At 35.7% G+C, this 144,179-nt stretch overlaps 2 long non-coding RNA genes across 2 annotated transcripts in view; both read left to right on the forward strand.

Moving 5' to 3' along the window:
* The first annotated feature begins 32,402 nt into the window (after positions 1-32,402).
* Positions 32,403-89,137, forward strand: LOC144307007 (uncharacterized). Its single transcript, XR_013373966.1, has 3 exons — positions 32,403-32,525; positions 34,350-34,420; positions 88,983-89,137. It is a non-coding gene; the product is annotated as an uncharacterized LOC144307007 (long non-coding RNA).
* Positions 89,138-143,338: 54,201 nt separating this feature from the next.
* The window catches only part of LOC144307065 (uncharacterized), a 2,358-nt gene continuing 1,517 nt past the window's right edge, over positions 143,339-144,179 (forward strand). The window contains exon 1 of the long non-coding RNA XR_013374028.1: positions 143,339-143,456. This is a non-coding gene — a long non-coding RNA (uncharacterized LOC144307065). The remainder of the gene's footprint in view (positions 143,457-144,179) is intronic.

The following is a 144,179-nucleotide window of genomic DNA, read 5'->3' on the forward strand; positions in this document are numbered from 1 at the left end:
ATTTTTTTACTTCAAAAATTCATATAATTTTTATATAAGTAATTTGAGTTAGCTTAGATTTGTTAACCACTAAAACCTAGAGGATGAATGTGTATGAATTTTACGTGTGTGTGTGTGTGTGTGTGTGTGTGTGTATAATCTCTCTTCTTTTTAAGTAGTTAGATAAGAGAGAACATAGCTTGGTTTAACATTTGTCTTGATAAGGCTTATGATATTTCCCCTGGCAACCCTGTAACATGAAGATCTAGACTTTATTTCAGGATATTGCTTTTTTATTGGCTTAAGTCACAAAACATGGCGATTCCTCTGCATCAACCAGTTCTCTAAGCTATCATCTGTGTATTCTATGGGAAGTGTGAAGCTGTAAGACCAAAAAAAGTTTTCATATTTAAAAAATAAATAACAAAATGATAAAAGATTTGGAGAGAATATTAAAAGTTAGGGAGTCTCAAACTTAAAGTTTAATTCACATGTTCATTAAGTATTGATTAATTTCCAACCAAGCATTAGGTTGTCTCCTTGGGTGGAGATGCAAGAATAAATCAGCAAGGTACCTGTCCCTGAGGAACTCACAGTTTGGGGATGGAGGGGTGAAGGAAAAACTGGGGAACATAAAAGCACTGTGAAATATTTTTGAGTGATTCGCATTATTTCTCAGCATAGTCCTTGTGGGTAGCCAGGTTTATCTAAGAGTTGGCCATATGATCCCTAGACAAATAAATATTATTGGCATCTTGTTTGCCATAGTTGTTGTCAGCAATATCTGCAGCTCTATATTTTGCTTTAAAATTTTATGTCTGTTGTTTTTATTTGGGACTTTTTTCCCCCCTCTATCATCTTGAGTTATTACTGGGCTTGTGCTTGCAGAATACATGCCCATATTCTCGTCCAAGATGCTCCAAGCTGTCTGGAGGTGACCTATGATCAGAAGCTGAATTGGGAGCTATTCCTGCTCTCCAGCCAGAATTTGGTTGTTTCAGTTAAGCCTCTAATAGATTTTCCTTTAGATCAGTTACAAACCACAAATGTCTTTTCTGAAGTTGATACATCTAGTGGGAACTCTATTGATGTAACAAAACTTTTAAGTAATTTTTTTCCCCAAATTATTTGACTTGTTACATTCACCAAGTACAGATTACTTCATTCTATTTGTCCATTTTTGTTTATTCTCTTCAATTAAGTGTTTTTTAATGTCCCTGTTATAGAGCCTTATTATTATTGACTCCACAAGTTTAACTGTTAGAGAATTATAACATGTTTTAATATGTAGGACAGCAGTTAACTTTTTTTTCAAAAATTTTAAATCCTTCCTCTTTTTAAAAAAAAGATTTATTCACTTGAGAGACAGAAAATGAAAGTGAGAGTGAGAGCATGAGTGCGCAAGAGCAAGCAAGCACAGGGCAAGAGAGAGAGAAGCAGACTCCCTACTGAGCAGGGAGCCTGACATGGGGCTCCATCCCAGGACCCAGAGATCATGACCTGAGCCCAAGGCAGATGCTTAACCATCTGAGCCACTCAGGCCCCAATTCTTGCCCTTTTACTTTTTCAGATAAATTTTAGAACATTTCGTCTATTTATTTATTTATTTATTATTTATTATTTATTTATTTTTTTATTTTTTACATTTTGTCAATTAAAAAAATACCTATTGGAATTGCATTAATTTTATAAGTTAATATGAAAATTACTGCAACTAGCAGTATTTAAGTTCTGGGAAGCAATTTATATCTCTTAACTAAAGTTTGTTTTCTTCAAATAGGGCTTCACCTAACTAAGCAGGGCTCTGAGGTACTGGGAATGTACTAGAATTATCAACACTTTGAACTCAGGGAGTCCACTTTATCATTTCAGCTGACTGTTAATCACAACAATAAAATTTAATTTTGGGAAATAATTTCATAGAAAGCATCTTATTTGATCTTCTCATTTATTGTAAATTAGTCTTATAATTGCCACTTTTCCATATTGCCTCTGCCCACAATACTCCTTTGTCCTCATTGATGTATTTTAAAATCCTATATATCCATCAAAGTCACCTAAAAGGTGACCTCTTCCCCAGGGCATTTTTTTCCTTCAGTTTTATGATATCTAATTGACATACACCATTGTATTTAAGATGTATACCATTGCAATTTGATGTATATATGTATATTGCAACATGATCACCCTGATAAACTCTGAGTTAGATCATTTCTTGACCTCCCCAACTCAAAGAAGTACTCTTTTCTCCCAAATGCTTTTATCTGTGTCTCTTATAGGGCATGTATAATTTGCATTTTATTGTGTCTGTCTGAGTTCTGAATCACTATAGCACCCAGCATAGGGCTTGGTGCACAGAGGGCACTCAAGTGGCCATTTCATTACTCATTGTCTATGTGCCTGGCCGTCCAGCTGCATGGCTTTGAGGCTGGAGAAGCTGTAGTGCAGGCTTGGCTCTCTGCATGGCTGACACCCCAGTATATCCACTTACTCATGAAAGCCACATTTTAGGCTTAGGATACCTTCCTCATAATCAATTTTATTCCATGCGGTGTGTTCCACCCTTATGTTGAAATAAACATGTGATGGTGGGGAGTCCCTCCCTGAGAGAATATTAGAATTGTTATAGAAGCAAAATAATCATTACTTCTCATTTCCCATCCCTCTTCTCTTTTCCTTTTTTTCTTGCTGCTGTGCTAGGTTTTCTATATTTTTATAGACGTGCTTTGTGAAGTCCAGATCTGTTTATTTATAGCTACATTTTTATCACTTTAAGAGGATTAAAAGAGATCTGGGACTCCAATATGTTTCCTTAAAAAGACAGTAATGGAAAGTTTTGTATTAAGTACAACCAACATCTTAAACACTCAACAGAGGATGCATATGCATCTGCTCATGGACATATCTATAAACTTAGAAGTCCTGTGACTTTCCAATGAAGACTTAGACTTTGATGGGGGTAAACAGATAGGTGTGATACAAAGCGCCATTGGTTATAGTCAACAGTACCAATTTCTTAGGGTTTTTATTAATCAGAATAAAACATTTTTGCATCCTTAAACAGAACCATAATCAAGTATTGAAATATTTATTGTATTAACGTCCCCACCTTCCATGAAACTTGAAAAAAAAGGAACATTTCTCATTTGTAAGAAAATATAGAGGGAAAATCACTGCAGTTCTGAATTTCTAAGCATAATGAAATAACAAAAATAAATAGAGTCCTTACCCTGGGGAGGTGTGTGTGGTGGTGGTGGTGGTGGTGGGGGGGGCTTCATGTTGCTGTTTTATGTTCCAATTTATTTTGTATTCTACTATAACCTTCGATCAACACCAGTTCCTTTCCTCTCCAAACAAAAAGAGGTCAACATAAACATGCCTGTCAAGGATCCAACAGAACAGATTTATTGTGCAAGTTAGATTTTGTTGGAGTGTTCTCTCCTTACATTTTGCCTCAGGTGCTGGATATATTTTTTTCTTTCTCGATATATATTTTCCTTTCCTGAAAGAATGCAAACATAAAACACACAGGTTATTCCAGGAACTTTGAAATATGAAATACTAGCTAAAAAAAAGATGGGATTATTCTTTTCTGCTAGGAGATCTATAGTGATAATGGAAACAACATGTTAAAAGTAAGACATTGAGAGCTTAATGGAGATCTTTAAAAAATAGGACTTTTTTTGCATGTTCCTTTTGTGAAAACTTTTATTTTTTTTCAAATGGGACTGGGCCTGTGCATTAGAAGTCACATGAAAGTTGAAGCATTTTTATAAACAGGTCAAGAGAAAATACCACTACTCTTTCCTTTTTATCTTTGGAAAAATTTATCACCTAGATGATTCAGGTTAATTATTTTTTCTGACCTTCATCTTCCAGGAAATGACTTTAATTATCTAGTTAACCTTGCATGTATAACAACATTTAAGTAAGGCACATGACAAGAAGAATATATATGTTTTTGAAGTATAAATTCAGTTGTTTATTGACATGTCATGAAAAACGCAAGGATGAATGATTTCTCAATTAGGTTTCTATGAACTGAGGCCTATTGCTGAATTTACACCATAGATATCAAATGACCAAAAGATTATGTGAGGACTGGTCAAGTGTATCCTGGTTCAGAACTGTCCCCCTTACCTCAGGATTGAGCTTTGAGCTGTATCAGCTTTCTAGGGCTGTAACAATGTACCACAGATATGGTGGCTTAAAACAACAAATGAATTTTCTCATGGTTCTGTGAAGCTAGATGTTTGAAATCAATCCTCACAGAGCCATTCTCCCTTTGAGACTGCGGGTAGAAACCTTCCTTGGCTCTCCTTCCTAACTTCTGCTGGTGGTTGTCAGTTCTTGGGTTAAGTTGGATCACTCTGGTCTCTGTCATTCTCATTGTCTTCTCTTCAGGCATGTCTTCAGGTGGCCATTTCCTGCTAAGGGCACTGGCCATAAGAGCTAATCCTAATCTGGTGATCTTAATTATATCTGCAATAATCCTGTTTCCAAATAAGATCTCATTCTGAGATACTGGAAGTCAGAGCTTCAACATATCTTTTTGGGAGATACCGTTCAATCCAAAAGAAGTATCCCCTTTTGTATTATCAGGATGTTTGCTCTGCCCACCACTGAATTCAACAAAGGCCTCCATAGTGCCTAGTGAACATTTTCATGTGTCAGTAATACCTTCCTCCTGATTGGCATTGCCACTGCTGATTACCTACCAACTTGAAATTCTCCCCACCCTTGGCTGCTTGGGGCTGTTCCTGCTATGCAGAACTGGTAATTGTCTAAATTATCAGAAATGCTGGGCTGTCAAAATGACTCATTACCTCCTACCACTATAGCTGTGTCAAAGCTTATCTGATAAAACAAACCTGTATCACTTTTTACTTCCCCATTTTGGTATTCTTGTGGTCTTATCTGTATTCTCCAGGATCTGGTTATTTTTCTTTTTTGAGTACACTTTCCTGGGGTGGCTTTATCCATCTGTATGCCTTCAACTACTTGTGTATGCTTGTAATTGGCTCATTCATATGTCCAAGATTTTATATCTCAGCTGCCTATTGGAAACTTGCATGTGGAAGTACCCCAGGTATTTTAAGTGTCTCGTCTCTCAGACCAAACATGTATTTCCCTCAGAAGCAGGAATTGAAGTATCATTCTAGAATCCTTCTTTACCTTGTCCATATTCAGTTGGTCATTAAGTTTCATTATTCAGCTTTAGAAAAGATTTTATTTATTTATTCATTAGAGAGAGAGAGAGAGAGATGGAGACATAGGCAGAGGGAGAAGAAAGTTCCCTGAGCAGAGCCTGATGTGGGACTCAATCACAGGACCTAGGATCACAACCTGAGCCAAAGGCAGACGCTCAACCACTGAGCCACCCAGGTGCCCCTCATTATTCAGCTTTTTAAACAACTCTTGTCTGAACTTCCTGACCATCCCAGTTATTGCCCAGCTTTAGGGCTTGTCTCTTTACCGGACTGCTGCTTTTTCTGCAAGTCCTTCTATTTGCCAACATGTTCTGCTTTAATCAGTCCTCTCTGCATGATACCTAGGGTGATTTTAAAAGTGTTTCTGAGCACCTTTCTTTCTTGCTTAAAATTCATCACCAGCATAGCTTAATGATGCATTTTTAGCTTTTTAATTCAGTTTTGGAACCTGTGTGTAGCTCTCTGGCTGTGTCTCCTGCATTGCTCCAACCGTGCTGACCTATGTGCTGTTCCCTGGATACAGTATGCTCTTTCATGCCCTTATACCTATGCTCTTGAAATTAGCTCTGCTAGGAATAAACTCCCACTGTGTTTTATTCTGCTAACATGAATCTGTTAAAATTCTTTTTAAGTGGCATCTTCTTAAGGGAATTGACGTAACTTAGAGACCTCTAGACTATGTTACAATCGAACATTTTTTTGAAGGTCTGGATTACTTGAATTTAACTTAATTTTGATTTTTATCAGTCAACATAGAGATTTGATTCCCCTTCTGACCATTGCACAATTAATTGGAAAAATTAGTTGCACACTTAGAGCTCTCCTGTCCCACTATTATTATTTAATTATTTTGAAACCAAAGCACGTGTGGAGGTAGATTAAAGCAGTCCTAGGGTTAAGTCAGACTGATGACACTTTAGCCAGCATCTCTACTCAGTAGCTATTAAAGCTCTTTGACCTCAGAAATTATTACTCTGAGACAGTTTCATCTCAAATGGAAAAGTAATGTACTGAATGGTAAACAATGGAGTTGATATAGGCTGTCTCAGAACTGAACTGAAAATCACCTGATCAATCACAAATTTTGGCTGTCATAACGACTGAATTACCTGGGTGAACTACAGTGTGATGAAAAAGAACCTAGTTATATGGACTGTCTGACCTCTGTGTCATCAATTGTACAACAATCTGATTGATTACTCTGTGACTGGCCTAAACTATCTGGAAAATGATCAATATGCTGTCATGTTTAATCCTGTCCATATTATAATGCAGGCTATTGCTAAGACTGCATTATATTCAATTCTCCGTCACTGGTGAGCAAGGTCACCGTAATTGGTGATACATGAAGCCTTTTCTCATCATGTGGATAGGGGAATTCAGATTTGAACCGTGCCTTAAAAGATGAATCATTTAATTTAATCAGAGTATTTGCAGTTAAGTGGTAGTACTTCTCTCAAGTAGCACTTGAAAAACCTGGTCTTATCCTTTCAGCATCTCCCTTGCTGACTTTTATCATGATTTTGAAAATATCAGATGTTTTGTCACCTGCGTAAGTGTGACTTTTTCTTCTATTTTCTCCTTGTATTACATTCTAGGGAATGTGTTAATTTTTTTAAAAAAATTCCTACAACTAGACAGTAGGTGACATAATGAGAACCATGTAGTACATGAATTGCAAGCTGAGCTACAGAATCTCTAAATAATCATTAGTTTACTGATAATGAATAATGACTATAAATACTTGTAATAAAGTCTTAGTCTTTTGATTTCTCTAAGTATAGCTTGCATATTTACTTTATCAGTGGGAGTCCACATCGGACACAAGCTAAGAAAAAGGCTAATATGTAAGTGCCAGATTACTAGAACTAATTTACTCTTATGGATTGTGAATGCAATATTGGGATTCACTGAAAATTCGTATAATCTTGAAGAGAGGATTTCTTGCAAAGTTTGTTAAAAGTAGCAATTCCTTTCAAAAACTGTGGTTGGTATTTATAATGATTAAGGCATACTGGTGTTTTATCTGCCAGAATCTTCAATTTGCTATTCTAACTATCAATTGTACTATCAGAATACTTGAAAAGTGATCTTATAGAGATAGAATTAAGAATAATTCTGGTCATCCTAGATTGAAAAAAAAAAAAAAAAAGCCTACAGAATAAAGTGCAATTTTTCTTTTTAAAACTTAGTATATATAGAAACCAAAAGTTGAAGTGTATATGAAGTAATGGGGTATGGTCAAAATAAAGTTAACTTGAATTATAACAATTAAGGAGGCAGTTCTGAAAAAATTATGAAACAACTTGAAATCACTTAAATTTTAGGGTTTAAGAAACTTACAGGTTATTCTTTTTTAAAAATCTGACCCTTAATGACTACCTTTTAAGATAATGTCAGTGACCCCTTAGAACCCAATTCAAATTCAGTTATATTTTTGTGTTTTCCCTTTTTAAAATTTTTTTTTTAATTTTTGTGTTTTTCCATCTCAACATCAATTATTGCTTAAGGATTCCGATTCCTTGGGCTAACTATCATGTCTTTAAATTATTACATAATTTTGTAGGTTTTAGTTTATTAGAAACACATGAATTAAGGAATCTATTTAGTATGTAAATAGAAGGAACAAAAGCCCTCACAGATAGTATACTTTCTTGTTTTATATTACTTTAAAGTCTGGCATGTTGTCTTTGATGTATATCCAAGAAAAATTCATCTACATATACATCCAAAAAATTGGTGTAAGAGTAAACATAAGTTCATTTTTCATGTCAGCCTTAAACTGAACATGACCCGAGTGTCCTTCAAAAATAGATCAGTAAATTGTCATGAGTTGATATAATGGGATTCACCACACAGTGAAAATGAACAAAGTAAAGCTACAAGCAACTATATGGATGAATATCACACATAAACTTTTGAATGAAAGAAGCCTGGCAAAATAAGATATGCCACATACTTCAATTTATATAAAACTCCAACTGTAGTTAAGTGTTAGAAGTCACCATATAGGTCCCTTTGGGGAGGAGGGAAAGGGGTAATGATTGGGAGAGTACACAAAGAAGGCTTATGAGGGCATTCTTTCTTGATCTGCATGGTTATTACATAGATTTATTTATAATTCCTGAGCGACTTATAAACTTTTCTGTAACCATATTCAACAAAATATTTCTTAATATAGGAATTATTTTCTAAAAAAGATGCTTGAAAACCATCACTCTAATCTGCAAAAAAAAAAAAAAGCAGGATTTTTTTTTTACTTTAAAAAAGTTTAATTCTAGTAAAGTTAAGATACAGTATTGTGTTAATTTCAGATGTACAATATAATGATTGACCAATTCTATACATTATTCAGTGCTCATCATGATAAGTGTACTCTTAGTCCCCTTTACCTATTTCACCCATCCTCACCTCTGGCAAGCAATTAGTTTGTTCCTTAGGGCTAAGGGTCTGTTTCTTGGCCTTTTTTCCCCCTTAGTTCATTTGTTTTGTTTCTTAAATTCCACATATCTGTGAAATCATATAATATTTGTTTTTCTCTGAGTTATTTTGCTTAGCATTATACTTTTCAGCTTTATCCATGTAGTTGCAAATGGAAAGATTTCATTCTTTTTCATGACTAATAACCAATTGTGTGTACGTGTGCACATATATATATTTTTAATACACACGCCACTTTTTTATCCATTCATCTATTGATGAACACTTGGGTGGTTTCCACAGTTTGGTGGTAGCAAATAATGTTGCAATAAACATAGGAGTGCATATATCTCTTCCAATTAGTGTTTTTGTATTTGTTAGGTATATCTCAGTAGTGCAATTCCTAGATTACTTGGTAATTTTATTTTTAATTTTGGGGGAAACCTCCAAACTGTCTTCCATGGTGCCTACACCAGTGTGCATTCCCATCAGCAGTGCAAGAGGGTTCCTTTTTTCTTCACATCTTCACCAACACTTGTTTCTTATGTTTTGGATTTTAGCTATTTGACAGGTGTGAGGTGATATCTCATTGTGGTTTTGATTTGTATTTCCCTGATGATGAGTGATGTTGAACTTCGTTTCATGTGTCTTTTGGCCACCTAGATGTCTTTGAAATAATGTCTGTTCATGTCTTCTGCCCATTTTTAATTAGATTATTATTATTACTTTTTTTGGTTTGAGTTATAGACAGTTTTTATATATTTAGATTTTTAAGGATTTTATGTATTTATATAAGAGCATGGGCAGGGGAAGGAGAAGAAGGAGAAGCAGACTCCCTACTGAATGGAGAGCCAGATGTGGAGCTTGATCCCAGGACCCTGATATCATGATCTGAGCTGAAGTCAGATGTTTAACTGACTGATCCATCTTGGTGACCTCTTTATGTATTTTGGATACTAACTCTCTGTTACCTCATTTGTGAATATCTTCTCTCATTCAATAGGTTGTCTTTTTGTTTCATCGGTTGTTTTCCTTCATTGTGCAGAACCATTTTATTTTGGTATAGTCCCAATAGTTTATTCTCGTTTTTGTTTTCCTTACGTCTAGAGACATATCTAGAAATATACTGCTATGACTAGTGTCAGAGGAATTACTGCTTATGCTCTTATCTAGGATTTTTATGGTTTCACATCTCACAAATATGTCTTTAATCCATTTTGAGTTAATTTTTTGTATGTTGTAAAAGGAAGTTGCCCAGTTTCATTCTTTTGCATGTAGCTGTCTAGGTTTCCCAACACCACTTGTTGAAGAGATTGTCTTTTTTTCATTGTATATTCTCGCCTTCTTTATCAAAGATTAATTGATCGTATAATGGTGGGTTTATTTCTGGACCCTATTTTGTTCCATTGATCCATGTCTATTTTTGTGTCGGTATCATACTGTTCTGGTTACTACAGCTTTGTAGTATATCTTGATATCTGGTATTGTGATCCCTCCATATTTGTTCTTTTTCAAGATTGCTTTGGCTATTGAGGTTTTCTCTGGTTTCATGCAAATTTTAAGATTATTCTAGTTCTGTCAAAAATGTTTGTATTTTGATAGGGATTGCATTCAACCTGTAGATTTCTTTGAGTGGTATGGACATTTTAACAACATTAATTATTACTCAAGAGTATGGATATCATTTGTTGGTGTTGTCTTTCATTAATATTTTATAGTTTTCAGAGTACAGGAACTTGACTTCCTTGTTTATTTCTAGGCATTTTATTTTTGGTGCAATGTAAATGAGATTGTTGGTTTCTTTCTCCTACTTTATTATTAGTATGTAGAAATGCAGTGGATTTCTGTATATCAATTTTGTGTCCTTCAACTTTACTGAGTTGATTTATCAGTTCCAGTAGTTCTTTTGCTGGAGTCCTTAGGGTTTTCTATATGGAATATCATGTTATCTGCAAATAGTGAAAGTTTTTCTTCTTCCTTTTTTTAAAAAAAGATTTTAAAAATTTATTCATGAGAGACACAGAGAGAGAAGAGGCAGAGACACAGGCAGAGGGAGAAGCAGGGTCCATACAGGGACCCCCATGTGGGACTTGATCCTGGGACCTGGGACTCCAGGATCACACCCTGAGTTGAAGGCAGACACTTAACTGCTGAGCCACCCAGGCATCCCAGTTTTTCTTCTTCCTTGCTGATTTGGATACTTGATCTTTTTGTTGTCTGCTTACTGTGTTTAGGACTTCCAGTATCATGTTGAAAAAAGAGGTGAGAGTGAATGTCCTTGTCTTGTTACTGGTATTAGGGAAAAGCTCTCAGTTCTTCCCCATTGAATATGTTAGCTGTGGGCTTTTCATATATGGCCTTCATTATGTTGAGGTATGTTCTCTCTAAACCTACTTTGTTGAGGATTTATATCAAAATGGTTGTATTTTTTTTTTGTCAAGTTCTTTTTCTACATCTACTGAAATGATTATTTGGTTTTATTTTTTCCTTGTTGATATGATATATCACATTGATTTGTGAATATTTAACCATCCTTGCATCCCCAGGAATAAATTGCCCTTGATTGTGGTGAATGATTTTTTTTAAATGTATTGTTGGGTTGGTTTGCTAATACTTTTGCTGGGGATTTTTACATCTGTGTACATCAGAGATATGGGCCTGTAGTTATCTTTGTGGTGTCTTTATCTGGTTTTGTTTTGTTGTCAAGGTAATGCTGGCCTCATACAATGAATTTTGGAAGCTTTTTTTTTTTTTTCATCTTTTATTTCTTGGAATAGTTTGAGAAAATCAGTATTAACTCTTCTTTAAATCTTTGGTAGAATTCACCTGTGAAGCTGTGTAGTCCTGGACTTCGTTTCTAAAGAGTTTTTTTTTTTTTTTTCTTTCCACCTAAATTTATTTTTTTTTAAATTTTTTATTGGTGTTCAATTTACTAACATACAGAATAACCCCCAGTGCCCATCACCCATTCACTCCCACCCCCCGCCCTCCTCCCCTTCTACCACCCCTAGTTCGTTTCCCAGAGTTAGCAGTCTTTACGTTCTGTCTCCCTTTCTGATATTTCCCACACATTTCTTCTCCCTTCCCTTATATTCCCTTTCACTATTATTTATATTCCCCAAATGAATGAGAACATATAATGTTTGTCCTTCTCCGACTGACTTACTTCACTCAGCATAATACCCTCCAGTTCCATCCACGTTGAAGCAAATGGTGGGTATTTGTCATTTCTAATAGCTGAGTAATATTCCATTGTATACATAAACCACAGCTTCTTTATCCATTCATCTTTCGTTGGACACCGAGGCTCCTTCCACAGTTTGGCTATCGTGGCCATTGCTGCTATAAACATCGGGGTGCAGGTGTCCCGGCGTTTCACTGCATCTGTATCTTTGGGGTAAATCCCCAATAGTGCAATTGCTGGGTCGTAGGGCAGGTCTATTTTTAACTCTTTGAGGAACCTCCACACAGTTTTCCAGAGTGGCTGCACCAGTTCACATTCCCACCAACAGTGTAAGAGGGTTCCCTTTTCTCCGCATCCCCTCCAACATTTGTTGTTTCCTGCCTTGTTAATTTGCCCCATTCTCACCGGTGTGAGGTGGTATCTCATTGTGGTTTTGATTTGTATTTCCCTGATGGCAAGTGATGCAGAGCATTTTCTCATATGCATGTTGGCCATGTCTATGTCTTCCTCTGTGAGATTTCTGTTCATGTCTTTTGCCCATTTCATGATTGGATTGTTTGTTTCTTTGGTGTTGAGTTTAAGAAGTTATTTATAGATCTTGGAATCTAGCCCTTTATCTGATATGTCATTTGCAAATATCTTCTCCCATTCTGTAGGTTGTCTTTGAGTTTTGTTGACTGTATCCTTTGCTGTGCAAAAGCTTCTTATCTTGATGAAGTCCCAATAGTTCATTTTCGCTTTTGTTTCTTTTGCCTTCGTGGATGTATCTTGCAAGAAGTTACTCTGGCCGAGTTCAAAAAGGGTGTTGCCTGTGTTCTTCTCTAGGATTTTGATGGAATCTTGTCTCACATTTAGATCTTTCATCCATTTTGAGTTTATCTTTGTGTATGGTGAAAGAGAGTGGTCTAGTTTCATTCTTCTGCATGTGGATGTCCAATTTTCCCAGCACCATTTATTGAAGAGACTGTCTTTCTTCCAATGGATAGTCTTTCCTCCTTTATCGAATATTAGTTGACCATAAAGTTCAGGGTACACTTCTGGGTTCTCTATTCTGTTCCACTGATCTATGCGTCTGTTTTTGTGCCAGTACCACACTGTCTTGATGACCACAGCTTTGTAGTACAACCTGAAATCTGGCATTGTGATGCCCCCAGCTATGGTTTTCTTTTTTAAAATTCCCCTGGCTATTCGGGGTCTTTTCTGATTCTACACAAATCTTAAAATAATTTGTTCTAACTCTCTGAAGAAAGTCCATGGTATTTTGATAGCATTTGACAAAATACAGCATCCATTCCTGATCAAAACTCTTCAGAGTGTAGGAATAGAGGGAACATTCCTCAACATCTTAAAAGCCATCTATGAAAAGCCCACAGCAAATATCATTCTCAATGGGGAAGCACTAGGAGCCTTTCCCCTAAAATCAGGAACAAGACAGGGATGTCCACTCTCACCACTGCTATTCAACATAGTACTGGAAGTCCTAGCCTCAGCAATCAGACAACAAAAAGACATTAAAGGCATTCAAATTGGCAAAGAAGAAGTCAAACTCTCCCTCTTCGCCGATGACATGATACTCTACATAGAAAACCCAAAAGTCTCCACCCCAAGATTGCTAGAACTCATACAGCAATTCGGTAGCGTGGCAGGATACAAAATCAATGCCCAGAAATCAATGGCATTTCTATACACTAACAATGAGACTGAAGAAAGAGAAATTAAGGAGTCAATCCCATTTACAATTGCACCCAAAAGCATAAGATACCTAGGAATAAACCTAACCAAAGATGTAAAGGATCTATACCCTCAAAACTATAGAACACTTCTGAAAGAAATTGAGGAAGACACAAAGAGATGGAAAAATATTCCATGCTCATGGATTGGCAGAATTAATATTGTGAAAATGTCAATGTTACCCAGGGCAATATACACGTTTAATGCAATTCCTATCAGAGTTTTTAGATTACTGATTCAATTTTATTGCTGGCAATTGGTCTATTCTAATTTTCTATTTCTTCCTGATTCAGTTTTGGAAGGTTATATTTTTCTAGGAATTGATTGACTTTTTCTAGGTTGTCCATCTTGTTGGCATGTATTTTTTGATAACATTCTTTGATAATCCTTTGTATTTTTGTGGGGTCATTTATTTATCTTCTTTCATTTGTGAGTTTGAATTCTCTCTCTCTCTCTTTTATGAGTCTGGCTAAAGATTAATCAGTTTTGTTGATATTTTCAAAGAACCAGCTCTTGGTTTCATTGGTATGTTCTATTTTTAGTTTTGTTTTGTTACTATTTTGTTGATTTCTGCTCTAATTTTTATTTCCTTCTTTCTGCTAGTTTGGGGTTCTGTTCTTTTTTGTAGCTCCTTTACTTTTAAGATTGAGTTACTTATTTGAGATTTTTAATCTTCAAGTAGGCCTGTACTGCTGTAAACTTCCCTCTTAGAACAGCTTTTATTGCATCCCAGATTTTGGACCTTTGTGTTTTCATTTTCATTTTTCTTCATGTATTTTTTGATTTTCTCTTTGATTTCATGGTTGACCCATGTTTAGTAGCATCTTATTTAAATTCCATGTATTTGTGTTATTTCCAGAGAACATGTATTTGTGTCTTTTTTTTTTTTCTTCTTAATTTCTAGTTTCATAGTGTTTTGGTTGGAAGAGATGCATAGTATAACTTCAGTTTTGTTTGTTTGTTAAGACTTGTGGCCTAATAGGTGATCTCTTCTGGAGAATGCTTTATGTGTACTTGAAAAGAATATGTATCCTGCTGCTTTAGAATGTTCTGAATATATCTGATAGATATAAATGGTCCCAACGTGTCATTCAAAGCCACTGTTCCCTATTAAAATATTCTATCCATTGATACAAGTAGGGTGTTAAAGTCCCCTGCTATTATTGTAGCGCTATTGATTACTTCCTTTATGTTTGTTATTAGCTGTTTTATGTATTTGGGTACTCCCATGTTGCATGCATAAATATTTGCAATTGTTGAGTGAGGTAAGATGGCAAAGGAGTAGGGTAACCCTAAGCCTGCTTTCTCTCTTGAACACAGCTAGATAAATATTATTTTGAGCACCCAATAAATCAATTGGTGGAAGTCTTAGAGAACAAAGCTACATGTCTACAAACCAGAAAAATGACCCTGGGAAGGTAGGAACTGCAGAGAAGTGATTGGTGGGAGAGAAAAGCCATGGGTGCTGTTCAGGAGAGGGAGCCCTGATTCAGAGAGGGAGTAGCAAGAGAGAAGAGAGAGAGTAGTGCAGGAAAAAAAGAGTGAAAACAAAAATGGGAGACTGCACAAGAAAGCTATTCTCCAAAACCATTCACAGAGAAAAAGGAGAAGGTTACAATGCTGCCAGGTTGGTTTTTTGTGTGTGTGTGAATGTTTTTTGTTGTTGTTGTTGTTGTTGTTGTTGTTGTTGTTTTTAAAAGAAAAAAAAAAAAACAGTGGAGCATAGAGCATGATTTGGAAGTCTGTGAAATTGCCAGGGTTGCACCTGGGGAGATGAGTGCTGTTCTGTTGGGAAAGCATAGTGGAATCCTGGGAGCATGCAGCCTAGGGATCCCTGGTGTCCACGGGAAGAAGAACTTCCTCTGCTTGGTGTGTATTTGGGGGAGATGATACAGCCTCTCCCTGGGCAAAGGATCCTACAGGTGCCATTGAGCTTCCTGCTCACCAGGATAAGAACAAAGACCTTGGCTGAGAGCAGCAAGCCCTATTGTGGTTGTGTGTAGCAATTTATCATAAACTCTGAACTGCTATGTGATGGCATGCCTATCTTCCTGGACAGCCAGCACCACCCACAGTGCAGCAAGACACTCCCCCAGAGGATCAGCATGAAGGCCTCTCAAGTGTGAGGCTTTGAAACACAGCTGCCCCTGAGATAATGCACAGGAGTTCTGTGCCATTTGGCAGGCAGACACCTCAGACACATCTAGGGTGAAGGTGGGGATCTGATGGAAACCAGGACACAGGAGATGTTATTGTCTGCACTACTGTGAGGGTTCCTGACAAGGGCTGGCACACATTTCCAGCTAGGAGACAAGAGAGTGGGAAAAAGCCATTTTGTCTCTGCTTCCACCAGCTTCATCAAACTCAATGACCTAAACAGTGCCATGAAGTGGAAATCGTGCCTCTCTACACCAAACCATGTCCCCACTGTGCCCTGCAGATGCATCTCCACTAGGACAATTCCATCTGAGAATCATAGCAGGAGGCTCCTTATCCATACAGTCTACTGATCATAGAGTGCTGTAAAGCTTCAGTTGTAGAGAAAATAAGACCAGATTCCTTTGGATTGTTTTATTTTTATGTCTTTTTTTTTTTTTTTTGGATACAGAAAGAGTTTTTTATTTCTTATATTTTATTATATATATATGTGTATATATTATGTACATGTGTATACATATATGAGCATTACATATATGTGTGTATACATTATATTTAATTTTTCCTTTTTTTTTCTTTATTCCATTTTTTACCAAGTTTCTTGTAACAAGCAGACCAAAACACACCTAGGTTCCAGCTTGTTTTTACTTGATTTTTAAAAAATATTTAATTCAAATTTTATTTTGCTTTCTGCCCCCCCATGACAAGACAGAAGAATTTACCCCAAAAGAAAGAATAGAAAGAAATGATGGCCAGAGACTTAATCAGTACAGATATAAGTAAGATGTCCAAACTAGAGTTTAGAACAACAATTAGAAGGCTGCTAGCTGGGCTTAAAAAAAAAAAAAGCATAGGAGACACTAGAGGATCCCTTACTGGAGAGATTAAAGAACTAAAATCTAGTCAGGACAAAATTAAAAATGCTATAATGGAGATGGAAACCTGAATGGATGCCATTAAGAGAGAGAAATGAATCAGTGATATAGAAGATAAAATTATGGAAAATAATGAAGCCAAAAGGGGAGAAACAAAGGTAATGGGTCATGAAGGCAGACTTTAGGAACTCAGAGACTTATTAAAATTGAATAACATTCATATCATAGGAGTCCCAGAGGATGAAAGAAAAAGAGGAAGAACATTTATTTGAGCAAATTATGGCTGAAAACTTACCCAATTTAGTGAAGGAAGGACATAAATATCAAAATCCAAGAATCACTTGGAGAACTTCCTTTAAATTCAACAAAAGCTGGCCATGGCCATCATCAGCATATCAGACAAATTCACAAAATACACAGACAAGGAAAGAATCCTGAAAGCAGCAAGGGAAAAAAAAATTCCTTAAATCACAAAGGAAGATAGATCAGGTCTATAGCAGATTGGTCCACAGAAGCCTGGGAGGCTAGAAGAAAGTGGCAAGATATATTCAGTGTGCTGAATGGGAAAAATATGCATCCATTAATACTTTATCCAGTTAAGCTGTCATTCAGAATAGAAGGGGAGAGAAAGACTTTCCCAGATGAACAAAAAGTATAGGAATTCATGACTACTAAACCAGCCCTGCAAGAAATATTAAGAGGGACTCTTTAGGGGAAAAAAGGACCAAAAGCAACAAAGACTAGAAAGGACTAGAGAACATCTCCAGAAACACCATTCTATGGGTAGCAGAAGGAACTAAATTCATATCTATCAATAATCACTCTGAATATAAGTGAACTAAATGTTCCAATCAAAAGATGTAGGGTATCAGAATGGATAAAAAAAGATCCATCTAGGGGCAGCCCAGGTGGCTCAGCAGTTTAGTGCCCAGGGCCTGATCCTGGAGACCTGGGATCAAGTCTCATGTCAGGCTCCCTGCATGGAGCCTGCTTCTCCCTCTGCCTGTGTCTCTGCCCCTCTCTCTCTCTCTCTCTCTCTCTCTCTGTCTTTCTGTGTCTCTCATGAATAAATAAATAAAATCTTTAAAGAAAGATCCATCTATATGCTGCCTATAAGAGACTCATTTCAGACCTAAAGACACCTGCAGATTGAAAGTGAGGGGATGTAGAACCATCTCTTAAGCTATTGGACATCAAAAGGAAGCTGGAGTAGCCATACTTACATATCAGACAAATTAGTTTTTAAAACAAAGACTATAATAGATGAAGAAGGGCATTATATAATAATAAAGGGTCTATCCATCTGGAAGATCTAACAATATTAAATATGCTTCCACCTTGGGAGCACTCATATATATAAATCAATTAATAACAAACTTAAACTCATGGATAATAATACAATAATAGTAGGGGACTTTAACACCCCACTTACAGCAATGGACAGATCATCTAGGCAGATAATCAACAAGGAAACACTGGCTTTGAATGACACACTGAACCTGGTAGACTTAATAGATCAGTTCAGAACATTTTATCTTTTTTTTTTTTTTTTTAATTTATGATAGTCACACACACAGAGAGAGAGAGAGAGAGAGAGGCAGAGACACAGGCAGAGGGAGAAGCAGGCTTCATGCACTGGGAGCCCGACGTGGGATTCGATCCCGGGTCTCCAGGATTGCGCCCTGGGCCAAAGGCAGGCGCTAAACCGCTGCGCCACCCAGGGATCCCAGAACATTTTATCTTAAAGCAGAATATATATTCTTTTCAAGTACACACTGAGCATTCTCCAGAATAAATCATATACTGGGTCACAAATCAGCCCTCAACAAGTACAAAAGGATTGAGATCATACCATGCATATTTTCAGACTACAACATTATGAGACTTGAAGTCAATCACTAGAAAAAAATTGGAAAGACTACAAATACATGAACGTTAAAGAACAACCTCCTAAAGAATGAATGGGTTAGCTAGGAAATTAAAGAAGAAATAATTTTAAAAAGTACAAGGAAGCAAATAAAAGTAAAAATATGATAGTCCAAAACCTTTGGGATGCAGCAAAGGTAGTTCTAAGAGGGAAGTATATTATAAAGCAGGCCTACCTTAAGAAGCAGAAGTCTCAAATATATAATCTAACCTTACACTTAAAAGGGTTAGAAAAGAAATAGCAAATAAAGCCTAAAGCCAGCATAAGGGAAATAATAGATTAGAATAGAAATAAATGATACAGAAACAAGAACAACAAAAAACCAGTATAACAGATCAATAAAACTAAGAGTTGGTTCTTAGAATTAATAAAATTGATAAACCCATAGACAGACTTCCCAAAAGAAAAGAGAATGAACCCAAGTAAATAAAATCATGAATGAAAGCAGATAGATCACAACCAACACCACAGGCATACAAACAATTATAAGAGAATATTATGACAAATTATATGCCAACAAACTCAGCAATTTGGAAAAATGGACAAATTCCTAAAAACTTAAAAACTACCAAAACTGAAACGGGAAGAAATAGAAAATTTGAACAGACCCATAAACAGCAAAGAAATTGAATCAGTACTTGAAAATCTCCCAACAAACAAAAGTCTGGGCCAGATGGATTCCTAGGAGAATTATACCAGACATTTAAAGAGGAGTTAATACCTAGTCTTCTTAAGCTGTTCCATAAAATAGAAATGGAAGGAAAACTTCCAAATTCATTTCACAAAACCAGCATTACCTTGATACCAACATTAGATAAAGACCCCACCAAAAAAGGAGAATTATTGGCCAGTATCCCTGATGAACATGGATGCAAAAAATTTCAAAATACTAGCAAATCAAATTCAACAGTAAATTAAAAGAATTATTCACCATGATCAAATGGGATTTATCCTGGGCTGGAAGGGTGGTTTACTATTCACAAATCAATCAACAATATACCACATTAATAAAAGAAAGGGTAAGAACCATATGATCCTATCAATAGATACAGAAAAAGCATTTGACAATAGATAGCATCCATCTTCGATAAAAGCCCTCAACAAAGGTAGGGATAGATGGAACATACCTCAACATTAAAAAGGCCATATAGGAAAGGACCCACAGTTAATACCATCCTCAATGGGGAAAAAACTGAGAGCCTTTCCCATACGGCTAGGAATATGAAAAAGATGTCCACTCTCGCCATTACTGTTCAACATAGTATATAGCCTCAGCAATTAGATAATAAAAAGAAAAGGCATCCAAATTGGTAAGGAAGAAGTCAAGGTTACTATTTGCAGAGGACATGCTATTCTATGTAGAAAATCCTAAAAATCCGCAAAAGAAATTGCTAGAACTAACACATGAATTCAGCAAAGTTACAGGATATAAAATCAATGTGCAGAAATCTATTGCATTTCTATACACCACCAATAAAGCAGCAGAAAAATCAAGGAACTGATCCCATTTGTAATTGTACCAAAAACCATAAGATGCCTAGAAATAATAAACCTAACTAAAGAGGTAAAAGATCAGTACTCTGAAAACTATAGAATACTTATGAAAGAAATTGAAAAGGACACAAAGAAATGGAAGAACAGTCCATGCTCATGGATTGGAAGAACAAACATTGTTAAAATGTCTATACTACTGGAAGTAATAAGATTTAATGCAGTCCCTAAAGACCCCGAATAGCCAAATCAATCCTGAAAAAGAAAGAAAGAAAAAAAAAAAAAAAACTAGAGGCACACAATTCCGGATTTCAAGCTATATTACAAAGCTGTCATCAGAACAGTATGGTACTGGCATAAAACACACATAGATCAGTGGAACAGAACAGAGAACCTAGAAGTGGACCCACAACTCTCTGGTCAACTAATCTTCAACAAAGCAAGAAAGACTATTCATTGGAAAAAAGAACAACCAGTATCTTCAACAAATGGTGCTGGGAGAATTGGACAGCCACGTGCAGATGAAGCAGCCACTTTATTAACCATGCACAAAAATAAATTCAAAATGTATGAAAGACCTGAATGTGAGGCAGGAAGCCATCAAAATCATAGAGAAAGCAGGCATCCTCTTTGACCACAGCCGCAGCAACTTATTACTAAACATGTCAGAATCAAGGAAAATGGGCAGCCCCGGTGGCGCAGCGGTTTAGCGCTGCCTTCAGCCCAGGCCCTGATCCTGGAGACCTGGAATCGAGTCCCACGTTGGGCTCCCTGCATGGAGCCTGCTTCTCCCTCTGCCTGTGTCTCTGCCTCTCTCTCTGTGTGTGTCTCATGAATAAATAAAATCTTAAAAAAAAAAAAAAAGGAAGGTTGTATGTGGCATAACCTCCACCACCATCCTTACAAAAAAAAAAAAAAAAGAATCAAGGAAAACAAAAGCAAAAATGAAATATTGCAACTTCATCAAGATAAAAAAGCTTCTGTATAGCAAGGAAACTATCAGCAAAACTATCAGCAAAACTTAAGGCGACTGATGGAATGGAATTTGCAAATAACATAGCTGATGGGGTTAGTGTCTGAAATCTGTAAATAACTTATCAAACTCAACACCCAAAAAATAAATAATCCAGTTAAGAAATGAGCAGAACCTATGAAATTGACACTTTCCCAGAGAAGACATCCAGATGTCTAGCAGACACATGAAAAGATGCTCAACACTGCTCATCAGGGAAATATAAATCAAAACCATGAGATACCACCTCACACCTGTCAGAATGGCTAAAATCAACAAAAGAAACAACATATATTGGTGAGGATGCAGAGAAAAAGGAACACTCATGTACTCAGTGGGAATGCAAACTGGTGCACTCACTCCGGAAAACAGTATCAAATTTGTACCCAACTGTGTACCCAGCTGTGATTCCAGTAGTTGTACTACCAGGTATTTACCCAAAGGATAAAAAAACATATATAGATGGGAAGGGTACGTGCACAATGTTTATAGGAAGATTATCAATGATAGCCAAACTATGGATAGGGCCCAAATATTCGTTGACTGATGAATGGATAAAGAAGATGTGGGAGATATATATGTATATGTAAGTGCATACACACAATGGAATATTACTCAGCCATCAAAAAGAATGAAATCTAGCAATTTGCAATGACATGGATGGAAGTAGAGTGTACTGTGTTAAACCAGATAAGTCAGAGAAAGACAAACACCATATGATCTCACTCATATATATGGAATTTAAGAAAGAAAATAGATGAACATATGGGAAGGAGGAAAATGGAGAGAGGGAAACAAACTATAAGAGACTCAATGATAGAGAACAAACTGAAGGTTAATGGAGGAAGGTGGGTGGGGGATGGACTAGATGAGTGATGGATATGAAAGATGAGCAATGGGCGTTGTATGTAAGTGAGGAATCACTGAATTCTACTCCTGAAACCAATTTAGATTGTATATTAACTACAATTTACATTAAAAATATAACAGTCGTCAATATTTTTTATCTTTTTGGATTGTTCTTTTTATGATTATATAATGCTCTTCTTTGTCTCCTGTTTCAGTCTGTTTTAAAGTCTATTTTGCCCAATGTAAGTATTGCTATCCTGGATTTCTTTTTTTTTTTTTTTTTTTTAATTTTTCTGGCTGTCATTTGACATCTGTTTGTATGATGAATGGTCTTCCATCCCTTCACTTTCAATCTGCACATGTCTTCAGGTCTGAAATGAGTCTCTTTCCGGCAGCCTATAGCTTAATCTTGCTTTTTTATTTCTTCTGTCACTCTGTGTCTTTTGATTGGAGCATTTAGTCCATTTACATTTAGAGTATTAACTATTTTGTTGCTGATTTATCGTTGTTTTTGTAGTTCTCTGTTCCTTTTTTTTACCTTTGCTTTCTCTCATGGTTTGCTGGTTTTCTTTGGTGACATATTTGGATTCCTTTCCCTTTATTTTTTTGCCTATCTTTTGCTAGGTTTTGATTTATGGTTACCGTTAGGTTTAAATATAAAACATCTTATGGATAGCAGTCTATATTAAGTTGATGATTACTTAGGTGTGAACCTTTCTGTATTCCTTTCCCCACACATTTTAGGTATATGGTATACTTTATATCCTTTTATTTTGGTCATCTCTTGACTGATTTTATACATTTATTTAATTTTACTGATTTTTATGTTTTCTACTTTTCTTATTTCTACTTACAGTTTTTCCTTTCCATTCAAAGAGTCTCTTTTAATATTTTTTTGTAGGGCTGGGTTTCTGGTGATGAATTTATTTAACTTTTGCTTGGGGAATTCTTTCTCTCTCCTTCTATTATCAATGATAGCCTTCCTGGATAGAATATTCTTGTTTGGTGGATTTTTCTTTTCAGCCTTTTGAATATATTATGCCACTCTTTTCTGGCCTGAGAAATTTCTGCTGAAAAATCTGCAGATAGCTTTATGGGGTTTCCCTTGTATGTAATGGTTTTCTCTTGCAGCATTTAAAAATTTTTATCACATGGGATGCATGGGTGACTCAGCATTTGAGTGTCTGCCTTTGGCTCAGGGAGTGATCCTGGATCTGGGGATCAAGGCCCACATTGAGCCCTGCAAGGGGCCTGCTTCTCCCTCTGCCTGTGTCTCTGCCTCTCCCTCTCTGTTTGTATCTTTCATGAATAAATAAATAAAATCTTTAAAAAATAAAAATAAAATGTTTTTCACAACCTTTTACCATTTTAATTACTCGGTGTCTTGGTATTCAACCTCCCTGGGGATTCTCTATGCTTACTGGATCTGGATATCTGTGTCCTCCAGATTTGGAAAGTTTTCAGTTTTTATTTTTATTTTTTTTAAATAATTTTATGTCCCTTTTTCTCGCTCTCTCATTTTTCTGAGATTTTTTATAATGCATATGTCATTACATTTGATGGTGTTGCTGAATTCTTAGTCTATTTTCACTTTTTATTATTTCCTTTTCTCTGTCATTTGGCTTGATTGCTTTCCCTTGCTCTGTCCTCCAGGTCACTGGTCTGTTCTTCTGCTTCCTTTGGCTACTCCTTCCACATACTCCAGTTTTAATTTGTCATTGAGTTTTTTTCCTTGATTGCTTTTTTGTTTTCAGTCTCTTTGTTGAGAGTCTCACTGAGGTCCTCCACTCTTGTTTCAAGTCCACTGTCTTTATGACCAAATTTTCTATCAGGCATATTACTTATCTCTGTTTGATTTAGCTCTTGCTGTGATTTTCTTTTTATTGATTTGGGACATAATCTTCATTTCCTGGTTTTTGTCTGTCTGTTTCTCTCTGTTAGGAAAGTCAGCCATGTTGCCTACTTTTGGAAGCAGTGAACTTATGAAAGGATCCTCTAGTGCAATGTTCTGTGCTTACCAGGACCTGGTACTTTATGGTGTCTCTGGTGTGTGTTGCATGTGCCCTACTGTTGTTGCAGAGCCATGTTTCCATCCAATTCAGTCTTGTGCAATGGTCCTCTTTGGGGTAGGGTTTATTTAGCACCTGTGTTATTAGTGGGCTAGTCTGGGGCTGCCTTGAGCTTGAGTTGAGTCAGACCAGGCATTTTCCACAGATACAGTAGCACTAAACCATGGGGGGAGTTTTCAAGTGTTTTTCCCTGAGAAGCTTTTGTTGGTAGACAGGGCCTGCAGTTAGATCACATGTCTCACCCAACCCCACCCACTACTGGGGCCATAGTTGGATTGGTGTCTGTTGTTATCCTCCACTCTCTCTGAGGCATGAGTTATTTTGGAATGGTGCTGGTAAGTCTCCCTGTATACCGCATGTTTTTCAAACTGCTGCTCCTATCCTGTTTCTCAATGGGGCTCTGTTGTGTTTCTTTAAGAATGGGGACTCTACTCTCTCAGCTCTCTCAGAGCTAATTTTTAAATTTACAGGTGTTAAGCCCCACTGATTGTTTGGCCCCTCTAGTCTTCAAAGCCAAGTGTTATGGGGACTTGCCTTCCTGAGGGGGCCCCCAAATTTAGGGTGTTTGGTGTAAGGGTCTGGTCCTCCCTTCTTTCCATGCCTACCTCATCTTTCCTTCCACTGGACAGTACTGCAGGTCAATTTGGCTTCTAACTTTGTCTCTACCCTTCCTATGTTCTTCAAAGTGCCCTTTTCTCTACATTTAGCTGTAGAGCATCTGTTCTGCTAGATATTTATACCCATGTGTGTGTTACCTCATTGTGTCTGTGGGACGAGGTGAGCTTAGGATCCTCCTACTCTGCTATCTTCCCCAACTTGTCAAAAACCACAATATTTTTAACAAGCTATTTAGTGTATTAGTCTTTTTTAAAAAGATTTTATTTATTTATTCATGAGAGACATATATAGAGAGAGGCAGAGACATAGGCAGAGGGAGAAGCAGGCTCCATGCAGGGAGCCCGGTATGGGACTCAATCCTGGAACTCCGGGATCAGCCCTGAGCCAAAGGCAGGCGCTCATCTGCTGAGCCACCCAGTGTCCCTTCAGTGTATTAGTTTCAAGTTGTTTTCTGTTTTATTAACTTCAGTCACTATGCTGTATATTATTTCCCTATGACTTACTTATTTTGTAACTGACAGCATTATACCTTTTGACTTCCTTCATTCACTTCTTATATATAATAAAGATGCTGAAGGGTAGACATATTAATGTGGAATGGTGTGGTGGAAACAACTAGTGATTTTTAGTGAAATGATTTGAATTTTGTCACTTACTTGCTATGATAGTGATCTGCAATTTTCATGGCCATCAGCTAGTACATAACTGAAATTATATGCATGAAATGCAATGTATGTAGAAGCACTTTGAAATGCTAGCCAAGAATATCACTTCTTCTTCTTCTTTTTTAATCAACCCTACTAGTATTTCTTTGAAATAGAAATTTTCATTTGTGTTTCCACAAAGACTTGACAATTGACTGGAAAGAATAATTTAGCACGTCCTGGAAGATACCTTATCAAACAATGTATTAAAATCCAAATAATCAGGGACACCTGCATGGCTAAGTGAGCCTGCCTTCGACTCAGGGTGTGATCCTGGGGTCCTGGGATTGGGTCCTGCATCGGGCTCCCCACAGGGAGCCTGCTTCTCTCTCTGCCTATGTCCCTGCCTTTCTCTTGTGTCTCTCATGAATAAATAAATACAATGTTAAAAAAAAAAGATAAATAAAATCCAAATAATCAATGTCATTATCTATTCTTTAATGTGTTAGCCCTGTGAAAGGAGTTCACCTGATATGATTTGTTTCTACTTCATAGACTGTAATATTTTGGAAATGGAAGCAATCTTAGCTGTTATTGCAAGCTCCTTTATTTACACCTGCAAAAACTGAAGGTATGGCATCATGAAGAGAATTGTTCTAGTTTTGTTCGCTATAATTTTGTGGCCTACCATGATCTCTACCACAAAATTGATTCTCAATTTTAAGAATCTCAATATTTGTTGAATGAATTAATGTAAATAAGCTTTTTATTGACAAAAGTACAGTAGTGAAAGATATGATTCTGTTTCTCATGTTTCTCATACCCACACTCTTCTTTGCTTGGCTTTGCTTGTAAGTCTCAAAAGTTATTTCTTAATAGGTTTGTGAAAAGAGTAATAAAAAAATTCTATCATATCATAGAAAGGTAATAAAGCACATTTTAAATAACTCTGCCCCAACATTATTAATTAGTAAACTTCACATTTATGGAAACATTTTTAAATTTTTATGAATGTGATTAAGTACACTTACAGAAAAACTTGATGGAATAGCATTGTGAAAGGACTTCAATAGGAATAGATTTTTGTGATAAAAATCTTCCTTTAGTCTGATTTGCAATTATTTTGACAACAGATGGTCCTTCTTTTTGAATGTAGGAAAGCTTTCCAATTCTACCAGTTCAATTAATTTCAGGCTTATGGTAGTGTACCCATGCTAAGTTCCTGTAGAACTGTATGTCACACAGGCAACTTTTTGTTAAAGCATTTAGAGCCTTTAATCAATCAAACTTTTGAGACCCTATTTAGAGAATTGCCAGAGATTAAGCTGGCATGGGGAAAGAAAATTATTAATGGCCAATATTGTGTGTGGATGAAATCAGGTAAAGCTCAAAGCAGGGAGAGAGTCAAAAATCAGAGGAAAAAAATGTGGTTTTCTTTTCTTTTCTTTCCTATCTTCCTTCCTTCCTTCCTTCCTTCCTTCCTTCCTTCCTTCCTTCCGTCCTCTCTTCTTCCCTTCCTCCCTCCCTCTCTCATTCTTTCTCTTCTTTCTTTCTTTCTTTCTTTCTTTCTTTCTTTCTTTCTTTCTTTCTTTCTTTCTTTCTTTCTTTCTTCTTTCTTTCTTCTTTCTTTCCTCTTTTTTTCTCCCTTCCTTCCTCCCTCCCTCCCTCCCTCCCTCCCTCCCTCCCTCCCTTCCTTCCTTCCTTCCTTCCTTCCTTCCTTCCTTCCTTCCTTCCTTCCTTCCTTCCTTCCTTCCGATTTTATTTATTTACTTGAGAGAGAGGGACAGAGGGACAGCATAAGCAGGGGGAGGGGCAGAGGAAGAGGGACAGGCAGGCTCCCTGAGCTGAAAGCAAGCTCTTAACCAACTGAGCTACCCAGGTGAAGATGGTTTTCTGAATGTTTCCTGGAGGGGGTAGAAATCAAGTCCTCCATAAACAACAACAACAACAACAACAACAACAACAATACAATATTGCTGTGATATTTGGAAGGTCTCCATTGGGTATTTGACCTTAGAATACAGGATTCTATCCTGGAATCATAGTGGGGTGAGTGTCTTCAGTAAGTCACATTAAATGACTAGGAAAGACTGATGATGTTTTTACTTTTCCTTTGAAGCACTTATCCCTGGGTGACAAGACCTGGTGTTCAATTTTTACTAAATAAAAATATTCCTTTGGCTGCCTATCCTTACCTCACACACAAGGACTAATTTATGTTTCCTAAAAATTCCAAAATGTTTTGAAAACCACTGTTTTTCAGAAAGGAAAACAAAATTATTTAAGATTCTAAAACTTTAAGTTACAGCCTAATCAAGCCCATTGAGCATTATCTTTAGAAAAGAACTTAGCCAGGTTATCTCTTTGTTTCTTACAAATGTTTTAAAACTTTAGAGCTCTTACTTAATAAGGCAATGATACTACTGTAATCCTTTATTAGCCAAATTAGGGGTTTTTCTTTTAATACAAGTTGAAATTTATATATGCTAGGTACTTTTTAGGTGCTTTATAAACATAAAATCTGTAGTGTTATGCCATGGTAGGCTTTGTTGATTTGTCTAGGTAATTCAATTTTGAAACTTAAAAAAACTTTAAAAATCTTTAAATTGAAGTATATAGAATTCTTAAAAATCCTTAAAAATTCATTTGTATCTGTAATTGTTTGAATCTGTTTGCAGGATAAAATATTTCCATTGAAAATTTCTCAAAGAGTTAGAGTTAGTTTGTTATTTAATATTTTGTTTGTGGAAATTTGGGTGGAAACAATATGGAATCTTTTTTTTTTCAGAGCAATATTAATTGATTTAACTTTTATTTCACAAGTACTTGAGTACTCATATCTGGTATATTACGTTATGCATTGCACTTGCAAAGGTTATTGAGACATTCTTATGTTGATTCACAAGAAGTTTACATCCCCATTTGCAGTTTGATATACAAGACTTTTCAACCAAAACTACAAACTGATGATGTCTTGCATTCAGTCCATAAAAAAATTGAAAAATTGTCAGTGGTCATGTGTATATATTCCTTGTTCAAGAGATGTTAAATTCCATAAGACTGTGTGTGTGTGTGTGTGTGTGTGTGTGTGTATGGTGTCTGTGTGAATGACAGGGAGTAGGTGAAGGTGAGGGAGTTTTTTAAAGCTTTATTAATAATGAAAAAGGTTCTTCTTCATAAAAAAATAAGAGCAGTTATACTTCATGCAAAATACAGATTCACAGCAGTGGTGTACTGGAGCTGGCTTGTACCAGCTCATGAAAGGTGACTTGTACCAGCTGGTAGGAGATGATTGATGTAAATTTTCAGGAATTTTGTGAGGTGATTATTAAACATAACCATTATTAAAAACTAATAAGTGTACAATTAAATAAATTGTATTAAAATCCAAATTAATGTTAACTCTTCATCATCTCCTAGTTTTACTACATTTCATTCTCAATGTTCTTGAGTTCAGGTACATGTATTATACCTGTATGGAGCAGAAACTATAATAAAGTGTTCTACTGTGTAGCTCTTCCTAACTCTGCATTTGGTGACATCAGGGTGATAGCTTAAAATCAGCTGTGGGAGTATTTACACTTCAAAAATAGGCCAACACTACAAATCAGGTCCCCTTCAAACTTCAAAAGGCAGTTGTTAAACATTTGCCAGCACACCACTGACTCACATTCCAGGCTCACCACTCTCTTCTTTTTGTTTCAAAGGGTGGAAACACAACCTCAGTAACATTCATTTTCTCTTAGTCCAAATTTGTCATTTCTCACCTTGTAGGACTTGAATGAAGCAGATGGCAAATCTTTGAACTAATTAATCACTGTTCTCAGAGTTGTATTTTGTATTTAAAGGAGCTAATGTAGGACACAGATGAAACTAATGCTTCCCAAGTCAAGCTACAAACAGAATTTACCTTGTCTAAAGTCATGGCAGTGGAGAAAGCAAATAAACCCAGAATTAAAATGGGCACGAATAAACTTATTTATTGTCCTGTCAGTTGTATAGCTCCTTGTGAAGAAATGGATTAAATGAATATTTATCACAGATAAATATTCAGTGATTGTCCCGGGTGCTTTGCCATTATAAGAAAAATTTAGGAGTACTTCATCAATAACTGAGTGTTTGGAGGGCAAATATATACCTCTAACAATTCAATGAATATACAGCATAATGAGTCCAAAGTACAGCATATGAAGGAAAACTGGGAGATACACACACACACACACACACACACACACACTATTTTATTTTATTTTATTTTATTTTATTTTATTTTATTTTATTTTATTTTATTTTATTATTTTATTTTTGCACCCCCCCCACCCCCCACCCCCCACCCCCAGCCTGGGCCACACACACGTTTTTTTTTTTTTTTTTTTTTTTTTCACACACACGTTTTTAAACAAACTAGAGCCAAGTATCATTTATTTTACATCTACTAAATTCTTTGTAATCATTACCTCACACATAGGGTTGTGGTGGTTTTCTTATTGAGTAAATTGAGAAGGCCAAGTGAGCTTTAAATTTTGACAACAAATCACATATAAAATTTGAAAAGGGAATTAAATGAGAAATAAAAAAAGCAGTTTTGTGATATAATTAGCCAAGACAGGTTTTTAATAGAATTAATATTTAGTTTTGTTCTGCAGAGAAAGTCCATTTATAAAACTTATGTGTTAAAAATATTAAATAAAACATGTGTTTGTCTATGTAGATCAGAGATTAACAAAGTTTTCTCTAAAGGGCCAGATAGTAAATGGTGCAGGCTTTGCAGCCTATAAAGTCTCTGTTACAGTAATTCAGTTTTGCGGCTGTTGTGATGCCAGAGATGGTGTGTAACCAGAGAGAGTGTGTGAATGAATCATAGTAGCTGTTTTCCCATCAACTGTTAATGGGTCAAGATTTGGCTCATGGGGCTGTGGTTTGCCAGGCCTTGATCTATAATAATAGAGATTTGGTAATCACCCCAGCTGATTTTCTCAAAACACAAGTTCTCTTTCAGGACCTGAACTTCTTCAGTAGGAGTTCTATTTGTATCATATACATGGGGAATTACAAAATTTCACTGCATTTTTGTTACAAAGATTGATGCGGCAAGGAAGTAAGCCTGTACTCTCTCACAGTTGGGGATGGACTGAGATAGTTATCCAGATATTTTACACTCCAAAGTACTTCCTCAATATCTGCATGCAATATATGAGACTGTTGTAGGATATCTTAATATCCCAACCTTTTATTTTTAATCCCAACCTTTTAATATAATTTTCACATTTATAGGCACATGTCAGATTTCCTAGCCATAAGATCACCATGAAATTTTATAGATAGAAAATGAGACTGCTTTGGTTTAGGATCTTTCCTCTTATTTATTTTTTTTAAAGATTTTATTTATTTATTCATGAGAGACACAGAGAGAGAGAGGCAGAGACACAGGAAGAGGGAGAAGCAGGCTCCATGGAGAGAGCCTGACGTAGGACCCCATCCTGGGTCTCCAGGATCATGCCTTGGACTGAAGTCTGTGCTAAACCGCTGAGCCACCCAGGATGCTCTATTGAGGGTGATTATTAATTTTACGTGTCAACCTGATTGGGTCAAGGGGTATCCTGACATTTGGTAAAACATTATTCTGGGTGTTTCTATAATGGTGTTTTGGATAAAATTAACACTTTATTTGGCAAACTCCATAAAACAGATTGTCTCCTATAATGAGGGTGGGCCTCATCTACCCAGTTGATGGCCTGAATAGAACAAAAAAGCTGACCTGTCCCTGAGTAAGATTTGTTCCTGCCTGATGGCCTTTGAACCAGGACGTGGCTTTTTTCCTGCCTTTTGAATTAAATGAAATCTCCCCCACTCTGGGTCTTGAGCCTGCTGGTCTTTGGACTGGAGCTACACCATTGCGTTTCCTTATTCTCAAGCCTTTTTGCCTCAGACTGGAACTCAACCATCAGTTTCCCTGCATCTCTAACTTGCTAGGACTCACCCTACAGATCTTGGAACTTGCCAGCTTCTATACTTGAGTAATTCCTTATAATCTCTTTTTTATATACTGGTTCTGTTTCTCTGGAGAACCTTGATTGACATGTTAAGATAACAGTTTGCTTATCAAGATTTTTTTCAAGATGATTGCTACACTGCTTCCACCAATCCAAACTGAGTTTCTGTCATAAACTCAGTCCAATTCTAGCCAATTCCTTGCTTTGCAAGACTTACCCTAAAATCACTCAGGCTGGACCATGACATTCTATAAATATGGTTAACTGACTTTCCCTTTTGGGTGTTACCACAAATTGATCAAAGAGATACTCTCCCTTAATGTAATAGGTCTAATAATAATCATAGCTTTGTGCAAAGCTGTTTTTCTGATGGTCTTAAAGAGTTGACAGTCGGAATTTCCAGGACATTGAATTAGGTACACATTCATTATTTAACAAGTATTTACCATGGACCAGGCCTGGTTCTTGGTGTCTGGAAGTGTCCTGGCCAACAAGAGAATCGCAGGCCTTGTGTCTGTGTCCTAACAGAACCTAGAACCTGGGATACTCTCTCAGCTGTATTCTAGCCACATAAACCCAAATTTATTTCTCATCTAGTTCGTTCTTTCCACTGGTAGTTGAGAGTGTCTTTTGAATGTTTTCTGTAGGAACTTGTAAGTAAATAGGGCTGTGCTCACACATAATAGGACCTGCTTGTGATATGTCAAGAAGGACTAAAACCAGTTCTGAGGTCAGTCCTGTAAGGCTATTTTTCCTAATCCATTGTTGAGCTTTCTGTCCCTCCACCTTTATGATACACTTATGAAAAGGCAACCAGGATTTGCTTCACACATACACCCAGACTTATTGATTTGTGATTCCGAAGAGACCTACTGGCTTTTATGTGGGCTGCAGTCAGATAAAAACTGCAACCCTTAGATTTTTGCCAGATTCTGAAATGAACCTCACTTTGGCTCCAGTGTAACAGTTCATTGGCATTTAATATCTGTGAATGTAATCAAGATAATAAAAATCTCCCATTAAATCAATGCATGGCTTTTTTTTTCTGCTTTTAGAGTAAAGCAAAAAATGAATCAATCATTCACTGTATTAAATATAAGTATTTATATTAAATCCTTCACTGTATTAAAAATAAGAATCCAATTTCATAAGTTATATAACTTATAGAAAAGAAAGCTGACATTTATAATGAGCAGAGTAGCTTTTTCCATGCAAATATCTATCCCGCATTTTGTTTGCAAAAAGATCCTCAGCAAGCAGAGTAAATCTCGTCACTTATGCAGAATGGTGAAAATTATGAAAAGTAGCAGGTGTTGGGGAGGAGAAAGCATCTCATTGACATACCTGCTGCATTTATTAAGGAAAGGTAAGTTATTAAAATACGTGTAGCTGTGTTTGAAGTGAGATACAAAGTGCTGAGAGCTAATTTTTCAAAGCACCCACCGTTTTTACCCGTGTGACTCCAAATCCACAGGTATGTAACTGCTCAAGTGCAGCTAATTGTGCCTCTATTTGGTCCTACAGCAAGGCAAGTGGCCAGCTACATACCTAATTAATTACACAAGGGAGCAATTATTTCAATATACAGTTTTTGTTGGGAGGCTTTTTTTTTTTCTTTTTTTTGGCATGTAGTTGTTGGGAAACCTCTTGAGGTAAGACAAGCTCTTTTCAGCTAACATTTGGCCTTGCTTTGGGAACAGTTGTGCACAGCAGCTTAGCACACCTGTCCTAAAAACCAGTGGAAGGCATCCCCCCCTTTTTTTTAAACAGACTTTGTAGCTCAAACATAACCAAACATATCCGGCTTCATTCTCTCATAAAATGAGTGTAACTAATTAGAAAAGCAAAAACGTTACTTTTTATTACAAGACTGTGTTAATGCAGTTGCTTTAGTTTGCCATTATTCCTTAATAAGAGACAATAAAATCACCATAATGCATAGAAAACAACTATCCTCTCTGGGATAAAACTGGATTAATGACGTGTTTTGTGTTTATAGAAACAAACACAATTTAGCAGCCACTCCTCTCAAGAGATTTTTCTTAACCAGCAACCAGGTACTTATTTTAGACCTAAAAAGAAAACATAGTTAATAATATTGAAAGGTTATTAGTGCAATAGGAAACTTATCATCCTTGCACAATGGAGAAAGCAGGTTCGTTTAAAAGGATCATAAAGAAAATTTGCATATTTATATGAATCGTAGGACTGTTGGCTTTTTATCTTGCAAGGTTTAGAGTTATTTTTAATTATGAATTCCCTTGCTGATTAGGATCTAACAAGGAAGAAAGTAGTCATTTCTAAATTAAAAAAAAAAATCTGAAGTATTCTTTGTTAACCATAGTATGAACAGTGAGATAAGAAACTTTCAGGTGGTAAGATGGCATTTTCAGCCTAATTAACTTTGACTTAAAAGTCACAGATGAATAGATTCTCCCTTAACTGAGCCACACCTCCCACATGCAGTTAATCTGCATTATATACCCGATTGCATTGAATAGTATTTTTTTTTATGGACAGAATAGAAAATTTCACATATATTTTGTGTGTGTGTGTTCTTTGGCTCATACTCTTCTTACCTTTAAATGAAAATGTCTCCTTTTAATTGAAAGCAGATTTAGAGATTAAGGAATAATGTTTAGCCCAGTACATTAGTTTTCTGTTGCTGCTGTAACAAACTACCACAAATTTAGTGGCTTGAAAGAATGCAGAAACCTTACAATTCTGGAAGTTAGAGGTCTGAAATGAAATTCACTGGGCTAAAATCAAGGTGTTGGCAGGGTTGCATTCCTTTTGGAGGCTGAAGGGGAGAATTTGTTTCCTTGCCCTTTTTAGTTTCTTGAGGCTGCCCACATTACTTAACTCATGGCCCCTTCCTTTAGCTTCAGTACCAACAATTACATCGCTCAGATTTCTGCCTCTGATTCTGAAACTCCCGCCTAGCTCTTAGAGGAATCCCAGTAGGGTGATTACGTTGGATACACCTGGATAATTCAGGCTACTCTTCCCATCTCAAGATCTCTAATCATTTGTTTTTGCCTTTAAGGTAACCTATTCATAGGTTTTTGGGACTAGGATATGGACATTTTTGGATAGCTATTATTTGACTACTATGCTCTGTCGTTGCTTTAACTTAGTTCCTAATCGCTCCTTTTTATTCACTTACACAATTTTTCTTTCTATTTCTTAGTGCTTTCATTGGAATGTGACATTTTTCTTAGATTCTTAATGGGTTTCTGGTGAACATATCTGGTTTTGGTGGTAAGTACTATTATGATTCAGTCAGTTATCCTCCTCTTCATTTTTATTATTCATTCATGAAACTAACATTTGCTGCGTTTTGGCACAAGATGCTGGGTAAAAAGGAATCAATAATGACTCAATAAGATTCTTTAGATGCAGACTGGTCCTGTTTTTTTTTTTCCTTTTAAATTATTGAAAATTATTTCCAAGAGACAGAATGTAGGTTGACTAACCATTACAACTCTCTCCTTTGATTTTGTGAAGTTACCCTGGTTAAAATGATAAAGGAGAGAAAACCTTAAGTAAAACTTATTTTTAAAGAATGAAACAGTTTGTTACAAATGTGAAGTAAAACCTCATTTAACTTCTGCAGTATGTTCCTTTTTCAACACCATCATTAATTTAAAATTGATTTTTTAAAGGATTTTATTTATTTATTTACAGCCCTTAATTTAAGTGGTGAGAGGTGATTGGAGGGGGAAATAGAATTTGACTTTTCTTAGTGAAGTAAAAAAAGAAGTTCATCCATTGAACTGGAAGCATTTAGTGGAGTACTGGAAGACAAAGATACATGCTTGAAAGCAACAGAAAGTGCAGAGCTTCACAGAGACACAAAGAGAGAGGCAGAGACACAGGCAGAGGGAGAAGCAGGCTCCATGCAGGGAGTCCCATGTGGGACCCGATCCCAGGACTCCAGGATCACTCCCGGAGCTGAAGGCAGATGCTCAACCACTGAGCCAACCAGGTACTCCTTAAAATTCCTTTTTTAAAAAAACTGCATTTTCATCCAGTAGGAGGGTAGACCTGAGACTTTCTAACACCAAACATATTCAATGAAATGAAAATAAGTTGCAATGCTACATGGAAAGAAGAAGGGTAAAAAAAAAAAAAAAAAAAAAAAAAAAAAAGAAAGAAGAAGGGTCTATATTTTGTGTACAGCTCTCTACAAGACAGTTATTTTAACATCTTACAAACTCTATTTTTCTATTTCCTCTTACAGATACTTTTTAATATGCTTTGATATGCTATAGAATGCAGTAATGTTTCTGAAGGTCTTAATGCATTTTGCAATGTTCTATGTATGTTGAATTTAATAGAGAAACTTATGAGGAATTTTAAATCTTAAAGGTGACTGTTCAGTGGTTCTGTAGGAATTCTTTGAGTTTCAATCAAATGTAAACTGATTGAAGCACCTTCTCTGATAAAACTGCGAAGCTCTGCACTTTCTGTTCCTTTCAAGCATGTAGCTTTGTCTTCCAGTAACTCCACTAAAAGCTTCCAGTTCAATGGATGAACTTCTTCTTTTACTTCACTAAGAAAAGGTCAAATTCTATTTCCCCCTCCAATCACCTCTCACCACTTACAAGTGCTGTGATGCAAGGTGAGTTATTGAAAATCCTATTTTACCTTGAGATGCTGCAGTTAGTGCTTTCAAGGCTTCTAATCAGAGTTGGCACTTTCCTGTCCCTGCTGATTCTTTCACTGCTGAAATCATTTCCCCTTTATTCTAGTTGTTTAAAAAAGCTTCACAAAGACCTTTCCTCTGACTTGTCATGTATATTTACATGTTACTATCTGGGTATCTATTACAATGGACTGATTTGAGGATTGCTGCTCTTTGGCAAAATGGTAAAAATGTAAAATAACTTAGTAGAAAATAGCATAAGAGAATATAGTCAAAGATACATTCAGCACCTGGTATACTTAGAAGAAAAAAGTAATTCCATAATATTTTAAAATAGTATTTGCATGCAAGATCACACAATGTAATTTGCCTTTAAGTTTATAAACTGCTACATGTATGGAAAGTATTATTAGATAATATATAGCATGTAATAATGAGTGTGTGTAAATAAATGCAGTGGTTACAAATTGTTTGCATTTCAAAATAGCTTTATTTGGGGGATAGGCCAGGAAGAATGTGAAATGGTTTTTGAAGGAGATGGTGTTGATTATTCCACTATGAGAAAAGTTTGATTAAACAATTTTTTAAAGCAAGCAGTTGTGACACAGACAGTGTTAACTTAGGAGTTTGCTGAATTTAGCTTACGAGACTTATTTTCAAGAAATTGTTAATATTCAAAATAATTGATATGCATTTGATATACTATAGCCAATTGATAGTGATACTTTGGCTTTGGTCATGATCATTGAACAACCTCATGTTTTCCATAAGGAGATAATCATATTATCAGCATAACAAAAACTCAAGTCTTTATAAATTGTTTAAACATTAGCAGCAAAGAAGTTAACAGATGAGATGTATAGAGAAAGATTTAAAGCAACAACATTTAGCTACAATTAACCCTAATAATATGAAATCATTCTTATGCTAAAACCATTAATTTCTCCAGACTTTATCAGAAAGCTTTTTCTTTTTCTTTTTTAAAAAAAGATTTTCTTTTTTATTTTAGAGAGAGAAGAGAGGGTGCATGCACATGAGGAGAGGGACAGAGGGAGAGAGAGAATCCCAAGCAGACTCTCTGTGGAGTGGGGCCCCATGAGGGGCTTTGTCTCATGCCCCTGAGATCATGATCTGAGCCAAAGTCAAGAGTTGAATACTTAACTGACTAAGCCACCCAGGCGCCTCCAGTAAAGCTTTTTCTATAACGCACTCCCAGCGCTTATCATGGAATTGGGAGCAACTTCAAGACTCTGCAGTGTTAACTGGGGGTAAGTTTCCACAGTTCCAATCAGAGTGTAAGTCGAGTGTCCATTTCTGTTCTTTTTCACTTATTCTAGTCTCTTAAGACCGCTGCAGAAACAAATCAGAAATGAATATCTGAGAGTAAGACATGTACAAAATGTTATTACGTGGCCTTGTGTAGATGCTCCTTTTTTTTTTTTTTTTAAGACTTTATTTAATCATGAGACACATAGAGAGAGGCAGAGACATAGGTAGAGGGAGAAGCAGCCTGATGTGGGACTAGATCCCAAGAGTCTGGGATCATGACCTGAGCCAAAGGCAGATGCTCAATCACTGAGCCACCCAGGTGCCCCTGTAGATGCTCTTTGATATCTGCCTGACATCTGTCCTTAACTGTCAAGGGTGGTAAGTAAATAGACCCGCTAGCCTAATACTGAATTTATTATAACCAAAACTTCCAGTTGTGATTTGTATAACCTTCACTGTGATGAGGTTCATGTAAACATATTACTTTTTTTTAATATTATCTCATGGCAGTGATGTGATGTTATTATATGGAGAAACTGTGGAACATGGGAGTTCAGAGATAGTAAAATCTGTTCTTGAAGTGTCATGAGCCCTGGCTTCTGTCTTCCAGTGAGATTGGTCATTCAGATAAAAATTGAGGCGATATAATCAATTGCTGGGATATTGAACTAACAGTGTAAAATTAAGAAGTATTACATGGTGTCAAAGAAGGAGTGGAATAAAAATCTAAAAATTTTGTTTCTAGTCTCACTGCTCCATTTTAGCTCATGCAATTATGGGATTTGTCTGACGTTTCATCATTTCCAAATCAAGGCATTATACTTAGTGATATCAAAATGCAATTTTTAGATTGTTCTGGTCTGTATTATTACACACTTGATGGTAATGAATAGCCCTGCTTCGAGTTTTCCTTCAATTCATCCTGCACACTGCTTTTAGAATAGGCATCACAAAAGATTTCATCTTGCTGTTTCCTTCTGAAGTTGTTGGTGATTCCTTGATGACTACAGTTGACCCTTGAACACCGCAGGGGCTGGGGTGCCACTCTACTTCCCCTTGTGCAGTTGTAAATTCACATAAAATTTTTGACTCCCCAGGAAGTTAATTACTAATAGTCTACTGCTGACTAGGCCCTACTGATAATATAACCTGTCAATTAACATATATTTTGTATGTTATATGTAATCTGTCTTAAAAGAAACTAGAGAAAATGTTAAGAAAATCATAAGAGGAAAAAATTTACAGTATTGTACTGTATTTACTGAAAAACATTTGTGTATCAGTGGACTATGCAGTTCAGACCTGTGTTGTTCCAGGGTCAACTATAGGAGAAACTCACTATAGATTTATTTTTTTTAAAACATTTGTTATTACTGAGTTCTTTCATAAATAACTTTTCTGCTTCAGCCAACAACCAACCAACACAGAAGATGGCTTTTTGGCTTTGTGCCCTGGATCAGAATGCCTTTTTTCTTTCTTTCTGCATATTCAATCTTATTTCTCCTTTGAGGCCTCATTTAATACTTTGACCTTAAGGAAAAAATATTCCTAAAGGAATTTAGATATTATTTCTTTGAGTGCATTATATATTTCATCTGTATTTTCCTCACATCTATGAAGACTTTTCTAGACTTAAATTGTAATCTGACATTTACATATTTACTAGTTTATATGCTTATTCCTTTTATTTCCAACCTAGAGTATTGGCTTTTTGAGGAAAAATTCATATACTTCTTTGTATTACTCTTGTTCCATGTAAGTTCATAGTAGAAAAAAAAAAAGGCATTTAGTAAATATTTGTCAAAACAATCTATATTTAGAAATCTTGTTTCCATAAGATTAAACAATGTATTTTTCTGATGTAAAAAGTAGAGTTGAATGAAATTCAAATAAGACTGTTCTTTTCTAGCAGGATACTATGAAGTAAAATTATGTGGCTAAGAAAATGATAATAAGGGTTTGTATATCAGACCCTAAGAGTAATAATTAAATGTTATTCTGTATTGAGTTATTATTTGAGATGCTGTCCATGAAATTCTTAATTTTCTATGTAACAAGCACTGTGTTTAATTCAGTGAAATCCAAGTAAAGCTGAGTCCTCTAGATCTTGCTTTCAGGCCATTCAGCACAATGTCATTCAGTATAAACACAGATATTTATGCAAAAGACTATAGGGACACCTGAGTGGCTCAGTGGTTGAGCCTTCGGCTCAGGATGTGATCCCGGATTCCCTGGATTGAGTCCCACATGGGGCTCCCTGCGTGGAGCCTCCTTCTCCTCCCTCTGCCTGTGTCTCTGCCTCTCTTTCTGTGTCTCTCATGAATAAATAAATAAAATCTTTTTTTAAAAAAGCCAAAACCCCAAAAGACTATAATGTGTATATATCGCAAAGCTGCCTTAAAGATACTGAGAAGTATATCTTCAAGATACATGGCAATAAGCTACATAGCAAAGCTGCTTTAAATTGTATCTTAAAATATGTTTCTTAGCAAAACTTCCTAAAATTTGTCTTTAGATATCTGGATATTTTTCTTCTTTGAGGAATCTTTTGGTATTTTTATTCTCTCTCGTCTTTTTCCATATTCGATTTTTTGTGCCCTATCTTAATCATTACCACAAATACCCTGGTTCAGAGCACCACAGAGTCCTGAACAGCCTGGGGAGGGAGAAAGCTGTGAATATTTTTACCTATGTCACATATTGTACCTTAGCCTTGAATTGGAGGTACTGTTTTCCTGTCTTTAGAGACTCAGGAAAGTGAAGGTTGGGGAGAATATATAACTGGTCCACAGGTAATATACCAGTTAATATTGCTCATAACAAATCACCCCAGAGTTTAGCAATTTACAACCACCATTTTATTAGTCTCACAGATTAAATGGGTCAGGAATTTGGTCAGGGCAGTATGAGAACGTGATGTCTGGGGCCAGAGTGGGAACACTCAGATATCTGGTCTGTAATCTTTTGGAGATGTTTTCATTCATGTGTGTGGTCGTCGATGTCGCTGTTTTGGGCTCTAAGCTCCTGTGTTGGCTGGAACTCCTGTGCATGGTTTGTGCTACCTACGTGCACCAGTTGCAGTGTCTTTAAGGCATGAAGGGTGAGATCCAAGAAGGAGTTGAAAAAAGCAAAATAGAGGTGTGGGCTATTTTATGATCAAACCACAGAAATTTCAGCTGTCGCTTTGTGATACTCTGTTGGTTGAGATGCTCACAAAGGCCTGCCCAGATTCAAGGGAAAAGATACCTACCTTACCACGTAATGGATAAATGTCAAGGTGCATTATGTGAAGAGCATGGAGGTTGGGAGATACTGTTGCAGCTTGTTTGGAAGATAGACACTTGGGAATCACACAGGTAATGTCTCTGCGTATCTGAATATCAGAGTAGGGATTTGAACCAAGTTTTTCCTTTTTTTCCTTTTAGTGCAAACTTCAGTTGCTTGTTTGTACGTTAATGCTCACAGCAGGTTTTAAAATATCATTTTACTTTTATCATGATAAGTAAACTCTTTAATCTCCATTTCCTGTTTCCTCCAGCCTGCAATCCACCTCCTCCTCTTTGGTAGCCATCAGTTTGTGCTGTCTAGTTGAGAGTGTCTGTTTCTTGGTTTGTCTGTCTTTTTTTTTTTTTTTTTCTTCTTTTGCTTATTTGTTTCTTAATTTCTTTATATAGTGAGATTATGTGGTATTTTTTTAAAGGCTTTATTTATGTATTCATGAGAGACACAGAGAAAGGCAGAGACATAGGCAGAGGGAGAAGCAGGCTCCCTGTGGAGAGCCCGATGCAGGACTCGATCCTAGGACCTTGGGATCATGACCTGAGCCAAAGGCAGATGCTCAACTGCTGAGCCACCCAGGCATCCCAGGATTATGTGGTATTTGTCTTTCTCTGACTTATTTCACTTAGAGCTAGACAGTATAATGCTATCATTGCAAATGAAAAGATCTCATTCTTTTTATGGTTGAGTAATATTACACTAAATATAAATACCATGTCCTTATCCATTCATCTATTAGTGGACAGTTGGGTTTTCCATAATTAGGCTACTGTAAATAACGCTACTATAAACATAGGGGTGCATATACTCCTTCTGAATTAGTGTGTTTATTTCTTTGAGTAGATACCCAGTAGTGCAATTCTTGGGTCATTGGGTGGTTCTGTTTTTAATTTTTTGTGGAACCTCCATACTGTTTTTCAGAGTGGCTGCACCAGTTTACATTCCCACCAAGAGTGCAGGAGGGTTCCTTTTTCTCCACATCCTTGTCAACACTTGTTGTTTCTTGAAGTGTGAGGTGGTATCTCAGGGATTGTCATTTCCCTCATGATGGGTGATGTTGAGCATTTTTTTTCAGGTGTCTTAGTTATCTGGATATCTTCTTTGGAAAAATGTCTATTTATGTCTTCCCATTTTTTTTGTTGGATTATTTTTTTTGAGTATTGAGCTGTTAATTATATATTGGGGGTACTAACCCATCAGCTATGCCATTTGCAGATGTCTTCTCTCATTCAGTAGATTGGGGAATCTTTTAGTTTTGTTGATTGTTTCCTTTACTGTGCAGATGCTTTTTATTTTGAGGTAGTCCCAGTAGTTTATTTTTGCTTTTTTTTCTCTCCCCTCAGGAGACATATCTAGAAAACTGTTGCTACAGTTAATGTCAGAGAGATTACTGCCTCTGCTCTGTTCTAGGATTTTTATGTTTCAGGTTTTACATTTAGGGCTTTAATCCATTTTAAGTCTTATTTTTGTGTATGCTGTAAGAGAATGATCCAGTTTTCCCAACACCATTTCTATCTATCAGTTTTCCATTGGATATTCATTCCTCCTTTGTCAAAGATTAATTGGCCATATAATTATGTATTTATTTCTGGGTTTTCTGTTCTATTGATCTATGTGTCTCTTTTTGAGCCAATATCATACCGTTTCGATTACTAATGCTTTGTAATATAATTTGAAGTCTGAAATTGTGATACCTCCAGATTTTTTTTCAACTTTGCTTTTACTATCTCAAGGTCTTTTGTGTTTCCATACAAATTTTCAGTTGTTATAACTCTGCGAAAAATGCTGTTGATATTTTAATAGGGTTTGGGTTAAAGCTGTAGATTGCTTTGTGTAATGTATACATATTAGTTCTTCCAAGCCATGTACATGGAATGTCTTTCTATTTCTTTACATTGTCTTAAATTTCTTTCATCATTGTTCTATAGTTTCAGAGTACAGGTCTTTCACCTCTTTGGTTAAGTTTATTTCTAGGTATTTTATTGTTTGTGGTACAATTGTAAATGAGATTATTTTTTTAAATTTCACTTTCTGCTACTTCATTGTAGTGTATGAGAATACAACAGATTTCTGCACATTGATTTTGTATCCTGTGACTTTATTGAATTCAATGATCAGTCCTAGTAGTTTTTTGGCAGAGTCTTTAGGGTTTTCTCTATATAGAATCTGTCATCTACAAATGGAGTTTTACTTCTTCCTTATCAATTTGTATGCCTTTTATTTCTTTGTTGTCTACTTGCTATGACTAGGACTTCTAGGATTGTGTTGAATAAAAGTGATAAGAATGAATATCCTTGTCTTGTTCTAGGGCTTAGGGTAGAAGCTCTCAGTTTTTCACTACTGACTATGATGTTGGCTGTGGGTTTTTCATATAAGGCGGAGATATATTTCCTCTAGGCCTACTTTGCAGAGGGTTTTATTATGAATAGATGTTGTACTTTGTCAAATGCTTTTTCTACCATTGTTAAAATGATCATACAGTTTTTATCCTTTCTCTTATTGATGTGTTTTGAGAATCTTGAACTACCCTTGTACCCCGGAAATAAATAAATCCCACTTGGTCTTGGTGTATGATTTTTTAAATATATTCTTGCATTCAGTTTGCCAATATTTTCTTGAGGATTTTTGCATCTATATTCATTACAGATATTGGCCTGTAGTTACCTTTTTTGGTGGTGTCTTTATCTGTTTTTTTTTTTTTTTCTTTATCTGATTTTGATGGCAGGGTGATACTGGCTTCATAGAACACAGTTGGAAGTTGTCTTTCCTTTTTGTATTTTTTTGGGGAATATTTTAAGAAGAATAGGTATTAACTTCATTGGATAATTGGTAGAATTCCCCTGGGAAGCTGTCTGGTCCTGGACTTTTGTTTTCTGGGAGTTTTTTGATTACTGATCATTTTCATTGCTGATGATTGGTCTGTTTCAATTTTCTGTTTCTTCCTGGTTCAGTTTTGGTAGGTGTTATGTTTCTGAAGATTGAACCATTTCTTCCAAGTTGTCCAATTTGTCAGCATATAAGTTTTCATAACATTCTGTTAAAATTGTATTTCTGTGGTGTGGGTTTCTACTGTTTTTTTGATAATTTTGCTTATTTGGGACTTTTAAAAAATGCGTCTTTCTAGAAGTTTATAAGTTTTGTTGATGTTTTCAAAGAACGAGCTTCTAGTTCCAATGATCTGTTTGTTTCTATAACATCATTTTTTTTTGCTTGAATCTTTATTGTTTCCTTCCCTTTGCTGGGTTTAGGTTTTCCTTGTTTTTTGGCTCCTTTAGGTTAGGTATTTGAGATTTTTCTTCTTGAGGTAAGTCTGTATTGCTATAAACTCCCTTCTTTGAACAGATTTTGCTGCATCCCAAAGATTTTGAGCCATTGCATTCTCATTTTTATTTGTTTTTGTCTAATTCTTGATTTCTTCTTGGATTTTTTGGTTGTCCCACTAATAGTTTAGTAGCATGTTATTTAACCTCCATGTATTTGTGCTCTTTCTAGATTTTTCTTATGGTTGATTTCTATGTTCATAGCATTATGATAAAAAAAGATGCATTGGGATGACTTCATCTTTTTTAATATCTTGAGACGTTTTGTGGACTAATATGTGATCTATTCTGGAGAATGTTTCATGTGCATTTGAAAAGAATGTGTAGTCTGTTTTAGGGTGGAATGTTCTGAGCATGTCTGTTAGAGCCATCTGGTCCAGTGTGTCATTCAAAGGCACTATTTCCTTGTTGATTTTCTGTCTGGATGACCTGTCCTTTGATATAACTGTTGTATTAAAGTCCCCTACTGTTATTGTATTACTATGAATTATTTTCCTTATGTTTGTTATTAACTATTTTATATATTTGGGTGCTCTGTGTTGGGTACAAAATATTTATAATTGTTACATCTTCTTGTTGGATGTCCCATTTATTATTATATCGTATCCTTTATTGTCTTCTGTTACAGGTTCTGTTTTAAAGTCTACTTTGTCTTTTATTTTGCTACACCAGCTCTCTTTGGACATCCCCCTCACTTTCAATCTTCATGTGCCTTTAGGTCTGAAATGAGTATACAGGTGGATTTTGCTTCTTTTTTTTTAATCCATTCTGCCACTCTATTTCATTTGGAGTTTTAGTTCATTTATATTCAAAGTAGTTACTGATAGGTGTATATTTATTGCTGTTTTGTTATTTGTTTTGGCATTGTTTCCATAGATATTCTCTGACCATGTCTTCTATTGCTGTTTTTCATGGTTTGTTGGCTTTCTTTAGTGATCTACTTGTTTCTTTTCTCTTTATTCTCCGTATATCTCAGTGACTTTTGATCTATGGTTACTATTAGGTTTGTATATAACATCTTCTGCATATATTAAGTTTATGGTTGCTTAAATTTAAATCCATTCTTTACTCCTCTCTCTCCCACATTTTATTTATTTATTTTTATTTTTTTAAAGGATTTTAAATTTTTTTTAATTTATTCATGATAGACATAGAGAAAGAGAGAGAGAGAGGCAGAGACACAGGCAGAGGGAGAAGCAGGCTCCATGCCGGGAGCCCGAGGCGGGACTCGATCCTGGGACTCCAGGATCTCACCCTGGGCCAAAGGCAGGCTCCAAACTGCTGAGCCACCCAGGGATTCCCCCCACATTTTAGATATATGGTATTATATCTTGCATCCCTTTATTTTTATTTTACTTTATTCTTAAATACTTTTTTTTTAAAAGATTTTATTTATTTATTCATGAGACACAGAGTGAGAAAGAATCAGAGACACAGGCAGAGGGAGAGGCAGAGACACAGGCAGAGGGAGAAGCAGGCTCCATGCAGGGAGTCTGACGTGGGACTCGATCCTGGGACTCCAGGATCATGCCCTGGGCTGAAGGCAGGTGCTAAACTGCTGAGCCACCCAGGGATCCTCTATTTTATTTTATTTTTTAAAAAGATTTTATTTATTTATTCATGAGAGACACACAGAGAGAGGCAGAGACACAGACAGAGGGAGAAGCAGGTTCCTCACAGGGAGCCTAATGTGGGACTTGATCCCAGGACTGGGATCACTCCCTGAGCCAAAGGCAGATGCTCAACCACTGAGCCACCCAGGTGTCCCTGCATCCTTTTATTTTATGAATCCCTTGACTGTTTATTACAGAAAAGTTTATTTTTCCTGCTTTTTTGTTTTCTGCTTTTATTCTGTCACTTACAGTCTTTTTTTTTTTTCCACTCAGAGAATCCTGTTTAATATTTGTTTAAGGGCTGGTATAGTGTTCATGAACTCCTTTAGTTGTTTGAGAACTCCATCTCTCCTATCCTGAACAATACCCTTGTTGGATAGAGTATTCTTGGCTGTAGGTTTTTCCCTTTCATCACTTTGAATATATCATGCCACTCCCATCTGGCCCACAAACTTTCCTTATGTGATGTTCCTTATATGTAACAGTCTTGTTTTCTCTTGCTGTTTTAAATTTTTTTTCCTTTATCACTACTTGTTGCCATTTTAATAACTGTGTCTTTGATTGGGTTGAATTTTTGGCAGGCTCTCTGTGCCTCTTGGATCTGGATATCTGTTTCTTTCCCCAGATTAGGGAAGTTTTCAACTGTTACTTCTTTAAGTATTTCTCTTTTTCTGAAATCCCTATACTGTAGATATTATTATACTTGATGGAGTCACTGAGTTCCCTAAGACTGTTCTCCATATGCATAATTTTCTTTCCTCTTTCATTCAGCTTGGTTACTTTTTATTACTCTGTCTTCCAGCTCATTAATTCACTGCTCTGTTTCATCTAGTCAGCTACTTATTCCATCAAGTGTATTTTTAATTTCATTTATTGTATTCTTGATATGATTAGTTATTTTAGCTTGGTATTATGAATTTCACTGATGTCCTCCACTGTTTTTTTCAACTCTAGTGAGTATCTTTATGATTATTACTTTAAGTTCTCTATTAGGCATATTACTCACATCCATTCAGTTTGGTATCTTGTGGTTTGGTCCTGTTATCTCATTTGGGAGATGTTTCTCTTTTTTCTCATTCTAACTTTGTGTGTATTTCTCTGTGTTAGAAAAGTCAGCTACTTCTCTTCGTCTTAACAAGACAAAGCTTTATGAAGGAGAGGTCTTATAGTGTATTGTCCCCTGTTCCCTAGGGCTTGGCACTTCAGGGAGCATGTCCTATGTGTTGTGTGTGCTCTGCTGAGTTTTGGCCTCTTTTCGCTTCAGTCCAATTGTCTGCAGAGACTATATTTGCCTTTTGTGGGCAGCCAGGTGTGCGATGGTCTGCTTGTGAAATGAGACCTGTCCCCCTCTGTTATGGAACTGAGGTCCTGCAAAATGCCTGTCAGGTGGTGTGGTGTAACAGGGTTTGTGCTGACTTTTGGGGGGAGGAGGAAGGTGACTAGGAGGGGTGCAAGCAAGTTAGGTAAGGAGGGTCTGTTGTGTTGCTTCCTCCAGGTAGCATTTGTTTATCCTGGGGAGGGGGACAGTGCTGGGGAGGGAAATGTCACTGATAGCTCCTTTGTTCCTGGAGTGGTCTTCCCATGATCCTTGTCTCTCTGAGCCAGCTCTGAGTTGAGCAAATCATTCTCCCTCTTGTCTGCTTTGGCATTTTTCAAAATATCAGTTCTGTGCAGTGTCTGCAGTGGTTACTTATCGTGCTGTCTCTTTAAGAGCAGAGACTCTGCTTCCTAATGCCTTCTGGGCTCTCCTTATGCTAAGCCCTCTAATTTTTAAAATTCCCTGCTTTAAATCCTGCTCCTATTAAGAACTCCTGAAATTTGGCCCCTCTCAGTTTCTAAAAAAAGTATTAGAGATTTGCCCTCTCTCTGGATCCCCAGTGTGAAAATCTGTTTTTCACCCTTCTCTTTGTCCTTGGCTTCTTCCAGGCCAGGGAGGGCCAACGGATGTTTTGCTCCCAGATTGATTCTTTGCTCTTCCTACTTTGCTTGATGTGGCTTCTTCCCTGCCTTTAGTCGTAGACTAAAGACTTTATTCTGCTGGTTTGGGTCATTTACTGGGTTATTTGTGCTGATGTGAGTGTTATCTAGTTGTAACAGTGGGTGAGGTGAGCTTAGGGTCTTCCTATTCCACCATCTTCCCAGCTGCTAAGGATCATGTATATTCTAACTTGAATTTCCAGCTTTTTAAATCCCTATTCTAAAATCCATTCTCCAGTGTTAATAGAAATTCTGTCATGGTGTAGAATTGTGTTCTTTACATTTTAGATATCAGTAAATAATCTATAATTATATGCATTTGCAGAAATGTTGGATTATATGAAAAAATTGTCAAAAAATGGTTTTAAATTTACCACTGTCCAAATAATAATGGGGAAGGGTTTATTTCCTTTCAAAATCACATCTTTCTAAAGTGAATGTGGGGGTTTGACTTCCATTAAGTTACTGATATTTTTAAACAAAATGTCAAATATAATTTAGTGCTTGAAACATGAGGCAAGTCTGACTAGTTTTAGAGTTTGACAGCTTTGCTGTGTTTCCATTAAGTTATTTATCCATCAGGATCAAATATTATGTTTTGTGGAGAGGCCTATTAGTAGATATCTGTGGATACATGTATATGTATTATTAATAATAACTACCGTTTATTGAGTGCTTATTATGTGCCATGTTTCATTAATAGTTGATCATTTTGGATCCATCAGTAAGGAAAGATACAATCATTTTTTTAAAGATTTTATGTATTTATTCATGAGAGACAGAGAGAGAGAGAGGCAGAGGCACAGGCAGAGGGAGAAGCAGGCCCCATGCAGGGAGCCCGATGTGGGACTCGATCCCGGGACTCCAGGATCAGGCCCTGGGCTGAAGGCAGCGCTAAACTGCTGAGCCACCTGGGCTGCCCCAGTTTTTTTTTTTTTTTTGGACAGATGGAGAAGCTTAGAAATGTTTTGATAATGTATCCAAGATCACATAGCTGGGCAGAGAAGCATACTTAAAGTATTTTATCCTGCTTCTATAATGTCTGAATTATGAAATAGTCTTATTCACCTTTTGGCTCTCTAAATAGAAATATTCCTAAGATGGCATTTTGATGTGATCCACCTCTGCTTGGCCTGCCTTGAGGACCAAGGGTGCATAACACTGGTAATAACCTAATGCTCATGAGCATATCTAGGAAGTCAATCTAATTTAGGAAGTGCTGGGCGTATACAATTTCTCTTGTTACTCATAAAAATCTGTGAATTATCATTATCTACATTTCATAGATGAGGAATGGCTACAGAGCTAATACAGAACACAGTTTGTCACTTTCATTTCACTATAGGGAAGCATACCTATAAGTATTTCATTTCTTTTTGCCCCTTCTTACAGTATGTGTGTGTGTGTGTGTGTGTGTGTGCATGCACACACACACATGTTCTCTCACACACACTTAAGAATTAGTGGTGAAAATTAGGTGTAAGGAATGATGGGAGTAATTGTTTCCTTAATGATGCTTTTTAGACTTAAAAATTGTGCTGTTGGAAGATTAAATACATATAGTTTATACTGTATTCTAGGTTAATCTGACAGTTAACTTCCTACCTGTTATTGCAACTTTTGGTAAACCATGAGTATTAACATAGGAATGAACCGAAAGCCATTTCTTCTTTAATTTAAAATTTCTGAGAATAAAAATGGATCCCATTTTGTAAGTGTTCAGTGGCCTGTAAAATATTCCTCCTGAAATGTTAAAAATGAGGTAAATCTTCTTTTTCTCTAATAGTGTAGTGGGAAACTACCCCCACATTCACTTTAATTGACAAGAACCTCTTTCTTCTCCCATGTGTACTCTTAATTCTAAAATCTGTTTCCAGTGGTTTTAACCATGGAAGTCTTTTACTTGGACCATCAATGATTTTGTTGATGTTGGAAATTATTTTCTGATCGTTTTGACTATGAACAAACAGGCGTGTCATCACTTAAAAGTGATATTCTGGTTTTTACAATTCTGAGCTTTTAACTCAAGATACCACCTGTGGTGCTTCTGGAACACTGCCTTTAATTTGCTACCACATCCCAGTGAAGCTGTAATAGCGCTGAAGTTCAAGGTAAACGACCAGAAAAGGAAAGGGAAGATTCTCCAAATAAGGACATACCAAGAGAATCACAACTAAATTTGGAAGTAAACATGTTAAAAGATATAATGAACAGGGGTAAATTTGTTGCAGTGTAAATCAGGGAACAGGTAAGTCAAATCCATAGAAAAGGATGGTCCGTTAGAAGGAGGTAACTTTACAAGTGTTTTAAAAAAAAAAGGTCGCAATTTGAGGTTTCTTCATCAGGTAAACTCAGATATAGTCCAAAAATATAAAAAGTTAAAAAAATTTTAAAGTAAAATTAAAAATATTTGTAAGAACTTAAGTCAGTTACATTTTGGGCCTATTTCTAACTTTGAAAGGTTGACAGCATGGTGGATAACCATTATATGGCATCATGAATTATCTCTGGGTGGCACTGCCAGTTGGAAATCTGGCCATGTTGTTCCAGTGAGACATTGCTTCTCTACTCACCTGCCTTGTCTTATCCTTTATTCTTCTCAATGTGGAAATATTTATAGATTATCTGTAGCCTTACTTGCTATTAGCTTTTAGTAGTTCCAATAAAGAAACCCATGACATTTTGTTATTGACTCAAAGACCAAAATTATTAAGAAAAATGTCATGGAAATGATTAGAGGCAAGCTCTTTTGCCAAAATAATTCAGTGTAGTGTATTTAATCTATGTACATATATCTGTACTTAAATCCATTTCTTTATCTGTACCTGTAATCTTTTAACTATATTGTTATGAGACCTATTTCTTAGGCTTATGAAATCAGTCTTGCTATTTTATACTAAGGCATTATGTTCTGATCTGATTAAAAAAAATTTTTTTTTTTGCTTTCTTCTACTGACTGGCTCACTGAATGCCTAGGGTGTATGTGTGCATTAAGAGACTGTGGTTTGGGGACATTTGATATAAGAAGCTGCTGAATGTGCCAGCAAGGAGCTAATGATTCAGCAGAAGAGTCATGAATGATGAAGCTAAGCTTGCCAGTTTCTGTGCTTTACTTTTCCTGTTGACCTTGAGTAAGTTCAAAGTCCTGAATAGGCAATTTAGCGCTTACCTGCTGAGTTCCAAGTGCCCACCTTGTTATGACCTCATGCGATACGGTAAATTTGGCAGTTTGTCTGCACTAGTTTGGCATTTAAGGAAAATCAAACTATAATCTTGAGGAATAGAAAAGATATTAGAACTGTGGAACAGATTTTCAGACTTTAATACATAGAAAAAATGCTGATCGGATCTCATGGGAAGGCCAATTTTATAGACAAGACAAATGATGTATGTATGGAACAAAACAAATACTGAATAAAAATAAGTTCTAGCAATTTAGTCAAAGCATTCATGGTGAGTGTCAGGGAAGATAGTCACATGTTGACAATTGAGGATGAAAGCTGGGACACAGAGGAAAATTATGCTCGAATCTTATGACAGGATATTACATTTGCTTCACTTGCTCCTTATGTCTGAGACATAATTGAATGTTCTTTAATATGTCTTTCTTCCCCCAAGCAAGTATGCCCTGACCCAGTTACAGAACATTTGTGGCAATTTTAGATGAAGGGTTGAGGGAGAGGGTCATGAGTCTGAGATAGTAACAGAAAATTTAATTTACTTTTTAGATCTCCATGCCTGTTTGTAGGCTTCTGGCATAGTATTGATATAGTTTTGCTTGGCCTGAGTCTTTATTTTAGCTTGAAAAATAACATTTGTTAAAATAACAAGGTGCCTGAGCTGATCTTTGTGAAGGATTTTATTTGAAAATAAGGATTAATCCAATTTTACTTAATTTGTCAAGTGCTCAAAAATAAAGTTATATACTGCATCTATTGTTCAATTTAATGCAGGTAAATAGATGTTATTAGGTTGCAACTTTGTACGGGATCCCTCAGGAGGGGCTTTGGAAGAATTAAGTACCTCCAATAAAAAAAGCAAAAAACAATCATTTTACCTTTTGTAAATACTATATCATTTGTCTCTAATTTGTTTTATTATTAAAATTATTTGAAGACATTAGTATTCATCCATCTCTAATCTCCAAATAGCTAGATGTACATGAAATTCTAACATGACCTACAATTGTTTTGCAGGCTTGGGAAAAAATTAAATTACAAATTCACACTCCAGCCTGAATGGGAAAGTGAATTATACAGATATTTGAGTACTAGTACTCAAAAGTGGTTGAAGGAAGAAGTTCACTGAAGTTATTTGTTTATAGGGAGGCATAGTAGTGTGGGGTGGTGTTTCTCAAACTGTAATTCTCACCTGGGAAATTTATAATTTGTCTGGGGATTTTGTTAAAATGCAGATTCTGATTTAGTAGGTCTGAGGGAGGACATGAATTTCTAGTCCTAACAAGCTCCCAGGGGAGAACCGTGCTGTTGGTCTGAAGATTCTACTTGGAATAGGAAAGGATGGCAGGGGACATCACCGACATGACTCCTAAAGTTAAATCCTAGTTCCACATTCTGGATGATTTGCCTTGGGCAGCTCAACATCTGTGAACTCCAAAATTCTTAGTTCTAAAATTGAACCCATAGGAAAATTGTAAATATATAACAAATAATGTAAATAAAGCCAGCCAGCTAGCCTGCTTGCCTGCCTTCCTTCGTTCCTTCCTTCCTTCCTTCCTTCCTTCCTTCCTTCCTTCCTTCCTTCCTTCCTTTCTTCTTTTCTTCTTGTGTTACCACTATGGACCATGTTAGTAACAATACATAAAAAAGCCATTGAAATTAAATCAAATCTCATAGAGCATTATTATTATCATTCACTATTTTTGGTGGGATGGGACCATTTTTAGACTGGAATTTGTTGGACTATTCCAGATATAGGAAAAAATAGAAATAAGTATGAGGATAGATGGAAACAACAGAGAGAAACACAATACACAATTCATCTAGAGCAATTCTCAAAGTGTGGCTCTGCCAAGCAGCCTAACCCTCACCTGGGAACTTGAAAGAAATGCAAATTCTCAGACCCCATCCCAGAATTATGGCCCAGTCACCTATTGTATAATAGGCTCTCCCTCTGATATTCTTTTTTTTTTTTAAAGGATATTCTATGTTTTTTTTTTTTTTAATTTTTCAAATATTTTTAAGTAAGCTCTACACCGAATGTGAGGGCTTAAACTCACACCCCTGAGATAGAGCTGGATACTCTATTGACTGAGCCAGCCACGTGGCCCTATCCTTATATGTGAGCACCCCAGTAAAGAGGAACAAACTGTGTATTTCGAAGGTTCTGTGATGATAGATTTAGTGAACCATATCTGGCTCTGTGCTCAAAAGGGACCCCATTTCATTTTTCTGAGTCCAGCTCCTCATATCAGTGAATGGTTCTGCTTAGAAAGTATTAAGTGTGCATTACTAATGAAGCAGCAAGGTGTTAAATAATCAGGAGCCCAGACAAGAGGTACTGATGGGGATGGATACAAGGCATAGAATTAAAAAAAAAAAAAAAAAACAAAAAAAAAAAAACGGGAAAATTGATGGAGTCTGAGGGTTAAAGAAAGTTGATCCGAAGAGATTTAGGTATTTAGGTCAGTGGCATGCATCCAAAATATTTAAACTCAAAATAAACAGGCACAATATGCTTATTCCTTTGTATTTCTCTTCTATATAATAGATAGAAATTGTTACCCTGGCAAGTGAAAGGTTTAAGGAAACTATCAAAATTTTCAAACTGTATTGGAGTATAGGATTAAGACTAAAATATCCATAAATCTAGGAGCCTTCAGTGCACCCAGAGGAAAGAAAATAATGCTTTAAAAATTGCAGATGAGCAGTCTCTAGAAGATTCAACTATTGATGCACCTGTAAATCCAAGTCTGTGATGTCTGCATTTTAACATCTCTCTTGAAATGTGAGTTTGTCACACACTGCTTTCACTAAGGCACCCACTTGTATCTGTCTATCTCCACCCACAAGGCATGACATTGTAAAGAAACATTTCTTAAAATAGAAGAAGAAAACCAGCTTTGTGGAAGATGATGTAACGTCTCTTGACTTCCTAACAGAATGTTTTGCATTTCGACAAGGCTTAAGAAGTCAGTGACTATCACTGTATATAGGCAGTGATCTGACATAAACTACGTAGACAAACATTTTAAAGTCTTCATATTTGGTTTGTTATTGGGTCAGGGGAAAAAGGGGATAGGGAAAGGGAAGGAGAGAAGAAAAAAGGGACAACAGTGTGTACACTGTTCTATCTGTGTTCACTAGGGGTTAGAAAATGATAGTGCATGTATATCTTAATTGAATGGGCACCAGAAAACACCAGGGCCCTGTTTGCTTGTGGCTCTTTGTGAAAGAGCTGAGTGAAGGATTTGTTCAATCCAGGGAGATGAGACTCAGACCTAATCCTGTGCAGATTGGGGCATGCTCACCACTGTTGGCCTATTTCTAATCACCAAAAAGAAGAGAAGTTGATGAAGCCCTGACAATGGTTGTGATGACCCAAGAATCAAGCGAGGACCGTGCCTTGTTCCTTCAGCTGCATTTCCTCTGTGATATGTGCTGTCAGTTTCCTTGGTGACATGTTTTCATTTTTTCTAAATGAGAAGAGGGAAGGATGAAGAAACAGAGACCTTATTGTTGAATCTCTCTATCCCTAAAATCCCCACTGCATCTTGCCCTAAGATGAAGGGCATTTTTCTGGCTTCGTGAAAGGGAGCCTTGTCTTACTTGGCCAACATGAATGAGAACTTCCCTGTTTTTAGTGGAGAAGAGATGCTTATGATGAGCATGAGTGATGCTTTTGTGGAGAAGGGTGTCTAAAATCTTGTTTTTGTACTAGAAAAACAAGTCCAGTTTGAGTTTTAACTTTAAGTTTTGCCTCACTGCATCAATTATGTTTATTTTGTACACTGTTAGTGAGATCAGAATTTGGTATCTTTATTTTTTATCTTTGTATCTTTCTTTCAGATATATTGACTGACAATACTGATTGGATAAGTAAATAAATCAGTAAATCAGTATTTCCTGAAGTGATATTATAGAGTTAGTTCGATGATGTGTCTGTTTTTTTCTTTTTGATGTTTCTGTTTTTGATAGCAATTGTGATAAACTTTGAGAAACCAAAAATCCCATTATTTGGAGTAGTAATGAACATTACATCTACTGAATGAATGTGAATTAAGCTGGATTTCATCTATTATTTTACCAATGAAAAAACAAAAGAGCTTAACCTGATTTTCCTCATGGTTTTATGTTTAGTCAGTCGCAGAACTGGTATTAGAATACATTTTGAAATATAGAAAATTTTAAGCATTTGTAAAATTAGAGGAGATAGGTTAATAAATTTCATGTTTTCATTAGCGTCTTCAAGCATTTTTTTTTCTTCAAGCATTTTTAAATCATAGCCAATATTTTATCAGTACCTACTCCTATCCTCTGTGTTCCCAGATCATTTTTATACAAATCCCAGAAATCAGATAATTTTATTTGTAAACATTTCAACATTTAGCTTGAAATGATAGAGACATTATCACACCTTAGTAATGCCTTAATGCCTAGTCAGTGTTCACATTTTCTTATTTGTATTATACATTTTTTAGACTTCATTTTTTGGACTGGGAGACAAAGTTAATATAGTGTGATTAGTTCTCTCTCTTAAGTATCTTTTATCCTTTAAGTATCCTTTAAGTATCCTTAAGTATCCATGATGGTTCTTCCCCATCATGTCCTGTCTTCTCTTTTTTCCATTTTATGGAGCTAGGCCATTCCTCCTGTTTTCCCAAGTCCAGATTTTGCTGGTTGCTTAGAATGCAACTTCCTAACATAAAAATTGTCATTAAGGCCTTTTAAAAAAAAAAAAAAAAAAAAAAAAAAAAAAGAAAGAAACTTGGGGATAAAAGATAACACATACACTAGATGTTCTCATATGTATACTTTTTAAAAGCATGAAAAGTTGTGCTGCCATATTTATTTGTGTTTGAACATAATTAGGAAATAAAACTTCAAAAAAAAGTCTTAAGAAAGTTTTACCACAGGATTCCTCAAATGACCTTATTAATTTTCTAGAGTGTTTGTTTCTTGTCTTTCTCTTTGATACTTGGATTAAAACCAACTTTTAATTAATGCAGGAAAAATACAAATCAGAACTGTGACAGGAACTTTCATAATGCTTAAGTGTTTCTTTACTGATTAGAGCAAATCCAAAGCAGTTATATTAATTTTTGTAATTATTCAGTTTTTCATTAGCCGTTCAGAATATGAACCAAATGGACGTGAAAACCCCCAGTCGTCTGAGATCTTATGTAATGAAACTCTCTGTATACTACTAGTTAGTGATGTTTCTAGGTACAGGAGCATCATTATTTGACCTCTCCTTTATATAACCCACGTAGCTCCCTATTTTATCTCTGTAGTCTTGTAAGAAACCTCCTAGAGATCTATAATGCTAAATTGGAGTCAACTCATGAATTTTCACTTTATGCCATAAAAAAACATAGGGACTCAAATATGTATTAAAGAAATGTGGATCACAAACTACAGATCTCACATTACTAGAAATAGTTGATCTAAGTTGTAGTAATATCTGGACATTTGATGCTGCACCTAATACTTCTTTGAAAATAAGGTTATCTCTCTCATTAGAGATTTCTAGTCTTGTTTTGCCTTTGCTGACCTGACTTTCCTCTGGGCATTTTAATTTCTGCAGCTGTGAAAACACTGGCATCTTAAATACTGCTACTAGAAAGCTGTGGCAAAAGCTCTCATTGATTTCTTTTCATTAGAAACACTTGAGAGGGAAAGCTGGGTAAAGGGTTTATGAGGACTCTGGAATTTTTTGAAAAAATTCCAAATATATTTCAAAGGAATATTCCAAAGGAAAAAATACTTAAAGATCTTGAGATTTCTTAATTTCACTATATATGACTAAAATCTCATTAAAAAGGGAAATGCATATTAATTTATTTTCTTCAGCCTACGCTTAAAAAATAAAATCAGAAAAGAATAATAGTTTAAAGGCTTATATTATAGTGTTTTAATGGAACAAAAATGGCTATTTTGTTTCCAGGTTTACCTGGAATGGTTTACCATTTAGTAAATATTTTTTCTCAAAAAGGATATCTGTGTAATGGCCACCTTGTATTTACACAAAAATGAATTATAGAATGTAAAAAATTCAGTTATGTGTTATTTATAAAAAGGATGAAAAATTAGTCACTAAATTCTATGTTTACAACAATTTTTACATTGTGATAATCAGAATTAACAAGAACACTTGGAGGTGAATTCTGTTAAGTACTGAAGGGCTCATGGTGGCTGAGCATTTATACTGTAAGCAACCATGTTTTAAACATTAATAGTTCTGACTTTATTATATTCCTTTCTGAAATTAGTCATTTTCTGATGATTTTAGGGTTGAGTCTTTTCCTGTCATCAGCTTTAAACTTCTTGTTTCCATCTTCCATAAGACTTCCAGAGATACCTCACTAAATAGAAAATATTTTGAACTTCCTTCAGTGGTTTTCTTTAGCTTTCAGGATAGAGTCTTAACTCCATCATGTGGCAGATGAGATTTACATGTCTGGTCCTTGTAGACATCTCCATTTGTACCTTTTTTCAAGCCTCACTCTGCCCTAGGTTCAGAAACACGGATCTAATTCTTGCTCATGCACAGTGTCATGCTGTTTGGAATGCCCTCCCCTACTTTTGGCAGGGTGAAATCTTTCTTAAAAAATATTTTATATAAGTTCAATTTGCCAACATACAGTATAACACCCCGTGCTCATCTCATCATGTGCCTTACTTAGTACCAGTCACCCAGTTATCCCATCCCCCCACCCACTTCCCCTTCTGCAACTCTTTGTTTCTGGCTGGATGAAATGTTAATCATCTTTTAAATATAAAAGGCATAAATAGATAAATTTCTCTTCCTTCTTTCTCCTCTTCTGTCTTCCTGCAGGTTACCACGGATGCCGATGATCACTACCACATTGGATATGGTCTTGTTTGTGTTGTATTTAATTACGTGTTTGTTTAATTAAATGCTGTGACTATAATACTATTCGTTTGGCAGGTCTTCTTTCAATTCTTGATTATCTCAATCAAATCAACCATTGTTATTGTATTATTCGACAATAGTTTCTATTACTTTTCTGGAATAAGCAAACTGCTACCACGTACTATAAGTATGAGCTTACTAAAATAAATTTAACCAGGTCCATTTCAATGTTAAAGGTAAAACAAAGCCAACAAAAACTTAAAATTCACAAGGATAAGTCAATACATTTTAACACCAGACTCAAATTGTATATCAAAAGATAATTACATCATATTACGTTATCTCAAGTGATTATTTCTTACAGTAAGAGTTGGAATGATACTTATTTCTAGAGTTCATGATGACCAGTTTTCTAACTGAAGCCACGTGAGTATTGAGTATTTTTCTCCTAGCTTCTAGATGAGAAAAAAAGTACAAAAAAAAAAAAAAAAAAAAAAAAACCAAAACAAAAAAACACAAGTACACAGGAAACTAAATTACACCTCCATTTCTGACTGTTTTTAGTGGTAATACTGCCCCCTTTGACTAACTCTGTTTCCAAGGCAGCAATCATTGAATTCGCTCCTCTTCCATAGCCTGTTTTTTATAAAAATAGGTTGATGTGCTTTATCACACAATAGATTTAGGTGTCACTTTCCTTGGAAGTCTTGTCTTCTTGTTGGGACTGGGGGACTTAAATTCAGCTTCTCAAACAGTTTTCTTGTTAAATGTTCCAGGCAGAGTGTCCCGGGTTGGCAGACTGAAATGCATTTTGGTCAGGCAACATGAGCAGAAGGAGTGTGGCGGGGGAGGGATGGGGGGGATTGCTGTATAAATTTGTTTTACTCAACCTTGAAGAAATGTTAAGTGTTAATTCCCTGCTTCAAGTAAAGTACACCAAGTGTATATGCAGTGTTCCTGAGAGTTTCCTAATGAACTGAAAAACAAACAATTAGAGGTGGGAAGAAATATATTTCATCAACCCCCTGAGCAGCAATGATTTGCCTCAGCTTGTCATACATACTTGATTCTGATTAAAATAAGGCAAATGAACTAGTTTAACCTTTCTTGATAAAGAAATTACACTAGTTTTTGATAAAGTCTCAAACCCTATATAATATGTATTGTGGAGGTTGATTGTCAACATGCAGGCTAGCAAGGTACAGGAGACAATGAAGTTGAGGAATGTGTTTAAGTGCTCATGATTGAATTGAGAATTAATTGTTTTTAAATGACCCAGATGACAAAGGTAGCAAGATTGGATGTGATATGCCTGGCTAAAGAGGCTTTCAAAAGTTATAATGAAAATAAACTCCACAAATTTTTTTACTCCTTTTCAACATTTCTTGTAATTGGTTTAATGAAAGTCATGTGGGTGGCTGATATTTTTTTAAAAAGTGGTTGGGTGGGGTGGGGGGGAGAAAGGCAATGCAGAGATTTCTGGATTAAGATTTCTGGGTTACAAAAAATGATAAAGGGTAGCAAGACAAAAGGGTAAGGCTAGTTCCCAGGCCCCCTTTACTTGCTGTTCACAATGAAGGACTGAAGAGAAGAGGGCCAGCTTGAGGCTTCATGTATTGCAGGATGCTTATCTACAAGCTAGCTTCTCAGCTTGTGAAGTTAGCCAGCATCTACTGGGAACAGCAGGATTTTTGAGAAGTGACCCACATAATTTTGACCAAAGCCGTATTCTTTTAACTAAGGATAGAGATGATGTTATAGTTAGTACTATGCTTTATGACTTACCTTAAAATTTCTTTATTGAGATATAACTGATACAATATTAGTTTCAGGTATACAACATGATTCAATATTTGGATATATTGGACAATGATCACTGCAGTGAGTCTAACATCTGTCACCATACATAGGTTACAATTTTTTGTGTGTATTGAGAACTTTTAAGATTTAATCTTAGTAGCTTCTACATATATGGTGGTATTAACTGTCATCATCATGCTGTACATATATCTTCATGACTTATTTCATAACTGAAAGTTTGTAGCTTTTGACCTTCTTCACCCATTTGCCCATCCCCTACCCCTGGGAACTACCAGTCTGTTCTCTGTTCTGTGAGTTCATGCCGTTTGCTTTTTTAAAGATTCCACATGTGAGATCATAATTTGTCTTTTTCTGTCTGACTTATTTGACTAAGTATAACACCCTTAAGGTCCATCCATATTGTTGTAAATGGCAAGATTTCTTTGATTATGGCTGAATAATTCATTGTGTATGCATGCCATGTTTTACTTAATCATCCATTGATGGACACTTAGGTTGTATCTGTGTCTTGGCTGCTGTAAATAGTGCAGCAGTGAACGTAGGATATGTGTATCTTTTGAGTTAGAGTTTTTACTTCTTTTGAATAAAAACCAGAATTGGTTGTTTTAGGTTTTAGAGAGCAAGTTCAATGTATAATCTCATGTTTACAAAAATTTTGGAGAGACATCTGGGTGGCTCAGCGGTTGAGCATCTGCCTTCAATTTAGGGCGTGATCCCAGGAGTCCCTCATCGGGCTCCCGGTGAGGAGCCTGCTTCACCCTCTGCCTATGTCTCTGCCTCTCTCTCTTTCCCTCTCTGTCTCTCATGAATAAATAAATTAAAAAAAATTTTGGAGAGGCATAATCATTCTTATTTTATTGATGAGGTTCACAGAGATTACTTGCTGAGTAACTAGAACATGAAATTAGATTTCCTGATTTTGAATTCAGAGCTGTTCTACCATTTTGCTGTCTGGTTTTTTACCTAAATGTCATAGTGGAATTCTTGATAAGGAGCATCTTGCAGTGATCAGACATTATTACCCGTTAACTAAATCTGTTGTTGATTCTCTCATTTTGCTATGGTGTGTGCCTTTTTTTCTCTTTATAGGAATAGATTGACACATATCCTGCATTTCTAACACTATAAAATGTGATACAAAAGTACAATAGGACTCTTTTGTTTTGCCTTACATATTTTAATATGATGTAATGGGGCCTTTTATAATGCCACTCTCTAATTTCATGCTAGGATTGTTTTGTGTGTGAAGTCAAGTAGTTCACTTTTCTTTGAGAAATTCTGGTTATGAAAATGTTGGTTTCTGGGACAGAATTTTGGTATAGATAGTGACTTGGGGGATCCCTGGGTGGCGCAGCGGTTTGGCGCCTGCCTTTGGCCCAGGGCGCGATCCTGGAGACCCGGGATCGAATCCCACGTCGGGCTCCCGGTGCATGGAGCCTGCTTCTCCCTCTGCCTGTGTCTCTGCCTCTCTCTCTCTCTCTCTCTGTGACTATCATAAATAAATAATAATTAAAAAAAAAAAAAAAGATAGTGACTCAGTGAAACAGAAAAGGTCCTGGAATAGGCCTGAGTGTTCGTGTATGTGAAGGTGGCATTCCAATTCAGTGGAGAGAAGATGGTTCTTTCAGTAACTAGTATGGGATATAGCAGTTCATGTGGAAAAGCAAAGCTGGATCTCAATCCTTATAAGTGAATTTTTTTCTTTTACTTGTTCTGTCTTGTCCTAGGTCATCTTTATACCGTATTTTTGTTTTATTTTTATAATAAAAATAGCTTATTAAAAAAACTGATGGCCTCATAATTTGATTATCTTTTGTCGTGTCAATATGTTTACTCTGATGTTACCATGAAAAATGAGTAGTTCTAATGTTTTTTTTTTTTTGCCCTATACATATACCTTGCATATTCTATTTTTAAATGTGGGCTTTTAAGTTGATAACAAAATACCTAAAAAAAAAAAATACAAAACTGCCAAGCAGCTATTATTTTTTAATAGGAAAGACCTATATATTTATATTAGAAAGTATTATCATGTATTGGAAAAATAATTCCAAGGAAGCCCACATTAATTGATGTATTCTTAAAAAAAATGAGAAGTCCAAAAATACAAAAAAGGAAAGAAAGAAAGAAAGAAAGAAAGAAAGAAAGAAAGAAAGAAAGGCAACCACTCATATAACTCCCTGTATTTCTTCATAAAATACAACCATTCTTGAAAGTATTTATTCAGTGTTTGGCTTCCCCACTGAGTTATTATCTCAGTGAAGAAGAGGCCTCCATAGTGGGTTCTCAGTAAGATAACTTACCTCAAATTATAAACAGGCATCAATAACACACACACACACACACACACACACACACACGGACATTCAAGCCAAACTATTGCACACACTCCCACATGCAAGCCTCTCTCACACACACACAGAAACCATTTCAGAGTGGGATCACTTCACTTACAGCATGTTATTTCTGATGCTGGTCACAGCTTAGTTACACAACCCTCTCCCCAACAGATACTCAGGGAGTCCCTTTGCTGTCTGCCCTCCCAGTGTCCTCTCTCAGAGCTGCCTGGTGAGATGCATCATAACAGTTCTTTTTCAGTCTGGGCCACTCAAAGAGTCCTCTGAAGAACTTTTACAATTGCAGGTGCTCAGGCCACACCCCAAACCCAGGACGTCAGTGTCTCGTGATGAGATCTTGGAATCAGGATGTTTGCAGCCTCTGGGAAATTGCTCAGGCAGGAGAAGTGAGAGACCCTAGAAACCTTCTCAGGGCAAAGGCTCACTGAGCCCCAACTTTGGGGTCCCTCTAGGAGTGGGGGCACCTGCTTGGGGAACATCATCTCTTGGAACTGCTTTCCTTGGTAAGGGGCTAAACCCCTGAGCTCATAGGCTGAATTCAGTTGTAGTGTCATCAGTTAGATGTTGGGATGAAAAGAGGATCCTGAATGAATGTTCATGTTGTAACTTCTACTGGACATTCCTTCCTGGTCCATAGAAAACTTACTGTTTTATACTGATTGCGCTACGTTGCTCAGGTTGCTGTTACAGACATCACAGACTGGACAGCTTGGTCCATAGACTGATGTGCATTGTCTTGTGCTTCTGGAAGCCATCTCAACATGTGAGGATGTGAGTAGGGTTGGTTCCTTCTGAGGCTGTCAAGGAGAAGCTGTTCAAGGAGAAGCTGCTCCACTGGCTTCTGGAAGTCTTCTGGCAATCTTTGGGGTTCCTTGGCATATTAGAGGCATTGCCGAGTCTCTGCCTTTACGTTCACATCATGTTCTCCCAGGCTACCAGTTTGTTATAATAGGATGTACCCCAGAAAGAGTCTAGTGGAAGAGACACACGGGGTGAGGTATGGGGAAAGAGCTAGGAGCTTCCACAGTCTCTGATATGTCATCTTCCCCATATCTCCACATATTTACCAACCTGGTAGGAAGCTTCCAAACAGGTACTTTTATTTTCTAAATTAAATTTATTTTTATTTAAATTCAATTAATTAACATATAGTGGATTATTAGTTTCAGAGGTAGAGTTTAGTGATTCATCAGTCATTATATAACACCAAGTGCTCTTTAGATCATATGCTCTCCTTCATGCCCATTACCCGCCTACTCCATTCCCCAACCCCCTTCCCTCCAGTGACCCTCAGTTTGTTTCCTATGGTTAAGAGCTTATGGTTTGTCCGACTGTCTGATTTCGTCTTTTATTTTTCCCCTCCCTTCTCCTAGGCTCCTCTGTTTTGTGTCAAGATTTTTTTTTTTAAGATTTTTATTTATTTATTCATAGAGACACAGAGAGAGAGAGAGAGAGAGGCAGAGACACAGGCAGAGGGAGAAGCAGGCTCCATGCAGGGAACCCGATGTGGGACTTGATCCTGGGTCTCCAGGATCACACCCCAGGCTCAGGCAGCACTAAACCGCTGCGCCAACAGGGGGCTGCCCGGCTCCTCTGTTTTGTTTCTTAAATTCCACATATGAGTGAAGTTATATGATAATTGTCTTTCTCTGATTGACTTATTTCCCAAGCAGTTACTTTTAATAGGAACTTTTAATTCCCCAATTTCCTTATATTGCTTCTTGAGAGCTTTGGATTTTACTTTAAATCTTTATTTTATAATACTCAGCTTTTTCTCATGATGCAATTCCTGTGATTTTCATTACAGGCAAAGATGATTTCTGCTCACCATTTTATTTATGGTTTCCTTATCTGAGCTGAACTTTTTATAGCCATGACTCACTTGTCAACATGACACAGCTTCTACTTCATTAAAATCTGGATGCCACTTGCAACACCTCAGAAACACTATACCTTTATCAAATAATTTGAAATGAACTTGCATAATTAAAGTTGTTATATGATCTCAGAACACAGGAGTCCAAAATGAAGGGCACAAAATATTATCTTTTTTGGTGGTACATTTAAGCGGAGTGCTTTATAATATGTCTAATTAATCCTATAGGTAAACAGATACAGTTTTCTGTGGGATGAGATACACACACATATTTATTACCTAAAATAGTGTTTTACATTATAAGGAATGCTTTATAGGTATTATAAGAACATTTAGAATACAAAGTGAACTAGTAGTTTATTGTAGGATTCGGACACCCACCCGATTTTCATCAAACTGGGCGTTTACGTTGCTTTATTTAACTGCTTTCACATTTAATTTTTCCTAATATTTCCTTCTTTCATCTAACGTGCCACCTCAGTGTATCTTTTCAGTTACACAAAAGAGAAGGGAGTAAAATGCTGCTATGAAATAAGACCTCTGGATGGTATGGACTTTGAATGGAGAGTAGCTGAGAAAAAGCATATGGTTCAAAGATTGAGGATAAGGTCAGGTCTGCTGCTACAAGTAGATGTCAGCTTCATATGGACTTTTGGAGAATATATATATGTAAATATAAATATATAAATATATAAATATGTATTATATATGTAAATATATTTACATATATATTTACAGTTCACACCAAAATTATGGGAAAAGTATAGAGATTTCTCTTGCCCCCCCACAATACATATCTTTCCCCCATTATCAGCATTCCTTGAAGTATACCTTTGTTACAATGGATGAACCTGCTTTGGCACAGTATAATCATCCAGAGTCCATAGTTGACATTATGGTTCACTGTTAGTTTTGTATATTCTGTGGATTTGAACAAGTATATGATGACTTGTATCCATCATTATGGTGTCAGAATTTTCACTGCCCAATGAAAACCTATGTTCCCACCAAATCTTAGCAACTGCTAAGATTTTACAATCTCCATAAGTTTTGCCATTTTCAAACATCACATGGTTGGAATCATACAGTATGTAGGCTTTTCAGTATGTTATAATTCTTCTCTGTCTTTTCATGGCTTTATAGCTTTTTTGTTTGTTTGTTTTAAGCACTGAATAGTATTCCATCATTTGGATGTAGCACTGTTGATTTATCCCCTTTATCTCTTCACCTATATCTTGGTCACTTACAGGTTTTGACAGTTATGAATAGCTGCTATAAACATATGTGTACATTTTTTTTTTGCATGAACGTAGTTTTTGAATCTTTTGGGTAAATATCAAGGAGCACAATTGCTGAATCACTTGAAAAGTGTATATTTAGTTTTGTAAGAAACTGCCAAACCATTTTCCAAGGTGGCAGCACTGTCTTTGCATTCCAGCCAGCAAAGCCTGAGAGTTCCTGTTGCTCCATATCCTTGCTAGCATTTGGTGGTAGTAGAGTTCTGGATGTGGGTCATTCTGATAGGTGTGAAGTAATAGCTTCTTGTTTTAATTTGCATTTTACTGATGACATATGAGGTGAAGTATCATTTCATGTGCTTGTCATCTCTATGTCTATTTTGGGAGGTGTCTATTAAGTCTTTGGCCTATTTTCTAATTGGGTTGTTTTCTTATTGTTATAAGTGTTCTTTGTATATTTTCAATAGCATTCCTTTATCAGATGTGTGTTCTGTGAATATTTTCTCCCAGTTTGTGTCTTGTCTTCTCTATCAACACTGTTTTTCACAGGGCAGAATTTTTAAATTTTAATTAAGTCCAGCTTGTTCAGTTATTTCTTTCGTGGATTGTGCTTTTGGTGTTGTCTAAAAGTCATTGCCATGCTCAAGGTCTTCTGGGTTTTGTTGTATATTCTAGGAGTTTTATAATTTTACATTTTACGTTGAGATCTGTAATCCATTTTGTTTTAATTACTGTGAAAGATACATGATCTGTGTCTAGATTCTTCTTTTTTTTTGTGTATGGATATCAAGATTCCAGATCAATTAAGTATATACCATTAAATTAATAAATATGCTATAAATTGTGTAAACATTCTTGTAACCAGAACACTGCCTAACACAGATATGTAGTTATTAATTTTTGTTGAATAAATCAATACATCCTTATATTTGTGGTTGATGACCCATAAGTGAGTCAATAAATAATTAAGAACTCAACATTTTCCCTGCTAAGTGTTATATACTGCTAGGATACAAAAATGAAATATGACCCTTGTTTCAGGTTCATAGCAAAATCAAGTAGACATGAAAAGTTCCAACAAGAAATACTTTTTTTGATAATAGCCAGTATAAATGGTTTAAATGGATGAATTTTACATTTATTTTCTTCTGTTTTCTTCACATCCATCATTAAATTAGTTGTGATTTCTATTTATGTATAAATGAATGATTAGTTCAGATGTTCTCCTTGGTTTTATATTTTTATTTTTTAAAGATTTTATTTATTTATTCATGAGAGACACACACAGAGAGAGAGAGAGAGGCAAAGACACAGGCAGAGGGAGAAGCAAGCTCCATGCAGGGAGCCTGACATGGGACTTGATCCTGGGTCTCCAGGATCATGCCCTGGGCCGAAGGCAGGCGCCAAATTACTGAGCCACCCAGGGATCCCTTCTCCTTGGTTTTGAATGATTCTAGGTTGGGCCTAGAATCATCATTCTAGGCCCAATCATTTATCATTACTAATTATAATTCTAGATTATATATGCAAATTAAAAAATAATATGTACTACATGCAAATAAGGGAAAAATACTTTCCCCAGAAATTCTAAAGTTTCGGTTGACCCCTGAGGATTGGATGGCTGGGGAAGGCTTAAACCAACTAAATCTTGGATGAAGAATATCTGACTTACTTCTCACAGTTCTGGAAGCCGTAAAAGTCTGAGATCAGGATGCCAACATGATTGTGCTCTGGTAAGAGCCCCCTACCAGGTTGCAGGCTGTCAACTTCTTTTCCTATCTCACATGGTGAGCTTGCTCTTTGACCTCTTCTTATGAAGTCTCCAGTCCTATTTACTAGTGCTTCCCTCTTACAATCTCATTATTTTCTCAGATTCTTACCTCCCACTATCATCACACTGGGGATTAGGTTTCAATATATGAATTTTGGGGGAAGAAACTATTCAGCTATTAACAGGGATGATGATTATGAGGTGGCTCTCAAACCAGTTGCATCTGGGATCCAGGGCTAAGACACTTATCTGTAGCAACAAAAGAGAGCCAATTCAAGTGTGATATGACTAATAATTATTTTGACCCATAAACTATTTTAAAACCTGTTCAAAGGAATACTTTTCCTACATTTTTTTTTTAAGATTTTATTTATTTAAGTAATCTCTACACCCAACGTGGGGCTTAGACTCACAACACTAAGATCATGCATCTAAGATCATGCATCAACTAAGAGTTGCATGTTCTGGGGATCCCTGGGTGGTGCAGTGGTTTGCTGCCTGCCTTTGGCCCAGGGCACGATCCTGGAGACCCGGGATCGTGTCCCACGTCAGGCTCCCGGTGCATGGAGCCTGCTTCTCCCTCTGCCTGTGTCTCTGCCTCTCTCTCTCTCTCTGTGTGACTATCATAAATAAATAAAAATTAAAAAAAAAAAAAGAGTTGCATGTTCTTCTGACTGAACAGGCTGGGCACCCAATTCCCTTTGGAGGTAGAATGTTGCCTGGAGAACAGATTTTGCATGGGAAATAGAATGGTTGCAGAAGTCATGAGCTTTCGTTTGAGCTGTGGTCCTCATTCAGTTTTTCCTTTTCCAACACAAAATAAGAGTAGAATACAAGACCATCAGTAAAAATGAATCTTCGTGGCAGTGATTTCTAAATAGGGCAAAGGAAAGAAAGCATTCTCCCTCAGGGAAGTGAATCAGACTCTGAGGGAGGAGTAGGTAGTTTGAAAAAGTCCCTTCCTGTCCAGGGGATTCTGATGCACCATGCCTTCTAATTCATTATGAATCTTGCCTTAATTTCATCCACAGTGAAACACAATGTAGAGAAGGTGGTGAATATGGAAGAAATAAAATGTTATCATTATCATCCTATTCTTGGTTGTGCCTGATACTAAAGCTGAGAGGAATATGTGAAAATATAAGTGATAGCCCGAGATGGAGGGAAAATAGCTAAAATGGAAAGAGATAATAGCTCTGGCTATACGTAGTCTAAAAAATGTACTATCCTTAATGATGATAATGAACTGTGGAAGGTGTGTTGGCATTTGTTAGTAATCAAGGTTTGGATCACTGGATAAGTCAGTGTGATTTCTGCTGTGTGACAGATGGATCAAGTGGATTTTACAAGAAATCTGACAATTCTGTTAAGTTTGGATAAAGATTTTTTTCCCCAGATTTATTCTGTGGTCCTATTGAATTCTTTGAAACATAAAAAATGTTATTTAAATTATATTTGTCTGTTTTGGTGGTTAACATATTTTATAAGGATTTTCCCCTTTTTTTAAATTAGGGAAGTGCCAGTTAAAATCACATAAGTATATTTAACTAGAATTCAATAGTTTCTGCATGTTCTCGTTCTGCAATGAAGTGGTGATATGCAACACTGTAGAACTGCCCCAGGGAAAAGTTTGTAATACTAGGAGATTTCCTGTGCTCATTTGGATTTACCCAATGTTGTAAAATTGAATCATTGTGAAATATCAGATATTCCCTGAATGATTTCATCTTACTATCAGATTCCTCATCAGAGTATTTCAGCCAATTCTTGGCTGATGTTATTACTTCAGTGACTTTTGAGAAGGGAAATGGAGCAAATTTCTTTGTTGTATTTATAGACCTGAAATGACACGTCTTTGGGCAAAACAGGATGATCTTGAAACTAGAGCTTTCCATATAGACAAGTGCCAACATTTTGGAAATAACACAACTTACCTTAGAGACTGTTCTTAAAGTCTACATCATGTAAGCCTCTAAGTATTCATGTTAATTGATTAGTAATTACAATATGGAAAATTTTCTTTTATGTAGTTTATTTTGCCTTTTGTTGTTGTTGCTGTTGTTGTTATTGTTGTTGTTAGAGAGTAGGGGAGGGGCAGAGGGAGAGACAGAGAGATAATCTTAAGCAGGCTTCATGCCCAGTGAGGAACCCCATCACAGGGCTGGATCTTATGACCCTGAGATCATGACCTGAGTAGAAATCAAGAGTCAGAGGCTTAACCAACTGAGCCACCCATTTTGCTCTGTGCCCCTTATTTTGCTTTGGTCATTTCAGAGCATACTCTGGTAGCTGGCACGTTTGTATTCTTGTAGTGCAATGATGAATGATACTTACATAGTATCTCAAAGGTAGTATAAAAATCAAATTCTGTGTCACCAAAGAAACATAAAACCAAAAGAATTGTATGACACATGCTTTATTATGTTGATTTTTTATTTTGAAGATAATGAGATATTTAGCTGGAATTCTCCACTTCTCAGTTATGTAATTTACAATACTGATTTGATTTACTATATTTGTATATTATTAGTTATATGTTGGTCCAAAATTGTATTACTCTTGCACATTGCTTGCAAAAAAACATTATAGAGCTTTCCTTTCTGAAGAGAATAGAGGCTAATAAGACCAAGAGAGATCTTATAAGAAATTGAAAAAATATGTATAAAACACTATAAACTATTACATTGCATGATTCCAGTAGTATTTATATATGTAATTAAAAGGAATATAAATTTATATTTCCGTCGTGATTTTTGGGTCCAATTGGGTCTCTATATAAACATCCTTTAGTCATCTCAGGACCAAGGTATAAATGTAATCATGTGCCATTGACACTGAAGATTAGTAATCCAGAAAAAATAAATAAATTTGTTTAAGCACATTCTGTGAGAGAATTATTAATATATCCCTTACCCAGCCCCACAGCACATACTAAAATCTGGTTAGTGAAAATCAGATGTGTTTATTTATTTGCAATATCCTTTTTTTTAAATATTTCATGAAAATAACTGAAGGATTAGTATAAAATGCATGAATTTACAATGTGGAATGGAATCTATAGGCATTTTCTCATAGAATTAAATATAATTATACACAACTATATATAAACTGTATTCAGCGAGGTTTTGTCTTTCTCTCAGTCATTTTAGGCTAAGTTATGCTCTGGAAATAGGCAAGCCTCGAATCTCAGTTGCTTGACATACCAAGTTGATTTAATTCTTGACTTCCTGTCTGACTCAGGTTGGCCTTTTCTCTGCTCCATGTTATCTCCACACAAGCACCAGACAACTGACTGATTCTCTCTGGAAATTGCTGGTCTGAAGGCAGATGGGAAAAAAAAAGGCAAACCATGAGCTGTAAGGTTTACAGTTTGGCTTAGGAGTAAACAGATCTCTTCAGCAAGTATCTCACATTTCCTGAGTTCAATAGCGTGGAGATGAATAATCCTCCCATAGGGAGGCCTTCCCTGGTGGAGTACACCTACAGAGATGGGCAGCAAATATTTTGAACAATAATATATTCTAACAAAATCACAATAATATATTTATGTATATGCATATTTATATATATTTATGTATATTCTAATAAACTTCTAGTTACTTCTCATTAAGGAACCAAAAAAAAAAAAAAATCCTTAGACCAAGCATAGTTAAATGTGATTCAATCATATTAATTTGTGGTTTCGTTTTGTGGATCCAGTACTTTTACTGCCGAACTGTTCCTTATTTGATTTTTTAAAATCATTTTTTCTTATTATATAAAACTCTAATATCCTATATCTGTAGCTGCAGGTTATTTTTCAGCAGTTGCTTAATATGCACTCTTAAATATTCGCAAATAGGGTACAGTTCCTACTTCTCAGAAGCTCACAGTTTAGTTGGGGGAAATAATTACACTGAGTATTGTGATGATGATAAAATGAGAGTATGTGTAAATTATTCTGGTGGATAGTATTTCAAAAATTGTGAAATGTGCTTTACATAGATTTTCTCATTTGATACAATAGTGCTGCCACATAGATGTCATTAGTTTTTAATAATTACAAATGAGGAAATGGGCTTCAGGTGGTTAAGTGATGTGTCTGAAGTCAGACAGCTATGCTCAACTCAAACCAGGTCATGTGCTCTAGAGCCTAAACTTTTTTCTATCACACTATATTCTCAGCCCTTATTTTTATTTTTCTGAAAATGTGTTGTTTTCGGTTTATATGATCCTAAGGTTATTTACTTTGTGTTCTGCATCTGGGTTTTTTGCCATGCAGATGGCTATTTTCTACCACTTTTTTTTTTTCTACCACTTTTGATAGGGTAAGTTACCTGTCCTATCTGCTTTAAGTTCAAAACTGAAATATACATCCCATTGGGCAAGACATGAGCGGTATATCACCTTCTGCACATCTTCATTCAACTTCCCCTGTAGGAACCATGTAGGAGTCTTTTATTATTTATCCACTTCAAAATGGATCAATTTATGTTCAATGTACTTATTCTAAAATGAAAAAACAATTAAAACTTTGTGATGAATAGGTTTAAGTACATATAATAATTTTAGCTACTGTCAGTTTAAATTACTAAGCCTCAGCTCCATGAATAATAAAATTATCCAAAATCTTTCTACTGAATAGAGTACAACCTACTTTCTAATAAAACTGTTGTACACTTTTCTGGTGCTCTGCATGAAGCTTTCATGCTCCCAAAAGACTGATGAAAATTGTGAAAAACTCAAAATTGCTTTTATGAGTTCTAAAGATTTGAGAACCATCATAGTTTCCTTAGTATATTTTTTAAAAGATGAAGTAAATTGTTTCTCTGTAACTATGGAGAATAAACTTAGAGATAACTAGATGCAGTCATATAATGCCTAAGTATAAGGAAAATTTTCTTTTTTTTTTCTTTTTTTTTTTTACATTAGAACTTTTCCAAAAATTTGAACACTTTTTGGAGGTGCAGTTTTAAAAAATCATTGTAGATGTCTGGGAGAATCCAGATACCTACTTGCAGAGATGTGATGGAAGGAATGTAGCATTAGAAAAAATGCACAAGATACTGTAAGTCTTTCCTTGCAGCTTTTGGTTTTCATCATTGAAGCAGGATTTCTCTGTCTTCTACCCATTGCTTCCCAATGAAAACTTCTTCCCCAGACACAAATGAGTGATGGACACTTTTTAAATTTAAATGCCAATTAGTTAACATGCAGTGTAAAATTACTTTCAGGTATACAATATAGTGGTTTAATAATACATCACCCAGTGCTCATCACAAGTGTACAACTTAATCCCCATCACCTATTTAACCCCCTCCCCTCAACCCCCCACCACCCTGCCTCTGTCATCTCCCTCTGGTATCCATTAGTTTGTTTTCTTTTTTTTTTTTTTTTATTTTTTTTCATTAGTTTGTTTTCGATTAGAGTCTGTTTATTGGTTTTCCCCCTCTGTTCATTTTTTCTCTTAAATTCCACATATGAGTGAAATCATGGTATTTGTCTTTCTCTCACTGACTTATTTCATTTAACATAATCCTCTAGTTCCATCCATGTCATTGACAAATGGAAAGATTTGCATAATCCTCTAGTTCCATCCATGTCATTGCAAATGGCAAGATTTCATTCTTTTTTATGGTTAAGTAATATTCCATTGTGTGTGTATGTATGTATATATATATATATATATATACACACACACCTTTATCCGTTCATCTATGGATATACACTTGGGTTGCTTCCATAGTTTGACTATTGTAAATAATGCCACTGTAAACATAGGGGTGCATATATCTCTTTGAATGTGTTTTTGTATTTTTGGGGTAAATACCTAGTGGTGCAATTACTGGATACATAGGGCAGTTCTATTTTTTTAAAGTTTTAAGGAACCACCATACTGTCTTCCACAGCAGCTGTCCCAGTGTATCTTCCCACCAACAGTGCGAGAGAATTCCCCTTTCTCGACATCCTCACCAACACTTGTTTCTTGTGTTGCTGACTTCACTCATTCTGACAGATGTGAGGTGGTATCTCACTGTGGTTTTGATATGTATTTCCCTGATTATGAGTGATATTGAGCATCTTTGCATGTGCCTGTTTGCTATCTGGATGTCTTCTGCCAATTTTTAATTGGATTATTTTTTGGGGGGATCTTGAGTTGAAAGAGTTCTTTATATATTTTTGATACTAACCCCTAGCTGGCTATGTCATTTGAAAATATCCTTCCCCATTCACTAGGTTGCCTTTTAGTGTTGTTGGTTTCCTTTGCTGTGCAGAATCTTTTTATTTTGATATATTCCCACTAGTTTATTTTTACTCATGTTTCCCCTGCCTTAAGAGACATATCTAGAAGATGTAGCTACAACCAATGTCAAAGAAATTTCTTCCTGTGCTCTCTTCTATGATTTTGATGGTTTCCTGTCTTACATTTAGGTCTTTCATCCTTGAGTTTATTTTTGTGTGTGGTATAAGAAAGTAATCCAATTTCATTCTTTTCCATGTAGCTGTCCAGTTTTCACAGCACCATTTTTTGAAGAGGTTGTCTTTTCCCCATTGCATATTTTTGTTCCTTTGTTGAGGATTAATGACAATATAATTATGGGCTTATTTTTGGATTTCTGTGTATCTGTTTTTGTGCCAACTGTTTTGATTACTACAGTTTTGTAATATAATTTGAAGTCTAGAATTGTGATGCTTTCAGTTTTGCTTTTCTTTTTTGAGGTTTCTTTGGCTATTTGGGAACTTGTATGCTTTCAAACTAATTTTAGGATAGTTGTAAGTCTGGGGAAAATGCTGTTGGTATTTTGATTGCCATTGTATTAAGACAAACTATTGCTGTAGGTAGTATAGACATTTTAACAATACTTGTCCTTCCAGCCCATAAGCATGAAGTGTCTTTCCATTTCTTTGTGTCATCTTTTATTTCTTTCATTAGTGTTTTTTGGTTTTCAGAGTATAGGTCTTTCAACTCTTTGGTTAAGTTTATTCCTAGGTACTTTATTATTTTTGATGCAATTATAAATGGGCTTATTTTCTTAATTTCACTTTCTGCTGCTTCATTATTGATTTCTAAAAATGCAATGGATTTCTGCACATTGATTTGCATACTGTGACTTTACTGAATTGAATCAGTTCTAGTGGTTTTTTGGGGGAGTCTTTTAGGTTTTCTATATGTAGTATCATGTCATCTGCAAAGAGTAGGAGTTTTACTTCTTCCTTGCAGATTTAGGATATCTTTTATTTCTTTTTGTCGTCTAAGTGCTGTAGCTAGAATTTCCAGTACTGTGTTAAATAAAATTGGTGAACGTGGATGGCATCCTTGTCTTGTTCCTGAACTTTGAGGAAAATCTCTCAGTTTTTCCCTATTGAGGATGATGTTAGGTATGGGGTTTTTCATAGGCTTTTATTATATTGAAGTTTGTTCCCTCTAAACCTATTGTGTTGAGGGTTTTTATCATGAATCGATATTGTTCTTTGTCAAATGCTTTTTCTGCATCTATTGAAATATGTCATTCTGTTTTGATCCTCTCTCTTATTGATATGATGCATCACATTGATTGATTTGCAAAATTTGAACCACTCTTGGATCTCCAAAATAGATATGATTTGATCATGGTGAATGATTTTTTTAAAATGTATTATTGCATTTGGTATGATCATATTTTGTTGAGGATTTTTATGTCTATGTTCATCAGAGATATTGACCTCCAGTTCTCACTTTTTGTGGTGTGTTTATTTGATTTTAGTATCAGGGTAATACTGGCGTCATAGAATGCGTTTGAAAATTTCCTTATGTATTTTTTGGAAATGTTTGAGAATAATTGGTATAAACTCTTCTGTAAATATTTGGTAGAATTTGTCTGTGAAGCTGTGTTAGTCCTAGACTGGTTTCTAGGTTTCTTTTTTTAATTATTATTATTCAATTTCATTTCTGGCTATCAGTCTGTTCAAATGATCTATTTCATCTTGGTTCATTTTTCCTAGGATATATATTTCTAGAAATGTATCCATTTCTTCTAGGGTGTCCAGCTTGTTAGCATATAATTTTCCATGATATTAAAAATACTGTTGCAATTGTTTGTGTTCTGTGGTGTTGGTTGTTACTTTTCCTCTTTCATGTGTGATTTTGAGTCCTCTTTTTCTTTTCTTTTAATGAATTTGACTAGAGGCTTATCAGTTTCGATCTTTCGAACAACCAGCTCATGTTTCAATGATCTGTTCTTTTTTTTTTTTTTTTTTCTATGTCATTCATTTCCAGTCTAAGCTTTATTATTTCCTTCCTCCTGCTGGCTTTCTTATTTTGTTTGTTTGTTTGTTTGTTTTGTTTTGATTTCTAGCTCCTTCAGATATGAGGTTAGGTTGTTTGAGGTTTTTCTTGCTTCTTGAGGTGGGCCTGTATTGCTCTAAGCTTTCCTCTTAGAACTGCTTTTGCTGAATCCTGAAGATTTTGGACTATTGTGTTTTCATTTTCATTTTTCTTCATGTTATTTTTGATTTATTCTTTGATTTCTTGGTTGACCCATTCATTGTTTTTGTAGCATGTTATTTAACCTTCATGTATTTGTGCTCTTTCCAGATTTTTTTCTTATGGTTAGTTTTCAGTTTCATAGTGTTCTCAGAAAAGATGTGTAGTATGACTTTGATCTTTTTGTATTTGTTGAGACTTGTTTTGTGGCCTAATATGTGATCTATTCTAGGGAATGTTTCATGTGCACTTGAAAAGAATGTGTATTATGCTGTTTAAGGATGGAATGTTCTGAATATGTCTGTTAAATCTATCTGGTCCAGTGTGTCAATCAAAGTCACTGTTTTCTTACTGATTTTCTGTTTAGATGGGGTGTTAAAGTCCCCTCCTATTATTGTATGACAATCAATTGGTTACCTTATGTTTGTAATTAACTGTTGTATGTATTTGAGTGCTCCCATGTTGGGTGCATAAATATTTACAATTGTTACCTCTTTTTGTTGGATTTATTCATTATTATACAGTGTTCTTCTTTGTCTCTTGTTACAGTTTTTGTTTTAAAGTGTTTTTTTTTCCAATATAATTATGGGTATCTCAGCTGTCTTTTCACATACATTTTCATGATAAATGTTTCTCCATCCTTTCACTTTTGATCTGTTTATGTCTTCAAGTCTAAAACGAGTCTCTTGAAGGCAGCATATAGATGGGTTTTGCTTTTTTTTTTAATCCATTTTGTCACCCTTTGTCATTTGATTGGAGCATTTAGTGTATTTACATTCAAGGTAACTCTTCATATGTATTTATTGCCCTTTTTTTATATTTTGGTTGTTTCTGTAGGTTTTCTCTGATTCTTTCCTTCATGGTTTGCTGGCTTTCTTTAGTGATATAGTTAGATTTCTTTCTCTTCATTGTTTGCCTATGAATGTTTTTGTTCGTTGTTCCATTAGGTTAGTGAATAGCATCAGCATATAGCAATCTCCATGCACTTGATGTTGCTTGAGTTTAAATCCATTCATTACTCCTCTCCCCCTGACCCTTTAGGTGTCTGGTGTTATATTTTACATCCTTTTATTTTATGAATCCCTTGACTGGCTTTTACATATATTTATTTTTACTACTTTTGTATTTCCTATGTTTCTTACTCTTGCATATGGTTATCTTTTCCACTCAAAGAATCCCCTCTAACATTTACTGTAGGGCTTATTTAGTGATTATGAACTCCTTTAGCTTTTGTTTTACTAAGACATTCTTTATATTCCTTCTATTCTGAATGATAGCTTTGCTGGATAGAGTATTCTTGAATGCAGATTTTTCCCTCTGCGATTTGAATATATCATTATACTCCCTTTTGGCCTGTAGAGTGTCTGCTAAAAAATCTGCCAATAGCCTTATGAGGTTTCCCTTATATGTAACTATTTTCTCTGGTGTTTTAAAAAAAATTCTCTCTTTATAACTGCTTTTTACCATTTTAATTACAATGTGTCTGGGTATGGATCTCTTTGGTTTGATTTTGTTGGGGTTCTCTGTGCCTCCTGGTATGGATATCTGTTTCCTTCTCCAGGTTGGGGAAATTGTCCACTATTATTTCTTCAAATAAACATTCTGCCCCCTTTTCTCTTTCCTTCTTCTGAGAGCCCTATAATGCAAATGTTATTACACTGGAAGGAATTGCTGAGTTCCCTATTTTTATTCTCATTTTGCATAATTTTTTTCTCTTTTCCTCTTCTTGATTACTTTTCATTACTGTCTTCCAGGTCATTAACTCATGTCTCTGCTTCTTCTAGCCTGCTATTTATTACATGAAATGTATTTTTAAATTTTCTTTTAAAGATTTATATATTTTAAAGAGAGAATGTTCTCACATGTGAGTAGGGGGAGGGACAGAAGGAAATAATCTCAAGCAGACTCCCTGCTGAGCATGGAGCTGGATGTGGGGCTTGATCTCCGGACCTATGAAATCATGACCTGAGCTGAAATCAAGAGTTGAACACTTAACCAACTGAGCTACCCAGGCACCTGTGTATTTTTAATTTTATTTATTGTGCTCTTCATCTTTGATTTTTTTTTAAATCTCTGTCTTAATGGTCTCACTGATGTTCTCCACTCTTTTCTCAAATACAGTGAGAATTTTTATGATCATTACATTAAATTCTCTATGGGGCATTTTAATTACATCCATTTTGCTTATGTATCTTTCTGTGGTTTTGTCCTATTCTTTCATTTGAAACAAAGTACTCTGTCTCTTCATTTTGTCTAATTCTGTATAAGGAAAGTCAGCTATGTCCCTTGCTCTTAAAAGTAATTGCCTTATGAAGAAGAAGTGCTGTAGTGCCTTGCAGGGCAGTGTCTTCTTTTCAACAGAACCTAGTGCTTCAGGAGTATGTCCTATGTGTGTTGTGTGCACCCAATTATGTCCTGGCTACTTTTCCCTTCATTTCAGTCATCTGCAGAGACTCTTTTTGGCTGTTGTAGGTAATGTTTGATTTCCAGTTGGGCTCGGTGGGTAGTTTTAACAAAGTACACATGGATCTACTTGTGAACTGAGACCTGCCATTGTGACCCCAGGACTGGGGAGGTCTGTGTGGAACTACAAAAGTGTGGAATGTGGGTAAGGCATCCAGTTTGAAAAAGGTGTGCCTGGGGCTTCCGCAGGGCCTGCTACTGTACCAGGACCAAGGCCCCACAAAATGCGTGGGTCAGATTTGCACAGGTCTTCTGGGGGAGGATACCCATAGCACTGGGATTAAGGCAGAGGTCACGGAAAGGGTAGATCCATGACCTGGTGTAAGCAAGTTACGTAGTAAGTGTCAATGTTGTGCTGGTACCCACAGGTGGCTTTGTGTTTATGAGGGGGTGATGGTGAGGGTGGTGTTGGTGTTGGTGATGTTGGTGAGTGAAGGTGGAGAAGATAATGCTTGCCAGCTCCTTTGTTCCTGGAGAAGACTTTCAAGATCCCTGCCCCTCTTGGTAGAAGCTCTGAAATGAGTAAACTACTCTACATTTGCTATGCCCTAGGCATTGTTTTAACTATTGCATCTAGGCTATATCTTAGAGGGCTGTTTGTTGTACCATCTCTAATGGATTTAGCTTTCTGTTTCCTGCAGGGCTCTGCTAAAACTGAGCCTGATAATTTTAAGAATTCTAGACTTTAAGTCCCTCTAGTTGTAAGAGCTCATGAAATCTAGCCCCTCTCACTTTCAAAGCCAAATGTTATGGTAATTTGTCTTCTACACAGTCTCCCCTGCCCATACCAGTGGCTCCCCATAACCCTACCTCCAACAGCTTCGTCATACATGGACATTATCCACTTTGCTCCCCATGGTGTCTTTGTCCTTCCTACCCTCTTCGAGGTGGCCACTTCTCTACTTTTATTTGTGGGGTTTGTTCTGCTACTTTTGGGGTCATTCTCTGGGTTATTTATGTTGATATGAGTGTTACCTGGTTGTATTCATGGCATGAGGTGATCTTAGGGTACTCTTATTCCACCATCATCATAGCCTCACTGCAAAACTATTTTTAAAGAATCCCCCTACAAATATTTGGAACATTTAGAGATTAGAAAATAGATTTTGTCTGCAATAAAATACCTGCCATGTTAATATTTTGTGGCATTTATAGTATAGGTTCACTCTTTGTGCTCTATATGAAATGCCAATATGAAGCTTCCAATATAGATTTCATGGTTAGTTTCCTCACTGAAACATCAGTGTTTAGAAAACTTCATGCTTTGAAATATTTTGAAATAAATTTATTTTCCATGCAGTTGAGGCTTAGTAATTTGAGGGTATATAGAACTATTATATGTATTAACTTTATTTACTACATTCTAGGATTTTCAATTCTTTTTCATTGTAGAGCATACTGAACTTAAATTGCTATTTTATTTGAATCCCAAAGATAGTGTAAACATGTCACTTTAATTTGCTGCTTTTTGAGTTTGAATATTAGATTAGGCCTGTATTGCTTGACTAGGTCTTGATGTCATCTCTGGCTTTAAATCTCTCCAAGTGATTCTTTAATATAAAAATTAATGAAGTATTGTTTGGTTGATTGATCCTGCTAGGTAAAATTATTGGACATTGTCAAATGGGAACCAGTTTGATCTAAATTATAAAGATAATTCCTTTGAATAGACTAAAACTACCTGACTCATAATACATGTTCACATAAAGATTTATTGAATGAATGAGTGGATGAATGCATAAAATGATATAAGCCCACTCTGTATTAATACTTTAGCCATTTTTCTCCCTTGCCATTTTCAAGTTCTATATAGATAGCCCTGTCCCTTAGAGGATTGATGCGTTTTAAAAACACATCTGTTTTGGGAGCCTGGGTGGCTCAATTGGTTAAGTGTCTGACTCTTGATTTTGGCTCAGCTCATGATCTCAGTGCTTTAAGATCAAGCCCCATGTTGAGGTCCACACTGGGTGTGAATCCTCCTTAAGATTCTCTCCTTTCTCTCTCTGCCCCTCCCCCCAAAATACATTTGTTTTGCTTTCTATTAAAAGTGTATATTTGTCTATTATGTTCCTATTTGTATGTATGTAAAGTATGTTGCTATTTGTATGTATGTAAATTGTGTGTATGTTCCTATTTGTATCTATATGTAAAGGGTATGGGACTACTGTATTGTTCTATAGTTTATTTATTTACTCACTAAATCTGTATTATTTTCTATCATCCTGATACGATGCATAAATAAGACATAGTCTCAATAAGTGAGAGAAATAGAAGTGTTTGCATTTAATTATAAAACAATCTGGAGCATACATACTCTGTAAATAATAGGCACAGTGTACTTTGGCATATTAGAGAAAGGGTGACTTTATGGTAGAGGAAGTCAAAGGAAGATGAGTAGACCTTTCCCAAGAACAATGGAAGACAATGAATAAATCCCAGGTCCAGAGGACTGGGTAAACACAGATAATCAGAAAAGTGGGAGTAAAAGAAAGTAGCAAGAATCAGCTTTAAGTTTAAGGGAGGAAATATGAACATAAGAGACTGGAAGGGAATGAAGAAACCCAGGCTCATGAGAGTATGGAAAGGGAACTAAACGACCAGTGTCTTTCTGTAAATGAGACTGCTTAGGAGAATGAGGTAAACATTCTGTAGGACACTGGATATCTTCCTTTCTCCAAGGTGTAGTATGTTTCCATTTCTTCTAACTGGTTACAAACTTTAAAGAAAGTTTAATCTCTTGATATATGTGCATTCCAAAGAGTACCCTCACTAGCCCTTACCTCTTTCATATATGGCTTGACATTGCTTTCAATCTTTGGATGAATCCAAATTCTTGTATGCATCTGAGCTGGTAAGAGTGTAAGAAGCCAGGGGTGGGTATATAGATGTGGTGGGAGAGCAACTGTTTCTCATGTCAATTTTCTTTTCTTTAAGTTAGCTTTAGATCATTTCCACCAGTGAGATTTCTTACTCATTTTTTTTTGAAGGCTTCATGAATAATTTATTACATTTGAAGGTTTTTTTTTTTTTTTTTTTTTTAAGTATAAACCTTTTCATTTCCTCAATCACAATTTGTACAACTCAGTGTTATGGCATTCAGCAGCAATAGTGTTTGTTCCTTATTCTTTTTTTTTTTTTTGTCACATTAAAAAAAAAAAAAAAGCAATTGGACCATATTAAATGTCACTGCTAAACAACAACTTTAAAACGCCCCTTCATAAAGTGACCAAGCTATTTTGAGAGAGTTGATGCTGGCATGTCCAGTAATGACATCACTGTTGGCATTACTCCTTTCGGGAGACCTAGTGCATAGTATTTGGGTTCTGCTTCATAGTGTTAATCATCATAATGTATCTGTTCTTCAACTGATTGCCAGCTTAGTCAGGATAAAGATCTTGTGCTTGATACATAATAAAAATTTCTAGCAATGCTAAAAAACTTTATTATATTAATAACTATATAGATGAATATGCAAGAATAATGTCTATTATCCAGACCTAGAATATTGTAGAGTAGAATCTGGGTGTCCAATTTCCTGCCCACTTTTATTCTCACACTGCTTCTGTTTTCTTTTATCTAAGTTATTTCTTAAGAAATTCTTTGCTTATTTATCTTTTAATATGAGTGAAGCTAGGTATTATTACATGCTTATTAAAAGGTATATGTAGGGGATCCCTGGGTGGCTCAGTGGTTTGGCACCTGCCTTTGGCCCAGGGCACGATCTTAGGGACCCGGGATCCAGTCCCACGTTGGGCTACCGGCATGGAGCCTGCTTCTCCCTTCTCCTGTGTCTCTGCTTCTCTCTCTCTTTCTTTCTCTGTGTGTGTCTATCATTCATAAATAAATAAATAAATAAATAAATAAATAAATAAATAAATAAGTAAATCTTTAAAAAAGGTATATGTATTATCCTCTCTGTAAACTGTTTATGTACTTTATGCATTCTTTTTATTCTTGAATTTTTTTTTTCTTTTTCTCACTTTGCAGCCTACTTTGTATGTTAGTGAACTTCACCTTTTGCCATAAATACTTTCCTAGTTTGTGGTTAGTGTTTTGATTTTTCTCATGGTGTTTTGCCATATGGAAGCTTTCTTTCACTGTTATGGAATTTATCAATCTCTTATTTTGTGACTTCTGGATTTTGAGGCATGATTATTTTGAATGTTGACTACTCAAGAGAGTAGGAAAAAAATCTGTTAAGTACAGTTAAGCTAATTAATTAATGCAGTAAGGGAAAACACAAAAAGTTCTTAAAGTGATATATCAAAATGAAGACATTAAGGAAGGGTCTTTATGGAATTCTAGGGTCTGGGTGAATGAATTTAAGGCAAGTCTTAACAAGACAGGAGTTAGCTGACATTGGGCAAAATACATGATAAAATTGCTTTGTGTTGGGACTACTAAAAGGACCTTGAAATGAGACTTTGTAAACATCTGTTAATCTTGATAAGTAAGTTTATAATCTTATCTTTTAGTAGCAATTTCCTGAAGAAAGCAGCCAAGATATTTTTGCCTGGTCCTAATATTATTTAGTACAGAGACAATAAGTTATGTCCATTTCATATTAAACACAAAGAGAATTATGTTAGAGTCACTTTTCACTTGCAAAGAAATTCACTCATTTTACGTTTTATTACTTTTTTATTGAAATTCGATTTGCCAACATATAACACCCAGTTATCATCCCATCAAGTGCCCTCCTCAGTGTCCATTACCCGGTTACCCCATCCCCCGCCCACCTCCCCTTCCACTACCCTTTGTTTATTTCCCAGAATTAGGAGTCACTCATGTTTTGTCACCCTTTCTAATTTTCCCACTCATTTTCCCTCCTTTCCCTTATAATCCCTTTTACTATTTCTTATATTCCCTGTATGAGTGAAACCATATGATGATTGTCTTTCTCTGACTGCCTTACTTCACTCAGCATAATACCCTCCAGTTCCATGCACGTTGAAGCAAATGGGTATTTGTCCTTTCTGATGGCTGAGGAATATTCCATTATATGTATAGACCATATCTTCTTTATCCATTCATCTTTCAGTGGACACCAAGGCTCCTTCCACAGTGTGGCTATTGTGGACATTGCTGCTATGAACACTGGGGTACAGGTGTACCCCAATGGGTATTTGTCCTTTCTGATGGCTGAGGAATATTCCATTATATGTATAGACCACATCTTCTTTATCCATTCATCTTTCATGGACACTGAGGTTCCTTCCGCAGTTTGGCTATTGTGGACATTGCTGCTATAAACATTGGGGTGCAGATGTCCCCGCGTTTCACTATATCTGTATCTTTGGGGTAAATCCCCAGCAGTGCAATTGCTGGGTCCAAGGGCAGATCTATTTTTAACTCTTTGAGGAACCTCCACACAGTTTTCCAGAGTGGCTGCACCAGTTCACATTCCCACCAACAGTGCAAGAGGGTTCCCCTTTCTCCACATCCTCTCCAACATTTGTGGTTTCCTACCTTGTTAATTTTCTCCATTCTCACTGGTGTGAGGTGGTATCTCATTGTGGTTTTGATTTGTATTTCCCTGATGGCAAGTGATGCAGAGCATCTTCTCATGTGCTTGTTGGCCATGTCTATGTCTTCCTCTGTGAGATTTCTGTTCACGTCTTTTGCCCATTTCATGATTGGATTGTTTGTTTCTTTGGTGTTGAGTTTAATAAGTTCTTTATAGATTTTGGATACTAGCCCTTTATCTGATAGGTCATTTGCAAATATCTTCTCCCATTCTGTAGGTTGTCTTTGAGTTTTGCTGACTGTTTCTTTTGCTGTGCAGAAGCTTTTTATTTTGAATAAGTCCCAATAGTTCATTTTTGCTTTTGTTTCCCTTGACTTCATAGATGTATCTTGCAAGAAGTTACTGGGCCCTCAACTCTATGGTCAACTAATATTTGACAAAGCAGGAAAGAATATCCACTGGAAAAAGGACAGTCTGTTCAATAAATGGTGTTGGGAAAATTGGACAGCCACATGCAGAATAATGAAACTAGACCATTCTCTAACACCATATACAAAGCTAAACTCAAAATGAATGAAAGATCTAAATGTGAGAAAAGAATCAATCAAAATCTCAGGGGAGAACACAGGCAACACCCTTTTGGAATTCGACCTTTTATTACTTTTATAGTTTGTTTTTTACACCTAAGTGTTTGTTGTTAATGTAGTTTATCTTGGTTATCTGACTACTATTTTTTGAGTAGTATTGCTCCAATGATTTGAGGTGCCATCTTTATTATATACAAGTGTGTATACATATTTGCCTCTATATTTCTGCACATTGTCTCTAGTTTCATTGGTCTGTTTGAACCAATTTTCATTGGTTTGTATCACAGTTACACTGTGAATTATAGAAGCTGTGTATATTTTGAAATTTGGTAGGGATCATTTTCCTTCATTGCACTTTCCTTTTCTGGCCTTCTTTTTCTGGCTATTCCTTTTTTTTTTTTTTTTCCCCACAGGAAATGTAGAATCAACTCTTTTTCTAAGCTGGTACTTTCAAGAAATTTTAGAATAGAATTAGAATATTTTCTAATAAAATATTTGTTTAGAAAAAATAGATTTTTCACAACTTGGATTTTGTTCATCTAAGACCATTTATACCCTTCAGAGAGTTTTGACATTTTCTTTGCATAATACTTGCATAATTCTTTAAAATTTGTAGCTTGACTGTCTTGTAGCCTTTGCATTATAAGTGAAATATTTCTCTCTAGCTATATGTATATATTCAAATTCATGGTTGATTTCATTAATTAAAGCTATTATGTTTTATTTGTCACTTACCCTACTCTATTATTAAATTCTCTCATTAAATTATCTCATAATATTTTTGAGTTTATTGTTTTGATTTTCAAGATGTAGAATTACATCCCTAGTAAATAGTGTTAGTTTTACATCTTCTTCTTTTTTTTTAAGGTTTCATTTATTCATGAGAGACAGACAGAGAGACAGGGACACAGGCAGAGAGAGAAGTAGGCTCCCTATGGGGAGCCCAATGAGAGACTCAATCCAATGACTCCAGAATCACAACCTGGGCCAATGGCAGATGCTGAGCCATTGAGCCATCCATGGGTCCCTAGTTTTACATCTTCTAATCAATTTTTTATATGCCTTTATTTTCTTAGCTAACCAAACTGACTAGTTCATTCAGTACTATGGTAAAAAACTGTGGTGGTAGTAGGTATTGACTTGTTCCCGACCTCTGTGGGAATGCCTCTAGATTTTTCTCATTAAGCATGAACCTACCTTTTAGGCAGCCTATCAGTGTTTCAAAATGTTAAGAATCTTTCTATTCCTATATCAATGTCTAGAAACTTAAGTAGGTTATGCCTTAAAGTAGGAAGTTTTAGGTCAATTGCCTCTGCTATGTGTCCCTTTTAATAGTGCTGGATTCAAGTTGTCTTTCTTTCATGGGGCATTTTTTTTTCTTTTTGACATATAAGTGACACATTACATTAGTTTCATGTATGCAACATAATCTTTTGATGTATGTATATACTCTGAAATGATCACTGCAAAAATGTAGTTAACAGCTGCACCACACATAGTAATAAAATTTTTCTCCTGTGATAAGAAATTTTAAGATCTACTGTAACAACTTTCAAAAATACAATGCAGTATCATTGACTATAATTAATGGGACTATTTTTAAATTATAAATTGTAATTTACTTCTGTGCCATACATTTGGGATTTTTTTTTTTTTTTAGTATTCCAAGCATGAATATGTAATCTGCTTTACATATTTTACATATTATCTCTATTTTCTCCTCCTTTCAATTATTTTTCATTTTCTCAATTTTTCTCACTTATGACCATTGTATGCTTCCTGCAGTATTTATTCTTTATGCAAACTCTAGTTATTATCTTTATTACTGTGAATTTGTTTTCCTCAAGTCTTTTCATGTCAGTTCAATTTCTTCTGTTTTATTCATTGGTCTTTATACTGAGTTCCAGCATGCAAATTTTGCAGGCTGTTTGTAGCAATTGCTTTTTTTTTTTTTTTTTTTGGTGGTAGAATTTATTTTCACAGATTGTATCTACTCTAGCACATTATTTCTTTTTGTATTTTTCCACTATAATAATTTTATTATTTTCTACGGTTTTCTTAGATTAACTTTGTGTTGAATCTGTACCATGTTATTATATTTTTCCTTTCATAGCTTTTTGAAACAAGCTCCTTTGGTAATGGGGGCATAGTTTTCTAATCTTTACAACCCAAACTTCCCTCCTAACCCGACCCAGATGACAGAGAGACAAATGAATCCCTGCCTATATGGTTCTACTCTGTGTGTGTATGTTTGTGGTGCTCTACCTCTTTTGTTCCCATGTGAGCCAGGTACATTAAAGAGCATAGCCCCATTCTTTAATTTTGTGTTACCTTTTCAAATCTCCCATCTGTGATTTCCGTGAACACTCTTCTGGACCTCTTTACTCCTGGATTCTGCCCTACCTGAAATGTGTTATGCTGCTCCTTCCTGTTTTGAAGTCTGAAATTTCAATTGATGTTTGTGGAACCTAAAAAAATCTCGTAACTGTAAACAGTTTGCTGAAGAAGGGAAGTTTTTGAATTGTGATGGTATTACATTTAGGTCAGAAATCTGAATGACCTTTTAATACTTATAGGAGAGAAACAGCTAGAAAACTAAATGCTCTTCATTATAACATGTGACCAGTATACAATAATAGGGTAGGATGTATTACTCATAATTAGGTTAAAAGTCACTTTGAAAAATTTTCATCTTTAACACTATTAATATTTCTGCAGATTATATAAAATGGCCACTTATTCCTCCCATCTCTCTTTGTACATACCCATTTGCCTAGTACTTTGTCTTCTCATCAAGAGGTGGAGTCTGTTCTCCACCCCTTGTAACTTGCTCTAATCAATAGATTAGAGCACACGGATATTATAGGAGTTCTAAGCTTAGATCTCAAAGAACTTTTAGCTTCTGCTCTTACTCTTAAGGAACTCTGTCAGCACAGACAATAGGCTAGCCTGTTTGAAGGTGTTCAAAACCATGGGAGAGTGGCTCAACTGAACTTGAGCACTAACTGCTGTACAAGTATTTGAAGCCATTTTAGAACATTCAGTTGCATTGGAACTACCATGTGATTACAATTGTGTGAATGACCCTAGGTGTGACCAGCAGAATCTCTGCACAGTTGAGCCTAATTTAAATTGCTGACCTATAGGGCAGCCTGGGTGGCTCAGTGGTTTGGTGCCGCCTTCAGTCCAGGGTGTGATCCTGGAGACCTGGGATCGAGTCCCACATCAGGCTCCCTGAATGGAGCCTGTGTCTCTGCCTCTCTCTCTCTCTCTCTCTCTCTGTGCTGCTCATGAAGAAATAAATAAAATCTTAAAAAAAAATTGTTGACCTATAGTACTGTTAACATGTAGAATGGTGGTTGTTTTTATACTGTATATTTTTAGGTTTTTGTTTTAGAGCAATAGAAAACTGATATAATAGTTTAATGTATTTAATATTTTACTGTATCTGTGGTATACATCCTCATGATATGCAAATAGCTCATGTATTATTATTACCATTTTTAAATAATAGAATATACTGTATTGTAGAATACGGTATAATGTGCTGAAAACAAGCCCTTTGACAGTACATAAAATAAAACTTGTTAATGTATTCAGAATTGTTTTATGAAAGATTCAGCAGCATCCCAAATTAGGGTTCTCATTCCAGTCCTTTGATTGGTGCTACATGGCATTACATGTAAATGTGTCAAAAATTTAATAATTGATCTAATAAATTGTCTTATGATTAAAAATTATTCTAAGATTATGAAATAAATTTTATATTGAATAGTTGGGATGTATTTATCACTTTTAAACTTGTCTCCAGAGGTTTTTCAGTCATTTCAAACAGCAAGGTCTTAGATTTTTAGGCAGAATTTCTCTGAAGATATATTGAATCTATGGTGAGTAAATTGTCAAAAGTTTTAGTTCCAAGGCAAAGATCAGCATGTTTTGAAAAAGAAAGCTAGCTAGCTTTCTTTCTAACATATCTCCTTCACATAATAATTTTTACTTAAATTAGATTGTTTCTTCTTTTGTTGAAATGAATTAGTTTTTAAAATGTCACTTGGGTGGCTCAGTTAAGTGTTGGATTTTTGGTTTTGGTTCAAGTCATGATACCAGGGTTGTGAGATCGAACCTGGAGTGGGCCCTGCAGTAGGTGCAGAGTCTGCTTAGGATTGTCTCTCTCCCTGTCCTCTCCCCCACTTGTATACTCTCTCTCAAAAAATAAAATGCCAACCTTTGCATGTATAATGTATATAAAATAAAAATCATTCACTTTTAGTATAGATTTTGAAGAGTTTGGTAAAGGTATACATCATGTAATAATTCAACCAAGATCTAGAACACTTTAATCACTTTGAAAGTTATACTTACATCCCTTACTGGTTAATATTCACCCCCAGTCCTTAGTCTTAAGCAACCACTATTTTGTACTCTATCACAAGTGATTATATTGCCTTTTTAGGAGGCCCATTTAAATGGAATCATGTGGTCATTATTCTTTGTGTATGAATTCTTTCACTTAGCATAATATTTTAAGGATTCATTCATGCTGTTGTATATATCAGTAGTTTATTCCTTTTCATTGCTAAGTATATCCATTGTATGGATATACTACAGGTTGTTTATCCATTTGCCTTTTGATGGGCATTTATTTTAACTATTGATAAAGCTTTTATGAACATTTGTGTACAACTCTGCATGGAGATAGATTTTCCTTTCCTTTAGGTAAGTATCTAGGATTGGAATGTCCTGGTCAAAGGGAAAGTGCATATTTAACTTTGTAAGATATTTCCAAAGTAGTTTTACTGTTTTACATTGCCATTAGCAATGTAGGAAAGTTCTGGATGCTCTCCGTCCTTGCATTTGTTATTTGTCTTATAAATTTTAGCCTTCCTAGTGAGTGTGTAGTGATGTCTCACTATGGTTTAATTTGAAATTCTCTGATTGAAAGTTTAGAACATTTTAAAAATATTCTTTGGTCAATCTTATTTTGCAAAGTAACCATTGAAATGTTTTGCTCCTTTTTACTTGGTGTTTGCCTAAATGATTTGTGAGAGTTTTAAAGTATTTTCTGGATACAAATCCTTTGATACTTATAGAATATTTTCTCCCTGTCAGTGGCTTACCTTTTCTTTTCTTTTTTTTTTTAAATTTTCTTAATGAATGAAAAAGAGCTGAAGTTTTAAATTTTGATTAAATCTGGTTTATTAAAATTTTTAACGGTTTATACTTTTTGTGCCATATCTAAAATATCTTTGGTTATGCCAACGTTGTAAAATTTTTTTCTCATGTTTTCTTATTTTTTATAGTTTTAACTTTTACTTTTAGGTCTTTGATTCATTTTAAGATTTTTTTTTGTGTGTGTATATTATGTGGTGTAAAGGTCAAGATGTGTTTATTTTTTCCATATAGTTATGCATATGGTTCCACATAGTTCTTAGCTCCATATGGTTGTTAAAGCACTATTTGAAAGCTCTCTTTTTGAATGAATAGCCTTGTCCACTTTGTTGTAATTGAATATATAGATAGATATATAGATAGATAGATCTTGATATCATATATCTTCATTAGAACACTTAAAAACAAATATCTTAAATACCATTTTTATTTTGCTTTTATCCCAATTACCTCTTAACACTTAATATAGAAATACTGAGGAACCAATTAGCTAAGGGAATGAGAACTGGAAAGAAGACATTGTAAAGACTGAACCATGGTGGTGGGGCAGCCTCACTAAGAAATGAAGGTGTGCAACAAACGTCCATGCATTGAAGACTGACCATTATAAGGATTCTCCATATCAAAGATTTGTCTAGATTTAATAGATTACTAATATATATTTTGTTAAATAGTGAATGATAGATGAATAAATGTAGGAAGTGGAGTGGCAAATTTTCTCTCCTTATAAATTACTGGTATTTATTCCTACTTTTTTTATTTTAAGGCTTTAAGAGGTTTTATTCTAAGGCACATTTCACATAGTGTCAATAACTAGAATAAGCTTAGATGCCATCTGGTAAAAGTTTCACATTTTTCATATTAAGAAAACATTTCAGCCATGAGGGGAGATAGTGTTCAAGGCATACCGGGAATTAAAGGTAGAGTCTTGGTCCAGATATTTGGATTTTTTGTGCAGCTTTTCAGTTCTTTCCACTGTATTAAAAGTTTTGTTTCAAACACCATAAATGGTGCTTTAAAATAAATAATTGAATCAACTTTGGTAGGCTATTTTTTTTTAATCTCCTTTTATAAAGAAATGACCAGAGAGTAAGTGTATTGCCAATTGTTAAATCTAATTCTTCTACTCAAGATTAGTTTGGTTCTAAATAATGCTTAAAGACTTTGTAGGACTGTATGTTGATATAATGGGTGATTGTCTAGTGCCCAAATCAAGTAAGAGATATATGCACAATCTCTATTTAAAAATATATATCTATATTTTATGTATTTGAGAGAGAGAGAGTGAGAGCAAGCATGAGTGAGCACAAGCAGGGGGAGGGGAAGAGAGATAAGCAGACTCCTCCTGAGCAGGGAGGCCCGACCTGGGTCTCAGTTGCAGGACTCCAAGATCGTGATGTGCGCTGAAGTCAGATGCTTAACCGACTAAGGCACCTGGGTGCCCTCTTATGTATTTTTAGCAGGGTTACTTTGCAGAAATCAAGTATCTATACTAGTTATAGGAAGGTGAGAAGTTGTGAACAGTTGTTTCTATCTTTTGACTGTATATAAACTGTTACATTTACTGAAAAAGGGATCCCTGCTCAAGAACACGGAATTAAGGCTACCTTCTGCAAGCTAAATTATGTAATCAGTACATCTTATATCAAAGTAGAGATAGATACTCAACATTAGATTAGGGAACACAGTGGCTTTCACAGCCAAAGTTAGTTTTGAGACCAAAATAATTTGAAGTCAATAATCTGTTTAAAGAATGAATTTGGCATTGAGGAGAAGGGGCTGGTAAATAGTGGAAGGATGCATGAAGAAAGTTGGAGATTCAGACACATGCAAATAAGACCTAGTCATTGGTGCTGAGAGGAGAGTGTTCTCTTTTTTCTTCTTTTCTTTTGTAAAAGGATGTTAAATTTTGTTAAATACTTTTTCTCCTTCTGTTGAGATGATCATAGATTTTTATTTTTCATTTTGTTAATGTGTGGTATATCTCATCAATTGATTTGCAGATGTTGAACTACTCCTGAGTTTCTGAAATAAATCCTATGTTATCATGGCATATATATTCCAATATTGGATGTATGGTTCTAATATATTGTTGGGTTTGGTTTGTTAATATTCTGTTGGTGATTTTTGCCCCTATGTTCATCAGCGACATTGACCTGTAATTTTGTTGTGGTGTCCTCATCTGGCTTTGGTTAGGGTAATACTAGTTTCATAAAATGAGTTTGGAAGTGTTTTCTCCTCTTCTGCTGTTTTGGAAGCATTTGAGAAGGATTTGCATTTATTCTTTTTAAAATATTTGTGGAATTAACCAGTGAAGCTGTCTGGTCCTGGACTCTTTTGAGAGGTTTTTGATTAATTTTCAATCTCCTTACTCATTATTGGTCTCTCCAGATTTTGTGCTTCTCTATGATTCATCTTGGTAGCTTGTTATGATTCTAGGAAGTTACTCATTTATTCTAGGTTGTTAAATTTGTTATTAATTATTCATTATAGTCTCATGATTTTTTTGTATTTCTGCAAGTGTCAACTGTAGTGTCTCTTCTTTCATTTCTGATTTTGAGTCCTTTTTTTTTCTTAGTATATGTAAACACTTGCCAGTCCAGCTCTTAGTTTCATTAATCTTTTCTATTGTTTTTCTGATATTTATTTCATTTCTTTCTTTTGTTACACCTTTCCTTCTACTAACTTTGGGCTTAGTTCTCTTCTTTTTTAGTTCTTTGATGTATAAAGTTAGGTTTTTTTTTTTTTTTTTTTGGTATGAGATCTTTCTTGTTTATTAATGTAGGTGTTTATATTACTAGTTCCATTTTAGAACTATTTTGCTGCATCCCATACATTTTATTTATACTTGGATAAAGTAGACTTTAAGCCAAAGACTTAACAAGAGACCAAGAAGGTTATTATGTGATGATAAAGGGGTTAACTCATCAAGAGGTTATAACATTTATGAATATTTATGCACCCAACATATATGAACACCTAAATATATAAAGTAAATATTAACAGATCCAAAGGGAGAAATAGACAGCAATACAACAATAGCAAAAGATTTCAATAGTCCACTTTCAACAATAGATAGATCATTGAGACAGAAAATCAATAAGGAAATATTGGATTTAAACTACGCATTCAAACTGATAGACCTAACAGACATATACAAAACATTCCACGTAACAGCAGCAGAATACACATTCTGTATACGGAATGCTCTCCAAGATAGATCATATGTTATGCCACAGAGCAAATCTTAATAAATTTAAAATTGAAATCATATCAATTATCCTTCTGACCATAATTGTGTGAAAGTAGAAATTTATAACAAGAAGCCTGGAAGATTCACAAATATGTGGATATTACATAACATGTTCCAAAACAATGAATGGGTCAAAGAAGAAATCAAAAGAGAAATAAAAAAAACATTGTGAGATAAATGAAAATAGGAACACAGCATATCAAAACTTTTGGAAGAATGTTCTGATCTTTATGCATTGTCTTATTTTGATGTCTAGTATAATTCTTTTGTGAGAAGGGATGCTTTAAGTTGCCTTTAAACATTTGATTTTGGACAGCCCGGGTGGCTCAGCAGTTTAGTGCCGCCTTTAGCCCAGGGTGTGATCCTGGAGTCCCGGGATCGAGTCCCACGTTGGGCTCCCTGCATGGAGCCTGCTTCTCCCTCTACCTGTGTCTCTGTCTCTCTCTCTCTCTTTCTCTCTCTCTCTTTCTGTGTGTCTCTTGTGAATAAATAAATAAAATCTTAAAAATTTTTGATTTTTAAGTCTCAGTTCTTTTGATCTGATTTGTGGATATCAGGTGATCTTCAGTTTATATTTTGGTTTCCCAGAATCACACTCAGGTTGACAGTGTACTGGGCAGAGGATATTAGTTTCTGGTTCTATGACTCATTAATATTCTAAAAGTTATTGAGTAAAGTGCCAACCTGATTTCATATCTGTACTTACAGTTTATATGATTAGAGAGTCTGCATTCATGAATCCAATAGGCAGCTGAGAACAACAACTGTAAGTCTGAAAGGGAGAAATAGTGACATGCTAGAAGGAAATTTTTACCTTGTGGGGTTTAAACCATGGCATCACGTCAGATTTTATATAGTCAGCCTACCAGGGGAGGAGTTGTCTGTAAAGGGACTCTGGGAACAGTAATATTTGGGACCCAGTTTTAAATTTTCCTTATCTATATTATAGTTTATTTACACGATCTTCTGAGTTTCAGTATAGCACCTTCTGTAGATATGCATTGGATAGAAGGGAACATAACGTGGTTCATCTGTGTAGCAAAATGGATTAAACTCAACTACAGAAGAGCTAGGAATTGGTTGTGAGTATAAGAAGGTGCTGAGAGAAAAGCCTGGAGCTGCTATCTGCGGTAGCCCCAGATTATTAGGTATAGATTTGTCAAGTAATGAAGCAAAAGGGTGAGTGTCCTTTCATCCTCAATAAAATTGTTCAATGCAAAGAAGTACTGGATGCATTGTTTTCATTATTTCTATTTGTGCAACAATTTTCTTTTAAGAACTAAGTTGAATTGATAGTCACATAGAATTATTTTGAAAAATCTCAGGTAGCATTTATATTCTTTAAAAATGCAGTTGCTTGTAAGAAAAACATGCTTATAAGGTTAAGATAGAAACACAAATGACTTCTTTTTCTCAAGGGTGTCATTAGATGTGTGGAAGAAAATATTAAAGTTGTCAGCTGACATTGGTGATAGTCTTTTGTCACCATGTTGGCTCAAATGGATATGTTTTAAACTTAGATTTTGAAACAAGAAAGACCAAGCTATGAAAAATGATCTCATCATTTTCAGCAAGATAATCTCTAGTGGCTTTCAATAATGATTGAGTCTCACAAAGTATTTCCATTTAAATGCACTTTTTGTGAAGTAGTATGGTATAGAGATTCACTGTCATTCTCCTACTAAAAAGGATTGAAGTTTCTGGTGAATGCTTCCCATGGACTGTTAAGTTACATATTTGTAGTCAAATGAGGCATATTCTTCTTAGTTTAAAAAAAAAAAAGAATGTATGCCTCATTCTGTTTGCTCACTGCAGATGAAATCAGGCACTCTACTATCCCTTTAATAATGTACAGACAGTACCATGTCGTGGATTGTGAGAAGGTGTTTGGTAAATTAATGAAAGCATAAGCTTTAGCACTACTTCTGTGAAAATTAAATGTGGAATTCAATAGAGTGTGTCTAAACTGAACAGAGCATTAAATTAAATTTGTATTCCTTCATTTTAGTTTAAGAAAATAAAGGAATTATTGGTGGAGCATAGAATGTGGATTATTCATGGAACTGGAGCAAATTATTAGTTTTTTTTTTTTGCGTCTGCCTGTCTGTCTGCCTGTCGCCGAAACACAATGTGTCAGCAAATTATTAGTTTTTTTATGGAGGACTTATTCCCATTTAAAAGACTGCTTGGATATTTAATGTAAGCCATAATTTGTGAGCTTAAACATAAAGCAAGAGAAAAAATATTTATGTTAAGGCTGAAAGTTGGAAATTGATTTCGTTTTAATTTATTTGGAGGAGGGAAAGTTCATACAAGATTAGAATTAGGAAATACTGATTCTATATGGATAATATAGATTACTGATTGTGGAAGAGACTTAAGGGGAAAACTGGGCTTTATATAAAAACTCTCAAATACTGAGGGAGAAACTGCTCCTGAAGGATTTGTTGTAGACTGACCTTTATGGCACTAACATCCAGAAAATTGAAGAAAACATATGGCTCTTCTGTTTGATATATAGAACAGCCACTGCATGATTTTGATTCCTAAGAGAAGGGAAACAAACATGGTGAGCTCTATTCCTATGGCTTTCTGCCCAAAGGGTAGTTTGGACTGCAGGGCGAAGAGGTGTAGCCAAACAGACTCTGGCAATCTTGCTGAATTTAGGGCATAGAGAGAGTAGCTCAGGGAGGTCAAAGTCAGCAGAATTTGTGGGGCAGAGTATTAGAGAATTTGGATTTAAATAAAGAGCTTGAAAAGTCAGCAAAGTGGACCTGTCAAGTGTTGTGTAGGAGGAAATTCCACAAGGCCAAGTGAAGAGCCATTGTGAAGAAGCCATTAGTTACACATGCCTGGGGGAGGTCTGCATTCCTAGTACTCAGAGTCAAGAGACCTTTTTGAATAGCACAGACATTTGATAGAAGAACTTATAAAGATCTTACACCTTAATTGTATAGCCAAACTTGGTATAGAGAAAGGTTACTCTAGAACCACACTAACACAACTTAAAAAAACAAGCCTTGGAAAGATTAAGCTAATTTACAAGACACTTAGTGTCATGAACTCTGAATTTTTGAGTGAAATTTTAATCTACTTGTATGTTAACCTGTCAGCCTGCTCTACTTTTATTGAAGCTGGCAGGAGACACAAGACTACTGGATTTGTGACAAGACAGTTTATTATTTGCAACAATAGTAGTAACTAGAGTATGAGTATTTTTGTGTTGGTTTCCTGAGTCTCAGTTCCCACAGGCAATGCAGAGAATTGTCTGTAACAGTGGGTCATGGTGCAGAAGGGGAATCTAGATCTTAAGGAATAGGACTCTTTATAATGGGGAATAAGCTTGCTTATTCTTTGCTGCAGAAGGAGACATTATCTTTACTTATAGTGGACACTTAAAATACCTGCCATTTGCTCCAGAGGGAGACAATTTCTCTATTTTCAATTTCTCAGGTTGGTTGCTATTGAAACATCATTGAAAAGATGAAACAAAGCAAAGGACAGTTTGTGCTGGCTCAAAACATTTGCAGAAATGTGAGAGACCTGTGGAAAATTGTGTCCCCACAGTATTCACATCATTTTTATACCATTTTGTTTTCAATTAAATTTTCGCTTGAGTAAGCAACTCTGTTGGCTGCTCTCATTTATGCAGCTGTCAGGCTCTGGGACCAAATTTACTGTTTATCTCATGGTATATTTAATTAATAGTAGTAGGACTTCAAACAAGAGAATGTGACCACCCTACTGTTTTGACCTCTGTCATGCCCCCAACAAGCTTAAACAGATTCTCATAAACCATTAGAATGCATTTTAGAAAGCAGCTTTGAACAGCTTAGAGCTCCAATAAAATACCAAAAAGTATATTGGAAAATATTTAGAATTGAATGAAAATGCGAACAAAATATTAAAAAGTCAGGAATGCAATTAAAACTTTTTTTAGACAGATTTATACTTTTAAATGGTTATGTTAGGAGATAAGATCAAAAGTCCATGATTTAACTATTTTAAAAAGCTAAAAGGACAAACTAAACTCAAAATATGTATAATAAGGAGGAAAAAGGATATCAATAGAAGAGAAAACAGTAGAGAAAACAAAAAAGCAAAAGCACATTCTTGAAAAGATAATTAAAATTGATAAATCTTTAGCCAGATTGTTAAAGAAAAAGGAGAAAGGTACAAATTATGAATATTAGCAGTGAAAGAAGGGGTAGTCCCATAGATCATAGGGAAATTAAGTAGAGAATAAAAGTGTTATGAGCAAGTATATTGCCAGTAAAATAGACAAGTCAGATGAGGTGGATAAACTCCTGAAATAAGAAAATAACCAAACTGACACAGGAAGAAATAGAAAAATTTTTAAAGATTATTTATTTATTCATGAGGCAGAGAAAGGCAGAGACATGGGCTGAGGGAGAAGCAGGCTCCCTGTGGGGAGCCCAGTGCGGGACTCCATCCCATGACCTTGAGATCAGGACCTGAGCCAATGGCAGATGCTCAACCGCTGAGCCACCCAGACATCCCCCAAAATAGAAAATCTTAACAGAAATGTATTTTCTCACAGTTCTGGAGGCTAGAATTCTGAGAAAGGTGTAGATAGGTTTAATTTCTTCTGATACCTTTTTCTTTGGCTTGTGGATGGCTATTGTCTTCCTCTCTGTCTTCACATGTTTTCCTCTGTGCATATCTGCCCTAATTTCCCTTTTACATAAGGATGGCAGTCATATTAGATGGCATCTAATGAGCTCATTTTCATTAATTACTTCTAATAACTTCATTTTAATTAAATTACCTCTTTAAAGGCACTATCTTTAAACACTCAAATTTTGAGGTACTGGTAGTTAGAGCTTCAACATGATTTGGGGGGATACAGTTCAGCTCATAGCACCCTATATATTAAAGTAATCAAATTTATAAGTGCAAATGTTCCCACAAAAAGCCAAGATCATGATGGTTTCACTCATGAACTTTATTACACATTAAAGAAACAATACCAATTCTATACAAACATTTGGGAGAAAACAGGAGAGAATGTATCCCATCTTGTTTTGTGAGGCCATAATAAGTGTAACACAAAGACAAAAACATTAAAGATAGATACAAATACTCCTTAAAAAATGAAAATTGAATCCAGCAATATATAAACATAATACATTATAACCAATGATTATAATTATTCCAATAATGCAAGGTTGGTTATACCTTGGAAAATCAATGTATTCATCTTAACAGAATAAAAAGAAAAAAATAACCCTATAGCCATAGTAATCTTTCCAGAAAAAAAATTGTAGTCACCAATTCATGATTAAAAAAATTCTTTGAACTCATAATAGAAGAGAACTTCTTCATACAAATACAGATAACCTACAGTCATCCTAAGCTAACATCATACTTACTGGCAAAAATTTGAATCCTTTTCCTTCAATTAGAAAAATGTTCACTTTCACTCCTAGGTAGTTTTATACAGGAGGTACTGAGCAGTCTAATAAAGCAAGAAATAGACATAAAGGCATGCAGATTTTAAGTAAAGAGGTAAAACTGTATCTAGACAACATGATCATGTGCATAGAAAAATCTGACATCTGTAAAAAGGCTATTATCACAAATAAGTAAATTTTTTTAACAAGATTGTAAAATGTTAGGTTAGTATAAAAAAGTCAGTTCTTTTTCTATATACTAACAGCAAATAACCAAACATTGAAATTAAAAAGAAAAAAACCTAAGAAAGTAAATTTATGAAATGCATATGAATAAATTTAACAAAATATATAAATGACGTTTATACTGAAAAGTATAAAATATTGCCAAGAGAAATGAACAAAGGTCTAAACAATTGGAGAAACATGCTATGTTCATGCTTGTAAGAATCAATATTGCTGAAATGTTAATTGCACCAAAATTGATTTGTATAAACAATGAAATCTTTATAGATTGTGATTTTGTTGAAATTGATAAGTGAATCCTAAAATCCAAAAGGAAATTAAAAGGGCCTTTATGTAGTTGCTAAAATAATTTTGGAAAAAGTATTGAAGATTTATACTACGTGATATTAAGACCTACTATAAAGCTACAGTAATAAAAACAATGTAATTTTGGCACAAGATATATATGTATATATATATATCCTAATAAGATATATATATCCCAATAAAACATAATAAAGTCCAGAAATGGACTTATATTACAGAGCTCAGAATGGAGTTAGGATTGTCCTTACTATACATGGTAACTCAACAAATGGGCATCTTAGGGTCTCATTCATTTGGGGAATATAAAAATTAGTGAAAGGGAATAAAGGGAAAGGAGAGAAATGAGTGAAAATATCAGTGAGGGTAACAAAACATGAGAGACACCTAACTCTGGGAAACAAACAAGGGGTAGTGGAAAGGGAGGTGGGTGGGGGTTTGGGGTGACTGGGTGATGGGCACTGAGGGGGACACTTGGTGGGATGAGCACTGGTGTTATGCTAAATGTTGGCAAATTGAACTCCATTAAAATTAAAAAAAAAAAGAAAAATGAGGTATCATGAAATGAAAATAAATGCAAAAATTCTACATTCTGTAAAAAGAAAACAAAACAAAAAAGAACAAAAAAAATGGGCATCTTAGAAATAAATAAATCTTGAATTTACCACATACCACATACCACACACAAAAAAAGACCCATAGATTTTAGCATAAAAGCTAAACTTACACAATTCTTGAGAAGAAAAGCAAGGAGACCATTTTTATAAACTTGAAATGGGCAGCATTTTTTTAGGTAGAAAACCACAATCAAAACTATAAGAAAGTAATTGACAAATTGAACTTGGTGAACTTGAATTGAACAAAGTAAAGAGAAAATTTATTATTTATTTATTTATTTATTTATTTATTTATTTATTTATTAATTTATTTATTCATGAGAGACACACACACAGAGGCAGAGACATAGGCAGAGGGAGAAGCAGGCTCCATGCAGGATCACACCCTGAGCTGAAGGCAGATGTTCAACTGCTGAGCCACCCAGGCCTCCCAGAATTGAACAAAGTAAAAAACACTTGCTCTTCAAATGATATCATTAAGAAAGTGAAAAGGTGAGCCATAGACCGGGAGAAAATGTAACTTGATTTATATTTGACTTAGGATTTATATCCAAAGTATATTAACTTCTAAGCTCAATAATAAGACAAAAAAACGAAGTAAAAGAATCAGGCTATTTCCCAAAGATGATGTAAAGATGGCCAGAAAGCATATGCTCAGCTGCCAAATCTCCCACTTTTCAGGAAGATGCAGATTAAAAGCACAGTGATGCATTACCATATAGCTACAAGACTACTGATGAGAATGTGGAACAACCGGAACTGTCATAGATTAAGGTGAGAATGTAAAATGGCACACTGTAATTCTACATTCCTGAAAGGAATAAAAACAAATGTCTACACAGATACGTGTTCCTGAATATTCATAGCAATCTAAATATTCATAACTTCAGAAATTGAACACAAACTAAATGTTCCTAAGTTAATGGCTAAACATATTTCGGTGTGTCCATATAATGGAGTACTATTTAGTTGTAAAAGCAAATGAAATATAGGTATACATGAGAATATGGAGGGGCCTCAAAACCATTGTACTGGTGGTGTAGGAAGCCAGATCAAAAGATTACATCCTGTGAGATTTACATGAAATTCTGAAAGAGGGAAAACCCTCTTGAGAGTTTGACAGTGACAGTATGCAGATTAGTGTTTGCTTGGATCCAGTGTTGGGGATATGAGACTAATGGCAAAGGAGCCCTCGAGGACTTTTTGGGATTAATAGAATCTTTGTTGTGATGGTAGTTACAGTTATATGGATATATATATATATATACTTTTCAAACACACATTTTAGATATGAAAATGGTGCATTTTAATTGTATATAAGTTGTCTCTCATTAAAGTTGGTTTTAGGGTAGCCCCCGTGGCTCAGCGATTTAGCCCCGCCTTTGGCCCAGGGCGTGACCCCAGGGTCTTGGAATCCAGTCCTACTCCCTGCAAGGAGCATGCTTCTCCCTCTGGCTGTGTCTCTGCCTCTCTCTCTCTCTCTCTCTCTCTCTCTGTGTCTCTCACAAATAAAGAAATAAATCTTTAAAAAAAAATAAAGTTGGTTTTAAAAAACTGTAAAAGAGTAAAAGATTCTTAGTGTTAAGAAAACAATTGACTTACCTTGAATTATTTAAAATTTTTTATAGGTAGGATTGAACTTTTTCACTTATTTAAATTTAGAGTTGGCCAAGATTTTCTTTGGTTAAAGATATGTGAACATAGGTCACATGTGTCATTTCTTGTTGGAGGATTAAAACATGTTAAGTGCCTCCTATGCTTTTTTTTCCCTCTCATATCCAAACCAGTAATATTTGGAATAGTGGTTTCTTCATTAGCTTAGATTTCTGAGTGAGTTGGATGAGCAGAGGCTTCCTCTCTTTATATATATATATATATATATCCATTCTTTATCATCTATCTATCTATCTATATCCATTAATCCATATATCCATTTATACATAATATATATATTATATATATATTAAAACTTTGTGGTTTTAAAGTACTAAGATTTTTTTTTAAATTTTTTTTTGCTTTGGATTAAAAATAAACTACTTGGATGAACACAAAGATTTTTCCTTTCTTAGATGTGACTGGCCTACTCATAGTCTTACTACGTATATATGAGCCCAAAACTTTCTTTAGGGAGTATAATCTTTTTATATAGTTTTGGCCATGATTTGCATCCTTAGATGTGCCTTGTTGGTGTCTTTGTTTCATGAGTATGACCCATAATTCTTACACTCATTGTGGTGGACAAGGAGATGTGAGAAAAAATAGCTGAGTCAGCCAAATATATCTTCATAACTATCATGTCCTTCTGATGATCAGCTGGTGTAGTCATATTTGCATAAATCAATTAAATTCTTGGTGTTAAATATATGAGTTCTTATAGTGGAAACTTTTATAATTTATAAGTGGATAGAGTCAAACAGTCTTTTGGATACTAAGAAATTGTTCTGAGATGTTACATATTTCTCAAAAAGCTAGATTTCCTGAGATATAATTTATATACAGTATAAGCCACTCTTATTTTAAGTTTTTATTTAAATTCCTGTTCATATATGGTGTAATATTAGTTTCAGGTGTGTAATGTAGTGATTAAACAAAATCGACTCTCTAGGTTTTTTTTTTTTTTTTTTTTTTTTACGAAAGATATGGTCCTGTAGCAACCATACAATAGAGATATAGATTATTTCCATTACCTCCCACATTTTCCTTGTCTCTTTGTCATCAATCTCCTCTCTTCACCTCTAACCCTTGGAAACCTATGTTCTAGTTCTGTCCCCATAGCTTTGCATTTTCAGGGATGTCCTATAAATAGTCATACAACATTATGGCTGTTTGTGTTTGACTTCTTTTACTTAAAGCGCTGCTTTTGAGTTGTATGCTTGTTGTTATATACATTGTTATTACTCTCATTTTTTATTCTAGAATATTGCTCTACTGTATGATATACCACTGTTTATCCTTTCTGTAGTTCATGGTCATAAATTTAAAATTGCCTGTTTAATATTTTAAGAAACCTAAAATCTTTAAAAAGGAGGGGGTGCCTGGGTGGCTTAGTAAAGTGACTGCCTTCAACTCAGGTTATGATTCGTTGGTCCTGGGATTGAGCCCCGTGTAGGGCTCCCTGCTCAGTGGGGAGCCTGCTTCTCCCTCTACCCTCTGCTCATGCTATCTCTAAGTAAATAAAATCTTAAAAAATATATTTTAAGAAAGCTTTGTCTTTTAATTATTCATCGATTCATTGGGGTGATATCAGATCCAGACTAAGGAAAATATGGTAGATTCAAGATATAAGAAAATTTGATATAAGAAAATTGATATAAGAAAATTTGCAGTATTTACAACTGAATGATATAAATTCTAGTCTCTAATTCTAGAGGCCAAGAGTTACTGACTTTTTAAATGTTAAATTGCAGTAAAACACTGGTTGAGTGGATGGATTCCCAGGTCAGATTTCTTCCGTTGACATCCCAGTTGTGGCCTTTATTCATCACTGAGCCTTATTTTGGTTGTCTAAACCTCTCTTTCCTTCATGCCTAAAATAGACATAATTCCTCTACATTGTAGTGTGGTCTTACCAAAATCATAGCGGTGCCGTGGCGGATTGAATGAATTAACACTTAGAAAGAAACAGAACAGTGCTTCTATCAGCTATTATTTTTCTTCTCTTATGTTCCCGTAAATACACATTTCAAACCAGCACCACTCTTCTCAAGCCTGCTTCCTCAGCATTTTGCACCATTGCTTGGAGCTATTTTTCATCAGCATTTAGCTAATCAGTAAAGAAGAGTCTCAGCCATTGCAAATTTGTTTGCCTTGAGAGTACTGCTGATGGGTTCTATCTGGATGGACATGGAGGTAGTTTATACCCTTTGAGAAAGACCAGTGTTTTATATACCCTAAACTGGAGACTAACTTCTTAGCTATTCTATACTTGCAGAAAATAGTTTCAAATCTTGATGATACATAAATCTGTTTTTCAGTCTATTTAAAGTTTAGAGAGTTTTGTGTAAAGTTGTGCACTGGAGAGCACTTTTATTTTTTTTACGACGTATGGGGGCAAACTGCCAGGAATAATAAGTTTCTACTATATTAATTTTTGCTCAGTCTTTGATTCTGGGGAAAGGGATTGTTATGGGCTAAGATCAGTTGGCTCAACATAAACTCTTGACAACCAGTGTTTGTATGGAACAAACCTGAATTGTGGTAGCTACTGGAGAGTCAGGCTGTGCCTGTGGTGTCTTATTCCATTAGTGATTTCCAGTGACATAAAAGAGGGATATTTTCTCTCTTTACCTCAAAAACAGCTTTCCTTAGTAAGTCAATACTATTTTTTAATTAATTAGACATTCTTGTAGTGAACAGAAAGAGATGGAGTCTCCCATACCTGCCAGCATTAAGGAAGAGATTTGGAATTACGACTGAGGCTCAAATAAAGAAAAACAGGGAAAAATACCCACCTGCATTCAGTGCTTAGGCTTCTTGCACACTAGAGAAAAAAAAATTCTTTATTTTTAGCTCATAGGGCTTCCCTAAAAACCTATTTAAATGCTGATTAATGAATAAAGGTCTTGTGGAAGTTCACTTCCAAGACATCTGATCATCCTAATAAGATTTGATTTCCTTTTTTTTTAATCAAAGAAACTGATATGAAATAGAGATGCTTGCATATCATTACAAAGAAGACATCCAGGCTTTTTTAAAGATTACAATGACATGTAACAGAACCTATAAATGCCTTATGAAATTGTGTCTTTCTGCCTCACTTCAGAGATTGCTTTATCATTAAAAGGGGACACAGTTCTTTTAGTGTTATAGCAATAAAGCCTTTTCTTACCTTTTAATTCTCAGCATGAACTGGTCATTTCCTCTTTAAAAGCTATTAACTGGGCTTAAATTTTGGATGTCAGTGCCAGAACCAACTTACTCTTATGTTCCCAAAAAGAAATATAGAATCTTTCTCAAAAATTCTTTCAGAACTGAGGGATTGACTCTTCTTTTGAGAGCCAGCACATAACTCACTTCACATTATATCCTGAATGTTTGATTTTTCTCTATTTTATTGTCCTTTTTGTTTGAAATAAAGGATTAGGCAACCTAAGTCCAGAAAAGGCCTCATGATTGATGTGAGGTACTGGTGGCTATAAGTGGGGAGACCTCTTTTAATCCTGTTGAAGTGAGAACTGGATCTACATGGAGGAAAGTCCTCTCAAGGGACTTAGTTATGACTTTAAAATATTAAAATTAGGTATGTAACTTCATGAAAAATTAAACAAGAATTCTACCCTTGGAATAACTGAGAACTCTTACTCACTCTCAGTTGTCTTGGCATGTAGTTACCTTGTGAGGCTTAATTATTTAGGTCTAAGGATAAGCGCATACTAAAAATTCTTAGATTGGGGATCCCTGGGTGGCACAGTGGTTTAGCGCCTGCCTTTGGCCCAGGGCGTGATCCTGGAGACCCGGGATCGAATCCCACGTTGGGCTCCTGGTGCATGGAGCCTGCTTCTCCCTCTGCCTATGTCTCTGCCTCTCTCTCTCTCTCTCTCTGTGACTATCATAAATAAAAAAAAATTAAAGAAAAAAAAAATAAAAATAAAAATTCTTAGATTGGAAACCTAAAACTAAATTCTTCTAGTATGATTCTTATGTTTCAATATTTTTAATACTCTATTTTCTCCTTTATTTTTGAATAGAAATCTGTAAGATTTGTGTTAAGTTTCTAAAAAATCACTTGCATTTCAAGTATTCAGTGTCAAGCCTGTGGCACTTTTCTCTCTTGGCTGTGCTAAGGCTTCTGTATCTTCTCTAAGGCTAGACCTTTGAGAATAGGCTTTTTAACTGAATCAAGTCCTTGGAAAACAAGGTGATTAAATTGTGTGTCTAGGTCCACAGTGCATTTAATTATTTGTTGCCTTTCTATAATAGCCACTTGATTACTTCAAAACTTCACTTCTTACAAGTCAAAGTAGTATGAAACGTGATCAATAAAACCTGAAAAAATCCATTCAATATAATATAATTAATAGAGAATATCTGGTATAAGAAGCCATTAAACTCTTAATTGGTTTAGTTTGTCATTTACTTTTTCTCAAATAATTCTAAATTTATCACTAGTTAATGCCTCCTATTATATCAGGCCTCATAAAATCAATTTGGAAGTTTTACTTTCTTTTTTTTTTTTTTTTTGGAATACTTTGAGAAGAATAGGTATTAACTCTTCTTTAAATATTGAGTAGAATTCACCTTTAAAGACTTTTGGTCCTGGATTTTTGTTTGATGGAAGTTTTTTGATTATCCATTCATCCTCCCTACTGGTAATTGGTCTGTTTAAATTTTCTATTTATTCCTACTTTAGTTTTGGCAGGTTATATGTTTCTAGGAATTCATCCATTCCTTGCATATCATCTAATTTGTTAGCATATAGGTTTTCATAATTCTCTCTCTCTCTTTTTATGAGTCTGGCTAGATGTTTATCAATTTTGTTGATCTTTTCAAAGAACCAGCTCCTGGTTTCATTGATCTGTCCTATTGTTTTTTTTTTTTTTTTTTTTTTTTTTTTTAATTTTCTATAGCACTTATTTCTGCTCTAATCTTTATAATTTCCTTCCCTCTGCTGGCATTGTGTTTTGTTTGTTGTTCTTTTTCTAGCTCCTTTATCTGTAAGGTTAGGTTGTTTATTTGAAATTTTCCTTCCTTCTTGAGAAAAGAAGCTATAAACTTCCCTCTTAGAACTACTTTTGCTGCATCTTAAATTTTTTAGACTGTTGTGTTTTCATTTTTGTTTCCATGTACTTTTTGAATTCATTTTTGATTTCTTGGTTGGCTCATTCATTATTTTAGTAGCATTTTATTTAACTTCCATGTATTTGTGCTCTTTCCAAATTTTTTCTTGTGGTTGATTTCTAGGTTCATAGTGTTGAAGTCAGATAAGATGTATGGAATGATCTTTTTGAATTTTTTGAGACTTGTTCTGTGGTTTCATTTGTGATATTCTGGAGAATGTTCCATGTGCACTTGAAATGAATGTGTATTCTTCTGTTTTAGGATGGAATGTTCTGAATATGTCTATGAAATCCATTTGATTCAATGTGTCATTCAAAGCTACTGTTTCCATGTTGATTTTCTGTTTGGATGATTTGTCCATTCATAGAAGTGGATGTACAAGTCCCCTACTATTATTGTATTACTATGGAGTAGTTACTTTATGTTTGTTATTAATGGTTACATGTGTTTGGGTGCCCCCATAATGGGTGTATAAATATTTACAATTGTTCTATCTTCTTGTTTGATTGTCCCCTTTATTATTATATAGTGTCCTTCTTTGTCTCTTGTTGCAGACTTTGTTTTAAAGTCTGTTTTGTCCAATATAAGTATTGTTACTCCAACTTTCTTTTCATGTCCATTTGCATAGTAAATGTTTCTCCATTCCCTCTTTTTTCTTTTTTTTTTTCTTTTTTTATTTTTTTTAGAATTTATTTATTTGAGAAAGGGAGCAAGCAAGAAGGAGAGCACTAGTGGGTTGGGGGGAGGTTACAGGAGAAGCAGGCTCCCAGCTCAGCAGGGGCTGACTTGGTGCTCCATCCCAGGACCTGAGATCTGAAAGCAGACGCTTAAATGACTGAGCCACTCAGGCGCCTCTCCATCCCCTCACTTTTAATCTGGAGGTGTCCTATGTCTGAAACGAGTCTCTTGTAGGCATCATATAGATGGGTTTTGTTTTCTTATGCATTCCGCCACCCTGTGTCTTTTTTTTTTTTTTTTTAAGATTTTATTCACCTATCTGTGACACACACACACACACACACACACACACACAGAGGCAGAGACACAGGCAGAGGGAGAAGCAGGCTCCATGCAGGGAGCCCAATGTGGGACTTGATCCCAGGTCTCCAGGATCAGGCCCTGGGCTGAAGGTGGCACCAAGTCACCCAGGTGTCCCCACCCTCTGTCTTTTGATTGGATCATTTAGAACATTTACATTCAGAATAATTATTGGTGGCTATGTATTTGTTGCCATTTTGTTACTTGTCTTGTGGTTGTTTTTGTAGTTTTTCTGATCCTTTCTTTCATGGTTTGCTGGTTTTCTTTAGTGATATATTTGGATACTTTTCTCTTTATTATTTGCATATGTGTTAGTTTTTGATTTGTAGTTACCAGCAAGTTTGTATTTAACATCTTCTGCATGTAGCAGTTTATATTAAATTGATGATCATAGTGTAACACATTCTTTACTCCTTTACCCCTCCATGTTTTAGGAATATGGTATATCTAGGACACTAGTTTTTTTTTTTTTTTAAGATTTTATTTATTTATTCATGAGAGACAGAGAGAGCGAGAGAGAGAGAGGCAGAGACACAGACAGAAGGAGAAGCAGGCTCCACGCAGGGAGCCTGATGTGGGACTCGATTCTAGGTCTCCAGGATCAGGCCCTGGGCTGAAGGCGGCGCTAAACCACTGAGCCACCGGGGCTGCCTGTAGGACACTAGTTTTAATAGAATAATTTATTGCAGTAGTTACCTCAAACGTGATCTAGATCGGATTTCTTTTTTAGGGTCCTTGTATACAAATTACTTATATGATAACAATTTGGCTGTATTATCTCAATTTAGAAATTGCTTTAACACACAGGCAGACACAATTTCTATTATTTGCTATTAGAATTGAAAATAAATACTGAAAATGATAGTTCAGTGTTTTAGGAAGCATCATTACCTTTTAAACTAATGTATGGACAATAGTGACACATCAGGTCACTTTTTTCAGATACTTTTATTTTCCCCCAAGAAAACTCTCTTGGAAGTTTTAGTAGGAAGTAGCACTGTATAAGCTAGGTATTTTGTTAATGCTTTAGATTGATTTTTATAGTTGAATAAGATATTTGATTGTTCTTTTTAATTTTTCAAGCTAAAATTAATCTCTAAGTAGTGATCTGTATACTATGAATTTGTGCAGTGTATTTGTTCCTAAGATTACCTCTGCACATAGTCCCTAAGTTTAACATTGAAGAAAGTTATAACACCCTAATTTTAAGTATTTGTTTTCTAAAAAAAAAAAAAAAAAGTATTTGTTTTCTAGTTTAATTCTCAAGCAGCAATATTACTTCTGTTCTTAAATGTAAATGACAAATAGTAACTAAATAAATTCAGTTCATAGCAAGTTGTGTAAGGATGACACATATTCTGATTTTAAGTTACCAGCTCTATTTCATTTCTTACCTCTGTCATATATGTAACTTATATCTGGTGTTTCTGGTGTTTCTGTTTCTGGTCTTGTTGATAGGAGCCATTGACTTAAAGTATTATTGTAATTTGTCTTAACCGTGTAGTCATTGCCCATATAATTCTTCCCATCTTCCCACAATCGTTTATCTAGATAACTTCTCCACATTCTCTTATTAGAGTCAGCACTGCATCTAGGACATTATAACTCTTTACTCCTCCTCCTTGGTCCGGATTAAGTGTATGTGTTCCCATGATTAAAGTGATCATATAAGTTTTTATCTCAGCTGAGAAATTTCGAGACTCAAAGGAGGTGCTTGCTGAGTTGGGTACTGGAAAATGGGCATAAACGAGTTTTTCTAGGTTAACTGGGAGGTATGGTTATGCTATGGTGTGTGTATTCTGGGATAGCATTAGAAATATTTTTATCTTTTACAGTATCCTGCTAGCTTCCTATGGGTAGTGATTACGTCCTTTAATTTTGGGCTCCATTACCTGGCATTTTATAAGTGCTTACTGAAATGAAATAAAAATGAATGAATATATAAATAAGAGAAGGGACTGGAATAGAATCTAAGGCTTTTTTAAATTATAAAGGAACTAACAGTCATGCAAGAACTTAATACACATCTATTGTAAATAGCAAAATTGCCTGCATTCCCTAGCTCTTGCCCCTCTCAACTCACCCTCACTTTTGCACCATGTTCCTCAGGCTGCTTCAAGCCAGTGGGAATGCTGTTGTAGGCTCCTTCCAGAAAGACAGTTTTTAGATTTATTCGTTCATTCCTTTAACAGACAACTTTGGTTTGGATATTCTCCAAAGACCTGGAAACTTGGTACTGGGCTCCAGTCGGATTCTTCCCTACCCAGTTTTCCTTTGCAGGGGTGAGAGCTCTGTCACAGTTTAATGCTATCTCTCCCCCATCTTGTTTATTTGTTTTCTTTCTTTTATTTTTTAATCCACAGTTGACATTTCCCCCAATGAAAGAAGAATTGAAGAACTCTTACAAATTGTTGTAGGTTAAATAATACCCCTCAAATAGGTTATTTGGCATGGCAAAAGAGAATTTGCAAATGTGATTAAGTTAAGGATTTGGGGATGGGAGTTTGTCCTGAATATCTGGGTCGATCCACACAATTAGAGTGTCCTTGTGAGAGGGAAGCCAAAGGGTCAGAGAGAGAAAAGGCAATCTGACAATAGAAGTAGAAGGAACAATGTGATGATGGCAGCAGAGGTTAGAGTGATGTAACCAGGAGCCAAGGCACTCAAGCAACCTGTAGCAACTGAAAAAGGCAAGGAGTAGATTCTCCCATGGAACATCCAGAAGGACCACAGTCTTTTTTATTTTAGCCAGAAAAATCTCTTTCAGACTTCTGACCTGTAGAATTGTAAGATAATAAATTTATTTCATCATGGCCCCTACATTTGCAGTAATCTCTTAGAGCAGCAACAGGAGACTGACGCATCTTGTATTTTGACATCTCTTTTAGAGGAACTAAACTAACAAAACTACGAGTGTTTAATGTTGCAGTATCAGATAAAAAATATGTATAAATGACAATTTAAGAGATTATTCACAAAATTATTTCATTGTTTTGTTGCTTTTGAAAGTCTTTAATTTTTAAATAAGTAAAAATTCCCTGATGGAATAATGTTCTGAAAGGAAGGTACTCTCTAACTTCAAATGACATTTTAAATCATTTAGAAATATTATATGTAATATCTGTTGTTGAGGAGTTTTCAGACACATATACATTGATAAAATATTAAGAAATCATTCTGAATTATGAATGATGCCAGTTAGAGGGAGAAAACAATAGTCTAAATCTTGGTCATGGGATATATTGTAAGGTTTTGTCTGTATTTATTAGACTGAAAAGCCTAAGTGAGTTCTATGAAGGCTTTTATTGTTTTCAGATGTACAGGGACAAAGAGAATACCAGACAGTGTCTGCCAACCATTTAGCCTACATGCCTGCAGCGTGCCCGGTGCAGTATTGAGCATATCCTACAATGCTGTTATTGTTCAAGTTTGTGCTTTTACTTCATTTGAGAACTTATGTAATATTGAAAACATTGTATTCTCACAATCATCGTTGTTATTAGCCAAATCTAAGATAAGTAAGTCTGTTGGCTTTTCAGGTTTCTTAGGGACTGAAGAATCAAACTTTCCATTAAATCTGAAGAAAAGGCTGTAAAACATGTTGTCTTCATAGCTTTCTTCTTTATTTGAACTTGGCATATCTTAGCTTGTTATCTGCTCTGCTTAGGTTACATGTATTCCATTGCATTCTGTGGAGTGTCCCTATTACTCTGATAGTCTGAATTGAATTAACTAATCATTAATGGCTTATATTGTCTGAGAAATTGGAATTTAAATGGATGGTAATTAATAGGAATAGTCTTTAAAAAGAAGAAATGAACTCCAGGAAAACTAATATTCACTGTTGTGGTCAGGCCGTTTGTGAAGTCTTTCATTTCAGGTTCCCATAAAACATAATGCTAATGAGGCCAAGTTCAATTTTCCAAACAGCATTTTGACATCTCTATCATTTCCTATTAGCTGATCACAGTTTAAGTGTGATGTGGCACCTGTATATTCTATATCACAAGAGGAATTTTGAGAATGGTACAATGGACAAATTGGTTCAGATCTATCCTATTATATGTTAACTCATTAATTTATTTGCTGATTCGGAATTTACATTTTTAAAACAGAATTGTTTTGAGAATTTATTTCTGCAACATATTTGGTAGGCACAAAGAAAAAGAGGTATAGCCTCTGCCCCCAACTAGTTCATAACTGAGTGAGAGTTGGACAGGTACGTAATTAAAGTGTCACAACCATGGTGTAGAAAGAACTATGATAGCACTATGGGTGGGTAGAAACACAAAGCAGGGTGCCAAAATCTGGCCCAGCAGGTGAGTTAGAGAAATCTTCTTGGAGAGAATAGTGCCTCAGCAGAGAAGTAGGTGATGGTGAGTTAGGTAAAGAAAGAGGAAGGAGGAGTTTGTACATAGTGAGAATGTAATATATGCGGTGAGAAAAATCATGCTGCATTTGGGGAAGTATTTTGGCATTGCTATTGCTACGGTAAGGATGCTTCTAGGTTGTGGTAATAGATGAAAATGAAGTGGTAGGCAAAAACTAAATGTCCTCTAGGCCTTATAAAGCTCCTCTTTAAAATCTTGCTACAAAAAAATATCTCTCAATACCTATTATGACCTCTAATTTTTTTTTCTCATCTCCTGACTTTATTTGCTTTTTCTTTTTATGGAAGATGCTGTAGTTCAGATTTAGTTTTTTTTTTTTTTTTTTCTGGTTTCTGGGACATCTTTTGAAACTCTTTTTTTCTCTGAGTTGTGGATTATGACTTCTGATTTCATTCTCCAGTGCATAATGTTGGCACCACCCATATATATAATTTTTCAGATCTGAGAAGTCATCTTGGATGCTTGTTGTGAAACAGATTACAGAGTAGAGGAAAATCTGAGAGGCTGGGTATACTATGTTTGAGTTTAATAAAGGACATGGTATGAGTTTTTAGTCTTATAAAGCTCTTCCTGGTAATTATATTTGGTAGTCAGACGTGCTAGAGCCAGAATAGAGGAAAGCAGAGTAATTAGGAGGTCAGAGAAAAAATTGAATCGAGAAATAGCAGTAGGAAAAATGAGGAAAGGATGAATTTTAAGGTTCAACTAATACAATGGCTTACAAATTACATTTGTGGTATTTTGTAGTTTGGAAATCTGAATGGATGCTGAGATGATTACCTATGCTAGAAAACATAAATAGAAAAGCAGGTTAGGGAAGAACGATTGTGACTTCTTTTTATTGATGAATTGAATTTGAACTGCTGGAGATATCTTCAGTGGAATTGAATATATGGTTCTGTAACCACGAAATCGGTTCTCAAATTGTAACATGGATTGGAGTGTCATCAGTCAAGAGATAGTAATGAAGACTTTGGCATAACTAATACTCCCAAAATAATATCTAACATGAAAGAATTACTGTGTACTAAGTGTACTGTTCTAATTGCTATATACATATTAACTCATTAAATTATCACAGTTCTGTGACGTAGGTTCTATTTATCATCTCTATTTTATCAGTTGAAGAACTTAGGCCCAAAGAAGATAATTGTCCAAATTATAACTAGCTGTGAAGGAGCTGACATTCAAATCCAGCCTTTCTGGATCCACGTTCCTTTCTCTTGAGTATTACACTGCACTGCGAGGACAAATAGAACAAAAGAGAAACATTTGAATATTAAATCTCTGAAGAAACACCCTATATGTGAGTTGATAGAGACAGAAGAAACCATAAAGGAACTTGAGAAAGAACAAGGATAAATTGCTTTATAGAAACAAGTAGAAGAGAGTACTACAAGGGGGATGGAGTCATCAGTGGTATCAAATGCCGGGGGGAGAGCAAGGAAGTTGAAGCTGAAAAGCATCCATAGAAATATGCTTCATCCCTGGGTGGCTCAGTGGTTTAGTGCCTGTCTTTGGCCCAGGGCACGGTCCTGGAGTCCTGGGATCGAGTCCCGTCAGGCTCCTGCTTCTCCCTCTGCCTGTGTCTCTGCCTCTCTCTCTCTCTCTCTATGTCTACCATAAATAAATAAAAGACCTTTAGAAATAGCCTTCAATACTGTTTTTGTCTTGGACAGAATTTCCTAAATACTCAATTTTTACTTTTGCTGGGCACTAGAATTGTGCTTCTGTGATATCTTTGAATACAGGGAAGCCATATGATTTTTTTTTTTTTTGAACAGTGAAATATAGCTGACATGATTCCTGTCACTTTGACTTCTAAGTGCTTTTGCACATTTCACCATGTTCCCACTTTCTGCCTTGGCAAGCCTGGAAACTAGCGGTGTTTCTGTTAGCTTGCTTTGAGTAGTCCTTCTACCCCATGTCATCCTGTATTGGGCATGTAAGGTGTATGTGTGAAATCACTGTAATCTAGCCCAAGATGATTCATCAGTAGGTCAATGGCATCTTAATTTCATGGATATTTTGTTTAATTCTAAAAATCATAATAGGCTGTGTAGGGGAATATATCTGAGAATAAGAGTATATGTGATTCTTGTGCTCTGAGAATCAAAATTAAATACAAAGATATTTGACTAATAAAAATATCTAAGGAATTAATTAAAAACAATTTAATAATGAGATTGACATATTTCTAAGTCAAACGTTCTTTTTACTCTAAGTTTATAAAATCTGGTAAGTGGAAAATAAGGTTTATGGAGCATAATATATTTAGAATAAGCCATGGTAGCAAAAACTTTTATGAAACTAAGTTTATAACTTTAAAAATCTGTAGTGAATGTATAATAAGTTACAAATCTCTTCTGTTATAATTTGAATATCTGTTCTTGATACATAAAAATCTTACTGTAATTATATGAAATCTACCAAATGGATAAAATATTAAAAAATGCTTCTGTTTCCTTCTTGGGATTTACATAGAGCTTTTAAATTTACAGAACACTTTTAGGGTACATTATTTTGGTTTATCAACCAACACATGAGGTATTTTATTGATTTTTTTTAAAATGAGGAAACTGAGGATATAATTCACATGTTTTGTTTAAAGAGATTTATAATGATTCATATTTCAAATTAATATTTTTCTCTGAAAAAAATGACTACCTTATAGACACATGAACTCATTGTAGCATATTACAATACAATGAGTTTTGTCACCATGAGGGAAGAGGCCAAAAAATAGCCTATTATGTTGTAATGGGATAGTTGGTGTTTATAACTGAGATGCTTAGATAGAGCTTTAAAATGTATATAAGAAATACCAAAAAGGTGTTTACATTAAGAGCCAAAAATGTAAATAACATGTAGTCCTATTTCTTAGTTTTCTTCTCTGTGTGTTCTAGAATTTAATTTAAATGAGTATCAGATCTGGAGCCTGAGGAGCAGGAATGTTTAATTTTTTAATCAGCTTTTTTTGGTCTTTTTTTTCTTCTTGTATATAATGTGATCTTGATTTTTCTGGGTTCACATTTGGAAAATCGATTGTCAGTTTTCTACTGTAAAAATAGAAAAAAAAAAGCAGATTTGGCAGTTGTGAAATGTCTGGTGATAGAAATAGTCCAGGGAGTTGGTTGTGTGGCAGACCTTGAAAGGGGAATGTGGGAAAAACAAAACCATGAAATTTCTTTAAATAGTACATCTTTATTAATTAAAGATAAAATTAAAATTTGAACAACACTAAGGACAGGGAAGGATACCTTGGGTCTATAGATAAACCAGTGACAAAACATGTATCCACACGTCTTTGGGGGCCATGTTGGTGGGGAGGCAGTGGGTGCTATAAGGTAGTAGGAATAGGGGATAACTGCAAATAAGAATGGATGCAGGTTTATAATAGAGGGTCCTATGGATCCTTCAGGCACTGAGATTATTTTCAGAAATTTGTCATCAGTGAAATGCTTGCTGGGAGATAAAAGAGTCCAGTGGTTTCTGCCCCATCATTCCAAGGGAGCTCCTGGCAACTAGAGACCATGTCTTTCTTATGCATCTATAGATTTCCAATTCTTAGTACCTAAAGGAAGAAAATAAATGTCTCATGATTTGACTTTCATAACATACCTCCTTCAGTACAGTGGTAACAATAATGCCAAAGAAATAGAGGAAAAATGAGGGGCTCCTGGGAGGCTCAGTTGGTTGAGTGACCAACTCTCGATTTCAGCTCAGGTCATGATCTTAGGGTCATGAGATTGAGCCCTGGATCAGGCTCTGTGCCCAGTGGGGCATCAGTTTGAGATTCTCTCTCTCCCTCTGCCCTTCCCCCTGCTCACACATGCTCACATGCCCTCTCTCTAAAAATAAATCTTAAAAAAAGAAAAAAAAGGAAATGGAGGCAAATGAAAGTTTTAGTACAATTTATTATCTAGGTTTGTCATATTCAAAGCAAATAGTACAAAAGTAACACGATAGCTAAATTGAAATTTCAAATAAATTTGAAAAAAAATTTTAGTATAGATCTTTCCCAATTATTGCTCCCATGTTTTATCTAGTGATACTAGACTTCTCTATACCACTTTGCTCCTATGTATGTTGACTGAATTTACTATTTTCTTTTCTCTAAACAGTTCTTAATTAAAACTGATGAATGGATTATAGATATAACTTTAAGTTTTATTTTTACTGGCAAAAACTCCTTTGAAATTTTATCATATCTTTCCCCTCTGTAATAGTATCAGATGTAGTAATATTTTGAGGGCTGTGCCCATAGAACATGATAAAATCTACATTTTTGAGGACAATGTAAATTGACATCTTATTGCAGTTTTGATGGAATCAGACTATGAGTTCACTGAATACAAATAGCAATATCAAAATAATGTGAATCATATCTCACATTATCATACTCAAGCTGACAAAGGAAAGGGATTTATAGCTGTAGCTGCCATTCCTTTATTTAGACATTTATTCATCTTTTTTTCAAACATAAGTACATATTCTCAGTATTTTTATCATTTATCTTGAAAGCTGATACTGGTAGGACCACATTTTCTTGCACCTAGAGCATATATGCAGGAGTACTGCGTGGGACCCATTCACAGGTTTACAAGTTTCTCATTGAGGGCAATCTGTGACTGCGTGAGATTGGCCAGGTAGGTCACCATCAGCAGGTCATTGATGCACCTAGAGCATATATAAGATATGAATAAAACTTAGAAATACATATTCATTGTAGGTTTTATTATTTCTCTAGTTTCTTCCTGTACAGTGAATTGGTTTATGAAGATTTAAGCTACAGCAATCATGGCTTATGTGGATCCTTGTTTATAATTTCAGGAATTTAGTTATAGAAGGCATTCTGAAAGTATGTTGTGGGTTGTGGATAAATTATGAAGTAAATAAAAAACTAATTGCCTTAATAAATGTCTAACTCAGATCATTTCTATTGTTCAGCCTTTTATGTCTTGACCTATACTAAATTATTTTCCTTAACATGTGCATGCAGATACAAATAAACAACTGACCAGGTGTGATGTGGTCTTTAATTTTAGGCTATTAACCAGTAATAACATAAAGCAGTCACGTGTGCTTGCTATTTGTGAAAATTTTAAATTATTTATTTAAAAAGCTTTTATAGGGGCACCTGGGTGGCTCAGCGGTTGATCATCTGCCTCTGGCTAAGGTAGTGATCCCAGGGTCCTGGGATCGAGTCCCACATCAGGCTCCTTGCAGGGAGCCTGCTTTTCCCTCTGCCTATGCCTCTGCCTATGCCTCTCTTTCTGTGTCTCTCATGAATAAACAATTTTTTTTTAAAAAAGCTTTTATATTTAAAACTCTTTTTGATATTGTTTGCATTACAATGTAGCAACCTGTGATTTTGACTGGTAGCTATTGTAAGAAAATTGGGCTGCAAGTAATAGTATAACAAAATAAGCAGTGGCTTAAATGACTAAAAGATTAAGTTTGATTATTTCCGTAGAACACATGTGGAGGAGGTTCTCCTTGGTGTTCCTTTGCCAGCTCCATGGCAACCTCGTGCACTGCTCGTCAGAGTATTGGCCTTGTGTTCTCAGGTCTGTTGTTTCATGGTTGCAGGTTGGCTGCTGCGTCTCTAAACATCCCATCTTCCCATTACTAAAGCTCAAAGGCTTGCAGCTGTAGGGTCAGAATGGCTAAAGAACTTTCTTTTATGTTTCATCAGAGAACAAAATGTTTCCCAAATGTTCTCCAGCAGGTTTTCCTACTTCTCTGCAGAATGGCTTGAGGAGAACATGCTTAGTTTTTCCATTTTTAAGAGGCCTGCCACTTCTGTTTTATAGGCTCCATTAGGCCGCTTGTCTTATGTTCCATTACGAAGGTTTAACTGTTCGTTTCATATTCATAGATTTTGGGAAATGGCATTGTGGTTAAAAAGTTGCATTCTAAGTGTTAATAGATGTTTCTGTAGTTCCTGTATTCTTGTGTTATCTTATTTTAATTTTGAATGAAGTGGAGAATGCAATGATGTTGTTATGAGTTGAGCTTGATTTAGACATGTCTGTATTATACCACTAAATGAAGCCAAATCAAACTTCAATGGGCTGATATTTTATGCTCATGTGCCCTTAATAATTCTGAGGCAATTTTAGCACATTAGTAGAAGTAAATTATCTAGAAAATGTTCTTTGTACTGATCAGCTCATAGTAAAACTGTTTTTGCTGAATATATTCTAAAAGGTGATTGGTCAAACTGAAATGGGTTTAAAACAAAATAACTTGGTTAATGAGAAGAGGAAAATTTAGGCTATTGAAGAAGAATATTTTAACAAGTTAGAGATGCCTAGCTCTGAGAAGTTCTGACTCATGCAGATATGAGAATTTTCTTTTGACACCACAGGTTTGCCATGTGGAAGGAGAATGGGCCTAGCTTAAACAGCTCCTGACTGGACATGCAAGTTTCAGGGAAGCAAATCTGGCTGAAATCTCTCGTTTTCCATCAAATGAGAAGAGTGCACTAGGAAGATGATGAAGACCTCTAGAGGTTTTAAAACATTGATTTAGGAACTGTTTGTAAGGGATATTTTAGAGGATACTCGAGCACCAGATAGCAGATAGGAAATCTCTGAAATCTCTTCAGACCTTGAACTTTTAATTCTGTGATTTAGATTATGTGATACAGTCCAAAGCTCTGTGGAAAGGTGTGCATAGTCCTATCAAGATAGCAGGCATTGCTAATGGAAGTCTCCTGAGCTGTCCTCACAGTTGGACATCATCTTTGACATCTAGCCCAGTCTAGGCCTCAGTTCTGCACAGCAGAAACGTGGCTTTATCACTTTGCCAGCATTTATTACACTCTGGAAAGCTTATACATTGCAATGAAGTTTACATGAGACTGATGTACAAAGCCAGAATGCCAGTTTATTCCTTACAATGAGAAACAAACCTGCTAATGAAAAAAAAAAAAAATATATATATATATCAGTTATTCTAGTCAACACATTTCCTTGTATGTGCCTTATATTGGAAGCTAAGTTAAAAATCAGACTATTGATTGCCAAGCATGGGATCAGAACAACCTGAAATAACTTGTAGGAATTTAGTATTTGATGAGATCAGAGTTTGATGCAATCTTCTTTGTACTGGGGGTGTAAACTGCCACCTGGACATAGCAGAACTTCGTATATTATTACCCTATCCCTTGGTTTACATTTACTAGAACTGACTGTATTTCTCACTTAGCTATTCTTTTCCCTGGCTTCCTGGAATAATTTGCCTTAGTGGTTAAGGATACAGGTTGTGTGGATTCTAATTCAGGTTTCCACACTTAATACCGAGGTTTTTTTTGGCAAGTTGCTTGGCCTCACTACTGCTTTTGCCACATCTATAAAAAAAACATAATAGTGCCCATCTCTCAATGTAATGATTAGTGATTGAATATGTCTAAAAGATCTTTAAATAAATGCCTGGCACACACTAAGGCAGGAAAGATCAGTCATATATGTTCTTGGGTAATAATTAGTGTATATAATGTAAATGATCTGTTTATTAGTAGGACTGAGAATGTTAGTTGTTTATTAGTGTTATTACCATTACTAAAATTTCGGTCGAGTTACAGTCAAGTAATTTTGTTCTGAGAGACAGACATTTCTTTTACTTAAGTTGACTTTTCAAAAAGTATTTTGGTTGTTTTTTTGTTGACATATTGTTTTAATTTCATATGATAAGGTTAATGGCTTTATTTCAGTGTTCTTGGATGGCACTTCACTATTTTTTTTTTTGCCCACCCCCACACATACCAACATCAAGCATGCAGGTAGTCAAAGAAAAAGTGTCACTGTACGCTATGATCAGTGAAGGAAAATTTCAAGATTAAATGAGTGTAAAATTTATAACAGAATTGGAAAATATGAACAAGTTGTATAAACTGCATCAAACATTTTTTAAAAATGCATTTTACGCATAAGAAAAGATTGTATTTTATGACACTAATTTTTTCCCCTGAACACTAATGCTTTATCTGAAAATAGAATACTTGGAAAATGAGGTCCTTTTGGTAATCATTTTTCATTTAGCTCAACTGAGTAAGAAAAATACATATCAAGTTAAAAATCCAATGAGGTTTCTGTCCACAGATTATTTTAATGTTATACGTGATAGATGAGGTACTAGCCTTGTTAACCTGTTTGCCGAATTGATCCTATGAATATTATGTTTCCATATAATGTGGGTGATATGACTATATGTATCTACTGTACCATATATATAATATATTTTATAAAGTACCATAAGCAAGGTAGCTTAAAGCAATAGGAATTTATGTTCTCACAGCCCAGGAGGCCAGAGATCTGAAATCAAGATATAATTCAAGTTGTTTTCTTCTGCAGTTTCTGAGGGACAAATAATCTGATGCTTCTCTTTCAACTTCTGGTGGCTCCTGGCAACCTTTAGTGTTCTTTGGCTTGTATTTACTTACACATTTCAGAATTTATCTAGCATCTGATTGTTATCCAATTCTGTAGCCACTTTCATATTTTATGGTATTTATTATTTATTTATTCCACTTCCTGGTACCAAAATCTTTGTTAGTTTTCCAGGGTTGTCATTTCAAATTACCATGAAGAGTGGCTAAAAACAGCAGAAATTTATTCTCTTATGGTGCAGGAGGCCAGTAGTCTGAAATCAAGATGTCAGTCAAGTTGCTTTTTTTTTTTTTTTTAAAGGGTCAGAGGAAGGAACTTTCCCATACCTCTCTTAGTTTATGGTGGTTGCTGGCAATCCTAGGAGTCCCTTGGCCTATAAATGAATTATTCCCATGTCTACCTCCATCTCTCCATCAGTTTATTCTCTGTGTCTCTTCTCCTTGTGTCTCTGTATTTTTTTATCTTAAGGACACCAGTCATTGGACTATCCCACATCCAGGATGGGCTCATCTCAAGATCCTTAACTAATTATGTCTGTGAAGATCCTAATTCCAAACAAGGAAATGTATCTGCGTTTTTGTTATAAGGTATAAGGTGTGAAATATCAGTAGAACCATACTTAGAATTTTGAACTTTGATCTGTTTCCAGGCTAGTGATATGCTGTACAGTACTTTCTGATGATGCTGGGCAGTGGAAGCAAGCTGTGGCTCAAAGTCAGTGACAGGATCACGAGAGTAAACAACCAATACATTTACAACCACTCTGCACCCCCACCCCATTCTGTTTTTCACTCTCAATACAGTAGCCAACAAATTACATGAGATACTCAACACTTTATTATAAAATAGGTTTTGTATTAGATGATTTTTGCCCACTGTAGATTAATGCCGGGCTAAGCTATGATGTTTGGTAGGTTGGGTATATTAAATGTGTCTTTGATTTAATGATACTTTCAACTTACAATAGGTTTATCAGGACGTAACCTCATATTAAATTGAGGAAGATCTATACATAATTTTGGTGAACACTATCCAACCTATTACAGTTTCCATTGCACAGGTCGAAAATAAGGAAAGATGAGTGCTGATGACAGTAGATGTATTGGTGGGAAGTTCCATTCTGATAACTTCTACATTTTTTTTTTTTTTTTTGAGAAGTAGTTTCATCAGCTATGTTTGAGAAGCACGTAGAGTTCAGTATAGTTAGCATAGGTTTGACATGGTTGGGATGGAAAATGAGAGAGAGTAGACTAACAAAATATATCAGCATTGAGTTTTGGGATCATGAATTTACTTCTGCTACTAAGAACTTGAACTTGAGATTCCATGGTATGGCTTTCAATGCCCTCTATGATCCTAACACAGATTACATCTTCAGGTTTGCTGTTTGGACTTCAGCCCATAATACAACCACAGGAAATTATTGCTGTTCTATAAAATTTCCTACCAGAATTCATAACTGTAAGCCTTTGGTCATTTTTTTTTTAAATTAAAAAAAAAAAATGTCATTCCTTCTGTACTCTTACCCCTTAACGAATCTACTTAAGAAGATCCCTCATGTGTAGTTATCTTAGATAGGCTGTTGCAAAAACTATCCCATTCTCTGTTTCTAGAGCATGGCCCTTTTATATTTAGTTTATTTAATTCTTACATCTGTTAGAGTTGGTAGTTAGTCTAAATGTCTGTAACAGCAGCTAGACTTTAAGATCAAATAAGTGAAGGCATTGGTCACATTGAGTTTTGGATCTCCCTTGTATCTAGTACATTGTGTTATGTAGAATCAACATTTGATAAATATTTTTAGAATTGAGTTGGTGATAGCTTGCTAATATATTTATATTTTATAGTTCATATAGTAAGATAAGCCTACTGACAAATTGTTATTGTTTGCTTTTCTAGTAAAGGAGATAGATTAATATTAAACTTTATCTTTTCTCCTGCCAGTAACTCTTTGATTATATGGCTGGCCAAGTTTAACAGTACAAACTGAGAGCCTTGAAACAGTGCCTACAAACTGGCTATATAACAATTTAATTTGTGGCGTATGTTAATTATATTGCCATAAGATTTAACTTGTTGCTAGCAGTAGGCTTCAAAGATTGGCATTGTTTATTATTATCAGTACCTTGTAATTATGTTTTCTTATATAAATGATAACTTAATAAAAACCTATTTTTTTAACTGAAAGCTGTATCTATGCATTTGAAATCATTTTCTTAATGTCTATTTTGTACTCATTATTGGGCTTTATGTATATAAAGGTGGGTACAGATTTGAGAGCAAAGCATAAGTCCTGCCTTCTGGGACTTTATGGTCTTAAATACAAGCTGATGAAGAATGTTACCAGATAGTTTGTTTCTATCTGCATGCTAAACTATATGAAAGGGATTCTTTCATGATGAATATAATACTCAAAAAAGATTTCAATAATCTTAGTTAAAATATGCCTCAATGTCATTATTCTTAAAAAGACAAGTTAAAATTTTTATTTGTATTGCTCTAACCATCATTTGTGGTTAATCTTAGGCCATATGCAGATTTATTTGGTTTCCTGGAAAATTTTCTTTCTTTCTTTCTTTCTTTCTTTCTTTCTTTCTTTCTTTCTTTCTTTCTTTCTTTCTTTCTTCTTTCTTTCTTTCTTTTTCTTTTTCTTTTTTGAAAATTTTCTTTAAAATAGAAAAATATATTCTCCATTTGAAATTCACTTATAAAAGGGGAAATGCTCGATTAAACAAAACTTGTAGAGACCTAAGAAAAAGTCTACAAAGATCAGTTATTTATTTTACAGGTCAATTTAATCTAGGCCTTTAAAATAAAGTAAAAACTATGTAGACACCTAAAACTTATCCCATAAAATGACTGTGTGAAATTTAATAATAGACTGTTTTTTGGGAAAGTAGATGCATTTGGATACTAATGTCTAATGGCTAACAAATGAGAGCATGGAAATTTATGGAAAACATTTTTTGAGGTTTTAATTGTTAGGAAAAACAAAGGAAAATAGATTGAATAGTATTTAGTAGTTTTGATAGTATTTCCTTGGAAATTATAAAAGACAATTTCTATCTCAAAGTATGTTGATTCACAAATGTCCACTTTGGGCCAGGCAAGATCCTGGTCTCTAAGAATTCAATGGTGAGGGGCCCAACAAGTTCCCTATCTCTCTCCTGAGAGCCAGCATTTTAGTGGCAGGAGGTAGTATAACTATAGATTACAAAAATATGCTTAATAAAATAAATAGGAGGGGCAGCCCATGTGGCTCAGCTGTTTAACGCCGCCTTCAGCCCAAGGCCAGATTCTGGAGACCCGGGATCAAGTCCCACGTGGGGCTCCCTGCATGGAGCCTGCTTCTGTCTCTACCTGTGTCTGTGCCTCTGCCTCTCTCTGTTTCTCTCTCTCTCTCTCTCTCTCTCTCTGTGTCTCTCATGAATAAATAAATAAAATCTAAAAAATAAAAAATAATAATAGAAAAGTAAAATAAAATAAATAGGATTATGTGGTTGAGTGTAATGAGGACACCTAACCTGATAGGATGGTCATTTAGCACTAAGCCAAGACTCAAAGTAGAGAAAGAGCCAGCCAGACAAAGAATCAAGGAAGAACAATTCTATCATGTTCCACATGTTATAGCTGATTATGATACATGCAAAAATGTACTTGTTTTTATTAGTAGAAATCGTATTTCGTTATATACCTAGCTTTACTTGATATGAACACATTTTTTTTTTCATATGAATCATTTGGTTAATAAGGTGAAAAATATGCATTTTAAAATGAAGAGTAATTTGCATTAAAATGAAGCTTGTAAAGTTCAATTGCCTATAATCTCACTAAGCCATTCTAAACGTACTTTTATTGAGTTTCAATGTGTTACAGCATGACTGCGTGAAGAAGCACATTTTCAGTGGTGGAAAAAAAAAGCAAATCTTTTAAAAACACATCCAGAAAGATGCCTTATTTAAATGTAATGACAACACAAAGAAGGTTGAGGTTTGAATTTGGAAAAGAATATTCATTAGAAATAGGTTTTCCCTTACTTATGCCTTTTTTCCATATTATGGACTTTTGAATATAGCATTAGGCCAGCATTGTACATCATGATTTCTAGTTTCTATGTTACTCAGTCTTTATACCACAATAGAGTTATTTTAAAAAGTGAGAAAAAAATTATGGTAGCCATGATGAGGTTTCTGAGAATTTATCTGCCCACTATTTCTCATTGAGAAATTTCATGATACACTTCTGCACAAAATGGTGAAATAAAGCCCAACAATGATAATCCTATTTCTCAGGTAAAACAGATTGTGCCACTTTACATCAAGGTGATATTCATTGCATTGATGTCTCCTCTGAGGGCTATTTAATTTTTGACAATTATTAGGGAAATGGAGTATGTAGTGGTTTTTGAGCACATAGTTTTGTTTTTGTTTTTGTTTTTGTTTTTTTTAAAAGCACCTGTCTATTGAGTGCCTGCTATGTTGAAGGTACTTTTGTACAATGTTTCAAATTAGTAAATAACTTTTGTACCATTTGATCCCCAGAACAAATGTGTGAGATAGGTAAACACTCAGACTTCATGCTTATTTTGCTAAACCATTAGATTTTGCTAATCTCCCCAAGTCTGTATTTGTGCATCATTATTTTTTTAATACAAGGATTTAAAAGAGAAACAGTGCTCTTTGAATTCTCTTTATTTCTTGTAATACTTCTAAAGACATGCTTTTGAATTCTTCCTCCTTGATGTTATTTGGACACACTATCTAGCCTCTCAAGTAAATTTTTTTATCTTGAAAATATGGATGTTAATCTCTACCATATAGGTTTTATTGAAGTTTATTATAAAGGATCCATAAAACAATGTGTATAAAACAATTATTACAATGCCACTTAAAAAATAAATGTATGTAAAACAATGATTATAGTATAACAGTAGTTTGTAGTTTCTGAATGTTTCATAATTCAGTTGTAAGTGTAGCTTCATACCCTTATGACTTAGAGAAGTCAGTGCTTACTGTTTTACTCTTCTCGTCTATTTGTTTGCCTATATGCAGAAGAAATTGTAAAAATCTAGGAATAGATTTGCCTATATGCAGAAGATTTTTGTAAAAATCTTTTACAGTTCAGTGTATTTTATTTTTTAAAGATTTATTTATTTGAGAGAGAGTACATGTAGGAGAATGGGCAGAAGGAGAGATTCTTCAAGCAGACTCCCTGCTGAGTATGGACCCAACATGGGGCTCCACCTTATGACTCTGAGATCATGACCTAAGCTGAATTAAGAGTCAGCTGCTTAACTGACTGAGCCACCCAGGAACCCCCAATCTGATGTATTTTAACAGAATATTTCTCTTGGGGTACAAGATCACTTGCATAGATTAACTTTGGTATTGTATCATGCCAAAGGTATAGCTTTTCACTTAATATTATTCATGCCACAGTGTTAATGTCAGGTACCACTTGTGATGATAGTCAGATGTTACCAAAAACTATTTTTTAAACCTGTCTTGTATTTGATATTTGAACTATTCATAAGAAAGATATTAGTTTCTTTAAAGACTGTAGTAAAAACAGAACTGTGATGTAATTGTCATGTGAAATAAAGGCATTCTTTTACTTATTGATAGATTTTAGTTAAAAAGATCTATGATTAAGATATTCATTGAGTGTTTAGTAATATTTGTGCAAGAGGGGAAAACATCAACAGATTATATTGCGTATGAAATTCAGAGACAGTTAATAGATTTCTTAAGTGGATAATAATAAAAAGAGTATTGCATGGACTCAACTCATGCCTGCATAATGTGAATTCTACTGCTTACTCAATGTCATTATTCGAAGGAAAAAGTCAAGAAGATAAATTGGAACAATTAGATGAACTAAAGTATTTGGAAGAAAAATGTTTCCATTAAGTTCCCTTCTAACCCTGCTTCTTTACTTATTTCCTGTTCTTTCACTTTTTAGTAAAAAATGAATGAATGTGATCCCTCAAGCATCTGTTGATCATTGAAGATGTCAGCACCTGTAAACTAGAATCATATGGATTACACATTGTCTAATCTGGGGCTTAAAAATACTATAGTGTTCGCATGCTCTCATTCTAGAAAGCTTTATTAAGTTGCAAGGGATCAGATTAGATTCTCTAGGAGGAAGCAGATTCTGAGACAGAGTTCAGTGTGTTGGATGTTTATTTAGGGAGTGCCCTGGGAGGCAAATCCCAAGAGGGAGAGGATGCAGTTTAGCACTCGAAGAAGCTTAGCTGAAATGGAGCCCTGACATCACTCTTAGTAGACTGTGTGGGAGCTTAGCTGCACCTTTAGATACCTGGGTATGGGCCACCCTGGAACAGATGTGACTTGGTTGGGTAAGGAGGTTCTGTTCGGGGGGACATCTCCGAAGGTACTGAAGGTACACTCAGTCGTTGGGGCAATCAGCCCTCCTTCAAGGAGATTCTGGGCAAAGTATCACTGAATCCGCCACAGAGAGTATTTATACAATTTATGATAAAGAATGTGGCACTTTCATTCTTCACGATACTCTTTTTGTAAAATAAACATATCGAGATGTCTGTATGTGCTAGGCTCTATGCTAGTATTTCAGGATACAGAGAAAGTACATGGAATCTCTGAATTTACGGTTCTGTCAATCCAATTACCTATCTGGTGCTTCCACTCCAGCAGTTCTCTGACCCCACCAGAACTTGGAGTTGATCGAACCCATCATCTCCTCATGATGCATCCCATCTGCCATTTCATCTTTCCTTCCTTTACCTACCATGTATTCTCTGGTCCAGCACTATCATTACTTTAATTCCTTGGTGCCTCTGTCAGCTGCTAAAACCCTAACTCTGGCTAAATTAAGCCTTCCAGAGCCTCACCTGAGCAGTTTGACATGATTGGAGAAGGACACACACATACACAATTCCCACTCCTGTACTGACTCCTGTCACCTTGAATCCAGGGCCGTGAACCTCAAGTGAGTCCTCAGTGCTTCCTGGCAATCCTCTCCTACTAGATTTTCCTAATGAGTTCATTTTGCTTCTGATACGGATGGCTAATCCCAGTGGTGTGCAGGTAAATGCTTTAAGATAAACTCTCCAGGGGAAAAAAGCCCTGATTTGTAACTTTTGCTGATTTCTGCGATGTAAATAGGCTGGTTTCAAATTACCAATATGCTCTCACTGAAGGTGGTGTTGGGAAGAGATAAGCACACAGTCTTGAGCTCAAGGGAGCCAGCTCCAGCCTGCGCTGAGCGTGAATCCTACTGTTTTTCTTCCTCTTCAAGCCTGCAACAATTCCCCCTCTACTTTCAGCTGATAACCTACTTTCTTCCTTTACTTAGATAATAGAAGCACTTTGGAGCAAAGTCCATATCCTTAAACTGCTAAATTTACCAGGTTATCTCCTGTATCGTTCTGTACACCCAGCTTCCCTCCCATTGGAATGGTCTTCCCTTGTGGCCAAACTAAACTCTTCATTTGTGCCTGGCTTCCATTCCCTTTTCCCTACTCAATGACTTTGCTCCTGTGGTGTTTCCTCCCGTCTGCACCAGCAGTACCTTTCTTTTTACTAGATCCTTCTCATCAGTGTACATACATGCTGTAATCTCCCATTGAAAAATACTCCTTACCCAACAACTCCTTACAGCTAGTTACCTTTTTTTTTTTTCTTCTCTTTTTCCACAGAGGAAAACTTAAAAGAGCTTACCCATTATCTCTGGTTTTTCTACTTCCCATTTTTATTGAATCCACTCCAGTGAGAGGTTTTCCCTCACTTCCTAGATTACTTTTTTCAAGTTCACCAGTGACCAGCATGTTGCCAGATTTAGTCATCAATATTTAGTCCTCTTATCACTCAATCTTTCAGTATTGACCTTCGAGCAGCTGGTCATTTCCCTCTTAACTAGACTCCTGCAAGAGCCGTCCAACTGTTCTCTGCTTCCTTCCATGCCGTCTATCCTGCCTCCTCCACAAAACAGCCAGGGTATAATTTTAAAACCTATCAAGTCATGTTTTTTTCCTTATTCTGTGTTCTAAGAATGTAAATATTGGATGTGGTAAGTAAAGTCAGCTGTGGCCACAGGCAGGAAGGCTAAAATCTAATACACTCATGTGTCCCAGAGAGGCAGGGTCCCTGGGGAAGACAGGTCACTGCATGTCATTCAGGGCCAAAAGGGAAGACACCAGTGTGGGTCAGGAGGCAGAAGGGGGGGAACCAGGAAAGATCCTCGGCCATGGCCTTTACTTAGGTTTCTGTGGGTAAGGCAGGGCAGGGTAAACAGTTTAGATTTGGCGGATTAGAAAAATTTTGGTGGGCTCTAGGCTATAAGGAGTGTGTGTGTGGGGGTGGGTTTCTAGTTGTCCAGTACTTGGCTCTGGATGATGAAGGCAGGGGAATATTGCCTTGAAAGGTTGTGTGGGCCAGAATGAGGAGGTATGGCTCTCTTTTGGTTAGTTTGCATATCAAAGGCATGGTCCCAGCTGGACACTTAGCTGTCTCTAAGAATTGGCTAGTGTTCTCTCCCCAGCTGGAAAGCTTTATGAGATGTCAAAACATCATAATATGCAGAAGATAAAAATATATACAACATACTCAGAGTCCAGTGGTTTCCCATTTTACTTAGAATAAAATCTGACTGCTTAACAGTGGACTACAAGAAAATTCATGATTTAGCTTCATCTCACACCACACTTTCCTTTGCTTACTCAGCTCTAGCCACAGTGGCTCCCATGCTGTCTTAAAAATATGAAACACTCTCCTGACTTTAAGTTTTTATTTGGTGTGGGTTCCCTTTGCCGTTAAAGTGTCATTCAGTGCAGTATCTTTATGGCCCAGTCTCCCACTGCATTCAGGTCACTACTCAAACCATCTCCTTAGTGAGGCCTTCCTGACCAACCTGCTAAGATCACCTACCCTCTCCCATCTTTCTTTGTCCCATTACCTTTATTTCTTGATGTTATTTATTCTTTATAATTTTATATATCAGACTAAAATTTTATGGTGTACATAACTCATCATGGTTCCTGAATAAAGTAAAAGAGAATTAGCAGCAAGAGAGGATGTTTTTGAGGGATAATAGTAATATCATGAAGGATGGTGTGTGCTGCAAGTCATAAGGAGGTGCAAGTCTATGTGGCAAGACCTCCATACCAGAATTGTCAAACCATTTACCTGCTGCGGCTGTCCCCGTAAGACCTTTGACAAGGCTCTATTTTAGAGGACAAGGCAGGATGAGGAGAATTCCAGATGCTTCTGCTTTCCTGAAAAGGGAAGTTGCCAAATTCCCACCTCTTGAGAGGGAGGAGCCCCGGCTCTTCAGTCTGTTTACCTCAGCCTCCTTTCCAGACTTTTTTCCTAGATGATTTGCCTGAACTAGGATACCTCCAGCTTTTTCCTCAGAGTACCAGAAAAGGCTCCTCTATCTTCCTCCAAAATGCATGCAATATTTGTGGTTTTTCTCAGGTCCCTGGAATTCATGCAAGGCTTGCGTAGATTTTACATTTCAAGAATTCATGTTTTCCTTCCTTGCAACACAAAGGCTAATTGTCAAGACTTTGAAATTCCAAACTGTCTTAAAGTTTGGCTTTACCCGCCTGGCAATAGTTTTCTTTTGGATTTTTTTTTTTAAAGATTTATTTATTTATTTTATGATAGACATAGAGAGAGAGAGAGAGAGGCAGAGACACAGGAGGAGGGAGAAGCAGGCTCCATGCAGGGAGCCTGACATGGGACTCGATCCCGAACTCCAGGATCGCGCCCTGGGCCAAAGGCAGGGGCCAAACCGCTGAGCCACCCAGGGATCCCCTTCTTTTGGATTTTTAAGTACAAAAGCAACTCTCCTGTTCCCAATATGTAGTGAAAATCAAAGGACCCAGAATCTTCTCCAAGAATGAGGTGACTCAAAGGCCACCAGGAGGGACAGAGTTATTTATGTCTCTTGTTGCAAGAAGCATAATAAAAATACAATTTAAGTCTTAGATACATATTTTAGGGGGGAGAAGAAGAGATTTGCAATATCATATCTCTTATTTCCTCTGTGACTAAAGATGTTATGATTATTCATTGAGAGTGTAGGGGAATAGTAAGATGGAAAAGTTCTCAAATAATCTCTGGTACTTAGGAAAAATATCATAAAAGGTGACTATGGAAACATATTAGATTTTCTGGTCAACATTCACAGCAAGGGGAAGTTAGTGAATTTTTAGAGGCATCTCACTGCCAGTTTTCATTATTTTCTCCAACACCATTCAACATTTTAGATTTAGCGATGGCTTCCAGTTAGGGGTTTTGCCAGGAATAAGTGTGGCAGAAGCAAGAGGGGAATTGAGGATGTTGGCATGTATAGGACTGATGTGACCTATTATAAGTAGAGACTAAACAGGGAAGAGAATGTCTGATAGTATGGGAAAAATGAAGTGTCTAAAACTTGATGGAAATGAGTGGTTGAGAGAGAGAAAGCTAAGAGATGACCTTGACAAGATATTCTGGGAAGATGACACTAGCCTCAAGGTAACAGATTTTAACCAGAGAGAAAATGATCTGGAAGTAGTAGTGTCAACACAGGGTTTATTTAGTAGGATGAACTGCTTCCATTCAAAAAGGCTGAGGGAAATGCCAGCTTTCAGTTAGGCCCTGAAGAGATGGAGGTGGGGAGATGAGTACTGGTGAGCACTAATTCAGGTATTTCCAAGATAATGTGGAGAGGTTTGGGAAAAGAGCAAGCCCTGACAGTTTGAGGCAGATGGGAGAAACTGCAGAAGAATGTGAAACAAATTAGGTACCACCAAGGGAGACAAGTGGTGAACAGCATCTGACGTGGGGGTTCCCAAAGAAATTAATTTCCAAGCCCCTGGTTCTTGAGAGAATGTGGGAGTAAAGTTTAAGGAGAAGAGAAAACACTTTGCTCTCTCTAGGTCAGCTGCTATCTGATGGGATTAAGTGTTTGAGGAGCTCAGAAGAGCAGTTGGGCCATGAGATTATTTGTTTCTCCATTTTTCTTTCTCTGTGTTGGAAATAGCCATGGTCTTTGGTAATACAGGTCTGTCTTTCTGGGCAGAGCCATCCTAGCTTATCCGTTAGGACACTGATCCCAAGAAAGTCCATGTTGGTCATTGTGCAGATTTCAGTTGGATCTTTTGATCTTCACTGTGTATTGGAAACAGCAGAGTTGCTTCATAGAAATTTTTTTCTTTACATTGGATCCTGATATAAATAGTATTGAATTAGTTAGGTGGTGGAAATTGATGTTTCTGCCTCTTTGTCCCTTTAATTTTAGGGGCCTTATAATTGGCAGCTTCTTTATGATAGGGTTTTGGAAATGCTGGAAGGTTCCTTCTGTGTACCTACGTCTTTTGCTACCTAACTCCCTCTAAACATTTAGTTATACATCAGAAAGTAATTTATCCCTCTTTAAGTACAAATTCACCATGCAAGGACTAGTGTGCAAAGCCTTATTAGACATACACACTTTAATGATATCATTAAACTGCTTTTTGAGATGGAGATGTGACTTCTGAGGATACTGAGGAGCATGAGGATTGGGTGGGGAATAACATGAGTGCAGAAAATAGAAGATACAGATTATTAGAGATAAATTCAGTTAGATAACAAAGAGTAATATAGTACTTATCATGGGCAAGGCTTTTTTCTAAATGTTTTACAATATTAACATATTCAATCCTCATAACAATCATAGAGGTAGATACTATTATTATCATTCCCATCTTACAGATGAGGAAAATGAAGCATAGAGCAATTAAGGAACTTATCCAAGACTGCACAGCTGAGTGGGCTGGAGTCTATCTTAGGCTAATTGAGAAGCAGCTGAGCATAATGGGTAGCTAACGCCATTCTCAGCATATTCACTCATTCTGATGGTTAATCAGTCTTGGGTTTTTAAGCAATTTATAAGGGATGATGCAGAGGACTATTTAAAAGACCAATAGCATTTGCATAATTTAGAAGAGAATTGAGAGTGATAAAACTGTCAGTGCCCTCTCCGGTTGTGATTAGGCAAGGCAGAGAAACTCAATTACACCCAATCAAATCTCAAACTGTAGTGTGGAGTCTTCCTTAGTAGTGGTGAAGGCAGGAATGTACACATTAGATTTTTTTGTATAAAAACTGAAGCATTAAAATAAAAACCTAAGTAGCCTATTTTAAAGGCTATGTTTTAATTATTTTTCTCATTTATGTTTTAACAACATCCACTTCTCGATCAGGTACTAAGTGATGGCACCTACAGTTAGCCTATAAGGCTACAGCCTTATAACATTCTGAATGGTTTGGGAAGATTCCCCTGGAATTAGTTTTTTTTTTTTTTTTCTTTCAGATAATTTACAAGAGAATCTGAACTCTAAACAGAGACTTTGCATTTAGTTCCCTATATGTAAACAGATTTAATGATTAATGTAATTTATATGATAAGCAATCTCATATCAATGAGGAGAGGAGACATTAATAAATGGTCCTGAGACAATTGGTTAGCCTAAAGGAATTTGGGTAGGATCTCTAATTACACCAAAACATATTTTATACTCAAGCCCATTTTTCCAAATGGCATCATGGAACTTAGCATATATATATTTTAAAAAAGGAAATTTGGCTTGGTCCCCAGGACTCAGGAACATAGATTATTCTGTCACATTTCTAATGCAGTTTCCTAGCATGTGGTTCTTGATCGAGCCTCTCTAGTGCTCTAGACTTCAAGAAAACACACAAATGTGAGCTGAAAATGCTATAAGCCCCAGGGCTGCACCACCGGGGGTCCTAGCAGCATCTCAGTAGGTGCTCTTGGCTAAGGTAGCACTGAGGGAAGGGCCTGGATAAATCATCAAGGGCCATCTTCCAGGGATGTGACAGTAGCAAAACAGATGTCAGGCCTGTCACATGCACAGCTCAGCGTTAACTCCTCTCTGGTTTTGACCTCTGTGTGTGTGTATGTGTGTGTGTGTGTGTGTGTGTGTTTAAAGATGCATTTATTTATTTTAGAGAGAGAGAAAGCAGGAGAGAGGAGCAGAGGGACAGCATCCTCAAGCAGACTCCCTGCTGAGTGTGAACCCAACTAGGGCTCAATCTCAGGACCATGAGCTCACGACCTGAGCCAAAACCAAGAGTCAGATTCTCAACTGCCTCTGTCACATAGGCGCCCCTGTTTTTGACCAGTGGTTTGGCAGTGAGTGAGTGACCACTGCTGTGACATCAGGAGCAAAACAGTAGCCCTCAAAGAAACATGGTAAGAAGCACATTTGCTTGAGCCTGAATGGAGATTGATTGTTGAAAGCTTTACATCTGAGTGTGAAAAATTCTGGCAGAAATGGCAAGCTACCGGGCAGCCCTGGTGGCTCAGTGGTTTAGCACCGTCTTCAGCCCAGGGTGTGATCCTGGAGACCCGGGATCGAGCTCCCTGCATGCGAGCCTGTTTCTCCCTCTGCCTGTCTCTGCCTCTCTCTCTCTGTGTCTCTCATGAATAAATAAAATCTTAAAAAAAAAAAAGAAGAAATGGCAGGCTACCTGGAGGGGGGTTGATTCATGCATTATTGTAAAGAATTCCCAAAATAGTTCTAGACGGCCTCCTAATTTGATCATTGTAATTGGGTTTTGAAGGAAGTGTGGTTTTTATTTTGACTTGCAAGACTGTATAATGAATACAAGTCAAGTGTCAAGAGATGGAGGTAGATTTAAATGTAAGCTCCACCTCTTGTTAACTATGTGCTTCTAAGTTCTCTAAACTAAAAATTATTTAAAAGTTTGTTGAAATGTCCAGCCATTCTCCTCATTGCTCTAAGAATCATTTAAAAAATTCAGTGTTCTTTATTTTCCCTCCTGCCATTCATTAGGGGAAACAGAATTCCAATGTGTCTTTTTTTTTTTTTTTTTTTTTTAAACATAGGGAACCACATAATCCTGTTGATGATAGCACAAAGAACCGGCCATCTCTGTACCTCTGATACAACATTTAGTTTTGTCCTTGTCCCACCATGACTCCTCTCTCATTCTCACCAGTCTTGTTGAGGTGATATTGCTTTGCATCTTCCAGTGCCCACAGCAGTCCAGACCTGCCCTTGTCTCTAATGCTTTGTCCTCACCCGTCTCCACCAGGCTAGTTAGTACCTGGTCCCCACACTGTCCTCACCAGAAACATGTCAGTTTTGCCCATTACTTGGATTTTTGCTCCAGGCCTTGACACCATAGATCCTTCGCCACCTCAGCCTCTTGTCTTTCCTTTTGTCATGAAATTTATTTCATAGGGTGACAGTGGATGTATCGACTTCTCTTCAAAGATAAACATCATCATCATTTAGTTCAATGGCTAAATCATTAAACTTCGGTACAAAAACTTAGTTTTTCAGTCTTATCCATAGTTACCTTGTTATATTCAATAAATAACTTTCATTTGCTTACTAAATATTAGGTATGATTCAATGCGTTCATATACATGATGCCTCCCTAGCCTATGAACATCCTGCACAATGACTGTTGTTCCCATTTTAAAAGTGGGGGGACTGGGGCTCAGAGTTTCAGTATCATGCCTAAACATCAGAGTGAGAATTCAAACCAAGGTAATTTTTACTTCAAAACCTATGTCTTTCCACTTAATAAAATGCCTTTATATTGTTTAACTCAAGACTGTGATATATTTTGGATTTTTTTATATCAAGTACTATAAAAGCTTTATTCAACTTTAGGAATCAATCATTAGTTTTTTGTTTTACTGTCAGAGATAGTGAACTGAAATTGTAGCTAAGTTTATGTGACCAAATTACTTTAAGTGACCTTGGTGATTAAATGGAAAAATAAATAGTAAACATTTAAGTCTGGTTGTAAGGAAACTTGATTTTCTTTAGATTACTTAAATAGGAAATTAAGAGATCCTTTATAAAAAGAGTTTTTAAGAGAATTTTTGAAATTTTATCAGCATTAAATAATCAGAAAAGTTTTCAAATATGACAGTAATACCCAACTCATGTATCTCCCATGTATATTAACAGATTTTTCTTTCAGTGATTTACAACTTATCCTAAATACTTGCTTATGAAATGTGTGTGCTTTCCTTTGAAATGTGGAGAGAGGTTTTCACTACATGTATACCCTGAATAAATTTGAAAAAGAATGGTTTGCAATATGTTTTGTGTTTTACATTAATCTTATTAAGTTTTTTTACTTTAATTCTAGTATGGTTAGCATAAAGTATTATATTAATTTCAGGTGTACAATATAGTGATTCAACAATTCTATACATTACTCAAGGCTCCTCATGATGAATGTATTCTTCATCACCTTCACCTATTTCACCCATGCTCCAGTCATTTTCCTTCAAAATAAATTGTACTTTAAAAAGTGCATTTGGAGCACCCAAGTGGCTCAACTGGTCAAGAATCCAACTCTTGATTTTGGGCCAGGTGTTGATCTGAGGGTTGTGAGATCAAGTCTTGGTAGCTCAGACCTGGGCATGGGGTCTGCTTACCATTCTCTCTCTCCCTCTGATCCCCCAACCCTGAACCTCACCTCAGCTCAAACATGCTCAAATCAATCAATTAATCAATCCTTCAGTTAAAGTTATTTTTTTAAACAAGAACATTTTTTACTTGAAGCATACTTCAGAATACATGGTTCTAAAAGATATACATAAAACATTCCATCCAAGAAAAATAGAATATACATTTTCTTCAAGTATACACAGAAGAATCCCCTGGTTAAATTGAATAAAAAGAAACATAACAAATATTTCAAATTTAAGAACACTGAAATCATACCAAATATATTTTCCATTCATAATTATGCAAAATGAAAGATAAATACTAAAGCTGGAAAATCTACAATGCAAATACTAAATATTTAATATGTAAATATTAACACACTATTACATAAGCAATGGGCCAAATAAATCAAACAGCAAATCAAAATATGTCTCAAAAGAAAATTAAAATAATATTCAAAAACCTAGGGGATGCAGCAAAGCAGATATTAGAGTGAAATTTATGCTATAAATGCTCGCATTAAGAAAAACTTCAAATCAATAACATTACAGCACAAGGAACTAGGTAAAGAAGAAACTTAGCTGAAATTTAGTAGAGGAAGGAAATACAAAGAAAAACCAGAAGTATAGAAGATAGAGACAGAATAAACAATAACATAACATTGAAAGTAATGAACAGTTTTTCCAAAAAAATAAAATTGACAACACTGTAAAAAAAAAAGTCTCAAAAACCAAAATGATAAATCAAAGAGGAAACAATACAATAACCACAGAAAAAGCTGCAGCCAAGAATACCCTATCTAGCGAGGCTATCATTCGGAATATAAGGAAAGATAGTTTCCCAGATTAAAACTAAATAGGTATGTGACTACTAAACGAACCCTGCAAGAAATATTTTTTTTTAAATATTCTTTTATTTTTTATTTATTTATTTTTAATTTTTTTAAATTTATTTATGATAGTCACAGAGAGAGGGAGAGAAAGAGAGACAGGCAGAGGCAGAAGCAGGCTCCATGCACCGGGAGCCCGATGTGGGATTCGATCCCGGGTCTCCAGGATCGCGCCCTGGGCCAAAGGCAGGCACCAAACCGCTGCGCCACCCAGGGATCCCCCTGCAAGAAATATTAAAGGAAATTCTTTGAGGGCAAAGGAGAGACCAAAAGTGACAAATACTAGAAAGGATCAGAGAAAATCTCCATAAATAATGATGAAACAAGTGATAAAATGGCAGTAAATACATATCTAAGAATTACTTTGAAGGTACATGGACCAAGTTTAGCTTCAATCAAAAGGCATTGGGAGTGGGGATCCCTGGGTGGCTCAGCAGTTTAGCGCCGCCTTCAGCTCAGGGCATGATCCTGGAGTCCTGGGATCGAGTCCCACCTCAGGCTCCCTGCATGGAGCCTGCTTCTCCCTCTGCCTGTGTCTCTGCATCTCTCTCTCTCTCTCTCTCTGTCTCTCATGAATAAATAAAATCTTTTAAAAAAAGGCATAGGGTGTCAGAATGGATAAAAAAGACAAAACCCATTTATATGTTGCCTATAAGAAACTCATTTTAGACCTAAAGACACCTGTAGACTGAAAGTGAGGAGATGGAGAAACATCATGCAAATTGATATCAAAAGAAAGTTGGAGTAACCATACTCCATATAATATTGGACAAAGTAGATTTTTTGTTCAGATTGTACTGGCCTCATGGGATGATTTTGAATGTGTTCCCTCTATTATTTGCAAGATTTTGATAAAGACTGTCATTAAAATTTTTAAAAATGTATTGGTAGAATTCAGCAACGAAACCATATGATCTTAGGCTTTTCTGTGGAGATTTTTGATTCCTAATTCAACTTTCATTCTTTGTTATTGGTGTAAGAAGATTTCCTATTTCTTGCATTCAAGGCTCATCATTCAATCTTGGTAACTTGTACATTTTTAGGGATTATCTTTTTTTATAAGTATTTGATATGTTAGTATAATTGTTTACAGTAATCTTATGTTTTACATTAATTTTTACATTTATTTTACAGTATATTCCTAATGAGAAATTTAAAAAAATCTTTGACCTTTAAGACTGCTGAGTATAGCAAAATGAGTGCCACTGTATTTTAAATAATGTTTAAAGGATTGGAACAAAGTTCTATTTGTCACAGTTGAAAATACTCCAATGTAATCTCTTTTGATTTATAGACCCAAAACTCCCTCAAGATTTTGTAAATCAAAGGAATGCTTAGAGTGTTCAAGTTTGCTTTCGGATTTCTGATTCAGATGAAGATTTGTAATGTCAGAATTTGACAATTTTTATTTAGACCTATCACAGAAGATACTCTGACTTGGTATATGCCTTTTTATATGTGTCCATTCTAATAAGTAGGCAATGTATATAATCTTTGAAGCAAAGGAAAATTAAAGCATGAAAGGAAGAAAAGAGGATATTTATTATTATATTTTAAAAGATTTTATTTATTTGACAGAGCACAAAGCAAGAGAGGGAAAGTGAGAGAGAAAGAGAAGGAGTGAGGGCATCGGGGTAGAGGAAGAAGCAGACTCTCCTCTAAGTGGGGAGCTCAATGTCTACTCGATCCCAGGACCCTGGAATCATGATCTGAGTCAAAGGCAGATGCTTTTTAAAAAAAAATGTATTTATTCACGAGAAACATAGAGAGAGAGGCAGAGACACAGGCAGAGGGAGAAGCAGGCTCCCTGCAAGGAGCCCAGTGCAGGACTTGATCTCAGACCCCAGGATCAAGTCCAGAGCCCAAGGCAGACACTTAACCGCTGAGCCACCCGACAGGTGCCACAGAAAAAAGGATATTTAAAAATTATATCCTAATACTCTGACAACAGAATTTTGATCATAAAAATGCCTACTTATAAATTACATTTCAATGAACTTAACAATTTCATAATAAATCTCCAATATGTCTTTCAGGATTTTTTTTTTTTTTTTTTTTTTAGATAGTTGATACTTTCCCATTGCAGACCCTTGATAAGGACACTAACTTCTAATGACTTCTGCATTGTTTAACTGTAGTCAGGTTTCACTTAAACTAGAGATTTGGTGAAGTTCTTGTTGTAGTATTTACTTTTTCTGTTTTATAGTCAACACGGTTAGAGATCTCTTAGAACTTTTATATTAATCCTCCTCCAGGCAGCAGAGCGTGATGAATATGAAAGCCAGTTTAGTGCAAAGAAGGATGCATTGTACTTGGGAAAATGTGCATGAATTTAGATATGCAAGAAGCAGCTCTAACCAAAACATTAGCAACTTGGGTGACTTCTTTGAGACATTTTATCTTCAGAGGGAAGTAAATTTCATCAGTAAATTGGATAATATGCAAATGCAAATAACATTCACATATATGGCATGTGGATCCTGGGTTGGAAATGAGATAATATTTTTTGACAGCGACAAGGTTTAATTTCATTATGACTTTCCCAAACCTGCGAATTTTTCTACGAAAAGGAGCACATGAACTCTTTGGCTATTTAGAAAAATTTTCTGATTTGTATCAAAAGGCCGAACCTTATTTTAGGTTTTCCTCTCATGTGGTGCTATTCCTTCTGGTGAAGTCACTTCTTCAACATGGTGTCTGCTCTTCCCTTCCCACCTTATGGGAGTAGGAGGTACAGAGAGAGCTGGACCTTCACAGATGTCACCCCCTAGTATTCTCAGTGAAGTCTCATTCTATGGTCCTCTGCCCAGAATGTCTCTCCTGTGCTAGGCTTGAAACTTCCATATCAGTTACTGGAGGAATTAAAGCTTTCAAGGACTGTGTGCAACTTGTAAAGAGTGTTACACTCAAAACAGTAACATGAAAATTGCTCTGAGCCATTAACACTTTATAGAAACTTTGTCAGATCGGCTGCTATAACTAGCAAGTCTTTGGGCAAATGATGCGAGGAATGAAATATTTTAATGGAAAAGGAGACCATTTATAACCAGAAGACTCTCCTTACCCCTTTTTAAAACTAGGCTTCCAAGTTCTTCTATTTTTTTTCTTACTCTGCTATGAATCTCCCCCCAAAGAGTAGAAAATACCGTTAACTCCTTCACTCTCTGGCTCTGGCATTTTATCCAAATTGGAAAATTTTATTCTTAGTATCTACCCTCTGCCACTTCATTTGGATTCCTCTGAACTTTTTTGAGAGTATCCCCAAAGAGCCCACGTTTGTGTATGATTTCCAGTCTTAATCTGAACACTCAGACCTACTCAGCAATCCTCATTAATTTTGTGGCTAGTTTGCTCTGCTACGGTCTATGGAGAACATTCCAGCTTTCATTACTTTTCTCATGGTCCCTATCCCAACTGTTCTATCAGTGCACGTTTTTGTACTAAGAAATTCTTCAGTCACCTTAATTTACTTTAACCTCCAAATGTATCTATATTTGCTTTCATCCTTACCTCCTCTATTTAGCTTTTAGAGTAGAGAGTCTCGTACTAAACAGGAACAATCTCTTTACTCACATTTTAGTTCATATGCCCATCTAAATCCTCAGACATTTTTGTTCTGTGAATTATCTGGTCTTGCCTACATTTAAAAATTTTATTTATTGGCTTTTCTTTTGGAGAGACTAGAGTAGCTGCCATCCAAATACAGCTCTTCTCAAAGCTGACCAGCTGTAGCCATCAAACTATTGCTGTTTTACCTTCACAATTAACTACTTGAAAAGAGAGTCTATCTCATTGTCTGCATTTTTCAACATCCATTTCAATTACTGTAATTTGCCTTCTGCTTTTATTACTGCATTAAAATTGCCCTTGCAGTGTCAATAGTGACTTACTCATAGCTACTTCTTGGTCCTTATCTTAATTGACCTTTTCATAGCATTTGGCCTATGGTCATTCTCTTCTCACTACAATAAATTTCATTTTATAAGCCATTGTGATTCTTCGGTTACTGCTCCAACCATCCAGCCACTGAAGAACCTGGGGGAAATGCTCAATTCTTTTCTCTCCATTACCACCATAATTCAAGTGGACCCTAGTATTGTTGGTTATACACCGATACAAAACCTTTCACATACACCTCCTGTTCGCTACCAATATTACTTTTTTTAGGTAAAAATATTACCATCTTTTTATTAGGCTACTAAAATATTCTAGAAACTATTCTTCTACTTTATTTTTATTTTTTTAAAGATTTTATTTATTCATGAGAGACACACAGAGAGAGGCAGAGACACAGGCAGAGGGAGAAGCAGACTCCATGCAAGGAGCCCGATGTGGGACTCAATCCAGAATCCCAGGATCATGCCTTGAGCCAAAGGCAGACGCTCAACCGCTGAGCCACCCAGGTGCCCTCTTCTTCTACTTTAAAAGTAGAAAGGATCTGACTTCTAGTCGTATCATTCTCAAAATGCTCACTAATTTTCTGAAAATGTCAACCTAATCATGTTTATCTCTACATCATTAGTATAACTTCTGCAGTAGTTCCCAAATATTGGTCTCCTGACCTTCTTTATGATAGATGCTGTTGACTGCCCAACAGCAATATCTTATATTTCTATTCTCAGAACTCTGATAATATTCATTTATATTATTTAGATATTGGGTGCTTATGCATTTCATGGTAGCCCATATATCTTTTTAGAAATAAGGAATGAGTATTGATTAACAGTCCAAATAAGTCCATCACCCTTGACAGTGGCTGGCTTAAAAGTAGCTATATAATGACATTTTGGATAGTAAAACCCGAGGAAGTATCTGTTGGCAGGGGCACCTCTGTGATAGTTTTCCTTATTCACGAGAAGAGAGATAGAGAAAAGATTTCCCCCCCCCCACTGGGTTTTGTTGTATGAAGGTTAAAAGGCCTAAGTTTAGTGAACCCACCTCAGAACAGAGAGGTGCAGTAAGCGACACACTATAACATACAAAGAAGAAAAACAGAAGTAATCTGAGTCATTGTTGGTATCATTGAGTTACTAAATTATTCAGTAGTGGAGCTATTTTATCCCGAGACTACCTAATATGTATATAACAGATCTTTTTAAGCTGTTACTTGGGAAGTTTTCTGTTGCCTGTAGCTCTAAGCATCCTAAATGATAAAATTAATATCAGTTATCTGAAAGCTTGTTAAAATTGTTTGCCTTAAGGTGATTCTGATTCAGTAAATTTGGAGATTAGGCTCAGCAATCTATATATGTAACAGTGTCCACAAGAAATTTGATGAGCAGTCAGGCTTGCAAACCACTATTGGAAAAACTTCTTCCTAAACTTTTTGTGTGGTTAATATCCTCTAAGATATGATCCTTGCCTGTTGGTTGCCCTATCCTTTCTCACTGCATTGTTTACTACCCCATAAAATGTAATGTGTCTTCAAGTTATGTTGGGTTACTTGGAATTCATCCTTTTTCCTGGAATGTGATTTTCTTTTTCTCCCATTTGGGAAATTTTATACATTTTTAAAGTCTTTTCCATTACACTCAAGTAGAGTAGGTAACCGATTTTGTGTTACTATTCTATTCAGTAACTATGTCTTATTATTGTCTCTATGACACCATAACCTAATTACAGTTATAGGCTGTATTTTCTGTTAGGTTCAGAGTTCATTGGGGGTACAGATAATGTTCTATTTAATTTAACTTTCTTTTAGTTCTAGTAGATTAATTGCACAGGTAAATATTTTTTAAAAGTTTGTGGAGTGAAAATAAATTGAAGAAGAAACCAGAGCCCCTTCTACATGTCAAGGAGTATGTCAGGAAATGGTGCTTATGTGGTACTTGAGCAAATCCTGGCAACAGGGAAATGACTGGAAGACACTTCATCCTTTGATTTACCTATGCTAATGAAAAATCAAAGTTGAAAAATATTCTTAGATGAAACAAGAAAATTTACTATGATTAATATATATACAAACATATATAAAATTAGTAAAGATTTATTTGGTTATTAAATTCCATTTTTAACTGAAATTAACAGGTAAGAACCTTTAGGAAATCACTGCTGTGTCATCCATTTGCGGTAGTATAGTGAGCAAGTTATTCTGGTCAACTTTTCTTTCAAAACACATACAATTATAGAGAAACTATTAAAAAATACATTATTAAAATGTATGAGTGGGCTGCCAAGAATGTAAGAAAGAGGTAGAATCCAGGCAAACGTTAAGTCAGCCAGGGGATGTAAGGTGGTAAGCAGATCTGGTTTAAGCCTTGAAGGGATGTAACAGATCTGGTGAAATTGAACTTTACTCTTCTTTATTTTCAGGGCTTGCAGGACAAGAGAGAAAATCAGGGGTGCCTGGGTGGCTCAGTGGTTGAGCGTCTGCCTTCGGCTCAGGGGGTGACCCCAGGGTTTGGAATCAAGTCCCACATCAGGCTCCCTGCGTGGAGCCTGCTTCTCCCTCTGCCTGTCTCTGCCTCTCTCTATGTCTCTCATGAATAAATAAACTCTTTAAAAAAAGAGAAAAGCAAGTCCACTCAAGGATAGAACCCTAAGACTCCTTCTGTGATGGTCAGAATAATGACCACACTCAAAGATATCCATGTCCTCATTCCTGGTACCTGTAAATATGTTATATAGTAAAGGCAAACTAAGGTTGCTTATTAGCTGATGTTAAGATGGGCTCAGTGCAATCAAAATATCCTTCAAAGTGGAGGAGAGAGGCAGAAGAGTCAGTATCAGAGTAATGCAATGTGAGGAAGAGTTGGCCGGCAATTGCTGACTTTCAGATGGAGGTAGAAGGCCAGGAGCTGAAGAATCTGGACAACTGGAAAGGACAGAGAAATATATTTTACCAGAGATTCCCAAAAGAAACCTGGCATTTGTGACACTTGATTCTAGCTAGATAAAATCCATTTCAGACTTTAAAACTACTGAACTGTATGATAATAAATTTGTGTTGTTTTAAGCCCTTACATTTACAGTAATTTGTTACAGTTGCCATAGGAAACTAATATACCCTCCTTGACCCTAACCCCAATTAGAGCTTGAATATAAAGCATCTCTTCAAAGTAAGAGTGAGCTGGAATTACGCCGGCCCACTTAATGTTGGCAGTCAATGAATGAGAATAATTATCTTCCCACTTATTTGGTAGCCAGCTTCCCCACCCTCAATAATGAATTCATGCTACCTGGGTAGCAAGCCCTAAAATCTTGAAACCAGAAAATTAATTTTAATTGGATGTGCTATTGCCTGGCAGAAGCAAATTCATATCCACTTGGGGAGAACCTTCCTTTTAACTAAATCTTGAAGAATCTTAAGAGTAATGTTCCAAGAAATAGGAGCCCACTATCAAATATCACAAAATAAACAGACAAAAGCAATGTTACCACACACAGGAGCACGCAGAAGAATTAGAGACAGGACACTGGAACTGTAGGCTACAGAATACAAAATAAGTAAGTTAAAATGTTAGAAGACATAGAAGAGACTGGATTCTGAGGAATGAGCAATCTGATATAAAATTAGATTTGAAGGAAAAATGAATTATAAAAGATATATTGAAAAATGTAATTAAAAAATCAGTTAAGAGTAACTCATGAGAGAATTGGTGAACAGAAAGAAAGATTTAAGGAACATGTCCATTATTCAGCACAGAGAGATCGTGAAATACTAAAGACGTGTGAAAAAGAAGAGAGAATATGAAGATTTAATTACATGGGCAGCATGGTGATGTAGTACAAAAAACTATTGACACCTTACTATATTCAAGGGAGTGTGCTAGATTGTGCGGTAGGCACAAAGCCATGCAAGACTTGGTCTCAGCTCTTAGAGAACTTCCCAGAGGACCACAGTACAAACTGACATAACAGCTGAGAGCTCCATTCATTACCTAGAAATAGACTTGGGATTCAGGTAGCAATATCTTTAGCCCATTCAACACAAAACTTTATGTTGGTTTTACAAAAATATTTATCAATACATCGTTTTGGGTACATGCCAAGTAATAGTCTCATCTCTTACTTCTTTGCAGTGTTTTGGCCACTTTGCTGTAACTTTCACACTTTCAAAAATTGGGAAGGACAAAGGGAAGAAGTAAAACTCTAATAGCCATTACAGTGCTTAATTGCATCAGATACTGAATTTATTGACCGAAGTGAGTATTTTGAATTATACACTGATTTATGCTATCAATGTAGTTTCACTATTTTCCTATTACATGTGAAAGTGGGCTATTAAAATTTTTGTTCTGATTATCGCTTTTGATATATTCTTAGGGCCGTTGATACAGTTAAAAAGAAAAATATGAATATAGCACATGTAACTAGTTCAAGATAAATATGATTTATACAGTTTGGTTTTCATAGTAATTTGCAGGTATGAGGATAAATTGTCATACAGAGGATGATAAAGTATACATTCAGAGTGTACATTTAGCAAGCTAAATAGAATTTTAGTGGATTGTATTTCATATTGATCAAAATCTCTTTGCATGATATTGCTGCATATTGAGTTCAGACCAGATATTTAAATTTGTCCCTCACTTAATTAAAAATAATTGTAAGCTACTTGCAGGATAACACAGAGAAGATTGGTTGTTGTTGATGGTCCTGAAGCTTACCATGCATTGCACAGGGCACCCTCAAACATTGTGTATTCCCTGACCACCCTTCCTCTCAGAATCTCAAATGCATTAGATGTTTTGCATGTACTCCCCCAGCTTCTCCTGAGCAATCCTTGCATACCTTTCATAAAACATTGCAATTACTCACTTATTTGTCTGCAGCTAAACTGTGGGCTGCTCAGTGACAGGAGTTATTTATCTTTGAACTCCCTAGGGCTTAGTCATTTAAGTGGTATATCAAATGACTTATTAATA

The sequence above is a fragment of the Canis aureus genome, chromosome 38 (genome assembly GCF_053574225.1).
Source record: "Canis aureus isolate CA01 chromosome 38, VMU_Caureus_v.1.0, whole genome shotgun sequence".
Classification (NCBI taxonomy): domain Eukaryota; kingdom Metazoa; phylum Chordata; class Mammalia; order Carnivora; family Canidae; genus Canis; species Canis aureus.